The 139601-nt window shown below is 39.5% G+C and overlaps 1 protein-coding gene and 1 pseudogene across 3 annotated transcripts; one reads left to right on the top strand and one right to left on the bottom strand.

The window, feature by feature from the left end:
* Window positions 1-20128: 20128 nt before the first annotated feature.
* Window positions 20129-20349, top strand: LOC125111871 (mitochondrial import receptor subunit TOM5 homolog; annotated as a pseudogene).
* A 2781-nt stretch (window positions 20350-23130) lies between these two features.
* Window positions 23131-118783, bottom strand: ZFR (zinc finger RNA binding protein). Of its 3 annotated transcripts, XM_047767508.1 has the most exons (21): window positions 118635-118783; window positions 118242-118341; window positions 97624-97647; window positions 95848-96130; window positions 93995-94139; window positions 91146-91364; window positions 81056-81303; window positions 77889-78080; window positions 76502-76793; window positions 73944-74137; window positions 69500-69619; window positions 68300-68445; window positions 64013-64175; window positions 61973-62178; window positions 60489-60639; window positions 58542-58683; window positions 53367-53464; window positions 52412-52507; window positions 34652-34763; window positions 34436-34533; window positions 23131-24647 (listed from the first exon to the last, which is right to left on the bottom strand). In XM_047767508.1, exons 1-21 carry the CDS (start codon window positions 118669-118671, stop codon window positions 24468-24470), a joined length of 3246 nt encoding a protein of 1081 aa, XP_047623464.1. In that variant the 5' UTR covers window positions 118672-118783; the 3' UTR covers window positions 23131-24467. The 3 variants fall into 3 exon arrangements, with proteins under 3 accessions (XP_047623464.1, XP_047623473.1, XP_047623482.1); XM_047767517.1 differs by lacking the exon at window positions 97624-97647; XM_047767526.1 differs by lacking the exons at window positions 23131-24647; window positions 34436-34533; window positions 34652-34763; window positions 53367-53464 and having other exon boundaries at window positions 52424-52507.
* Between the last annotated feature and the right edge of the window lie 20818 nt (window positions 118784-139601).

The raw sequence follows: 139601 nt of genomic DNA, 5'->3' as shown, positions 1-139601 counted from the left end.
GCCGTCATGCGTCCTCTGATTGGCCAGAAGGCTCTGCGGGCCTAGCCCCCACGTCAAGCCCCTTTGAATGAACCTGGAGCGATGTTTCCTCTGACCAATCCAGAGAGCGTTCTCTCCGGACTCCTCGGCGATTGGATAGTAAGAACATCGCAGTCGCCCGCAGATTCTGCAGTCACTGAGTTGTGAGCTTTGATTTACTGCAGTCGTTCTCTTCTCTTGCCATTTGGAATGAAATTTCCCCAAGTGCGAGGTATCAGATATCACCGAATGCGAATGAAACAAACCAAGTGATAAGAGGCATCTAGGAACAGGTTTGAATGTTTGATCATAAAAAGCTTTGTCGACCTCATTTTTCTAAACTTTTGTGTTTCTCTGTGTTTCTAACAGAATGTCCAAAGCCTTTAAGAGGTGTCTTTCATCTCCCTTCTCCAGTTACCGATAAAACCCTCATTTTTAGTGAAGATTGTAAAGAAAATTCATTTACATTAGACATTTGACGCTAAGCATAGTTTTAGACACAGATGAGTAAGACAGGACCAGCTCTAAAGAAATTCAGTCTAGTGGAAAAAACTAATAAAAAATATTTGTAGTTAATTTTCTCGCTATCAGACCCTGCTAAGCATTCTAGTCCATCAATGGCTCTTTACCCTCTTCTTCTCCATGACTGCCCCATGGTCACCAGCAAAGCCACTCCAAATAAACATAAACTCTAAGCGAAAATGAATGTGCTTACTTTTGCACACATAGGTCAGGACAAGTCCTGTGGCCTCATTTCAACCAGATTGCCATCCTTCAGCCTATCAGATACTGCAGTTCTGGAGCCACCCCTGAATTGCATTATCCTGGTTCTCAGGTGGAAGAGCAAATGCAAGTAATTTATCCAGATCTCATAATAAGTCACTAACAGAGCTGGGATTCCAACCCAGGTGTGTCTGATTCCAAAGCCCAGGTTCTGAACATTATAACTACACAAATTGGGAAGAAGCCCAATAAAAGAATGGTCAATTCTCTTTGGGAAGGCCAAGTCAGACTTCATTTGAAAGATATTCCTTAGGGAGGTGTTGGGAATGACGTTATTTGTGGAGACAATAGTATTACTTTATATTTCGCAGAAGTTTTTACTTTTCAAAGTGAAATGGGAGTTTCCGTCGTGGCGCAGTGGTTAACGAATCCGACTAGGAACCATGAGGTTTCGGGTTCGATCCCTGCCCTTGCTCAGTGGGTTAACGATCCCGCATTGCCGTGAGCTGTGGTGTAGGTGGCAGACGCGGCTCAGGTCCTGCGTTGCTGTGGTTCTGGCGTAGGCCGGTGGCTACAGTTCCGATTCAACCCCTAGCCTGGGAACCTCCATATGCCGAGGGAGCAGCCCAAGAAATGGCAAAAAAAAGACAAAAACAAACAAACAAACAAAAAAAAAAACAATCAAAGTGAAATGGCAGGGCATATTTTTACAGTCTGAACAAATTTTTACTTTCTTACTTTTCAAAGAACTTTGAATTTTTCATGTTCTTCCACCATAGTCAGTATGTTAGCATGGCCGCCCGTGGCCAGGGCTTGCTTCTCAGACGTGCAACTAGCGCAGTCACACAAGACTTGCACTTAGAAGGGCTTGGGGTTTAAATGCTTTGTGGCTTCTGTCTTCAAATCCTGAATCATTTTACCTTTAAATTTGTGTTTTTGTTTTTTTTTCTTTTAGGGTCACACCTGTGGCATATGGAAGTTCCCAGGCTATGGTTTGAATCCAAGCGGCAGCTGCCAGCCCACGCCACAGCCATGGCAGCACAGGATCCTTAACCGACTGAGTGAGGCCAAACTCAAACCCTCACCCTTATGGATACTAGTCAGGTTCTTAACCTGCTGAGCCACCATGGAAACTCCCAAATTTGTGTTTTTTAAGTGACGTTTGATGTGACAATAGAGCCAATGAAGGGGTCTTGCAGCCTCAGCTACTGTGCCATTCCATGTCCTCTTGTGTGCCCACTGTGCCCTGGCACCCTGGACTGCCCCAGCCAGACCTAGGATTACTGCTGACCTCTTGGAGCTGCAATCGGGCCTCATTGACAGAGGGGAACTCCTAGCCCCCATGAGTGCCTGAACATTGACAAGGTGGTCAGGGTCAGTCACAGGCCCCAATCCGTTCCAGGTCTCCGGGTGGTGTAAGCAGCCATCCCTGCCCTAGGCTGGCATCTCTATGGCAACAGGCCAGGGCCTTTCAACCACTCCCCTGCAGCTACCAAATGTGGTCAGGCTCCAATCACATGGAAGTCAGACCCCCACCCCCATTCTGTCTATGGGAAGGGAAATTAACTTCCTTGTCTTGGGCCAGGACTCCACAATCTTCATTTTGCACTGGCCCTGACTATGCCCTTTATTATCTGTGAACTTGGAGAAGTTACTCCATCTCTCTGTGCCTCTATTTCTATCTAGGATGATAGTAACTGCAATAATAATTACATTAAGCTGGTTGAGTATTGTTATGAAGCTTCAATGAGATAATCCAGGTGATGCCTAGTAGTCAGCAAGAACTAAATAGGTGCTGGCTGACCTTAGTACAGTCCTAGAGAGCAGGACACAATTTACCCCTTTTCCAGGACTGTAGAGAGAGAAGCACAGTAACTTCTCCCAGTGATCAGCCAAGGCACCTGTTAAACAAAGGCATCTGTTTCCTTTTTTGTTTGTTTTTAATGTTTATTTTTAATTTTTTTAATTTTTTTTTATTTTTTATTTTTTTTAATGGTCAAACCTAAGGCATATGGAAGTTCCCAGGCTAGGGGTCAAATCGGAACTGCAGCTACCGGCCACTGCCACAGCAATGCCAGATCTGAGCCACATATGCGACTTAACACCTACCTTGGCTTGCAGCAACACCAGATCCTTAACCTGCTGAGTGAGGCTAGAAACTGAACTTCTTGTTTTTGTTTTTAACATGCGCCCAACCCTCGGACTAGAAATAATGGCTTTTATTTCTAATCTACCACATTGAATTACCCTCCCTTCAAAACATCCTGCTTTAATGGTTTATAATAATTACTTTATTCTGCTCTTTAGCATCCATTTGTGATCAAATGGGTTTGCAAAGTGATGATTCTAGAAACTTGACACAACCACTGCATCCATACACTCTCAGAAATCTATAGCCAGCACATGAGGAACAGTTTTAAAGACTGAATGGCTGGCTGCTTCCGGGGCACTTTCGACTCAGTGATGAAAACCCACACTTTCTTTAGGGAAAAGTAAGGGAGTGAGGACAGAGAAAGAGCTACCGTCTGTTTCCATCTTCCTGTTAAGGTTCTCCAGCTATCAGCATATTTTCACTTGATCTTTAGGGTGTGGATCAAATCTCCTTGGGAGAGTCCCTCCCAACTGACTGAAAAATTCCTGTCATGCTGAGGTCAAATAATTCTCCATCTATTAATAAACACAGATGGCAGCTCCTAGACTTTGAAATATTTTAATTTACACACAATAGTTTAAGGTCACTCCTTTCTCCTAATGCTGCCCTAAGCCTTCTTGGAGAATTATAAATAGGCACAAATCTTAGCTCACACAGAAATGAGTGCCAGACAAAAGGCAGGGCCATTTCTTCCCACAGAAAACTGAAGCCAACAGCGCACTCCCACAGGAGGAGGAGATATTTTTCCTCCGGCAGAGAGTTAAGGCTGAGTATTTGCATCTTCTCCTCAGAGTCACTGGAAGCAGCCTACTTGTGGGTGTTATTCAGCCTTATCTGACAGGTACCACACACATAGCAGGGATTCAATAATATTTGCACCTGAATGAAAGGTTATTAGATAAAAAGCAGCCTGGATAGCAATTGATTAGACAGGGGGTGGGATGAGAGGGCAAACAAGAGTTCAAACTCCAGCATCGGAGATAAAGTCTACACTTTTAAATCGCTTGGATACAAACTAGGACCTGATTTTTTTTTTCTTTTTTTTCTTTTTAGAGCCCCACCTGCGGTATAAAGAAGTTCCCAGGCTAGGGGTCGAATCAGAGCTGTAGCTGCCTGCCAATGCCACAGCCACAGCAATGCAGGATACAAGCAGCATCTGCCACCTACGCTGCAGCTCAAGGCAACGCCTGACCCTTAACCCACTGAGCGAGGCCAGGGATCTAACAGACATCCTCATGGATTCTAGTCTGGTTCTTAACCCACAGAACCACAACGGGAACTCCCTGATTTTTAAAAAATAGCAACGAATGAATGAATGAAAAACAAATAAATCCAAGGACAAAAATGCACATGTTGTTTAATGGCCACTTTCCAAATTCCAATGTTAGCAAATAGTCCAAATCTGAAGACTTACCCTCTTCTTTCAATGAAAATAGAAAATTCCTTAACTTCTTGCTGTGACCATGGGTCTCCTACCCCTCTTCTGAAGATGGTGAGGAATAGACCTGGATTAAGAAGTGCTTGGGTTGTTCTCAATCTTGTGGCGCCTGGTCGGGAGACTTGGTGATTATGGACAAGGACTTCCTGGTGAATTTTTTTTTTCTTTCACAAACACACAGCCTATACTGGCCACTCTGATGAGCCCACTCTATGATCTGTCTTCTTTACAATGAGACAGGCAGGGATTTCGACCCTTTCCTGCCATGCTTGCACCTGGACAAATTCTCCTCAGCAACAGAATACAAAGAAACTAAAAATAACTATGGTGCACAAAGTGCATTTGGAGCAAATTTTAAACAACAAGATAGAAAAAGGCCAAAACTCAACTGCCACTTCTGAGGTATGGGGAGCAAAAGCAGAGTACTGCAGGAGTTCCTGATGTGGCCCAAAGGGATCAGTGGTCTTGAGAGTGCTGGGACCCAGGTTCGATCCCCCGGGTTAAGGATCCGGCATTGCCAAAGCTGTGGCTTAGGTCACAACTGTGGCTCTGACCCCTGGCCTGGGAACTCCATATGCCCCTGGGTGGCCAAAAAAGGAAACAAACAAACAAAACCCAGAATACTGCACAGGCACCTTGCACACAGCACCACCAAGTGGGTGGGCAGACCACCTAAGCCACCCCTCTGGCCCCACCCATCCCTACCCTCACCCCTTTTAAGAGACCAGCTCACCACCCCCTCAAAGAGTGAGCAAGGGAACCTGTTCCTTGCTCTCACTCTCTCATATGGCCTCTTATCAATTTCTTTTGGTGAAAGAGTCCAAGAACCCAGACTGGCAATAAAAACATAAGTTACTTGTCAGATTCTTTCATTTATTAAATAAATGTTTACTGGTGGTCTGCTGTGACTTGTCTTCCAGCCTCTCCCAATGAGACTGGACGTTCTTTTTTTTGTCTTTCTTTTTTGCCATTTCTTGGGCCGCTCCCATGGCATATGGAGGTTCCCAGGCTAGGGGTTGAATCGGAGCTGTAGCTGCCAAGCCTACGCCACAGCCACAGCAACTCAGGATCCGAGCTGCGTCTGTGACCTACACCACAGCTCATGGCAACGCCGGATCGTTAACCCACTGAGCAAGGCCAGGGACCGAACCTGCAACCTCATGGTTCCTAGTCGGATTCGTTAGCCACTGAGCCACGACGGGAACTCTGAGACTGGAAGTTCTGGAGGGCAGAGATGCTCTCCTCTTTAACTAATACATTGCTACTTATTGGGGGCTGCAATATTAAGTAAGCCCTCGGTGAGGACTGGAGAAACAGAGATTCTCATCCATTACTGGGGGAATGATGTAAATGGCTGGGGCAAGAGGGATGGCCATTGTGCATTATCCATCAAAAACTGTGTCAGGAACTTTGCTTCTAAGAAATGTATCCTGAAGAAGAGTTCCCATTGTGGTGCAGAGGAAATAAATCTGACTAGGAACCATGAGGTTGTGTGTTCGATCCCTAGCCTCGATCAGTGGGTTAAGGATCCCGTGTTGCTATGAGCTGCAGTGTAGGTCGCAGACACGGCTCAGATCCCACGTTGCTGTGGCTCCGATTCAACACTTAGCCAGGGAACCACCATGTGCCACGGATGTGGCCCTAAAAAGACTAAGTAAATAAATAAATAAATAATAAAAAATGTATGTACCCTGAAGACGAGTTCCCCTTGTGGCACAGAGGAAACGAATCTGACTAGGAACCATGAGGTTGTGAGTTCAATCCCTGGCCTCGCTCAGTGGGTGAAGGACCTGGCATTGCGGTGGCTGTGGTGTAGGCTGGCGGCTGTGGCTCCAATTTGACCCCTAGCCTGGGAACTTCCATGTGCCACGGGTGTGGCCCTAAAGAGCAAAAAAATTAAAAAATGAAATAAAAATATATCCTGAAGAGACTCTGATCCAGGTGAAATGCTATCTATCCAAGCTTACTGCAGCAATTTTTGTAACAGCAGAATGTTGGAGAAAACCTAAGGGTTCTTTAGTTGAGATGGGTTGAATAAATTATGGTACAGCCACACAATGGTATACTATGCCTCTGTGAAAAAAATTAAAAAAAGAATGAGAAAATTCTTTAAGTAGAGGCTGTGAAGTTTAGTAGTTAAAAGCAAATATTCTGGAGTCAGACTGACTGGGTTTAAGGCCTGCCTCTACACACGAGATGTGTCAACATCAGGTATTTGTCTTCTTTGACGTCAGTTTTCTCACTATAAAAATGAGGATGGAGTTCCCGTTGTGGCTCAGTGGTTAGTGAATCTGACTAGGAACCATGAGGTTGCGGGTTCAATCCCTGGCCTTGCTCAGTGGGTTAAGGATCCAACATTGCCGTGAGCTGTGGTGTAGGTTGCAGACGTGGTTCAGATCCCGCGTTGCTGTGGCTCTGGTGTAGCCCGGCGTCTACAGCTCTGATTCAACCCCTAGCCTGGGAATCTCCATATGCCGCAGGAGCAGCCTAAGAAATGGCACACACAAAAAAAATGAGGATGATAAAGATTATAATGGCATCTACATCATGGGATTGTTGTGAGGATTAAAGGACGTTTTTAGAGTTGGCATCTAAGGTGTGAGAGCCAAGATACAGTCAGTGATCAAAGCAAGGTGCCCTAAAGCTCGCTGAGTAGGCTAACATTTGCATATAAAAGGATGGAAATAAAGATGTTTGCAGAGAAGAGCTTTGGATAGATCTAAAGGGGACTATAGCCTTAATTACTTTTAGAAGGGGAAACTGGACATTTGCAGGAAAGACTGTAAGAAGAGTTTTTACTGTACACTCTTTAAATCTTTGGATTTTGAACCATGAGAATTCTTATCTAGCTCAACAATACTAAAGAGCTATCTCATGTTGTTTTTTTAAAAAACTAAAGTGAGGAGTTCCCAGCGTGGCACAGCGGAAATCAATCCGACTAGGAACCATGGGGTTTGGGGTTCGATCCCGGGCCTCGATCAGTGGGTTAAGGATCCAGTGTTGCCATGAGCTATATTGTAGGTCACAAACACGGCTCGGACCTGGCGTTGCTGTGGCTCTGGCATAGGCCAGCCTCAATGGCTCTGATTAGACCCCTAGCCTGGGAACCTCCGTATGCTGCAGGTACAGCCCTAAAAAGACAAACAACAAACGAACCCCACTAAAGTGAAAATTACATAAAATCAGCCATTTTAAAATTTTATTTATTTATTTATGTATTTGTTTATGGCCATGCCTGCAGCATGCAGAAGATCCTGGGCCAGGAATTGAACCCATGTCACAGCAGGGACCTGAGCTGCTACAGTGACAATGTCGGATTTTTAACCTACTACACCACAAAGGAACTCCTAATGTCAGCCATTTAGAAATGAACAAGTAAAACACACTGAATTATAATCTAACTTTTAACAAGCTCTTGCCATTTTCTATCTGTTGGCTTGGCATTGGTCCCTAAATCTTCCTATCCAGCAAGGTCTACTCCCAATGCCACCACCTCTTTGACATCTTCCTTGGGGACTACTGGCACCAGAGTAGACCACTTCTGAATTTCTTTTTTTTTTCTTTTTGTCTTTTTGCCATTTCTTGGGCCGCTCCCACGGCATATGGAGGTTCCCGGGCTAGGGGTCAAATCGGAGCTGCAGCTGCCAGCCTACGCCAAAGCCACAGCAACGCAGGATCCGAGCTGCGCCTGCGACCTACACCACAGCTCACGGCAACGCCAGAACCCTGACCCACTGAGCAAGGGCAGGGATCGAACCCTCAACCTCATGGTTCCTAGTCGGATTCGTTAGCCACTGTGCCACGACGGGAACTCCCACTTCTGAATTTCTAAGCATCTGGACTCTGTATGCTGCCTTGACCAGCGAACTTGACTCTGTCTTAGAACCAGTGCAATAGGTCCACGTCTTTGTCTTCTTCCCTGGGGCTGTGCCAGGAGCTTCTCACCTTCAGAAGAGGCCTGCCCTTCTCCATATTACCTACAGCACTATCCTCAGTGCTCTGACCAGATCATCCCAGGGATGGAAGAGCCCTCAGAACCTGACTGAAGCTCTGATCATTCCTGAACACAGGCAGCCGCTGGGACAGAGGAAACTCTGCCCTCTGCAGGACTATTTAAATTGTGGTAATGAGGAAGGTGTTCTCCAGCTAGGGAGCTCCCTCAGCTGGGGAGCTGGAGCAGGGATGAAGGGGTAAAGGCAAATGACAGAGGCGGCAAGGCAGAGCGCATCCCGCCTTGCTGTCCTCCTCCCCACCCCCACCCCTGCCTCCTCTGGACTCATTGGGTTCACGACAGCTCATGCTGTAGAAACTCGGCTCAGGTTAACTGCTGGGCCACCTCCAGAGGCTGCAGACGACTCCCACAGCTGGAAAAAAATTTCATTTTGAAGATCTGGGGGGGGGGGGAGGAGAGGGGAGAGGTTGTCAAAAAGCCCAGAGAAGGAAAACAACTAGCCCAAGATCACACTGCTGGTCAGTGCTGCCCTGGGGACTTATTTCTGTCACAAAATCTGGCTTCTGGACATGAGTTTCCAGCCATGGTGACGTGATGCAGGCAACATAATCTGGCTATTTCTGAGTTTTATCATTGTCATGTCAAATCTTCTGGTATTAAGTTTAGGTCTTAGAATTTCTGGTAACACTGGACTGGTTGGGGACCTGGAATCCAGGCTGCTGATTCTCAATCTCTCTTTTTCTTTTTTTGCCTTTTCTAGGGCCGCTGCCTTGGCATATGGAGGTTCCCAGGCCAGGGGTTGAGTCAGTGCTGTAGCCACCGGCCTACACCAGAGCCACAGCATCGAGGGATCCGAGCCGCATCCTCGACCTACACCACAGCTCATGGCAATGCCAGATCCTCAACCCACTGAGCAAGGCCAGGGATCAAACCTGCAACCTCATGGTTCCTAGTCGGATTCGTTAACAACTGCGCCACGATGGGAACTCCTCAACCTCTCTTTTTTTTTATTCCTTTTTCTTTTTCAGGCCACACGTGTGGCATGTGGAAGTTCCCAGGCTAAGGGTTGAATCAGAGCTGTAGCTTTGGGCTTACACCACAGCCACAGCAACACCAGATCTGAGCCAAGTCTGTAATCTACACCATAGCCCATGGCAACACTGGATCCTTAACACACTGAGCGGGGCCAGGGATTGACCCTGCATCCTCGTGGATGCTAGTCGGGTTCTTGACCCTCTGAGCCACAGCGGGAACTCCCCAGGCTGCTGATTCTCTAATCTGAAGGGAGATGGCACTGAGAGAATCTTCTCTTCCTTCACGGGTTTGCTCATAGCTGATTCTGGTTTGAAAAGCTGGAGGAACCATAGGAAGACACCTCTGTTCCACAGAGAAGGGCCACTTGCCTCTGAGGCCTAATGACCTCAGAGGGAAGAAGGAAGCCGTTGCCGTCACAAGGGTGGGGAGAAACATCTCAAATAAAAACAGGCCAAGCACGCCTCCCCAGCGGTTATTTGATCTTTGCTCCAAGTGCAGCCAGGCCTGTTTTGAGTTTGGCGAACCCATCCCGACTCACTGAGAACCTGAAAGGCTTATTGTTTAGGTGCTATGAAAGGCCACAGAGGGTGTTGAAAGGCCCTGTTTTATGGTTGATGTAGGTTGTCTATCCCAAGGTTAAAATGTAATCAAAATGTTTTTTAAAACTCCTTTTTGTCCAAAGGCAAAGAGAGAGTGTTGTGAAATGGAAATGGCTGCACTGCTGAGCAATATCGTAATATTTTTTTACAGGCTAACTTTTCTGCTTGAGCACAGTTACTAATCGGCCATTTTACCATTTGCCTCCAGAACACTGGAGTCTATTCACCATTCATTCACCTGGTCTCTGCAGCAGAATCTGAAGGCAGCCAAGTAAAGCACCAAGCAGGGCAGCCTCAGACTTTGCAAACATCTTGCACAGGTTTAAGAAGCCTGAAAAGAAGTTTTACAGCTCCACTGAACCGGGGACCCAGAAAGAGAGGGAAAAAAAGAGCCATGGGAGACCACATCAACTCCAGGGAAAATACGAAAAGAAACTAAATTTGGAACCACTTATGTGGCCAGAAAAAGAATTTGTTTTTGGAAAGAAGTCTCTCTGTTCTGCTTTTTGCCTGGCCTTAGGATTCCAGGGTCCCACCCTGCCCCGTCCCACAGCAAAGGCTTTGTCACTCTGGGTCATAAAGGAGCCCCTCCAAGGCCTCTGAGGCTGACTGCAGAGGGAACAGGACGTGCCGACATGGGGAGGCGAGAGCAAGCGTTTTGCTTTGGGGGCTACAGGGCAGGTTCCAGCTCAGGGGGCTGCAGGAGACAGGCTTAAGGGAGAGACGGGTTAGAGCTATAGTTTATGGGGCCCTGAGTGCCATGCTCAGGATTTGGGAATTTGTCTTTAGGCATGGAGGGTTTTTACACCAATTTTTTCTTTTTATTTTTTTATTTATTTTTTATTTATTTTTTATTTTTTTTGTCTTTTTGCCTTTTCTAGGGCCACTCCCGTGGCATGTGGAGGTTCCCAGGCTAGGGGTCTAATTGAAGCTGTAGCTGCCAGCCTACACCAGAGCCACAGCAACGCGGGATCCGAGCCGCGTCTGCGACCCACATCACAGCTCACGGCAACGCCAGATCCTTAACCCACTGAGCGAGGCCAGGGACCGAACCCACAACCTCATGGTTCCTAGTCGGATTTGTTAACCACTGAGCCACAATGGGAACTCCAATTTTTTCTTTTTAAAGAATTATTATGTAGTAATTATTTAACAATTGTTAAGTCATCACTTCCTATGACATAGTAAAAGTTATTATAGAAACAGAGATTAGCAAATCTCCTAATCAAATAGAAATAAAAACCTCAAAATGAGCAAGCCATAGTCATACTTCAGAGGGGTAACCACCGGAAACATTTTGGGGAAGAATGGGCTATGTATACATACTTCTCTACTAAGACAAAAAGGGATATAAACCTTCTCACATGGTTTGGCCATCTGATCTTTTTCATTAAACATTATAAAGTAACTTTCTTTTTTGTGTTAGGCTCTGACATAGTTATTTTCAGCTTTTTTCCTACTGAACATTCTCTCTCTCTCTCTCTTTTTTTTTTTTTTTTTTTTGGCTTTTTGCCATTTCTAGGGCCGCTCCTGCAGCATAAGGAGGTTCCCAGGCTAGGGGTCTCATCGGGGCTGTAGTGGCCGGCCTACACCTCAGCCACAGCAACGTGGGATCTGAGCCATGTCTGCAACCTACACCATAGCTCACGGCAACGCCAGATCCTTAACCCACTGAGCAAAGCCAGGGATTGAACCCGAAACCTCGAGGTTCCTAGTTGGATTCATTAACCAATGAGCCATGACAGGAATTCCCCTAGTGAACATTCTTAAGGGGGCTAACAACATCTCAGGAACAGCAGGGGTTGAATGAGTGTGGTGTTTTTTTTGGTGGCACTGCTGGCAGTCCTGGGCTAGGTATCAAACCTGCACCACAGCAGGGATGATGTTGGATCCTTAACCTGCAGCACTACCAGGGAATTCCATGAAGTGGAAATTTTTATTTGAGCCAAATTTGAGGATTATAACCCAGCAACAGAACCTCAGAAAGTTCTGAAAATTGTTCCCTAGTTTAATTCCTTAAAATAAATTCTTTAAAGTTCAGTTACTGGATCAAAATCTCTCCCCCATTTTTTTTTTTTTTGCATTAAAAAAAAAAGGAAGGTAATTTAGATGTCAACTGAGCTGGTGCCCTTGCCTCTGTCTTTGAGGTCTTAGTATTACTTAATATTTTTAATCTTTATAATCTTTGTTAATCTGGTTAAGAAAAAACCTATTACTTTAAAAACATGTATATTTATTTCAGAGTTCCCTCATGGTTCAGTGGGTTAAGGATCTGGCTTTCTCACTGCTGTGGCGCTGGTTGTCTCTGTGACATGGGCTTGATCTCTGGCCCAGGAACTTCTGCATGCCACAGGAGTAGCCAAAAAACAAAAAACAAACAAACAAAAAAACGGTATTTACCTGATTACTAACAAGGTTGAAATTTTGTTTTCACATGGCTATTGGCTATTTATATTTCTTTTGAGAATATATATTTCTGTTAAGAATTGTCCAGTAATGTACATTGCCCCTGTACCCTTTGAGAGAAAGAAGTTTAGGTTAGAATGGCCATGATTAGAAAGTCTACAAACAATAAATTCTAGAGAGGGTGCAGAAAAAAGGGAAGCCTCCTAAACTGTTGCTGGGAATGTAAACTGGTACAGCCACTATGGAGAACAGTATGGCAGTTCCTCAGAAAAACTAAAAATAGAAATACCATACCATCTATCAGTCCCATTTCTGGTCATATATCCAGAGAAAAATCATAATTCAAAAAGATACATGCACCCCAATGTTCACTCTAGCACTATTTACAATAGCCAAGACATGGAAGTAACCTAAATGTTCATCAACAGAGGAATAAAGAAGATGTGGTACATATATACAATGGAATATTACTCAGCCATAAAAATGAATGAAATGAAATAATGCCATTTGCAGCCACATGGATGAACCTAAATATTATCATACTAAGTGAAGTAAGTTGGACAGAGAAAGACAAATATCATATTACTTATATACAGAATCTAAAAAATGGTACAAATGAAATTATTTACAAAACAGAAACAGACTCACAGACTTTGAAAACAAGCTTACTGTTACCAAAGGGGAAAGTCGGGGAGGGATAGACTGGGAGTTTCGGAATGGCATAGGCACACTATTGTATATGGAATAGATGGTCAACGGGGACCTGTGGTGTAGAACAGGAAATTCTACTCAATATTCGGTGATAAACTATATGGGGGAAAAAAAATGAAAAAGAATGGATAAGTGTGTATGAATAACTGAATCACTTTGCTGTATAGCAGAAATTAATACAACATTGTAAATCATCTGTACCTTAAAAAAAAATTTTTTTTTGTCTTTTTTGTCTTTTTGTCTGTTGTTGTTGTTGTTGTTGCTATTTCTTGGGCCGATCCCGCGGCATATGGAGATTCCCAGGCTAGGGGTTGAATCGGAGCTGTAGCCACCGGCCTACGCCAGAGCCACAGCAACACAGGATCCGAGCCACGTCTGCAACCTACACCACAGCTCACCGCAACGCCAGATCGTTAATCCACTGAGCAAGGGCAGGGACCGAACCCGCAACCTCATGGTTCCTAGTCGGATTCGTTAACCACTGCGCCACGACGGGAACTCCTTAAAATTTTTTTTAATGAAAAAATAAATAAAAGAAATTTATCTTATTATTTATCACCAAAGTATTCTGTCAAATCATCTGAATAGTCAACTCATCTGAATCAGAGGAAAAGTCATTCAAGATCTCATAATCCAGAGAAAACCAATGTTAACAGTTTTGAGTTAGGACTATTTCCTCTTTTTTTTTTTTGGCTTTTTGGCTTTTTGCCTTTTTCTACGGCCGATCCCTCAGCATATGGAGGTTCCCAGGCTAGGGGTCTAATTGGAGATGTAGCCACCGGCCTACCCCACAGCCGCAGTAATGCCAGATCCGAGCCACGTCTGTGACCTACACCACAGCTCACGGCAATGCCAGATCCTTAACCCACTGAGCAAGGTCAGGGATCGAACCCGCAACCTCATGGTTCCTAGTCGGATTCATTAACCACTGTGCCACGACGGGAATTTCGAGTTAGGACTGTTTTGTGTGTGTGTGTGTGTGTGTGTGTGTGTGTGTGTGTGTGTGTGTGTCTGTGCATACGGTGTATGTATGAGTCCACATTTGCAATTCATGTCTATGCATGTGTGTGTGTGTGTCTGTGAATGCATGTATTGCAAATGTGGACTCATAGACTTGTTTTACATACTTTATTTGTGAAAATCTCGGAGTGTCAATAAACACACAGCTACATCGTTATTTGTAATGATTCACTGCACAGATGTCCCATTTTTTCCCAATTCTTGAGTATTCAGGTAGAAAATCTTTATACTTGTGTCCAATTCTTTCTTAGGAGAATCAGATTCAAATGATTTGAACAGGAATTCCCATCATGGCTCAGCGTTAACGAACCTGACTAGTATCCACGAGGATGCAGGTTCGATCCCTGGCCTTGCTCAGTGGGTTAAGGATCTGGTGTTGCCGTGAGCTGTGGTGTAGGTCGAAGACAAGGCACAGATCCATCGCTGCTGTGGCTGTGGCATAGGTCGGCAGCTATAGCTCTGATTCAACTCCTAACATGGAAACTTCCACATGCTATGGGTGTGGCCCCACCAAAAAAAAAAAAAAAAGACAAATGATTTGAACATATCTATTAATATCAACTCTTTGACATATTGTAATGGGTTCCACAGTTACTTCTCTTTAAATTTTATAGTTTTGGGAGTTCCCATAGTGGCTCAGCAGTTAACAAATCCGACTAGCATCCATGAGGACCAGAGTTCGATTCCTGGCCTCGCTCAGTAGCTTAAGGATCAAGCATTACTGTGAGCTGTGGTGTAGGTCGCAGACACGGCTGGGATCCAGCATTGCTGTGGTTTCTGGTGTAGGATGGTGGCTATGGCTCTGATTCAATCCCTAGCCTGGGAACCTCCATATGCTGCTAGTGCAGCCCTAAAAAGACCAAAAAAAAAAAAAAATTCATAGTTTTATATTTTTAGTACTGAAATTCACATGTTGATTGATTTTCATATTGAACCAGCCTTGCATTCCCAAGATAAACTCCACTTGGTTTTATTGGTGGTGATTATTCTTTATGTATATTGCTAGATTTGCTTTGTAGAATCTTCTGTTAAGGATTCTTCAGTCTAATTTCATCAGGCATATTGGTCTGAGTTTTCTTTGATCTATTTTTTTTTTCTTTTCCAAGCTTGATGAATTTATTTCACTGTTTGGCCATATAAAACTGGCTAGGACCTCCAGTGCAATGTTGAATGGAGGAGGTAAAAGTTGACATTTTTCACCTTATTCATGAAATTAAGGACAAAGTATTTAATATTGCATTATCGTATATGATGTTAGCTGTATGTTTTATTTCTTTTTTTTTGGTCTTTTTGTCTTTTTAGGGACGCACCCATGACACATGGAGGTTCCCAGGCTAGGGGTCTAATTGGAGCTGTAGCTACTGGCCTACGCCAGAGCCACAGCAATGCCAGATCTGAGACGCATCTGCAACCTACACCACAGCTCGAGGCAACGCCAGATCCTTAACCCACTGAGTGAGGCCAGGGATTGAACCTGTAACCTCGTGGTTCCTAGTCAGATTCATTTCTGCTGCACCACGATGGAAACTCCTGTGTTTTTTTGCAGGTTAACTTCCCTCTATTTCTAATTTTGCTGAGAATTTTATTGTGAATGTGTTGATTTTGTCAAATGCTTGTAATACTGAAATGATAATGCAGCTTTTCTCTTTCCTTTTTTTAAAATTGTACCATAGTTGATTTACAATGTTGTGATAATTTCTGCTGTACAACAAAGTGATTCTGTTTCTTTAAACTATTTCTATCTAGTTTTGGCATTTGGGTAATCTAGGCCTCAGAAAATTAAGTTGGAGTTGAGCCCCAGAAAATAATTATTATTATAGTAGTATTCATAAATGTCTTTATGAGGTCATTTGCCTAGCTCCTTCCTCTTCCCTGTCTGCTTCTTAGGTTCCAGTTTCTTATGACTCTCCTTTTCAATCTGCTGGTCAGAAACCTGGGGCTTTAGTTATTGCATTCTGCCATACACTTCAAAGACTGTACTCGTGTGCAGGGCTAAGCAGAATTTACTGCTGAAAGGGGAAATATGTTAAAACTGTAGGTTTGATGATGCCTCGGTTCTGGTTTTCTCCAATCTGCTTGCTACTTACTGTTCAGGGTCCTCGAAGGGCTGTTCTATGCATTTTATCCAGATTTTATAGCTGAAATCTGTGGGAATGGCAGGGAGGAGGGTGCTTGCTGCACTGCATCTGATCAGGGACTGGAACTCATAAATTTGGCTTCAATGAAAAATTTAGTTGTAGCTTCCCTTCCACTTCACTTTATACTAAGCCCTCTGCTTTTTAAAATCTTTTTTGATGTGCGCTACTGCATAAAAAGATTAAGAACCCACCCAGTTAAGGATTTTTCCATCTAGAACATCGTATTTTCCTTACAGCCCATCTTCGTTCTCTTCAACTCCCACAGCCTTTTCTTCTCCCTCCTCCTCTTAGTTCAACCAAAGAGCAGAGAGGAAGACAAGCAGGCAGCTTTAAAGTTACTGTAAGATTTTCAGCAGATAGGTTTTGATCTCTGCTCTGAAATAAAGGATTCCCTTGAGGCTTGCTTAAATTTCATGCCTCCTTCCTGACATTTCTTTTGCAACAAAGAAGGAAGTGCATCAGGTGTTTCTTTCTTTCTTTCTTTTTTTTTTTGTCTTTTTGCCATTTCTTGGGCCGCTCCCGCTGCATATGGAGGTTCCCAGGCTAGGGGTCGAATCGGAGCTGTAGCTGCCAGCCTACACCAGAGACACAGCAACGCAGGATCTGAGCCACTTCTGCAACCTACACCACAGCTCACGGCAACGCTGGATCGTTAACACACTGAGCAAGGCCAGGGATCGAACCTGCGACCTCATGGTTCCTAGTCGGATTCGTTAACCACTGCGCCACGAGGGGAACTCCAGGTGTTTCTTTATGATTATTCTTTAACTTAGTTGTGGGAAACATCAAGTATCCTAGTGTATAAGAGAAAAACACATGATTATAGAATTGAATTTTTGAACTGACAGTAATTTTAGAGGTTGTCGCCTCTCAGTTTAACAAATGTGATTGCACATGAAAACTGGAAGAGTCTATAGGTAAAATGTCCAGGATCTTAAATATAAAAACCCCAAATGCCCACAGGGCAAAAAATAGGGAATAGTAGAGGCTTTGGTAAACTGTCTGGAACAGGCTTTGTCTTAAATTTATTCTCTAGAAGGAGTAGACATTACTCTCATCATAGGAACACATGCCCTATGTCATCAGATTTTGCAGGTTTTCAAGAGAAGTCAAATTGGGATTTTGCGTGAAATCTTCGCTTAATATTGGCTCAGAGTTCCTCACAGTGTTCCTAACAGTGAGACACAGCTATCTCCTGGGTATAGTACATTAGATATCAAGTTTACTTCTTGCTCAGGTAAGGTTAAAATGCAGAGCAAAGGAGATGGAATTTTCTTTTTTCCTTAATCATTGATCTTTGAAAGAGCTAGAACTCTGTAAGTTCCTTAGAATGAAGATGGGGGAACAAAGGCTGACGGGTAGGTCTTTGGAGGAGATCAAAATTGAGATACTTAACATCTATTTGTACATCATGTCTTAAACATTAAAATTTCGCAGAAAGAGTTTTGACTAAAAGACACATCTGTAGGAGGTACACAGCATAAAGGTTGAAAGCTTGGGCTTTGACGTCAGTGGACTCTCCGCATACATAGCTTTATGATGATGTGACATTTGGATCATGAAGATCTGAATCAAGATCAGATAGAGAAGAGATATTCAAATGCCCTTTTACTATAGCAACAGCATGTTACTTAACCTCAAACCCTGGTTTGCACACATGTAATGAACACCTACGACCCAGTGATGTCTTGAAGATGAAACCACTTTATATCATTTTAGCACAGTGACGTAGGGCTACTTGAAGGTCTTTTGAGTAGTAACAACATGATCAAATTGATGCTTTAAGAGGAATAATCTGGGGGGTGTAGGTCGAATAGTGTAGAGATTGGAGGCAGAAAGAAAAAAGAGGAAGAATGGAGTTTGGATATAGAAAGGATTTAGAAATAAATTTAACAAAAGGAGTATTTAAAACTTAGAAGATGGATGAGATCATCAATAGCATGTACATATACAGAAGATGCTGATGACAGAATTATAGAAGTGTTATGGCTGACCTTTGAACAGTATAAGGGGTGAGGCAGACAGGGGAGCCAATCCTCTGCAGTCAAAAATCCACTTAACTTGTAGTTGGTCCTCCATATCCGTGGTTCCTCTCTATCCACAGATTGTACAGTACTGCGATATTTACTACTGAAAAAAATCCATGTGTAAGTGCACCAGTGCAGTTCAAACTTGTGCAGTCAAGGGTTGATCCTATTTAGAAGCTTCAGAAGCAGAGAAAGAATGTTCAAAGAGGTAGGAGGAAAAAACGAAAAAAGGAAAATGAGGGAAAAGAAAACCAGCACCCATTTTCCCCAAATCTGATTTCCTATTTGTATTTTGACTGCTGTGAAATAACTCTTTTCTAGGTTAAGGTAGCTGGCCATTTGAGTTCTATTCAAATGACCTTTGCTAGGTACATGGACCAAGAGTACAATAATAGCATCTTAAACCTGGAAAAGATGTTCTTACACCTAATCCTAAGACCTTTAACCAAAATCTTAAATAGGTGGTTATAATTTTAACATGGGCAACAGCTTCTTTGTAAGTGACCCCTGTCCATTTATTGTTGCAGTTGATGATTTTAAAAGCCATTTCTTCAACGGCTTTTTTCCCCCATAGTTATTCATATTAGAAGGTAATCCTTTCTCTCTCCCACATCATCTCTTGTTCATCCTGCTCCGAGGTTCCAATTACCATAATTTTGAACAAATTCACTATCTTGATCTCTTTTGAGTATCACATTAAAATTAATGCCTGGCATTGTTGCAACTGCAACTGCAGCTCAGATCTGATCCCTGGCCCGGGAACTCCATATGCCGTGGGGTAGCCAAAACTAAATAAAATAAATAAAATAAGAATAAAAACACCAGACTTCAGATAAGCTGTGACTAATGCCGAGGGCAGGAGGACACTCATTTTGGTTATCACTCAGATAAAGGATACAAGGAAGCTCTTTTGTTAAAAGGCTTGCAATGCTATCTCACTAAAATTAGTTGTGATTGGTAATGCAGGTTTTATGTTCCTTCCAGCCTTCTGTATTATGCATGTTAAAGGCAGGCTTTCTGTTTTTGTCTGCCTTATAATGCATACTAAATCACATTGAGGTACAACTTGCTTTTTAAACAGCTTTTGGCAAAGCTCAAAGTAAATTGCAACATACTGGGCTTCTTTTCATCAGGAACCTGCGAAACTGCATTATCCTGTATTTCTTTAATACAGGGTCCATACTGATCCAAGCATTAGGTATTCTTTCCCGTTCTACTTCTGAACTCAATATTTATGTATTTTATTTTCCAGCCACACCTCAGGCATGTGGAAGTTACCAGACCAAGGATCAGAACCACACCACAGTGGCAACCCAAGCCACAGCAGTGACAACACTGAATGCTTAACCTGCTGTGCCATCAGGGAATTCCAATATTCGGGTATTTTAAATGATTAATCAGTGAGATCAATTTAACAGCCTTTTCACTTTTGTTTGACAGATTACTTGCTTTTTGAGAAAGTATTTCAAATTAAAGTTACTCAACTGATTAAATAGTCTTTTCCAAACTGAAGAAACTTGTCTCTAGCACTGTATCTTGGGATTATATTTGGATAAAGGGAATATAATAGATTTTTATCATGAAACCAGTTTACACATTGTTCAAAAATATTCCTCAAGCTTTGAAGTTAGTTGTTTCCTATTTTCAGATTATATTTTACATCTAATATTACACTAAGCAAGATAAAGGACTAAAACTAACTATAGCTTATTAAAATTACCTGGATGACAACTAATCAGTAAAGTTGTTTAGGGGATAGAGATATTACAATTTGCTGAATATTGCAACTCATTGCTATACTGTATGGTTGATAATAAAATACCTTTAATACTAAATAAAAATTCTGGACTGCAAAGCATGTTTATTAAAGCACAATCCATGTACAACTTGCATCGGAACCACCTATGATTGGCACCAGGCAGCCACTAAGAGCAGACCTAGAACACTAAGAACACTAAAAGTGGTGAGGCAGAGCCATGATGTTCTGGATCAAGGACTCTGCGTCAAGCCTGGACCCCAAAGAGATGAAATGGAAGATTCATGAGGATGTGATCTCCTCCACACAGCACTTTCTCATCTATGTGGCCCTGCTTTGAGTCACTCCTTTTAAAGAAACTGGACAGCATATGAAGAGTGGGCATGATGTGTGAATGTTTAAGAACCTGATTACGGTGTCTACTCCTGTCTGCTAATGAATAGGCCCAGAAAGCTATGAGACTCTTTGATTGGATGGACATAAAAATTCTATTCACTAAGTTTGGCTTTGGTAATTGACCTTCATAGCTAAAAGAAAAAGCTATCTGGGAATTATCAACAGATGTCTTGTGGTCAGAGTGCACCCTTTTGCCTGTAATATTTAGCCTCCGTTGGTATAATTGTAAATGATGTCAAACTCCCTTTTCTACCAAGCATTAATTGTAAGGGAATTACGTCTGCAATGAAAAAAAAAAAGAAAAAAAAGAAACCACCTACAGTTGAAGAAAATAATTAATTTGGAATGTTCCTATAATGCTTGTTAAAAATGCAGTTTCAGGCGTTCCCGTCGTGGCTCAGCAGTTAAGGAATCCGACCAGGAACCATGAGGTTGCGGGTTCGATTCCTGCCCTTGCTCAGTGGGATAAGGATCTGGTGTTGCCGTGAGCTGTGGTCTAGGTCACAGACACGGCTCAGATCCCACGTTGCTGTGGCTCTGGCATAGGCCGGCAGCTACAGCTCCGATTAGACCCCTAGCCTGGGAACCTCCATATGCTGAGGGTACGGCCCTAGAAAAGACAGAAAAAAAAAAAGCAGTTTCCCTATGTGTACTGATATGGAATAATCTCCAAGACTCCACGCTACAGTAAACCAGCAAAGGCAAGGTGCAAAACAGACAGTGTGCACAGTATGTGGCCCTCCATAAGGAGAACAGAACAAAGGGGCACATGCATCAATGTCGCCATGTGCACACACCACCTGTGGAAGGATATACACAGGATATGCTACTTGCCTCTATGAAAGGGAAACGGAATGCGAGGCTAAGGGGAGGGAGGCAGAAGATATTTTATGCCTTCCACTCCTTTACACTTTTTGAATTTATAACACATTATGAAAACCCATTCAAATGACCAAGAAACAGTCAAAATGCAGATTCTCAGGCTTATTTTGGACCTACCTCCTCAGTCAGAATCTTTGGAATTAGGGTTTAGGAATCTTGATTTTTAGAACGTTCCCCAGATGACTCTCATGAATAAACTGAAATCACTACTATGAGTGTTACTACGTATGATACTATAAAATCTACCCTTTATTGGGAAAAATTTTAGTTAGTTCTGCCAAATTCAGTATAAAAAATGGTGAATCCATTAAAGTAAATTTATAACTTAAAGTCACAACATACATTAACAACATAATAGCGTGACCATGCAAAAGATTTATGCTTTTTTGTCAATAAGCAGGAATAAATGATTTAAAATGCTATTGACTTGGAAAAAAAAATCGGGGATCTTTCCAACGCTGTTCACGCAAGCTTGCATTTTTAATACTAGCTTATTCAAAGAAACAGAAACAACAGTGGTGAAGACAAAAATCTAATTTGGAATGCATCAAGTAATTAGGGGGAGTAGGTGAGAAGAATGCATTTATTATCCAGGTTATCATCATTGAAACATAAGCATGCAATATTTTAACAAAGAAAGCCAGTCTGAAATGCAGAGAATAACTAAGTATATTAGTTGCCAAAACAACTGGTTCAAGAATGTATAATAGTTCCTGTTGAGGTGCAGCGGGTTAAGGATCTTGCATTGTCTCTGGGGTGCTGCAGGTTCAATCCCTGGCCTGGTGCAGTGGTTTAACGACCCGGTGTTGCCACAGCTGTGGTGTAGGTCCCAGCTGCGGCTTGGATTCAATCCCTGACCTCGAACTTCCATATGCTATGGGAGCAGCTAAAAAAAAAAAAAAAAAAAGAATGCATCAGCAGGGTGACCAATGTTTTTGTTTCTTTTGATTGAGAGTTTATAGTTTCCTTCAAAAACTGTCAAAGCAGAAGATACTACAAATACTCAATCCAACTTGTTTCATGAGATGGTCAATAGGGATACAGCCACAGCTATGAAAACAAGCCATGTAAATATAATAGTGAATAATTATTGAAAAAAATTAAGTGGCACCACTTGTATGTTTGGATGAAGACATCCAAAACTAAATGTAAGAATTTGAAACTTGGGCTGAAAACATTTTTAGAACATACCTGCAAGATGAAGGGAGCAGACTGGTAAAGTATGGAGCATGAGCTTTGATACCTGATTCTCAATTTCAACTCTGTCACTAAATTTATGTACTACCTTTAGTTAGGCACTCTGGGTGTTAGTTTTCTCATCTGAAAAATAAGTACAGACAGCATCTTCACTTATTCTTATTGTTATGACAGTTTTAAACCAGGAAAACGTGTGAAAAACCTAGCATGGTGTCTGTCATTAGTGTGTGATGTTAGCTCTTTCCTCTTCTCAAGAGAACTGTGAGAAAGAAAATTTCAAAATTTTTACTAGGTGACTCAATATTCAAAAAAATAAAATGAGACTCAGAAAGTTTAAAAAGAAAAAAAAAAAGCTTAAAAAGACACCTGCCCAAGGTATGAAGATAGCATAGGACAAATTTGGGAGAAAAGCCCTAGTCTCCTATTTTTTCCCCACAGTGTTTGTCTCTTATGGTGTCCAGCGGACGATTCTGACCCAAGAAAGAAATTGAACCAATATGGTATTCAATTATGTTAATTTTGTAGAAATTATGTGCCCATGCAACATCCTTTGTCAGGAATAACAAAATATAAGTACCCAATAAATCTGAATATGTATGGTTTTCCTGAAGCATAAGTCATTTCAAAGCAAAAGTATTTATGATGTCAATTCTAATATATAATACATGTAAGTCATTATATGAATTTAATTTTTTATTTGTGTATTTCACTGTAGTGCTGTGACAACAAAATGACATCTGTGTACCAGAGCATACATATTATTAACAGTAAGATGTAACTTTTCATTACACCACTGCCAGAATATTTAGCTTTTTGTAGGACATATAAGCATGTAAGATGGCCACACCAAATAATTTTCTGTTTTTTTTCTCAGATAATCTTAAATTATATCAGTAATACTTTATCGACCTCACTGTTAATAGAACTGTAAATTAGCTGGGTGATTGGGTGTGGGGGCAGGGGGAGGGATCATTCAACTGTGTTATACTGTAATAGTTGCTAGAGTAATCTCACACACACCAGTAAGGAACTGTCTTCATAATTAAGGGCTAGTTACTGTTGTTAGTTGCACAATGATAAAGTTCTTTTGAAAATATTGGTTAGCCCACTTATTTATGAAAAATGCCCTTTCCACTTATGCAGAAGAAAAAAATATTCAGAAAGTTATTTTTGGCCTTGCTATGTCAAAAAGTCAACTGTACAAAGATCTATGTGTCAAACCTAAAATAATAATTTTAAAAGTCTATTAAAAACAAAAATGTCATGCATTTTATTATCAATTATGCAGAGGCTTTAAAACTGTTGCAAGACCATATAGTATATATTAGCTTTTATACCGCTAATGCACAACTAACAGCAAACTTGATTAGATTAACAGAAATCTGTCTTAATTACACCTTTATATATCACACTAGAGAGACAAATGCCACAAGATCTGCAGAAACATTCAGTTCTGAGCACTTAAATGGCAGAATAACTTTTTGTGTCGTAGTCCATCACATAAAAGAATAATAAAACAAAAGGAAAAAATTCTGCAGTCTCACGTTACAAAAAAACGTACTGCTGTAAAATATTAAGGGGCAAAGGATATCTGTAACACAAAGTAACAACTAGTGTCAAGGAGCAAACAAAACCTCTAAATAAAAATATCAAAATACACATAGCAACTGAAGCACAAATACTGCATTAAATACAGTAAAGATTTAATAGGACTAGTTAGTGAAAGACACAAATACAGGGGAGCTAGGGCAATCAGTAAATAAAACAAAAGTAATGGGAAAAAAAAATCAGAACAATTGTTTTCCCCCTAGTTGGAGCACAATTTTAGGGGATGTCTTTCCATTCATATAATACCTAACACTGTACATTAAGATTTTTATGTCATAGAAAAACTTGGTTCTTCCATGAAATTCTTTAAATTCTTGACAATTATTTCAAAGTAGACATTATTATGAATGAAAAACAGCCAACAAATGGGCACCTGTTGTTTTTAACACTGAAGATTTACAGTAACTTTTTAAAAGTTATCATAATCTTTTTTGTCTTTTTTCCCCTCAGCTTCAAATCCATCAACTCCATCACTATCCCTTCTTCGTTTCCTGTTGTTGTGGATGTTAAAACGTTGGCTCATTTGGGGTAGTGGATCCATGCCTAGAACTTTGTGTATCTGGCGGAATGCAAGGAGTCTCAATGCAAACTGCAACAAAAAGAGTAAGAATTTAGTTAATTTAAAAAATCAATGTTAATTCTTGTTAGGTATATAGCCCCACACAATATAAAAAAAGCATGTTTAATGAACGTTGAACAATATTAAGTCTCACAAATGAAGGGGTCAGTATGTTCTGACGGTTTTATTTTCAGGCTTTTCTGAGTGCATATTATTTTGGTTTAAAAAAAAAAGGAGTTCTCTTGTGGCGCAATGGGTTTTAAGGATCCAGCGTTGTCACTGAAGCAGCTTGAGTGGCCCAGATTCAATCCCTGGCTTAGTAACCTCCAAATGTCACAGGCAGGGCCAAAAACAAACAAAACCAAACCATAAGTTAAAAAAATTATCCTGAAAAAAAATTGTATCATGTTCATTAAAAAAAAAAAAAAAAATCCTAAAACAATATACAGTAAAAGAAAAAGCATTTCACTCCTTGAATGAATCTCTGGTTCATATTCACATATTTTCATACTTTTCCTGTGGATGCCCATGTGTGTAGGCTACAGGTACACACACCTCCCCAGGTTTACAAAATGAATATTATTTTTCAAGTTTTTACTTCATCAACTAAAAAAAGATTTTTCACTACATGGCTATATATAAATAGGAATATGTTAGGCATCAATGTCACAAGATCTCATGTATCACAATTTTTTTTTGTCTTTTGTCAAGCCACGTCTGACCTACACCACAGCTCACAACAGTGCCAGATCCCCGACCTGCTGAGCGAGGCCAGCAATCGAACCCACACCCTCATGGATACTAGCCGGATTCGTTTTTGCTGTACCATAATGGAAATTCCTACTTTTAAAATTTTAAATTATTTTTTTGGCATATAAATTTCTCTTTTTTTGTGACTGTGTCCATGGCATACAGAAGTTTCCAGGCCAGGGATCAAACCTGTGCCACAGCTCTAACCAGAGCCACATCAGTGACAATGCAGGATCCTTAACCTGCTGAGCCATCGGGGAGCTCCTGTGTATACATTTTTTCTTTCTTTCTTTCTTTCTTTTTTTTGGGTCTTTTTGCCTTTTCTAGGGCTGTACCCGTGGCACATGGAGGTTCCCAGGCCAGGGGTCTAATCAGAGCTGTAGCCCCCAGCCTACGCCAGAGCCACAGCAACTCAGGATCCGAGCCAGGTCTGCAACCTACACCCGCAGCTCACAGCAACGCCAGATCCTTAACCCACTGATCGAGGCCAGGGATCGAACCCACATCCTCATGGATACTAGTTGGAATTGTTTCCCCTGAGCCACCACGGGAACTGTCCTGAGACCATGTGCCTTTTTTTTTTGTCTTTTTGCCATTTCTTGGGCCGCTCCTGTGGCATATGGAGGTTCTCAGGCTAGGGGTCCAAATGGAGCTGCAGCTGGCCTACGCCAGAGCCACAGCAACCCAGGATCTGAGCCTCGTCTTCGACCTACACCACAGCTCACGGCAACGCCGGATCCTTAACCTACTGAGCAAGGCCAGGGATCAAACCCACAACCTCATGGTTCCTAGTTGGATTCGTTAACCACTGAGCCACGATGGGAACTTCCTAAATTTTTTAAACGAACATTTATTTTCAGTTCTCTTGGGTATATACCCAGGAGTCAAACTGCTGGGTCATACAGTAACTCTGTCTAATCACTGAGGAAGTGCCAAACTGTTTTCTGAAGTGGCTACTGTTCAAGACTATTTTAAATCCCTGTTTACTTTCTTCAGCTGAGAGAGTTACTAATTACAACCATCCATGTGAGAATTTACTGTTCTAAAATTTTTTTCCAGATTTGATGATTCTAGTTCCTTAGAACTTTGCCTCATACATTGATTGGCTTTTTAAACCTTGAAAAGTTCCCAAATCACTTATATATTCAGAATTTGATATAAGTCTGAAGTCTTGGATTTTTGGCAGTACTGGGTGCTTTTCTATCTCATTTAAGCTATAAGGCTGTTAACTTTCTGAAGTGAAACCAAGAATATTTATCATAACAGAATACTTTATTTAGAGACTCCCAAAAGCTCCTTCCCAAAGATAAAATTTTTTTTCTGTATTAAAATATCTAAAGATATCTAGTATATAATAATGAGTAGTAATACATTTCTACCACAGAGATACTGCTACTGATCATCAGCCTATTCTAATACTAGGAGTTTCCAAATAGAAGAATTATTATAGTAAGAAAAAATAAAAATAGCATCTGAGGCTAGAGTGAGCACTCTTAAGTTCTTGTTCTGCATATGGTTTTTATGTCTTTCTAAATTTTGACAAGAAGAGAGATTTCAACTGTATGTTTGGCAATTATTTAGCAGCACCGAAGCTTGCTGCTAAATAATTAGTTTTAGTATTAAAACTACTCCCATACAAAGTAATCTTGGCATTTTTAAACAACATCAAAGAAGATTTAAGGTTTACTGAATTTCTTTTGTAGGGGGATTGACTAGATGTAAATGGCACCTTTACGTACCTTTTAAAAGGTATGTTTTTCTATTGGATCCGTATAAGGGATCTGAATAAATGACAAAGGCTATATCTTGCAGAAGTAACTGGTAAAGGAATGCTAGGGAAAAAACATACAGAGGCATACAAAAATAAAGGTAAATAATATAGAAGAAAGAGAGGAATAGATCCAGACAGAGACTAAGGAAGGTAGATAATTATTAATGTGCTCACTATAGCCACCAAGAAGCAAAACTGAAATTGACATGGGTACAATGCATAGAGCTTATTCAGATTTTTTACCAGCTATACATACACTTGTTTATCTGTGATGTTTAGTTCTGTGAAACTTTACCATATATGCAGCGTTGTATAACTACCATTAGAAGACATTAAACTCTATCATCACTAGACTCCCTTTATAGCCAAACCAATCCTCTGCGCTATATCTAACTCCTAGGAATTACTGATATGTTGTCCATCTCTATAACTATTATTTCACAAATGTTACAAAAATGGAATGATGCAGTATATGTAACTTCCTTTTTATTGATTGAAGTATAGCTGATGTACAATATTATATGTTACAAATGAACAATATGGTGATTCATAATTTTGAAAGGTTAATACACTCCAGAGTTATTATAAAATATTGGCTATATTCCTGATGTAGTACAATATATTCTTGTAACTTATTTTATATATAATAGTTTGTACTTACTCCCCTACCTCTATACTGTCCCTTTCCCCTTCCCTCCTTTTACTGGTAACCCGTAATTTGTTTCCTACATCTGGGAGTCTGCTTCTTTTTTGTTATACTGACTAATCATATTTTTTAGAGTCCACATGAGTGGTATCATACAATATTTACCTTTCTCTGACTTATTTCGCTTAGCGTAACACCCTCCAAATCCATCCATGTTGCTGCAAATGGCAAAATATCACTCTTTTTAATGGCTGATTAGTGTCCCACTGTATCTATACCACATCAACTCATCTGCTGATGGACACTTAGGTTGCTTTCATATCTTGGCTACTATGAACATTTGGGTGTGTCTATCTTTTTGAATTAAGAGATTTTGGTTTCTTTTGCTATACACCCAGGAGTGTAACTGCTGGGTCATATGGTGGTTCCAGTTTTTTGAGAAACCCCCATACTGCTTTCCACAGTGGCTGCACCAATTTATATTCCCACCAACAGTGTATGAGGATTCCCTTTTCTCCACTGACTTTCAAGACAATGCTGGATCCTTAACCTGCTGAGCCATCAGGGAACTCTTAACAAGGACATTTCTTTCTAGTTTGTTTGTTTCTTCTTTGTCATACTATTTTCTCATTTATTTTTTATTTATTAACATATAGTTAAGTTCCCATTGTGGCTCAGTGGTTAATGAATCCAACTAGGAATCATGAGGTGGTGGATTCGATCCCTGGCCTCGCTCAAGCGGTTAAGGATCTGGCATTGCTGTGAGTGTGGTGTAGGCTGGCGGCTACAGCCCCGATTCTACCTCTAGCCTGGGAACCTACATATGCCGTGGGTGCAGCCCTAGAAAAGAGAAAAGACAAAAAAAACAAACAAAAAAAAAACAAAAAAAAAACCCCACCAAAAAGCAGAATAAAGTATAGTTGATTTATAATGTTTCTTCAAGTTCTGTTGTAGAATAAAGTGACCCAATCACACACATTTCCCTGTGCTATACAGTAAGGTACCACTGCCCAACCATTCCAAATATAACAGTTTGTATCCAAAAAACTCCCCAAAAGCCCATCTGTCCCACTCCCTCCCCTTTCCCCCTTGGGAACCCCAAGTCTGCTCTCCTTGGCCATAATCCATTTCTCTTTAAGATAGGATTATCTGTTCCATATTTTAGATTCCACATATAAGTGGTATCATATGGTATTTGTTTTTCTCTTTCTGGCTTACTTCGCTTAGTATGAGAATCTCTAGTTCCATCCATGTTGCTGCAAATGGCATTGATTTGTCTTTTTTAGGGCTGCGTAATATTCTATTGTATATATGTACCACATCTTCTTAATCCATGCACCTGCCAATGGACATTTAGATTGTTTCCATATCTCAGCTATTGTGAATAGGTGCTGCAATGAACACAGGGGTTCATAATATATCTTTTTTTTTTAATGAAAATTTTGTCTGGATGTATGTCCAGCAGTGGGATTGCTGGATCATATGGGTGGTTCAATATTTAGTTTTCTGAGGTACCTCCATACTGTTTTACATAGGTTGTACCAATTGACATTTCCACCAACAGTGAAGGAGGGTACCTTTTCCTCCACACCCTCTCCAGCATTTGTTATCTGCTGACTTGTTAGTGATGGCCATTCTGACCGAAGTGAGGCAGCACTTCACTGTAGTTTTGATTTGCATTTCTCTAATAATTAGTGAAATTGAGCATTTTCTCATATGCCTGTTGGTCATCCACATGTCTTCTTTGGAGAAATGTCTACTTAGGTCTGCTGCCCATTTTTCAATTGGGTTGTTTGTTTTTTTGTTGTTGAGTTGCATGAGTTGTTTGTTTATTTTGGAGATTAGGCCCTTGTCTGTTGCTTCGTTGGTGAAGATTTTTTCCCATTCTGTGGGTTGTTGTCTCGGTTTTTTAATGGTTTCCCTTGCTGTGCAAAAGCTTTTGAGTTTAATTAGGTCCCACTGATTTATTTGTGCCTTTATTGTCATTTTTCTAAGAGGTGGATCAAACAAGATGTTGCTGTGATTTATGTCAAAGAACATTCTGCCTTTGTTTTCCTCTAGGAGTTTTACAGTATCTGGCCTTAATTTAGGTTTTTAACCCATTCTGAATTTATTTTTGTATATGGTATTAGCATTCTACTTTCATTTTTTAACATGTAGCTCTCCAGTTTTCCCAGCACCATTTACTGAAGAGACTATCTTCCACTGTATGTTCTTTCCTCCTTTGTCATAGATTGGTTAACCACAGGTGCTTGGGTTTATTTCTGGGCTTTGTATCCTGTTCAACTGATCTATATTTCTGTTTTTGTGCCAGTACCGTATTGTTCTGATGATTGTAGTTTTGTAGTATTGTCTAAAGTCAGGATGCTTGATTCATCCATTTTCATTTTTTTTTTCCCAATATTGTTTTGGCTGTTTGGGGTGTCTTGTGTTTCCATACAAATTTTAAAATATTCTGTTCTTGTTCTGTGAAGAATGCCTTTGGTAATTTGATAGGGATAGCACTTAATCTGTAGATTGCCTTGGGTAGTACAGTCATTTTGACAATATTGATTCTTCCAATCCAAGAGTATGGTATATATCTTTCCATCTGTTTGTGTCATCTTTGATTTCTTTCATCAAAATCTTATAGTATTCAGAGTATAGGTCTTTTGTCTCTTTAGGTAAGTTTATTCCTAGGTATTTTATTCTTTTTTTTTGGTCTTTTTTTGCCTTTTCTACGGCTGCACCCTTGGCATATGGAGATTCCCAGGCAAGAGGTCCAATCGGAGCTGTAGCCACCAGCCTACGCCAGAGCCACAGCAACGCGGGATCCAAGCCACGTCTGCAACCTACACCACAGCTCACGGCAACGCCGGATCCTTAACCCACTGAGCAAGGCCAGGGATCGAACCTGCAGCCTCATGGTTCCTAGTCGGATTCATTAACCACTGCGCCACAACAGGAACTCTGGTATTTTATTCTTTTTGATGTTGACTGTACAATGACAGTCACCAGAAGCTTGAAGAGACTCTCAAAGGCTTATGTCTCTGCTTACTTCTTGATTTTGGACTGCTGGTCCCCACAATGCTGAGAAAAAAATTGCATTTGTAATAATTTGTTATAGCAGCACAGGGAACTAATACAATGTTCTATCAGATAAGCTTCTTTTTCACACAGAGTCACATGAAGAGTATGTGTTCTACTTGTCTACATAGAAAATGGTTGTGTCTCGGAGACAGGATTAAGATGGTGGAATAGAAGGACTGGAACTCAACTTCTCTCATAAAAACAACAAAATTACAACCAAATGCTGAGCAACCTTCAACCAAATGGACTGGAAACTTTCAAAAAGATACTCTATTCCAGAAGACAAAGAGGAGGCAACATCAAGAGGTAGGAGGGGCGATTATGTGATATAAACAACCCCATACCTCCTGGTGGGAAACCCCACAGACTGGAAAGTAACTGCATCACAGACTCACCTACAGGAGTGAGAGTTCTGAGCTCCACATCAAATCCCCATGCCTGGGGATCTGGCACTGGGAGAAAGCCCCTGGAGCATCTGGCATTGGGGCTTGTGTGCAGGAGTTTCATGGGACTGGGGGCAACAGAGACCCAGTTCTTGAAAGATGCACACAGGCTTTCATAGGGCAAAGCAAAGGCTCCATAGGAATCTGGGTCAGACCTGACTGCAGTTCTTGGAGGACCTCCTGGGAAAACAGGTGACTGTGGTTCGTTGTGGGGGAAGGACCTTGGAGGCAAAGCTCTCGTGAATATTCATCAGCATGTGTTTCCCTGGAGGTGGCCATTTTGGGAAAATCTGGCCCCACCCATCAGTGCTGAGAAGCTCCAGGCCAAACAATAATGCAGGTGGCATCACAGCCCCACCCATCAGTAAACATGCTCTCTAAAGACCCCCCCCCAGGCACACAGCCACCTCTAATCTAACCCAGAGACAAAGCCCCACCCACCAGAGGGATAGGAATCAGCCCCACCTACCAGTGGGCAGGCACCAGTCCCTCCCATCAGGAAGCCTAAGCAAGTCCCCATACTGACTTCAGCCACAAGGGAAGCAGACACCAGAAGTAAGAATGGCTACAACTCTATTGTCTGCAAAAAGGTCACCACACCAAAAACCTATAAAAATGAAAAGACAGAGAACTGTAACTCAGATGAAGGAGAAAGAAAAAGCCCCAGAAAAACAGCCAAGTGATCAGGAGATACTCAGCCTCCAGGAAAAAGGCTTTAGACTGTTGATGCTAAAGATGATGTGAGACATTGGAAATAAACTGGAGGCAAAGATAGATAATTTACAGGAAACACTGAGCGAAGAAATACAAGATATAAAACTTAAGCAAGCAGAGATGCAAAATACAATAACTGAAATAAAAAATTCATTAGATGCAGCCAACAGCAGAATACAGGAGGCAGAAGAACAAATAAGTGAGGTGGAGGACAGACTAGCGGCAATCACTGATGAGGAACAGAAAAGAGAAAAAAGGTTGAAAAGAAATGAAGAGAGTCTTCAGAGAACTCTGGGACAATATTAAACATACCAACGTCTGTATTATAGGGGTGCCAGAAGGAGAAGAGAGAAAGGGACGGAAAAAATACTTTAAGAGGTAATAACGAAAAACTTTCCTAACATGGGAAAAAAACCACTCACTCAAATCCAGGAAGTGCAAGAGTACCATATAAAATAAACCCAAGGAGGAACACCCTGAGACACATATTAATCAAACTGACCAAAACTGAACTGACAAAGAGAAAATACTGAAAGCAGCTTAGGGAAAAGAAACAAATAACATACAAGGGAACCCCAGTAAGGTTATCGGCAGATTTTTCAGCAGAAACTCTGCAGGCCAGAAGGGATTGGCATGATGTTGATTGTAAATGGGATGGTTTCTCTCATTTTTTTCTGATCTCTCATTATCAGTATATAGAAAGCAAGTGATTTTGTCTATTAATTTCATAGCCTGCAAACTTTGCCAAATTCGTTGATGAATTCTAACAGTTTTCTGGTGCTGTTCTGGGGTTTTCTAGGTATAGTATCATGTTATCTGTGAACAGTGATAGTTTTACTTCTTTTCCAATTCAGATTCCTTTTTTTTGGGTTTGTTTTCTTCTCTGATTGCTGTGGCTAGGACTTTCAAAACTATGTTGAATAATAGTGGTGAAAGTGGACATCCTTGACAAGGACGTTTCTAACTACCTCTTAAAACCAGATCACTTTCTTCAAAGTCACATTTTTAAAAAGTTTCCTTCCTTCCAATTATGAATTCTCTTAGTTTTTTAACGCCCTGCTACTCCTAACCATAAATTTATAAGAATTCCTTCTTTAAGTGTCAAGGAAGAAAGAAAAGCAACTTAGGGCAACTGTTTTCTTCCTTAGAAAATTAAACCCAAAGACAGGAATTCCTGTTGTGGCTCAGTGGTTAACAAATCCGACTAGGAACCATGAGGTTGGGGGATCGATCCCTGGCCTGGCACAGTGGGTAGAGGATCCGGCATTGCCATGAGCTGCACTGTAGGTCGCAGATGCAGGTTGGATCCTGTGTTGCTGTGCCTGTGGTGTAGGCTGGCAGGTGTAGCTCCAACTGGACCCCTAGCCTGGGAACCTCCAAATGCCATGGCTATGGCTCTAGACAAGACAAAAAAAAAAAAAAAAAGAAAAAAAGAAAATTAAACCCCCCAAAATAAAAACAAAATTTGTTTAATATACTCAAATCTTATGAGTCTAAGATATTCATAATTTCTATTACTATTGACTCTCCCTCAATATACTTTTAGCATAAAAAGTTACTTTAATCATGATTTTCCAAATTCCAAATTATCCTTTCCAGAAGAGACAAGAGATCAAAATCTTAAGTGCAATAATTTCAAATGCCTTAGAGTAGATTATTATTATTTATAGCTAAGTAGCTTTCTCAGTGCACTTCTGGAGTCAAAAAAAGGAAAGCCAGAGCGGTGTTAGACTGATTGAAATATTAACTTGTTTAATCTTCCCAATAATCCTATTCGAGACAGACAGTACTCTTATCCCTTACAGATGAAACAGCAGAGCTGGTATTCAAACTCAAGGAAGTCTTGACTCCAAAGCCCACATTTTTAATTACTACATTAGCTGCACTTTTATTGGTAGGAAAGGCTAAATTACAACAAAATTTACCACAAACCACATAGCACAACACTTCTGTACATCTAGAGGACACAAATAGTGTCTCTACTGATCTTGATATATAATGTAATACCCAGATTCAGTGACATGAAAAATACTGTTGTATTTTTATATTTACCTAATACACTTAATTAGACAAATACATAGTTAAAATAATAAAATTTAAGATTATATTAATGAAATCTACTTAATATCCTCTATAAGGCCTTACTTACCAAAGAAGCAGAAGAATGAATGCTATACAGTGATTTCTTCTAAAAAACAATTATAAAAAAAACAAGACCAAAGTTTTCTTGTAGTGTAGTGGGTTAAGGCATTTGGAGGTTCACTGCAGTGGCCTGGGTTGCTGCTGTGGTGTGGGTTCAATTCCTCGCCCAGGAACTTCCATATGCTATGGGCACGGCCTCAAACACCTCACAAAGCCAAAAAACAAAACAAAAACCTTAAGCCAGTGATATGACAAAGTTTTAGAATTAGGAACACACTGGTACCTGTGCACTAGATGTGATGTCTTCACGTTGCTGGTCAGTCATTGTTGCCAAGGTATCAAAGGGATCCTTTTCACAAGGATCCAGAAGTCCAGGACTACCTACAGCAATCAGCGCAGACAGAAAAAAGCATTAACATCATCTATTTGTAAAAGAAAGAAGAGTTCTCATTCAACCATCAAATACGCAAGCACATAATAAAAACGAAGTAAAACTTACCTTTAAGAATAATCCCTGAAGAAATGCACTCAAAAACTCTTCTCAGTGCATCTCCAGGGCTCTGAGGACTAGAAGCACTACTGATTGCTTTCTCTACTAATAACTCCATAGCCTAAAAATAAAAACATAAAAATGTGTTTAGCAGCTTACAGCTCAAAGAAATTACTTATTTTCAAACAGCAGAATGACAAACTACTTGTCGTACTGTCATTAAAAATTTTATAGACTGAGGAGTTCCTGTCATGGCACAGTGGAAATGAGTCCAATTAGGAACCATGAGGTTGCGGGTTGTTCAATCCCTGGCATTGCTTAGTAGGTTAAGGATCTGGTATTGCCACGAGCTGTGGTGTAGGTCGCAGACACGGCTCGGATCCCTCGGTGCTGTGGCTCTGGCGTAGGTCGGCAGCTACAGCTCCAATTAGACCCCTAGCCTGGGAACCTCCATATGCCAAGGGTGCAGCTCTAGAAAAGGAAAAAAAAAAAAAAAAAAAAAATTTTACAGACTGAAAAAGTTACACAGGGAGTTTACATTATGGCTCAGCAGGTAAAGAACCAGACACAGTATCTATGAGGATGCGGGTTTGATCCCTGGCCTCACTCAGTGAATTAAGGATCCAGTGTGGCCGAAAGCTGTGGTGGAGGTAAGCAGCTGCAGCTCCAATTTGACCCCTAGCCCGGGAACTTTCATATACCGTAGGTGCGGCCATAAAAGAAAAATAAAGAAAAAAAAAACCAACCAACCAAACAAAAGACAGAAAGAAAAAGTTACACAGAACCACAAAAATATATAAATTAAAAATTATATAATATAAAAACAATAAAAACTAATGAAAACAAAATTAATAAGGCAATATAACATATCTTAAAAATATTTTCCAACTTATGCTTAATGAAGAAAAACAGGTTATGTTTCTGTTATTTATTTATTTATTTATTTAATTTATTGTCTTTTTAGGGCTGTACCCCAGGCTAGGGGTCGAATTGGAGCTGTAGCTGCCAGTCTACACGACAGCTCAGGGCAACACCGGATTCTTACTAGCCCACTGAGCAAGGCCAGTGATTGAACCTGTGTCCCAGTACTCCAGAGATGCCGCTGATCCTGCTGCACCACAGGAGGAACTCCCACATAGATTTGTTTTTCTTACCTACATACTGATGATACCAAGGAGTTACAGCAGGACAATATTCTACTGAGTAAAGAAGACTTGTTTTTTCTTTACAAACAATAAATTATCTAAATTTTCATTTAATGCTCAACTGTACTTCTCCTACCCTTAAGGAAAACACAAATTATATTTGAGAGACTCAAAATCTAAACCAATGAATAAAAGAAAAAAAGTACAGATTTAGATCTGGAAAGTGTTTTGAAAGGTTTTTATTAGAAAAATGTGCTTCCATTTAGATTTTAAAGTTGAGATATGAAGACTCACTCTTTTAAAGTGTACAATTCAGTGGGATTTAGTACATTTACACAGGTGTTCAATCATAACCACTCTCTAATTCCAGAACATTTTTATCACCCCCAAAAGAAACTCCATACCCATTAGCAGTCATTCTCTATTCTCCCTTTCCTCCAACCCCTGGCAAAAACTAAACCATTTTCTATTTCTATAGATTTGCCTCTTCTAGATATTTCATCTAGGAGCTCCCCCTGTGGCGTGACAGGATGGGAGGCAGTCTCTGGAGGGGTGGGATGCAGGATCACTACCCCCAGCCTGGCACAGTGGGTTAAGGATCTGGCATAGCTGCAGTTGTGTAAATCAAAACTGCAGCCTGGATCTGATCCTTGGCCTAGGAATGCCATTTCTCACAGGGCCGGCAAAAAAAAAAGGTATTTCATACAAATGTAATAACAAAACATGTGGCTTTCACTTAGTATAATGTATTTATGTTTGTTTGTTTTGTCTTTTTGTCTTTTTAGGGCCATACCCAAGGCATATGGAGGTTCCCAGGCTAGGGATCCAATCAGAGCTGTAGCTGCTGGCCTATGCCACAGCCACAGCAATGCTGCATCTGAGCCCAGCCGCAACCTACACCACAGCTCACCGCAACGCCAGATCCTTAACTCACCAAGCAAGGCCAGGAATCAAACCTGCTTCCTCATGGATACTAGTCAGGTTTGTTAACCGCTGAGCCACAATGGGAACGCCTTGCCTAATATTGTTTAAGGTTCATCATGTTATAAGATTTTAGTTAAATAAGACCACCAATAACAATTCAAAGAAAACAAATAGAGAGGAATTAGAACGAAATCCTTAAAATGATACCGAAGTTGAAAATGCCCTAGTGAGAATCCACTTCTAGTTGCATACATAAAAAAACTCATAGATTTAAAACAGATAAAAACTACATTCAACCACTCACCCCAAGGCCATTATTCAGATGTTTTAAATAAAAATAATTCTTAGCACAACCAAAAAAATGAAGACGGTTTATTCAGCTGAAGAATGCAGGAAGTTGGAGTTCCCGTCGTGGCACAGTGGTTAATGAATCCGACTAGGAACCATGAGGTTGCGGGTTCGGTCCCTGCCCCTGCTGAGTGGGTTAACGATCTGGCGTTGCCGTGAGCTGTGATGTAGGCTGCAGAAGTGGCTCAGATCCCGTGTTGCTGTGGCTCTGGCGCAGGCCCATGGCTACAGCTCCGATTCAACCCCCAGCCTGGGAACCTCCATATGCCGCGGGAGCGGCCCAAGAAATAGCAACAACAACAACAACAACAACAACAACAAAAAAGAAAAAAAAAAAAAGAATGCAGGAAGCTGTTTAAGATACTTTTTAAGGATTTTCATTTTAAATTTTAGTATTAAAATTGAAACTGATTTAGGAATCAGTTACTGTTATCTACAGGGAACTCCATTATATAAAAAAACCCTTTGCCAGATAAGTATTATTTTAATATGTCCAAAGATTACAATCTCTGAAGATAAAGATAGTCAAATGTCTTCCTGAACCCCTTTTCCTAGCGTTAAGTAGCCAGGATATAGAAAACACTCAATAAATGTTTATGAAACAGACTACTTTTGGAAAGAATGGGAAAATAATGCTGCCAATAGAAGAAACCAAGGATTATAATTAGCAATTTACTAAAATACAAAACTGATGTCTTAACAAACGACTTACTAAAAATAATTCAAATTTATAAGTACTTTTAGAGACTATTAAGAGAAAAATAAGTATTAAATAATCAGCCATAATATAGGTATGTCAAAATATAAAATGTATTACAAGTCAAAGCTTTTTCAAAATCCACTTATTGACTGAACTTAGAAGTAGATATCTATAATTTATACTTACATATTAGGATAAACTAAAAGCAAGAAAGAAATGAATTTTTTATGAACACAAAAAGCTCCTATATTTAATCACACAATAAAACTAAGTCAACCATCTGCCCTTCTGATATCATTTGCTGTGAAGCAAACAACTTAAAAATGTTTATGTTCTATGGAACACAGTTGCTCTCCTACAGTTAGGAAAGCAACAAAGCATGTGAGGTTTATAAACTCTGAAATGTCTGCCTTCAAAAGTAAAAGGGCAATATCAAAAACAGAATCAAATTAGGGACATGATTTTTTAGGCTGTAAAGGATCTTGGTGGCTAAAGTTATTTAGAGAGAAAAGCTCTCTTAAATATTACATATTAAATGATGTTAAATCTAGGATGGTAATATTTGCTTTCACATGGTATGTATTTTTCCTTCCCATCTTCAGTAGTAGCAACAAAAACAGTGCTTACTAAGGGGAAGACAACATGCTAAGCACTTTAAATACATGATTTCATTTAATTTCTCATAACTAAATGCCATTATATCACAATTTTAAAGATTAAAAAAAAAACCTTGGGAAACTATGGTAACGCAAGTACTTTCATTTGGTGGTGGTGTAAACCTGTAAAACCTTCAAAAAAAAAAATCACAGAAGTTCCTGTTGTGGCTCGGCGGTACTGAGCCTAACCAGTGTCCGTGAGGTTGCAGATTTGATCCCTGGCCTCACTCAGTGGGTTAAGGATCTGGCCTTGCCATGAGCTGTGGTATAGATTGCAGACTTAGCTGGGATCTTGCATTGCTGTGGCTGTGGCATAGTCAAGCAGCTCCAGGTCCAATTGGACTTCTAGCCAGGGAACTTCCACATGCCGCAGGTGCAGCCCTAAAAAGCAAAAATAAAATAAAAATCACAAAATTGGCAAGTTCAAAGGCACATACCAACAAACCAGCAATGTTAGTACTAAAAATTCACAATAGGGCTATTACACTGAATGAAAACACAACATTCAGTGCAACTGTTTATCTGTAATGGGCTAGAAACAATCTAAGTATCTAACACTAGAAAGTCTGGTTAACTAATTGTAATAGCAGTTATCCTTTTCATCATTATAACTAACACTGACTGAATGCTTATTATATGCTAAGCATTATTCTAAGGCATGAATCAATTTTAATCATTATAACCACTTCTTGGCGGTAGATCCAACTATTATTCTCATATGACAGATAAAAACGTTTATGTTATTAGATTTGGATTTTACAACAAGCAGTTGTGTATATAAAAGTCATTTCTATATTACAATGTAAAGAGGTTAAGATTGATACATTCATGACAGACTTCCTGTTCCTAAATTCATGTGTAGGATGTTATATTTTTGTATTATATTTACACACAGCACTTTATTTCATACTCAACTCTTCTTAAAAAAAGAAGTTTACTTACAGCTTTTGGTGATTTGGGAGTGTGTATACACTTAAGTAGATGGTTTCTGTTAGGAGGTAGCTAAGTGCTGAGTTATGGTTTGTAAGCTAAAGTGAATGAGATGATACAGTCCAAGTATAATTTGCTGCTTCTTTTACAAGCTAAAATTGTTAGTTCTTTGCCCTGTAATGTCAGTATCTCATTACTGAAAACCTCTTCGTTGACTCTAAAACTGACATGAGCTCTCTTTCTACAAGCAACATCACTAAAATCTAATTTACTTGTACTCTTGAAAAATAAAACATGAGGAAACAAATACTGAGTCATATATATTAACTGCTATTTGAGCAGAAAGTATAATTAGGGCAGTTCTCTCAATCTCTTCTTTGAGGACTATCCCTTCACTTTTTTTTCTTTTTAAATGAGAGTTGCAGGTTCTCTCTCTCTTTCTCTCCCCCCTCCTCTTTTTTTTTTCCTCCCTTTTTTTTGCCACACCTGCAGCATGTGGAAGATCCTGGGCCAGGGAGCGAACCTGTGCCGCACAGCAGCAGCCAGAGCATCAACAGTGAAAATGCAGGAGCCGTAACCCGCTAGGCCATCACATAACACAAAATTAACTATATTAAAGTGAACATTTAAGGTGCATTTAGTACTTTTACCATGCTGTACAACCATCCCTCTATCTAGTTCAAAACATTTCTATCACTCCAAAGTAAAAACCTGACCCACTGAGCAATTTCTTTTCACTCACTCCTTCTCCTAAGTCCCTGGCAACCACCCATCTGTATTCTGTCTATGGACTTGTCTATTCTAAACATTTCATGAATATGCAATCATATAAAGCATAACCTTCTTTGTCTGGATTCCTTCACCTAGCATACTGTTTTGGAGGTTTATTCATGCTGTGATAGGTCATTCTCCTTCATAAAACCTTCCTTAGCTTAACATATACTACTTAGAAATAAAATATGTAATAAACATTAAAAATCAACTGTATGCCTTTTTGTAATTTACAGTAGGTATACTATTCTAAAGGAGGTTTAGATTCTACACAGCAATTGTGATGTCAGACTGATTTCACAAGAGAACTTTATGTTTTCCTTACTTCATCACCATAGTTTGAGAACAAAAGATACACTCTGAAGGCATACTATCATTTGCTGTACTCACTGCAGTGGTAAAGGAAAATTCTGAGCAGGTGTTGTTATATAAAGATTTATGCAAAGTATACATGGTAGTCTGGGGCTAAACAAAATTATAGATTTTTATAAAGTTCCTAAGAATTTCAAATTTCTTCTATGAAAATTAAGAAAAGGTACTCTCTCCTTAAGGTGAGAGCACAAAGGCAGATCTCCAGATCTCTTGTTCCCCAAACCTGATTATGATTAAAGAAATGTTATGACGCACATTACTGCCAGAGGAGCAAAAACAACAGCTTCAGTTAAACACAGGAAAAGGCCAGGAAAAGAGAACATTTCTAAGAAACTGAGTGGCTTGGGCAACTCTCCATGAATAGCTCCTAATTTAGAGCTTTAGAAGAAAATGGGGAGGGGGTTGGCAGTTGGGTGGAAAAAGAAAAAAAATTTAAAAATTTCACCAAAAAGTCTCAACTCAAGAGATGAAGAACAAATCATGTTGCAGGTCACCCCAGGTAAAGAATTTTCTCTAAACATAACCTCTTCTAACCACCTTCCATTCAACCAGAAAAGCAACAAAATACACCACTTGGGAAGACTCTTTGTGGAAGACAGGAAGGGAAGAATAAAAGGAATTCTAATTATCCACATCTAATTATCTTTAATAATAAACAGACATTTGACTAACATGTAGATAAAAGAAAAAAGTAAGCTCTTCCAAAGGAGTATGATGCAGGGAAAAATATTAAAGACGACTGTGGGAAGTTCCCATTATGGCTCAACAATCATGAACCCAACTAGTATGCATAAGGATGCAGGTTTGATCCCTGGCCCCACCCACTGAGTTAAGGATCTGGTGTTGCTGTGAGCTGTGGTGTCAGTCATAGATGAGGCTCAGATCCTGTGTTGCTGCAGCTGTGGCATAGGCCAGCAGATGCAACTCTGATTCTACTCCCAGCCTGGGAACTTTCATATGCTATAGGTGTGGCCCTAAAAAAAAAAAAAAGCTGGCTGTGAATTCTTAACACAAGTGTCTCAAAGTGGCTTCACATACCCAAAGCTCTCTTTTGGTTCAGGGAAACAGAAGTTGTTCTTGAAAGGAGATGGCGAATAGGCTCAGGAAACAGCAGATTCTGCATAGGCAAAGCTCTAGGAAACCATCCCAAGTTTGAAACCTGAAGTCTAAAGGTGTGCCAATGGAATCCACCCTATAAACTACCCCAGCACATTATTTAATCAGGACATAGTAGAGAGAAGGCCCATGTCTGCAACAAGTCTGTAAGTAGTCAAACCCTACTTTCCATAAACAACCATCAGGGCAGAGCTCGGGGAGGAAGGAAAAACAGAGAGGTATTTTAAAAGGTGTGGGTAGATGCAAAGACAATTCTTATCTGGATGTCTCAGCATAAAAGGATGATCTGGTAACGGACCTGACAATGCCAAACATTAATGAAATGAAAAAACTAAAACAAATCAGGCATGACATCTGGTTTGTCATGATGAAAACATACCATCAACAAAAGCATGAAAAATAGAGATGAAAAATCTATTCTCTATGGACTTTGAATGATAATGATGTGTCACTGCTTGTAACAAATGTATCACTCTGGTACAAAATGTTGAGGGGGAGGTCACACACGCATAGAGACATGTGAAACTCTTTCTACTTTCTGCTCAGGTTTGCTGTGAATCAAAAAGTGCTTTAAAAAATATCTTTAAAAATAATGTTCCTGTCATGGCACAGCAGAAACAAATCTGACTAGGAACTGTGAGGTTTCGGGTTTGATCTCTGGGCTCCCTCAGTGGGTTAAGGATCTGGCATTGCCGAGAGGGGAGCTGTGGTGTAGGTTGCAGATGCGGCTCGGATCTGGTGTTGCTGTGGCTCTGGCACAGGCTGGCAGCAACAGCTCCGATTAGACCCCTAGCCTGGGAACCTCCATATGCTGCTGGTGAGGCCCTAAAAGGACAAAAGACAAAAACAAAAACAAAACAAAAAAACAAACAAACAAAAACTATTCTGGGATTTCTGTTGTGGTGCAGTGGAAATGAATCTGACTAGTATCCATCAGGATGTGGGTTTGATCCCTGGCCTCACTCAGCAGGTTAAGGATCTGGTGTTGCTGTGAGCTGTGGTGCAGGTTGCAGATGAGGCTCAGATCCTGCATTGCTGTGGCTGTGGCACAGGTTGACAGCTGCAGCTCCGATTTGACTCCTTAGCCTGGGAACGTGAGCCACATTTAGCCTTAAAAGCAAAAAAACAAAAACAAAATAAAAAAACTATTCTGGAAGAATCTTTTTTCTTTTTTTTGTCTTTTTGCCATTCTTGGGCCGCTCCCGTGGCATTTGGAGGTTCCCAGGCTAGGGGTCGAATTGCAGCTGTAGCCGCCAGCCTATATCAGAGCCACAGCAATGCAGGATACGAGCTGAGTCTGCAACCTACACCACAGCTCATGGCAATGCGAGATCCTTAACCCACTGAGCAAGGCCAGGGATCGAACCCGCAACCTCATGGTTCCTAGCTGGATTTGTTAACCACTGAGCCATGACGGGAACTCCTGGAACAATCTTAATTTAAGGGAAAGAAGAGATAATCTGCTAATGTTCTGAGCTATAAAGAATTTAGTAAATGTAAAAAGCCAATCAAATTAAGAACTCAAAGTTGAGATGAAGACTGCATAGCTAATAAAGCAAATTGAAAAGCAAAGTAACATTACAGAATGAATGAGTAACAAAGAATATTAAGACATAGCTGAAAAGTAAATTACTGTCAAAGAAACAATCACAGGGGACACGAGGGGAAAGCAAACAAAGATAAAACAATCAGAAAGATAAAACACAGGCAAGACAAATGAAATCCAACATAAGAATAATTGGTGCCCCTGGAAATAGAAAATCATATTAACCATTTATCAGCTCTGCAGAAAAAAAAAAAAGATGTGAAGACTTCCATTAAATGCTGATACTGAACCAAAGATTTTAAGACCTAATTGGGTTAAGCTATTGAAATTCAGGAATAAAGAAAGAATTCTTTCAGCAGCCTGTAGAAAAAGGCGAAAAAAACTAGGCTCATCAGATTTAGCAATATTCAATGCTGGAATATAATGGAACAACATCAATAAATGGAGGAGGAAAAACTGTGACCTAACAATGTATTTTTCAATAAATGGTAATTGGCAAAGATTTGCAAACATGATAGACATTTAAAAAACTTAAAACATTTTTTGGAGTTCCTGCTGAGGCACAGTGGGTTAAGAATCCAAATGGGAGGAGTTCCCGTCGTGGCGTGGCGCAGTGGTTAACGAATCCGACTAGGAACCATGAGGTTGTGGGTTCGATCCCTGGACTTGCTTAGTGGGTTAACGATCCGGCATTGCCGTGAGCTGTGGTGTAGGTTGCAGACGTGGCTCGGATCCCGAGTTGCTGTGGCTCTGGTGTAGGCCAGCGGCTACAGCTCCAATTAGACCCCTAGCCTGGGAACCTCCATATGCCGTGGGAGCGTCCCTAGAAATGGCAAAAAGACAAAAAAAAAAAAAAAAAGAATCCAAGTGCAGCAGCTTGGGTCACTGCAGAGGTATGGGTTTGATCCCTAGCCTGGGAACTTTCACATGCCCCAGGTGTGGCAGCCATGAAGAAAAAACAAAAAAAACTTAAAGCACTTTTGGATAAAAACTATATGATGGTAAAATTCAGTCAAACAAGAAACGAAAAGAAGCCCCAGTAAAAGACCTAGTGGTTGGCACCGAACCATTTAAATACAGAATATTAAACAATCAACGGGAATATGACTATGGGAGGTAAATGTTATTATTTTTAAACTTTTAAGGTTTAAAAAAAGCATTAAGTACACACTTCCTTGTTTTCTAAGTGGAATCAGCATACACTGAGTAAGATAAGTCAAGAAACAGGTTTTAATACATTAAAGAAATGAATGAAACAAAGTGAAAAAATATAACAAAAGATCCAACAGAGGATTGAGGGGAGTAGGAGGAAGTGACAGTTTTCTCAGCTTTTATAAACATTATCTAAAATTGTTAAACAAATAGGAGTTCCCATCATGGCTCAGTGGTTAACGAATCCAACTAGGAACGATGAGGTTGCGGGTTCGATACCTGGCCTTGCTCAGTGGGTTAAGGATCCGGTGTTGCCATGAGCTGTGGTGTAGGTTGCAGACGCGGTTCCGATCCCGTGTTGCTGTGGCTCTGGCGTAGGCCGGCGGCTACAGCTCTGATTAGACCCCTAGCCTGGGAACCTCTATATGCCGCTGGAGCGGCCCTAGAAAAGGCAAAAAGCCAAAAAGCCAAAAAAAAAAAAAAGTTAAACAGATGAATGAAAATACCATACAAAACTATAAGGGCAACAACTAATTGTCTAAACAATCAGAAGGAAAACACATTCACACATAAAAAAGAACAAGCATAAGAATTATGGCAAAGGACAGAAGAAAACAAAAGGAACATAAATAGAATCATACCAGCCAGACTCTAATTTAAAAAAAGCTAGTGTTTAGGAGGTCGAGGATAAAGATGAAATAAGTGAAGGGGATTTAGAGGTACAAACTTCCAGCTCTAGGGATGTAAATGCACATAGGCAATACATTCAATATTACAATACTTTGTATGGTGACAGATGGTAACTGGTCTTATTTCAGCAATCATTTCACAATGTTTAAGAAATATCAAATCACTATGCTCTACACCTGAAACCAATATAACATTGTATGTTAGTTACAATTCTTTTTTTTAAAAGCTAGTTTTAATACTAATAAACAGACAAGACGTACAAAATAGTGGCAGAAAGTGCTGAATGCCTTCTATAATGGCAAGAAGTTCAAATTCATGATAATGACATTATTGTACTGTGTTTATGTCCAAAATATTATTGCAAAAAAACCAATAAAGCACAAATTGTAGAGAAGACAAAGAAATAACAGATTTTAATTTATCATTTCCAAGCCTAGGAAAAATGAAGTCGACAAAAAATATGAAAGGAGAAGACAGGAACAAAATGAAGAAACTAAACTAAGGGGTATACATTGTATGCTATACCTTGTTGAGATGACATTTTTTTAAGCGCTCACAGTTTATAAAAAAACTGTACATATTAGACCACAAAGAAAATTTTAAATTTCCCAAATTGCAAATAGCAGAATACAATTATTGGATTTTATGCTATAAACACTGGAAGCTATTTATGAAAACAAAAGCAACTGTTCTTCAGTCATGTAGAATTAAAAATTCCCTCAAAGAACTACTCTTGGCTTAAAGACAAATATTAAAATGGATTTCAGGAGTTCCTGTTGTGGTGCAGTGGAAATGAATCTGACTAGGAACCATGAGGTTGTGGGTTTGATCTCTGGCCTTACTCAGTGGGTTAAGGATCTGACGTTGCCGTGAGCTGTGGTATAGGTCACAGATGCAGCTCGGATCTGGCACTGCTGTGGCTGTGGTGTAGGCCGGCGGCTACAACTCTGATTAGACCCCTAGCCTGGGACCCCCATATGCCGCAAGTGTGGCCCTAAAAAAGCAAATATAAATAAATAAATAAATAAATTTAAAAAATCGGATTTAAGATTATATAGAAAATATTGCAAGAGGAAATATTATATAGAGAGCCAAAAAAAGATTCTAGCTTTAAATAACATTTCTGAAACCTCTACATTAATTAAAAATTAAGTGAATGAACAAGTATCCGACTAAAAAAGTCTGTAAAGGAATAAAAATTAATCTAAGGAGAACAGAAAATCAGAGATGAAATCAGAAATTAACAAATCATTATTAAGGAAGACAGCAGACCTGGTAGCTAAATCCAAGGAGTTAGCTCTCTCTGGGGTGGGAAGGAAAAATAATAAACCACTGCCTAAAGAATATCATACTAAGAGATTTTTAAATGTCAATATACTGACATTTTGGTGTGCTTTAAACTACCAAAATACTGGTATATTTTATATACATGGTTCCCCCCCCCCCTTTTGGGGTGGGGCACACCTGTGGCATATGGAAGTTCCCAGGCTAGGGGTCTAATTGGAGCTGCAACTGCCAGCCTACACCACAGCCAAGCCAGACCTGATCCATATCTCCGACCCATGCAGCAGCTTGCAGCAAAGCCGGATCCTTAACCCGCTGATCAAGGCCAGGGATTGAACCTGCATCCTCACAGACACTATGCAGGTTCTTAACCTGCTGAGCCACAATGGAACATGGCTTCAAAAGACTGGCCAGTGGCTTTGTTTGCCCTCCCTGGTTCTCTCATCATTACCCTGCCATGGCCTATGTTCCCCCAATTCCTTTCACCTGTGTATCCTCTCTTTTTCACTCAGTTCCCAGACCACTGCACCCTCAAAGGAGAGAGCATCCCTTGAAGCTAATGTTGCTCTCTGATAAAACACAAAAGTAAGGTGTAGGGCAGGGCAGTGCTATCTGCAGTGCTGGACTCCTAGAGTAGCTCAGAATGAGTGACCCAGTTTCAAAAGTACTGAAGCTTAGACTTCCTTCTACAGAAATAGCTTCAAGGGCACCTGAGCTGAAGAAAGCAGGAAGTAAGATGATAATATGTAATACTCACATTTTTATACTTTTTATTTTGGTAGTGCTTGCTTGCAGTGTAGAAAAGTTCCTGGGCCAGCTACTGAACCCAAGCCACAGCAGGGACAACACCAAATCCTTAACTGTTGGGCCACCAGGGAACCCCCATTTTTATACATTAAAAAAATTTTTAATTACATAATGCTCGTAATTTTTCATATTTAAAATCTATTAAGGGAGTTCCTGCTGTGGCTTAGTGGTAAAAACCCGACTACTCTCCATGAGGATGTGGGTTTGATCCCTGGCCCCACCAGTGGGTTAAGGATCCAGCATTGCTGTGAGCTGTGGTGTAGGCTGGCAGCTGCAGCTTTGATTTTACCCCTAACCTGGAACTTCCATATGCTGCTGGTGTGGCTCCCCTCCCCCCCGCAAAAAGAATTAAAAAAAAAAAAAAAAGAATTCAATGAATCCTTTTTTTTCCTTTTTGTGCTGCATCTGTGGCATATGGAAATTCCCAGGCCAGGGATCAAATGTGAGCCAGAGCTGCGACCTGCCACAGCTGCAGCAGCACCACCAAATCCTTAACCCAATGTGCCAGGGTGGGGACCAAACCTGTGCCTCCACAGAGACAAGCTGAATCCTTAACCCACTGCACCACAGCAGGAACTCAAGAATTCAATGAATTCTGATCACAAATAAATACTGAAACATACATTTGTTATTTTGTCCTCTATGGCAACCACTCTAACTGGCTAGTCTTATCAAAGAATTAAAAGTAATGATAAAGATGCTACAGGTGTTTTTAAAACTCCAAGAGAATAATACTATATAAAAATCTGAGTACCTAGCTGAATTTGTCAATTTTTCTAGGAAAAGATAAGTTGCCAAAATTAACCCCAGGAGAAGGTAAAATTAAACCAATTAATCACAATAAAAGGAACCAAGAAAATGCTACCCTGCTTTAAAGGGGACTGGGAACTGATGATGTCTTGGGAATTTTGTAAATAATCAAAAAACAGAGTTTTGATACTACTAAAAACTGTCTCAGAATTTAGAAAAAGAACAAAAACTTCTAAACTATTTTCATAGTGAGTGCATTATTGATTCTAACAGGACGCAAATTTCTTTTGTGCCACTGCAAAATTCCTGCAAACAAAACTTAATAGTTCATTAAGATTACTCTCATATATATGAGAATTCATGTCAATAAACTTTGAAAATTATCTAATGAAGTTCAATTTCCATTCCTGACCCAAAACTTAGTAAGAGAAGATTGATATTTCTAACATTACAAAGAAGTAAATATCTCCAATAAAAGGCTATATCAACATATTTAATACACTTTAGCATTTCCAAACATTTTCAATGCAATTAGAATATAAAATCCATGTATTTTCTTTTATTTCGTAGTTATTCTAGAAGTACTAATTGATTAAAATGGAAAAGAGGAAGAACGCAAAATATCATTTGTAGGTACGATTCTTTTTTTTTTTTTCTTTTTGTCTTTTTGTTATTTCTTTGGGCCGCTGCCTCGGCATATGGAGGTTCCCAGGCTAGGGGTCGAATCGGAGCTGTAGCCACTGGCCTATGCCAGAGCCACAGCAAAGCGAGATCCGAGCCGCGTCTGCAACCTACACCACAGCTCACGGCAACGCTGGATCGTTAACCCACTGAGCAAGGGCAGGGACTGAACCCACAACCTCATGGTTCCTAGTCGGATTCATTAACCACTGTGCCACGACGGGAACTCCTGTACGTATGATTCTAAGACTAGAAAACCCAAGAATATTACATGAAAAAGACTACTTACTACAAATAAAGGAATGCAGTCAGGCAGCAGGTTAACAAAATTAATATTAATATATATAAACGATAACCAGAAAGTGGAATTTGAAAAAAAATTCTAAAAGATAAATACCTAGGTATAAACAATCATACACAGAACTCATTCAAAGCTAAGTTAAGTGTGTAAAATTAATTCCAGTAGGTAGGACATTCCATAAAGAAGAGTAGTATTTATAAAAGTGGTTAGAGTCTGCAAATTATTTATTAATTCAATATAGTACTACTGAAAAATCATTAAGAGAACTTTAGAGAAACTGAACAAAATGATAATTAAGTTCATTTGGAAAAAGAATTCTGTGCAAGATGGTGTTTATAGTGATCAACAAAGAATGGAGAAGGAGGAATGTGATGAAGACAATTTTAAAACACTATGAAGCTTTAATAATTAAAAGAGTCTATTACTAGGGAAAAAAACAGACTGAAGAATGAAAGATGACTATAGAAATAGGCACACAGAAAAGGAACTTGGCTTTAGGACAGAGTTGCTCTTCCTGGGTGCTACTGATGACCACTTCTGACGACCAAAAATTGTCAGTGTCCTCTGGACGGCAAAACTAATGCTGGTTGAGAACCACTGGTTTATGATAATGGTGAGATTTCAAAACAAGGGTTGGGAGAACAAATATCACTACTAAATAAAATGTTAAATGGTACTGGAATAATTGGCGATTGATCTGGAAAAACACAAAGCTGGTTCTACATTTAGTCTATTTATTATTTTTAAATCAGTTTTTATACACGTAATATATGTATATTTTAGCCTAGTAAAACCAAACATTATAGATCTCTCTTCTAATCATATTTTCCTCCTCCTACTCACCACTTAGAGAAAACTATTGTCACAATGTAAAAGAGGGAGTTCCTGTTGTGGCTCAGAGGTAATGAACCCGACTAGTATCCATGAGGATTGGGTTTGTTCCCTGCCCTAGCTCAGTGTTGCTGTGGCTTTGGTGTAGGCTGGCAGCTGAAGCTGCTATTGACCCGCAGTCTGGGAATTTTCATGTATCATAGGTGTGGCCCTAAAAAGAATTTTAAAAACTGAAATAGGGGTTCCCGTCGTGGCGCAGTGGTTAACGAATCCGACTAGGAACCATGAGGTTGCGGGTTCGGTCCCTGCCCTTGCTCAGTGGGTTAAGGATCCGGCGTTGCTGTGAGCTGTGGTGTAGGTCACAGACGCGGCTCAGATCCCGCGTTGCTGTGGCTCTGGCGTAGGCTGGTGGCTACAGCTCCGATTCGACCCCTAGCCTGGGAACCTCCATATGCCTCGGGAGCGGCCCAAGAAATAACTAAAAAGACAAAAACAAAAAACAAAAAACAAAAAAACTGAAATATATCCTTCCAGGAGCTTTGCTATGTATTAATTAATTAATAATTAAATAAGTAAGCATCTGTATAAAACATAATTTGCTGGGGGGAAAAAAGGTCTAGAAGAAGTGTGTGTGAATAATTTATGACCTGAAATATTAATTTTGTAAGCAGAATGCAAAACCCGAAGCCATAAAATATTTATAAAAATTTAAAAATTTATAAAAATTTAAGGAGTTCCTGTTGTGGTGCAGTGGAAACAAATACAATTAGTATCCATGAGGATGTGGGTTCGAGCCCTGGTCTTGATCAGTGGGTCGGGGATCCAGCGTTGCCATGAACTGTGGTGTAGGTCTAAGACATGTCTTGGATTCCGCGTTGCTGTGGCGTAGGCTAGCAGCTGTAACCGTGATCTGACCCCTAGCCTTGGAACTTTCACATGCCATAGGCATATGTGGCCCTAAAAAGAAAAAAATTCGTAAAAACTTTCATAAAACAGCAAAAATTAAGCTGAAAAGCAGATGAAAACCTGGAAATAATTATTTTTTAATACAGATAAGAACTCACTTCTCATAAGTGTTGTTATAAATTAGTGAGAAAATGATGTGAAACAAAGGAACTGCCAGTTAAGAGAAAAAATAATTAACAAATGCCAATAATCACTCCAAGAAATTCAAATTAAAAAAAAGAGACATTTTTTTATCTACCATGTGTTAAGAAGTGTGATGCTATCCCAAGGTTAGTGAGGGTGTGAAAAAAATGATCATTTCAACAATTTTTGGAACTTTTAAATGCTCCAACTTTCTGGTGAACAATCAACACAAGTTCTTTGACCTTGGAATTCTATTGCAAATGACCCTAGCCACTTATCACATGTATAATTCTCATGAAAGCCTGACCACACAATGAAAATTTCATAGCAAAACACCAAAAACAAACCAACTGTCGATCAAATGGATACCGGTTAAATAAAACATGGCATGTCCATATAAACAGAATACTATGTAGTCAATGCAGTGCTCAAAGAACTCCAAGACACATTTTGTTAAGAAAGATGCAAATGATGTAAACGGCATGACCCACTCCTACGTCAAAAAAAAGAACCCTAGCTATTCAACTCTCCCTGACCCAACTCTGGAATCAGTAGGTTCAGTTCTATTTTTGTTTTTTATTTATTTATTTTTGTCTTTTGTCTTTTTAGGGCCGCACTCTCGGCACATGGGGGTTCCCAGGCTAGGGGTCTAACTGGAGATGTGGCCACCTGCCTACACCAGATCCGAGCTGCATCTGCGACCTATACCACAGCTCATGGCAACACTGGATCCTTAACCTGCAGCGCGGCTGGGGATTGAACATGTAACCTCATGGTTCCTAGTCAGATTCGTTTCTGCAGCGCCACAACGGGAACTGTGGTTCAGTTCTATTTTTGAATGAATCCCTTTTTTGTGTGTGAATTCTTACTATTCAGGAATCAGAAGAGTTCAACATCAAAGGGGTATTATTTGTACATACATAAAAACAGGAACACACATGATGCATAAATGCATGCATTACACCCCCCTTCAGGAGAAATCACAACAAAGTGTTCAAGGTAACTTGCTTTTAAATGATGAGAAGCTCTCATTTCTGATTTGTGCCTTTCTGCATTATTCACATATCCTAATTTTACATTTTTTTTTTTTCCTTTTTCTTTTTTGGCCACCCTGCGACATAAGGAATTCCTGGGCCAGGGATCAGATCTGAGTCTCAGTTGTGAAAACACTGGATCCTTAATCTGCTGTGCTGGGCCCGGGATAGGCCCCAGTCCCAGCTGTCTGGAGATACCTCCAATCCCGTTGCACCACAATGGGAATTCCTTTATGTATTTTTGAATAATGTGTATTTCTAAATCTTAAAAATTCCTTGTATTTAAAAAATGTCAACAAAACCCTGTATAGGAAGATGAATAGCTCATTTTTAGCTTTCTTTGTACCTTTATGTAAAAGTCAACTAACAATTGCACCTATTTAAAAAAAAAGTTATAAACACCGAGAGAAGAGTAAAAACAAAAAGAGAGAGGAAAATAGAAAAAGAAAATCAAGTACAATTCTCAGAAAATAAACACCCTGAGACCCACTCAGTATCACTCACTGGAAAAGGAAAAAGACTACATTTAGTCAACGGAAATAAAGTTGATCATTAAGTCTAAGATAAGGTTATTAAAAAAACCCTACAGAAATATTTCCTAAATGTTTATTTTTCAGACCATTACAGCTTCATGTTACTTACCCAGCTTGGAAAATCAGACCAAGTTGGAACTCGCTGACAGAGGTCCCGAAGAATACGTATGATAATCACACAGGACTGCAGACCATTAGCTCTAGCCTTGAGAGCAACACAAAAACCAACTGAATTAATCTTAGAAATATTGAAAATATCCCTTGATGAAAAAAAGTTAAAATACCACTGTTCAATGGAAGCTCAGATAAAAATAAAACAAAATAACCACACTTAAAATTAGATTCAATGAGCTGCCATTTACAGCAGTATTTTATGCCAGGGTTAGTATTTAAAAGCTGATGTTTTAGGTCAAAGTAAACAGATTATACAAGAATAATTGTTCTTGATCCCCTGTGAACCTTGACCTATGATCATTTAAAACAATGAACTTAAAAAAAGTCTGCCTAAATTAGAAATAAAAGAAAAAGTAAAAGAGCTAAAAAGTTTGTCTAGGGACTGAAAGGTTAAGGAAATCTGTTTGGTTTCCTTTCTGTGCCTTTGCATAACTGCAAAGTCACTAAACCAAACAGCTGCTTCCTCACCTTTCATTCCCTACACTTATTAACTTAGAGAAAGAGGGGGGAAAATCTTAAAACTATACACAAAGCTTGAACACATATTCCATTATTCAAAGCAAAGTTAATCTGCAGCCTTATGGAATATAATATATATACACAAATGTGATGTTCCTAAACAAGTCAACTTTAAATATGGCTACTAAAAATAAAAAAAAAAGACCCAAACTATAAAACGCCCCCCAAAACCTGAGTTTATTATCAAATGAAGAGTAACTGCAATATGCAGATCTTCATACCCGGCTTTCTATGTTAACATATTTTCTGATATTTAATTTAAAATAGTATTGCTTGAGCAATCTTTTGAAATGTTTAAACACAGTTAAACATGTTTTACTGAACTACTCTCTCATAAGGCTACAAGAAAAAAGTAAAATGATGTTCCGAACCTGGAACCACTTAGCGTGGCGTAGAGCAGCCAGAGCGTCAAGGCATTTTTGCCTGTCCAAGACGTCCGGTGGGTCTTTCACCATACCCGAGGTTACATCTAAAATGGATTGAATTGGCAAAATGCAGTGAGGAATGGGTGTTTGACCAGGTGAGCAAGACACTTCCTTAAAGTAGCATCAGTGTCACATGAGCCATTTGAGTTTATTGGCACTTTGAAGTCCCCAGGGAGTTACTTTCAACAAATTTACATAATCCAATATGAAGATCAAGAGAATTAAGTTGAACTCTTTAATTATATAATAAATAATTTCTACAAATATAAAACCTACCCACCAAAATAAAATCAAAAGGAAAGGATTATTGGACATAGAGTACCAGCAAAGACGAGACAAGAGGGAACACAAAAATCCACCTTAAAAAATGAAAATGTACAATAAACTACTGAGTTTGTTCAGTATTTTAAATGGTCATAGGTTATTCTGGGGCTAATATGGTAAAGAACTAATGATAAATATGGCATGATCAATAAAGTAAAAAATCATAAAAAAATCAAGAGCCCAAAACAGGCATTTCTGAGAGTCCAATGCTTTCTCTTCCATAAGAGAATTTTAGCTCTAATATGAACTGCCCCTTTAAAATTCAAAGTTCCCACAGTGTTTCGAAGAACAGTTGGAGAGAAACAGTAAGTAGAAAAGGGCAATAAGAACCACCATGGTTAAACAAGATAAGTATAGAAATAGAACAGATGCAGTAAGCAGAATGCTATGATAAATATGTAGAATCTTTTAAGTTATAAAGTCAGTTTTAATAACTGATTTTAATCATATTATTGTATTAAAACATAAAGAACCTATATGAAACTTGAGAGGAAATCTGAACCTAAATCAGGATAAGAAGTTAACTTTACATTCATAAAAGTAGTTGGAGGGCCAACTTTACATTCATCTAAAACATATCTGTAAGATGTACATAGAAGTTGCTAATCAAACTTCGTAAGTAAGTCAATCTAACTTATTGTGATTTTAACTCTTTGTGATTTTAAAATATTTTCTGGATACAGGAAAATTATATACCAGGCAAGTAATTACTGACTTTAATAGTCTTCTAAATAAAAAGCAACAAAATTATGGGGCATTTAGGATATAATTTAATAAATTGAAAGCACCAAATGAATACTAGGGACAAAAGAAGAAATGTATGATAAAAGTAAACATTAAAGATGATTTTATTTTAAGAGTACTATTGCAACTCTAGCCAAGTTATTTGATTGTATATGTATCTTTTCCTCACAGCACCCTTGGCATGTGCAAGTTTCTGGGCCAGGGACCAAACTCACACCTGTGCAGTGGTAACAATGGATCCTTAACCCACTGCTCCACAAGAGAATGCCCCAATGGTATACTTTTATATGAGCATCCAGAAATCTTAAAAGGTATTTGTCCTTGAGTAGATGACACAAAAAAAGTTTATTTTATTTTTTTTTATGTTTTAATTTTTTTGTCTTTTGTTATTGTTATTGTAGTAGTTGTTGTTGTTGCTATTTCTTGGGCCGCTCCCGCGGCATATGGAGGTTTCCAGGCTAGGGGTTGAATCGGAGCTGTAGCCACTGGCCTACGCCAGAGCCACAGCAATGCGGGATCCGAGCCGCGTCTGCAACCTACACCACAGCTCATGGCAACGCCAGATTGTTAACCCACTGAGCAAGGGCAGGGACCAAACCCGCAACCTCATGGTTCCTAGTCGGATTCGTTAACCACTGCGCCACGACAGGAACTCCAAAAAGTTTATTTTAAAAGTGACAAAGAATCCCATCCCTTGTCTGGGTTTTCTACTCTTAAGTTCTTACTCCTTAATTAGTCAGATGGCACAGATTTTCAGAAGATAGGGTAAAAGGGAAATTTACAGATAATCAAAGAACACCGAGTGGCATTCTGAAAGTGAACACCGAAGGAGGAATCTGGGTACTAAAAACAAAGTATCAAGTCAGAAATACTTTGACTTCTCTTACTAAAATACTAAAATTACTACTTTAAAAAACTAGTCAATCTCGAAACCTGCAAGACGAACTTCTGAATCCATAAATATACTGAACATAATAAATGGACTATTCTGAGAGAAGGAAAAGGAACACAGGATAGCATTGCTAATTAAGAAAAAAAAAAAAGGAAACGCCAAAAAAGCACTCCCCCAAGCAAGGTTATAGAACATGCTGAAGAACCCTTTCCATGTTCCTTATTTATTTACATTATTTGCTAAAGCTAGGATGCAAATAGGTGACAATGCGCAATCTCTTTCTAAAAGTTTCTGAATTTTCAATGTTTATTCACAATCTTTTAATTTCCTCCAATATGTAAGGACAGTTTTCTTTTTGCACACAAGCATCTATAACTCTGGAAATTTAAATTAATGATACAATTTCAAAGATGCCAAGGCACCTATTGCAATTTAAAAACAATTAAGAGCTGTGAGTAGGAAATTTCTGTCAAATTTAGAGTGTGGATTTTTGCACCCATTTTATATTTCAAGTGGATTAACCCCTTAGATATATACTGTACTAAAATCATACTTGCTTCCTGACACCCAGTTTAAAGAAAAAGTTAATTTACTTTAAAAAAAAGCAAATTCTTAACCTAAAAAAATGTATTTCATAAATTTTAAGGGGTTAATCACCAGTTAGAAGACATGCTGTGTCCACACTATTTTATGATTAAAAGTTAATGGGAATATATTAATTTAAATTAAATGGTTATGTAAAAAATATAATCCACCCAACAATTTAAAAACTAGTGTGAACACTGCTCAATTCTAGAGAGACAAAGACAGAACAAACGAAACAGCCACACAAAGGACACTAAATGCCAGACTCTGCATCCAAAATCCCTCCTTAATCAAATGGCAGGTGTGACACTGAGCTTTTGAAAACCTTGGTCAAAAATCCTTCCGATGTCTTGGCAGCAACCCCTGACAGGAATCAATTCCCTCTGCTAGAAGGCTTTGGACCGGGCCTGATAAGCTACAGGTGGAAAAAAACACACACAATACTTGACTTGTTACAGAAGAGATTCTGTAGCAAGGGTTAGAGCATTTTGAACATTTCAAGCTTCAAGTCAATTAAATGTTTACTTAATGTTTAACTGTCAAACACAGTACTATAAAATACATCTGTCATGCGTTTAACAGTTATTTGGGCAATTTAATAATTTCCTTTAAATAATTTTTGGTATTAAACAAAACCATTATGCATTAAGAGGCTACCACAACTATGCGCAAGTTGCCAGTCTCATGATTTACATGCAAGTGCTCTTCCGGCAAAGCCTTCCTTTCCCCTGTACTAACTCCCCAAAGCAAGCTACAGGCTTTAAATGATTGTAAGACACAGAGCGTTCGGAGCTGCAGTGAGAGAGCATACATACCGTTATTCTGCAGCAATCTTCATAATGAAGCTAAAGACATGGTTTACTGCAGTTATATGCAGCAAGGAACACTATCAATGTTTCTACACTCTTTGCACTTCCAACTTTTCAGCTCAGTGTCTTGAAGTAAAATCTTTCAATTGTGGACTGATCATTTCTCTTACCGTAATATTTATGAAATTCAGAACAATAATTCTAACTCAAGTCTGGGTCAGACAAAAATATAATTTTGTTTCCTTTAGAAGGGACAGGTTATGAAAGACTACTACAAATATGATACTATTAACTTTACACTTTTGCCAACATCATGAAATGACTTGATACTGTATAAATTTAGTAAGCCTAAATATAATTGGACAAAATACGCTCTGAAATAAAGTTAAATGGTTACGATTTCACACTAAATGTTGCAAGTTTTATTTATAAACAAATTTTGAAGATTTCTTTTTCAAATCCTAACAGTCACATGCTGCACCTAAATTGACCAGATTGACTCAGGTCAATGTGAAAACTGTTTTTCCAGCAATATCCACAGGCAGACCTTGAGTGGAAACTCATGTTCTATAAAAGATCCTTTACATAAACCCCATTTATTAAGATATAAAACTTATTTAACATACAATATATGATATGTGGTGTATATATAATATAGGCAAGGTTAGACATCTCCTGGTGACCATATTTTTCATAAAAATGTTCTTTTCCTGGGTTATAGAAAGCCCAGTGCCTTTAAAAAAAGAAAAAAAAAAAACAAACCCAAAACTGCTTTGCTATAAGAAAACAAATTTAAAGGGACAGTAATTGAGAGCCTACTTATGCTATTTCAGGCAAATTAATTTTAAGCATTCTTTTCTTCCTATCTTTATCACAAAGAAATATCAGTGTAGACTATTACTCCATACTCAACAAATTAAGATGTATACAAAACAACATGAAAGGAAACAAAGTAGATTTTATCTGACCCAAAAAACAACAGAACCAACTTGAGGCAGACACTGACCATGCTTTTTGGCTTAAAAGCTTTTGAAGCTCTGAAAATGTTACAGAACAGTCCCTAAAGCAACATTGCTGGCACCAACAGGATTTCATATTCTGTAATTGTAAAGTAAGTTTAAAAACCCTGAATTGTACTATAACTCACTAACTATCCCTACACCATTTATATATTTTGCAGTATCTCTAGTAAAATCTACGTGCATTAGGATGCTCTGCATTTATGAAAGCGCTCCAAACCAAAGAGCAACCTCAGAGAACTAGAAATATTTACCTTATGACAAGCCAAATCCATGATTACATATATAACAGTGCCTCTTAAACTGTTAAGTGTTATGAGTATTTAACCAATTTTATTTATGAAACTCTCTTGTCTTTTTTTTAAGACAAGGCAAGAACAAGAACTTCTTAACCGAAGTTAAATTTGTGGCCCCTTACTAGCAACATTTCTTTTAATTTTTTCACGGGTCAACTATGCTGGTAAGAATAATTTTGAACTTCTTTTTCCAGAAATCTGAGGTTAGCAAGAAAACAAAAATCAAGAAAATCAATACCATGAGTGTTTTACATAAAAGTGCATTATAAAGAGATATTAATAATAGATCTGGGAAATGATCTTAAGCAAAACTAGTAGCTATATAAGTCAAATCTATCAAATTCATATGTAATGCCAGCATGTTGCCTTCTAGGGCTTAATGCCATCTTAAAGAGTAAATAAATGGGAAAATAAAAGCTATTAAAAAGTAGAATGTTTAATGACTTTCCAACCTCCTTCCCTCATGTTCTCTTCTCGAATAATTGGAGACGTCAGGGTGATAGTGACTTGCATTTTGGGTTCCACACATGAATTCAAAATTATTGCTGCTTCAGAAACAGCACATTTTATGTCATACTTCTCAGGACTTATAACCTACGTAATGAAGAGTACAAGAAATTAGACGGACCTTTTACATTATTAAACAAAGCAGTTTCATCATGGTTCCTTCATTTTTTTCTCTCCCTTAGCCATTTTATAAGGGTAGACCATATATTACCTTCCCCCCAAGAAACCTTGCAATAACATGCAAATATAAATCTTTAACTTCACTTTCCTTTCAGAATTCTTTGTTGACCTAATATTTACTATTATTTGTATCATATGAGTTATCTGTATGTGCGTTATGTCTCTCTTAGATGATGAAACACTTAAATAAAAGAAACACTGCCATACTTATTACCATACCTTCCTAATAGCATCTGGGTAGTTAAGTACTGAAATAACTGCAGAATGTGAATGAGACTAAAATAGACATCTGAAACTAACAGGAGATGTAATTCAGTATTTCCCACTGAACCCTGTCTGTGAAATTAACAGATCTGCATTTATCAGGGAGCAAACAATCCTGATCAACAGAAGAAAAAATAAGACACATTGCAATTTAGTACACATGTAATAAGCTCCAGTTTATATGAACAAATGAAGACTACAGAAATTACAGTGTTTACAGCATAGTATCAAGGTTCAAATTCTAGCTCTGCTACTTTACTAATGATGCGAAGATGGGCAAATTGTTTAACTTCTCTATACAATGAGGATAGTAATTTTATCTAACCTATAGGATTGCTAGAAGAATAAATTAATTAGCTATATAAAACACTTAAAACAGTGCCTGGCACATAGTAAGCATTATATAAATGCTAACTATGACAATGATGATAATGATAATCAATTCTCTCTTGCTTATACACTTGCAATAAGTACAGATTGATCTGGAAAAAGTATTCTGCTTTTAGCTTAAGCGCTTAACTGTTAGCTACTTAGGATATAGTATTGCCTGCTCTGTAGTCCTACTAAGCACCAAAATTCAGGATCAAGACATTTCCTGCAAATTACGTATTTTTCTCAAGGTTCTCAAACACCTTCTTCCCCTTCATTGCCCTCATAGCCTCAAGTGATAGCTCTTGCTATCAGTTGCTTTGCTATAGTCAGATACTATTTATTCTGACGTTACTACAGAATACACATTACCAACTAAATAATGTTTGGTTTTCTAATACCCAAGTTTTATATATTAAATTACTCAAGGAATCTTTATTTTAAATCCCAGTCTATGACTCTCACAAGATAACTGTATAGAATTTTAAAAATTCAAACCTATAAAAAAAAGATTTGTTTTTATTGGACCAAAAGGGAATATTCTATTAATTGTGCACTGCCGCAATCTGCTGGATAGATATCAAGAAGTAATTCCTGCCATTATAACATGTAGGAAACCAAAAGTAATTATACTAAAAATTCAAATCAGAGAGTTTCAATTTCAGTCACTATATTTTATTAAAAATACATTCAATTAAGTAGGCAAGAAGTTCATGAATTCTAAAAATTTAAGCTTGCTATACATGGGCTTTATTTAAAAAAATTTATTTTTTTCCTCAACAACTGTCTTTTCTCTTTATTTAAATCTTGGAAAAAGAACGGGAAGAGGACACATGCTGTAATTTTATATTTTAAAATAAATTAGCAAGATGGCTTCATTTCAAAGAGAAGCACTATAAACCCTAAAAAGACAAAGTAGAAAATAGTTCTACCCGTTTGTGCAATCAAGCAGACATTTCAATTTGGAAAGTCAAGCCAAAACTTTAAAGTCTGGCTTAGGTTTAAGCTGAAGTACAGTTAGTCCTGCCAAAAACTTGAACCAGACAAAGAATAAAAATGAACATTTCCATAATACTTACAGCAAGCTGTTTGGGTAGAGTTTCTGCAATACGGCTTAATAATGTCTTTGAAGGTTTCTCTGAGCACAGCAAAACAAGGTTGACATTTCTATCTCCGCGGAGAAGCAATCCTTTTGCCAATACTCCCACTCGCAAAACTCCTTTTAAAGCTCTGCAGTGAAATCCAGTTATACCAGTGACATTTCTCTTCTCAACAAGAACCATGGTAATCTCCCAACACACAACGGTACATGAAAATAACTTTTACACCATTAAAATTCTCAACTACAGTAAAAAACAAACAAACAAAAACCCATAGTATTTTTAGAAGTAACCTTCACTTAGATAAGAAATACAGATAAATTAATAAATCAAGAGCTAAGTTCTTACAGGGACAACTGGAAGGCAAAGATCATTAATGTTTTTGTGTGTTCTATTTTACATATCAGAATAATATTGGGTGGCTGAAATAGCTCAGCTGGGAAAGCGTTAGACTGAAGAATAATAAAAATCATGTTTGAAAAAACAAGTATAGGGAGTTCCCGTCGTGGCACAGTGGAAACAAATCTGACTAGTAACCATGAGGTTTCAGGTTCGATCCCTGGCCTCGCTCAGTGGGTTAAGGATCTGGTGTTGCCATGAGCTGTGGGGTAGGTCGCAGACGCGGCTCGGATCCCATATTGCTGTGGCTCTGGAGTAGGCGGCGGCTACAGTTCCGATTAGAACCCTAGCCTGGGAACCTCCATATGCTGCGGGTACGGCCCTCAAAAGACAAAAAAATAAATTAAAAAACAAAGATATTTAAAAATAGCATAGGGAAAATGAAGTTATAGGTCATAATGTAAACTCAATTATGAAAGATGTTGCCATGTCTTGGGCTTATTCATGCTTATGGATCAATGTGTTAAGGAAAAAGAAGCCACGTAAAAAGTGAATTTGAGATAGATGCAACATTATAAATAAAAACTGAAAAGCAGCTGAATACAACTGTACAACTACAAAGGCTGCTTTAAAAACAGACCTGAAATACTTTTTTTGGTCTTTTTTAGGGCCACACCTGTGGCATATGGAGGTTCCCAACCTAGGGGTCCAATCAAAACTGTAGCTGCCGGCCTACGCCACAGTCACGGCAATGCAGAATCCAAGCCAAGCCTGTGACCTACACCACAGCTCACAGGAACGCTGGACCCTTAACCCACCGAGTGAGGCCAGGGATCAAATCCACGTCCTCATGGATGCTAGTCAGGTTTGCTAACTGCTAAGCCGTGACAGGAACTCCTTGAAATAGTTTTATATAAATTTAAATGAAGTAAAATTATAAGGTTGGAGATTGTATGAAATTATTTTTCATTTCAGCAAAAGGCTGCTGAATACATTAAATGTCTAACACAAGCATTAAGACACATAAACTCACCAAAAAATTTTCATCTTCGTAACTTTTATTTCAAGTGTAAGAAGTCCACATAAAGAAAAACAAAAATATACGAAGTAAAATAAAAACGCACCTGTCTTTCCCTCCTTCTTTCTTATCATCTCCCTCTTTGTTCTTGCTCTTCTCATGCTCAGACAAGCTGTCTGAAACAAGTTTTAAAGCACGTTCAGTGATAGAAACAATTTTCTGAACTGCCTGTAATTCTTCTTCAGTTGGATAAATGGTTGCATGTTTTGTCATTACATAACGGTCATCAGATGAGTCAGGACGACGTAAAGGCTAGAGAGGAAAAAAAAGACAACTATTTTAAAAAATGTTTCCTGAGCAAAAGTAAACAATCATTTTTCAGCTAAACATATATATGTTTGTCACATCTTTTCAATAAGAAATTGACTAATTATGCAAAACGTCCATTTAAAACTATCTTCCCCTTTCTTCCTTTTCAGTAGAAACAAAAATGTAAACCATGGAGAGTTATACTATCAAGAGTGAGTACGCGGAGTTTCCTGGTGGTCTAGAGGTTAGGATTCAGAACTTTCACTGCTGTAGCCCAGGTTAATTCCTGGTCTAAGAACTGAGATCTCATATCAGGGTGCTACATGCCATGGCCAAAAACAAAAAGAGTGAGTATGTAAGTATGTATATATTATGTACACATGCATTTTTTCGACCATGCCCATGGCACATGGAAATTCCCATGTCAGGGAACCCCACAGCAGTGACCCAGGCAGCGGCAGGGACAATGCTGCATCTATAACCTGCCGTACCACAAGGGAATGCCTATGTATGCATTTTTTTTTAAGTCAAAACAAGTAAAATTATAATACATACCATCTAAGGTTATAAAAATGCTTTTTATTCAACTTTAAAAACCAGTGATTCTGAAATATTTTGCTTTTTTTTTCTCTTTTTCTTTTCTTTTTTTAGGGCCACACCTGCGGCATATGGAAGTTCCTGGGCTAGGAGGTGAACTGAAACTGCAGCTGAGACCTACGCCAGAGCCACAGCAACTTGGGATCCTTAACCCATTCAGCAAGATTAGGGATTGAACCCACAACCTCAGGGACACTGGGTTGGGTTCTTTTTTTTTTGTTGTTGTTGTTGTTGTTGCTATTTCTTGGGCCGCTCCTGGGGCATATGGAGGTTCCCAGGCTAGGGGTCGAATCGGAGCCGTAGCCACCGGCCTACGCCAGAGCCACAGCAACGCGGGATCCGAGCCGTGTCTGCAACCTACACCACAGCTCATGGCAACGCCGGATCCTTAACCCACTGAGCAAGGGCAGGGACCGAACCCGCAACCTCATGGTTCCTAGTCGGATTCGTTAACCACTGCGCCACAACAGGAACTCCTGGGTTAGGTTCTTAACCTGCTAAGTCACAATGGGAATTCCTGAAACATTTTACAAATGCTTGTTCTATGGAAAGACACATGAGAAATAGTTTAAAGGGCATGAATTTGCTGTTTCCTTCTAAGTGCTCTCTAGAAAAAAAATAATAAAGGGGAAAAAAGCTCTTCTTTTCTGTAGTCTGAACTTATGTGCAAACATTCCTCATAAATCAGGTGTCTCTTCTTTTATCCAGCTTCCACAGAACACAAACTTTCAAGATCTAGATCTTTCCTACAGTTTTCCTAACACATCCACCGTGGGCTCATCTTGAACCATTTACCTATCCCTTACCCTGCACTTAATTCAGAAGCAGTGGTAGGTTTTAGATGCTCAGTATTCGAAGAAAGAATAAAAGATTCTATGCCATTGGTAATGAGAAAATAAGAATGATTCTGAAGGCAAAGCAACTGCCTTCAAAATTATTTGTTCCTGATAATCTACAGAACAAAGGCAAGAAAATCTCTTACATGAAGGAACAGTTAGCAAAAGAAGCTCTGCTCCCTTAGCTTATATTGAAACTAAGAAAGATTCATGGAAATTCCATGAAATCCGTAACATGAGTTGAGAACCTATAATAAAAGGAGGGAAAATTCTGAATCAGATGGAAAACTTACATTGAGATTTGGAGATTATTAAGTCTAAGAATTAGCTTCCCAAACCGTTATCTTCTAATGCTGAACCAGACTCAGACTTTCACCCTCTATGTAAACAAAGTGGACACTCACTGCAGGCCCCTGGGGCTGAGGCGGCATGCCTGGTCGGACTCCCAGAAGGCCTAGTGGGCCTGGGGGACCATGAGGATAGCCTCCATCAGGCATTCGGCGGCGATCATCCCAATGATGCTGTTCTTCTTCCATTCTTCTCCAGTACATATCCTCTTCATAACGTCTGAAACATAGAGAATGATACTATAAGCTTATAAGAAAAATACAATCCAAGAATTTACATCAACAATGATTAAAAAAAAACAATGAAAAAAAATACCACAGTCTAGTTAAGACATCTTCTTTTTCCCTGATGTATCTGATTATCTTTATTTGCTTTCACCTAGAAGTGAATGGAAGCGAATCCAAGTGAAAAAAGAAGATGAGAAAACAAAGAGAAAAGGAAAAACTCACAGCCTGAGGACAAAGTTGAAAGGACAAGCACCAGAAGCATCAAATTCCTTCTAAATTCTCCCTCTTTAAGAGATTATAAACAGGTACAACAATCACCACAATCAAATTGTGATGACTGTTGTACAACTATAAATGTAATAAAACTCAGAGTAATAAAAAAAAGAAAGAAAAAAAGAGATTATAAACTTAATGCTTACCTAATATGACCAGACCAATAATGTATGGGAGTGAAAGACCCAAGGCATACATTTAAGAATTTTCTTCATTATTTCCAAAGAAATGTGCTCTTTTCTATTTGTTTCTTTAGAGAGAATGTCTGAAGACTACCTTTAATTTCCCCTATCTGATAAAGGCAGAGACAAAGACATTTCTCTACAATGAGGAAAAACAGTGATAAATGGCAACTCATATCTTGTCTCACTTGGGCATATTAAGGGTGATGAGAATTATGGTAAAGAAGAAAGTATTTGTTCCGGCTCAGCTAGTAGTTACTGCCATAAGAGAATACAGGTTGTAACCTCAAGGTCTTCAGAATTTTTGTGAAATCTCATGGTCTTTAAATTATTTGGTTCATGTTGTACCAAATAAAACACCTTTGGGCTGAACTCTGGGCAGCTATTGCGTAACTGCTTTAATGAATGGTCAACATTTTCAGAATCTAATTTCTTTCATACTAGGTGATTCTTTCCCTCTCGGTTCTATCTTCACTTTCAGCTTCAAACTAGGATACTAATAACTTTAGCAATTTCTGCTAACATTAGGTTTTTACTAGACAAATTTGCTTAAGCACAAAATTTAAGAAAGAAATGTGCTTCTCAAGTAGCACTGTAGAAACCACCAACTTCTGCAGGTTGGGAATAAGCAATGCTTTTTAGCTTATCCAACTTAAGACAGCTAAAACCATACTTCTGTTATTTAGGCCTTGAGAGAAAATAAATAAGAATAGCTTGAAGGATCTGGAAAGGCATGTTCATTCCATTTTTGAATACTTTGTTATTACTAAAGACATCTAAGTTAAATAAGGGCAGGGACCTTTATCCACAGTTTACCAATTCATACTTCATACCATTTCATAACTAACACACTATGTGCTACTTCCTGGCACATGTAAGTGCTTAAAAAATATTACAATGAAAGAGGAAATAACTGCATAACGTAGGTGTAGAAAAGAATTTCCAGTGCATTATGAAGGCAGAAACTTCATAAAGAACAAGATTCAAATACATAGAAGAGAAAAGCCAATGTATAAACAACAGCAAAGATTATTTAAAGGTAACTCATTAATAATAGGTTAATAGCTACAATTTAAGAAATGTCTGCACAAATCACTAAAAGGTTAAGTTAAAAAAAATGATTAGGCAATTCACCACAGAAGAAATATAAGTGGGAGTTCCCACTGTGGCTCAGTGGAACAGAATCTGACTAGCATCTATGAGGAACCAAGTTTGATCCCTGGCCTCACTCAGTGGGTTAAGGAGCTGGCGTTGCCATGAGCTGTGGAGTTGGTCACAGATATGGCTTGGATCTGACATTACTGTGGCTGTGGAGTAGGCCTGCAGCTTCAGCTCTGATTTGACCCCTAGCCTGGGTACCTCCATAAGCTGCAGGAGTGGCCTTAGAAAAAAATAAATAAAGAAATATAAATGGTTAAACATGAAATAAAAATTTAATCTGTCAGTAATGCAAACAATTTAAACTGAAATAAAACTGGCTTTCCTGCTCCACTCTCTCATTGGCAGAGATTTAAATAAATTATAGCAGCAGTTCTCAAGTGTGTTCTAGGGACCCTAGATGAGACATCTTCAGGGGGATCCATGACTTCAAAATTATTTTCACAATAGTAACAAGACATTATTTGCCTTCTTCTTTCTTATTCGCTTATGAGTGGAGAATGGAGTTATCCAGAGGCAAAATGCGTTATCACGCATTTGAACACAGAAGTAGATGGGAGAATCCTACTGCCTTAAGCCAGATATTTAAAGAGATTGGCAAAAATATAAAATGATGTCATTCCCTTTACTCTGGGAAATAAATGCAGTTACTTTATAGTTATCACACTATATTTATCTACCATATTAATATATTTGATCTAATACTTTATTAATAAATACATATTTAACTACATTTTAACAAATATAATTAAAGTAACATTTTAAATTCATAAGTATTTAAACTTCTCAGTTTTCATTTCTAATACAGTAATTGTTGACAACTATAATCCATATACACAAAAGCTCTTTGGAGTCTTCAATGATTATTGAGTATAAAAGGTCCTGGGGGAAGTTCCTGCTGTGGTGCAGTGGGTTAAGGATCTGGTGTGCCACAGCTGTGGCCTGGATTTAATCCCTGGCTTAGGAATTTCCATATGCTGTGGGTGCGGCTGAGAAAAAAGAAAGAAAGAAAGAAAGGTCCTGAGACCTATGAGCTTGAGAACCACTAAGTTACACTATCCAGTACAGGGAGAAGTATGGGTATCCATCAGTTAAATGTTTCCATTTCTGGGATTTTATTATTAGCAACTGAGTGTGATTTATTCAATAATACAGCCTCAGAAATGGTCAACGTAATAATTATAAAATGCAAAAACCTAAATATCTAACAATATGGAGATGGTTATAAGGAAAATTTTACATCTGCACAAGAGAATACCATGTAGCCATGGAAAATAATTTTAGCTTACTTTTCAAAAATGTTGCTATGTAAATGACAAAAGTAGGTTATAAAATACACACACATTATGCTCCTGTTCATATTTATCTTTATTTTACTACTTATACACAAATACTCATAGAGCAATATTCATGTTTGATAGCCTCAAAGTAGAAATGATATGAATGTCCATCAACTGATGAAAAGATAAACAAAATGTGGTACATTTATATAATGGAATATTATTTACCCATAAAAGAAGTACTGATATATACCAGAATGTATGAACCTTGAAAACACACTAAGTGAAAGTAGCCAGACACATGAGATCACATATTTTATGATTCCATTTACATGAAATTTCCAGAAAAGGCATATCTATTAAGACGAAGTTTATTAGTGGTTGTCTAGGGGAAAGGAAGAAGTGGGGGGATAACAGGGTGTTGGGATAGGGAGTGACTGTTAATGGGTCTGTGGTTTGTTTTGTGGATCATGAAAATATTCTAAAATTAATTGTGGTAATGACTGCACAACTGTGAATATAATAAAAATACTAAATTGTATCACTTAAAGATATGCCTGTTTTATCAATAAAAACTAAACATTTATGTATCTCTGGAAAATGTTTTCTCATTTCTCCTTCCCTGTAGCCTCTAACATTTTTATAATAAAAGTTTCTTTTTAAAATCTTTTTTTGGCCATGCCCACAGCATGCAGAAGTTCTGAGGCCAAAAGTGAATCCAATGCCACAGCAGCAACCTGAGCCACAGCAGTGACACCTGAGCTTAACCTGCTCAGCCACTGGGGAATCCTAGAATCCATTAAATCTTAATACTCAATGCATTTCTTTCCTAGACCTAGGAGCTTCCTGAGAAGTGAAAGTATATGAAATAAATCAAATTGCTCTGAATGAGAGTAAGTTAGAGTAGTTACGGCTTGCTTTTTTTTTTTTTTAATAAAGGCTAAACCACTATCATGGTATTAAAAGTTAAAGATACTGGAACTCCCATTGTGGCTCAGCAGGTTATGAATCTGACTTGTACCCATGGGAAAGCAGGTTTGATCCCTGCCCTCGCTCACTGGGTTAAGAATCTGGTGTTGCCATGAGCTGTGGTACAGGTCACATCCTGCGTTGCTGTGGCTATAGTGTAGGCTGGCAGTTGCAGCTCTAATTCAACCCCTAGCCTGGAAACTTCCATGCTGCAGGTGTAGCCCTAAAAAGAAAAAAAATGTTAAAGATAGTACCTCATTTCCATTCTCCAGCGTTCCTCCTCTTCTCTTCTTCGCCAATACTCTTCTTTCTGCATTTGTTTCCTCATTTTCTCCTCTTGAATCTTCCTTGCTCGAATACTGGGTTTTACTTCTACTTGCAAGTCTGGATTTACTTTTTTCTGTTAATACAGACAAGACTTTTTAAAACCAACCTGCTATTTCTGGTAACAATCTACACATATCTTTAAATCATACAATCCTACAGATTCTTTCATCATAGAGGCTTTTAGGTGCAAATTTCTTACTGCAAGAGCAAAAGCAGTAAATAAGTTGCATCAGAGGAAAAATTCAGAATATAACAAACATTTTTTTTCCTTCCCACTCTGAAAACTCTTAGTTGTCCATGTTAAAAAAAAATTTTTTTTTGGTCTTTTTGCCATTTCTTGGGCCGCTCCCGTGGCATATGGAAGTTCCCAGGCTAGGGGTCGAATCGGAGCTGTAGCTGCCGGCCTACACCAGAGCCACGGCAACCCAGGATCCGAGCCACGTCTGCAACCTACACCACAGCTTAGGGCAACGCTGGATCCTTAACCCACTGAGCAAGGGCAGGGATCGAACCCGCAACCTCATGGTTCCTAGTCGGATTCATTAACCACTGAGCCAGGACGGGAACTCCTGTCCAAGTTAAATGATAAACACTATGTAAAAAGTATTTAACTCAGCACTAACCAATAGAAGAAATCCTTAGGGGACTGATGGGTATTTAATTTTCCTCTGTTTGTAATTAAATGATTCTAGGTATCTGAGTGTGGGGTTACAATTTTCTTTTCATATCAAAGTATTGCCCTTTTCCAGACTATTTTTATTTAACTTATCACTTGAAGTGTTTTCAATGTAGAATCCCTCATTTGAAAATTCATTGCAGTGGGAATTCTGCCAAGATGAAGGAAATGGATGGAGATCTGACATTTCTTTTAAGCACTTCCTGTGATGCAATCATCTTTACATGATTACTTGATCCAAGCAATGTTACATGTTTATCTGCCAGTCACCACAGTATTGTTTTTACTTAAGTATAACAAACTAATAAATAAAAATTAAATATCTGACTGAGACATGACAATCTTAAAATGGGAGTTCATGGACTTAATGAATTATATTTAGATGCTTTGTTTTTGAACCTAGAATGTTCCAAGCCATATAAAAAGAGAAGACAGCTGAAGTTTTACTCACTTTATACTGAAGTCTGTGTCTTCGCCCTTTTAAATGCATCTCCTTAGCATTGGGATCATTAAAGCTGCACTCACATAATTTGCAATGGAATCGAATTACTTTTCCTTCATCATTTCGTACCTTGATTAGGAAAAAAAATTCAAGAATCACAAAAGGGATGTTATAGTTAAAGACTTCAATTATAAACTTTCATGGTTCTCTGACAAAGTTGTAAATAACTTAGAAATTTGAAGTGAGGGGAAAAAAGGAGGCAATGTCTATACTTTTTAAAAAGGATAATCTATAGAAATGAACAAAAGGTTAGAATATTTATCTGTAGCATGCAAGGCTTTTCTAATTAACTTCAATTAATGCTTTTGTTTATATGTAAACATTCTTATTTCAATACAATTAGAACCCTAAAATCTCTAATATGTACTGAATATCTGCTACTGGCTAGGTACTGCTCTTGGAAATGGAAAGAAAAATGACTAAAAGCATTCTTCTGGTTTATTTCCTCAAAGCCTATGTTGCGTTATGGAAAACCAATGTCAGTTTTTTCCAACTGCACAACCAGTTAGGAAAACAAGTGGACTAGAATGTTATTAAAAAGTCTACAATAAATTCTGAGTTCAAATTGTCTGCAAATCTTAAAGATTGGCTCTGAACGCAATTCTATAAAGTTACAGTAATCAAAACAGCATGGGGAGTTCCCTTCGTGGCTCAGTGGTTAACGAACACTAGGATCCATGAGGTTTGATCTCTGGCCTTGCTCAGTGGGTTAAGGATCCAGCGATGCCATGAGCTGTGGTGTGGGTCTCAGACGCAGCTCAGATCCTGAGTTGCCGGGGCTGTGGCAAAGGCCAGCTGCTGTAGCTCTGGTTTGACCCCTACCCTGGGAACTTCCATATGCCACAAGTGCGGCCCCAAAAAGCAAAAAACAAAACAAAACCAAAAACAAACAAACAAAAAAAACCCATGGTATTGGTACAAAAACAGGGATACGAATTAACGGAACAGAAGAGAGGCTCAGAAATACACCCACAACCTATGGTCAATTAATCTTTGACAAAGAATGCCAGAATGTACAATGGGGAAAAGACAGTCTCTTCAGCAAGTGGTGTTGGGAAAAGACAGTCTCTTCAGCCGCATGTGAATCAATGAAATTAAAATACACCTCATATCATACACAAAAATAAGGAGTTCCCATTGTGGCACAGTGGTTAAGGGATCCGACTAGGAACCATGAAGTTGCGGGTTCGATCCCTGGCCTCACTCAGTGGGTTAAGGATCTGGTGTTGCCGTGAGCCGTGGTGTAGGCTGCAGATGCAGCTCGGATCTGGCATTTCTGTGGCTCTGGCGTAGCCTGGCGGCTACAGCTCCAATTAGACCCCTAGCCTGCGACCCTCCACATGTCGAGGGTTCAGCCCTAGAAAAGACAAAAAGACAAATAAATAAATAAACAAAAATAAGCTCAAAATGGCTTTAAGATTTAAATACAAGATATGACACCATAAAACTCACTGAAGAGAACAGAGGTAAAATATTCTCTGACATAAATTGCACCAATGTTTTCTTAGGACAGTCTTCCAAAGCAAAAGAAATTAAGAGCAAAAATAAACAAATCAACCTAATCAAACCTATAAGCTTTTGCACAGCAAAGGAAGCCACAAACAAAACAAAAAGACAAACTATGACCTGGGAGAAAATATGTGCAAATGATGCGACCAACAAGGGACTAATTTCCAAAATACAGAAAGAGCTCACACAATTAAAAAAAAAAACACCCAGCTGAAAAATGGGCAGAAAGCCCAAATAGACAGGTCTCCAAAGATATACAGATGGCTAACAGGCACATGAAATGACATGCATCACCACTAATTATTACAAAAATGAAAATCAACACTACAATGAGGTATCACCCCACACTGTCAGAATGGCCATCTTTAAGAAGTCTACAAAAACAAATGCTTGGGAGTGTGTAGACAAAAGGGAACTTTCCTACACTGTTGGTGGGAATACAATCTGGTGCAGTCACTAGGGAAAAGAGCACAGCAAATAGTAGGGAGGTTCCTCAAAAAACTAAAAACAGTTAGCATATAATCCAGCAATCCCACCCTGGGCATATATACATGCCCAGACCAAACTATAATTCAAAAAGATAACATGTTCACAGCAGCACTATTTACAATAGCCAAGACATGGAAACAACCTAAATGTCCATCAACAGATGAATGGATAAAGAAGATATGGTGTGTGTGTGTGTGTATATATATATACACACAACATACATTAAACACACACACATATTTATATGCACACATATAATGGAATGCTATTCAGCAATAAAAAAGAATAAAATAATGCCATTTGCAGCAACATGGAAGACCTAGAGATGATCATACTAATTCAGAAAGAGAAAGACAGGAGTTCCTGTCGTGGCTCAGTGATTAACAAATCCAACTAGGAACCATGAGGTTGCAGGTTCAATCCCTGGCCTCACTCACTGGTAAGGATCCAGCGTTACCAGGAGCTGTGGTGTAGGTCACAGATGCAGCTCGGATCCCGAGCTGCTGTGGCTCTGGCTGTGGCTGGCAACTACAGCTCTCATTAGACCCCTAGCATGGGAACCTCCATATGCCACAGATGCAGCCCTACAAAAGACAGCAACAACAACAACAACAAAAGACAAATATCATGACATCACTTACATGTGGAATTTAAAATGATACAAAAGAACCTCTCTATGAAATAGAAACAGACTCACAGACATAGAGAACTGACTTGTGGTTGCCAAGGAGAAGGGAGGGTGAGGTAGAGATGGATTGGGAGTTTGGGATTAGCAGATGCAAACTCTCATATATTGAATGGACAAACAACAAGATCCTACTGTAATAGCATAGGGAACTATATTTAATCTCCTTTAATAAACTACAAACAAAAAGAATATTCAAAAGAATATACAAAGATTACCAACCAGTATCATTGGTAATTAAGGTGTTTTGGCTGTGCACATTTTTTTTATGCATCCAAGTCTTAAGTCTTTTAAAACATATAACTTCAAATTAAAATTGTAAATGAACTATTTATAAACTACACAACCCACTTTTCTACCTTGTAAACAAAGAACTCAACATGTAATTTTTCTTGATGTGGAAAAGGATGAAGGAACAAATAAATATTTGCCAAAAATCTTCTTTATGCTGGGTACTGTGTTACTTTACTTCATCTAATCTTCACAATTTCATTGGGAGATATTCAAATTTTATAGATGTGGACACTGAAGCTCAAAGAACTTAATTCTCTAGAATTGTTCTATAACATAGTGAAAGTAAAGAGTAGGGCTACATCACTGTATGTTAGCCTTTCTGCTAAAAGCAAATATCTATCAAGGCCCTCTGAAGTTCTCTCATCCCCCATTTACCGAGTTACTCTGCCTGTAAAACAGGAATAGTTTTCTCAGAGTCCCCATTGTGGCGCAGTGGAAATGAATCTGACTAGTATCCATGAGGATGCTGCTTTGATCCCTGGCCTCGATAAGTGGGTTGGGGATCCAATGTTGCCGTGAGCTGTGGTGAAGGTCAGACTCGGCTTGGATCCTGCGTTGCTGTGGCTGTGGTGTAGGCCAGCAGCTGTAGCTCCAAATTGACCCCTAGACTGGGAACCTCCATATGCCACAGGTGTGACCCTAAAAAGCAATAAACAAATAAATTAAATTTAAAAATAAAACTGATTTCTAACCAGTATGAGAAATCAAATAAACAGGATCTGTTAAATCAGCCATCTTGATTTTACACATGAAACTGCTCAAGAGAAAAAGTGGCTCTCATTGTCGTGTCTGCCCCTCACAATTTTTTTTTTTTTTACTGTTTATGTTTAGAATAGCAGAAGGGTGCAATAAAAGAAAGCCAGACAAATAAATGTAAAGTGTAAAGTTACTTCACATCATAATGATAGTATTAGCAGGGAAAGACATAAGTCAGCAAAACAAAGAAAAAAAATATTGTGATGTCATTTAGGCCAGCTTTAAAGGCGGGCTTTAGGGAAAAAAAAATTAACAAAGACTCCTTTGATATTCTTTTATAAGTAATCTAAAATACAACTGAGAATAATTAAATTTTACATATAAAGCATGCTTGTAACAAAGTGACACATCGCTTCCCTTTATCTAATTTCACAGCAGTAGTATTTTTTTGTTTGTTTTTTGGTCTTTTCAGGGCACCACCCATGGCTTAGGGAGGTTCCCAGACTAGGGGCTGAATCGGAGCTGTAGCCACTGGCCTATGCCACAGCAATGCCAAATCCGAGACGCATCTGTGACATACACCACAGCTCAGGGCAATGCCGGATCCTTAACCCACTGAGTGAGGCCAGGGATCAAACCTGCATCCTCAGGGATGCTAATCAGATTTGTTTCTGCTGAGCAATGATGGAAACTCCAGCAGTAGTATTCTTAAATCAATACCTCCTCCACATAATCATGGCCCACTGGCTGTACATCACTCTGCAAAGCAGCTAGAGATGCAGGTGTGACTGGTTCTGACACTGTGTCTGGCTTTACTTCTTGAATCTGTACAGAAGTGACAGGAGTGCTTTTTACACATTCAGTTCCTTTTAAGTCTTCTGTTTTATTTCCTGTTGATTGCAGTTTATTACCACCTAGGAGAGAATAAAAGAATTATAATAATTTTAAATTTCTGTGTAATGTATAACCTGATACAACAAAAACTTCAGATAAAGTTCTGGTATTTCCTACCAAAAGTCAAACTCCTGCTTGACATACAACAGATCAGAATTTTGAAGACCCATATAAACCTAAACCACTTGGCTTTTTTATTGTATTAATGAAACACATGCCTGAATTTTCCGCTTCTCTACCTGCCAATTCGCAAGAGTCTACTCTGTCCCCACTATGGCTCTTATAACATCAAGTATGTAAAAATAAATACCAAGTACCTGAAATGGTAAAGTCTAAGCCTAATTCATACTGTATCTCTTTGCGCCACAGAACTGGGTACTGTCCTAAGTTCTGGTAATATAATGAGAAAAAGTGTAACTGTCTTTGAGGTGTCAATAATTTAAGGAAGATACAAGTCATTATGATACAATGCAGGAAGCACTATTATAAGCATTAATAGAGTATCGTAGGAATGTAAAGGGAAGAAAGGAGCCAGTACCCTTTAACCTAATACAGTTAAGAAAGGCTTCCTTCACCAAGGTGTGACACTTGAGCTGGGCTTTGAAAGAAGAGTGATAAATATGAAATGGCCAGGCAGAAAAAAAAGAGAATGATGTCTAAATATAAAAAACAGGAGTTCCCGTTGTGGCTCAGTGGTTAACAAAGCCAACCAGAAACCATGAGGTTGTGGGTTCGATCCCTGGCATTGCTATGGTTGTGGCACAGGCTGGCAGCTGTAGCTCCAATTGGACCCTTGGCCTGGGAACCTCCATATGTCGCAGGAGCGGCCCTAGAAAAGGCAAAAAGACAAAAATAAATAAATAAATAGAAAAAACACCATGTACAAATTAAAAGCACAACACGGTGTTAAAGAGACTATGGTAAATTCAAAGAAGACTCGCCAATTCAATATGAATTACTACCCAGGTAAATGTGATGATACACAAGACAGCGGTCAAACTGTCAAAGGCCGTGGATGACATAATTAAGGAATAAGAGTTTTTTTCCCTATATGCAAGACGAAAGCCAAAGAAAATTTCATTTAATTTAATTTTTTTTTTTTTTTTTTGCTTTTTAGGGCCACACCTGTGGCATATGGAAGTTCCTAGGCTAGGGGTCAAGCTGCAGCCGCTGGCCTACACCACAGCCACAGCACTGCAGGATCCGAGCCACGTCTGTGACCTGTATCACAGCTCACGGCAACGCCAGATTGCTGACCCACTGAGTAAGGCCAGGGATCGAACTTGCATCCTCATGGATCCTAGTCGTGTTTGTTAACCACTGAACCATGACAGGAACTCTTTTTTCTTTTTTCCTTTTTTTTCCAAAGAAAATTCTGGACAGGAAACTAACACAACTTGATAAACATCTTTTTAAAAATGACTGACAAAAGCTTTCGAGGGACCGGATGCAGTTAAAAAACAAGCTCCAAGGAAGAAACTTTGAAGGCCTAAAAACAAGAAGACAAGACACTTTGTGGAGTAGTGTAGTGATAGAAACAAAACAATTACGTCAACAACTGGAGGAGGCAATAGGTAAGAAGAAATAATGTCAGTGAAGTTTTCCATGTGAAAAAGCAGCAATTTTATTATTTTGCAGTATGCAAAAACTTGTGATGAGTTAATGGATTAGAGACATTGGCAGGCATCAACAGAACCATACCAAGAAATACCTAAAATATGGCTCTAGAACTTGAATGGGGGTTTTGAATTTGCCAAAATGATTTTAAAGTCACTGCATATACAGTGCAATAGATGAGACAGCTCTTGAATACTGGAGTGAGATGTGAGCTAGAACTGAAGTCTCAGGATCACTGGTTAAGGAACATGAAAGTAGGAGAACCAATAAAGACACATGAGAAATGGGTGAGTGGACATGTAATAGAGACAGACATTATCTTCAGCTTTAAGGTAGAGTAGTCAACTGTGCCAAATGTTACATCAATGGGATCAAATGGAAAATTGGACATTAGATCTGGCAAGTAAGTTTCTGGTGACTCCTGAAAGCAGTTGCAGAAAAGAATAGACACCCTAAGAGACTAAGGATTAGATAGGAAGTAGAGAAAATAAGAATTGGGTTACCAGCCTGAGGAATGGGGGGAGATATATATATATATATATATATATATATTTAGACCATGAAAGACACAGGTATACCTGATAGTTGACGAAAAGGGAGAAAAAGCCATTAGAGAACTGAAAAAATGACGGATATGTGATTAAATAAGGTTCCAGAAAAGAAGGGGAAGACCAGTACAAGAGCATAAGTAGAAGGGTTAGTCCTAGAATGGAGGAGAAACATCACTTCAACAGTTATGAAGAACACAGAGAATCTTCAGTACTTGCCAACAAAGTTTATTTTGGGTGTAGATGTTTTCTTGGCAGCCATATTTGTGGGCACTGCTGATATTTTAGTGTTGGCTGTGCTATTAAGAGACGAGTTTCCTGTAGTTGTAAGACCTTTCACTGAAGAAGTTGCAATTGATGAAGTATTCACAGTACAATTACTTGCTGCAATGCTTGAAGGAGAGGCAGTTGGTTTTGAAGCAGACACAGCTGTTGAAGAAGTAGCTTGGCTAACAACATTTGGTTCTGTTGAAGGAATGGGTTTACCAAGTTTTGTGTGTAATTTAACCACCTACAAAACAAAAGCATATTTGTCAGGAATCTCAGAGTGTAGATTTTTTTTTTAAAGTTTAAAAAACACTATAAAATGAAAATGTTAACTATATTTTTCTTTGTTCTACTTTTCCTGTTATATACATATTTTTTTCTTTTTTGGCTGCCCCACAGCACAGGGAGTTCCTAGGCCAGGGATCAGATCTAAGTCTCAGTTGTGACTTATGCTCCAGCTGTGACAAGGCTGGATCCTTTAACCCACTGTGACAGGGTGGGATGGAACCTGCGTCCTGGCGCTGCAGAGACACTGCCAATCCCACCTGCACCACCGTGGGAACGCCTATATACATTTTTAGATAAAAACTCATTATCTCCAAAATAATCTCAGTGAAGCAGATATGGATACATTTTCCATCTACTACCAGGTGAAGAAACTAAGGTGGAGAAGGATGAAATGACTAGGCCACATGCATACTAACCCAGACTGGATCAAGATAAAAGGAGGAAAATAATCACATAACTCAATTTCCATTTGGTGGAAAAAATTACCTAGTTAAATCTAAAAAAGAAAGATCTCCAGTCTTTCCTTCTTTAGGCAATGACTATCTGACGTCACCTTTATATATATTAGGCATATAAGCAAGGTATATAATACACTCAAAAGTTTTCAAATTTTGAAGCCACCTTCCCCCCCCTCTTCCCCCCCATTTTTGACTGTACCCAGGACATATGGAGGTTCCCAGGTTAAGGACTGAATCCGAGCCAGAGATGCAACCTATGCCATAGCTGCAGCAACTCTGGATTCTTAACCCACTGTTCCAGGCCAAGGATCAAACCAGAGCTTCCACAGAAACAAGCTGGATCATTAACCCACTGTGCCAGTGGCAGGAACTCCTTGAAGTCACCTTTATTTTTTAATTTATTATTTATTTATTTATTTGGCTGTGCTTGTGGTATGTGGAAATTCTGGGGCTAGGGACTGAACCCACCCCACAGCAGTGACAATACCAAATCCTTAATCCACTGAGCCACCAGGGAACTTGCCACCACCCCTCACTGAAAAAGGAAAAGAAAACAGAGTAAGACATAAGTGTGTGTGGGAAAAAACACCTACTTTCTGATGCTTAGCACCACGAATGTGGGCAGCATATGCATCTGCTCCCGTACAAGACACATCGCAGAGCTCACAACGTAGCTGATTTTGAGTCCCACGAGTAGAGTTGTTGCTGCTGCTGGTATTCTGTGAAGCTTTCAATGCGGCTTCTTTTTTTTTATGTTTCTGCCCTTCTAAATGTTCTTTATAAGTCTGTTTCAAAAAAAAGAATAAATTTTTCTTCACTAATTTTCTGTCTACATCATTTGAAATTATTCAATTCTCATAAAAAAAAAAGAACACTAAACAATTTAAAAATCAACTGAACAAGAGCATGTGGTTTCCCTACATATGAAATGAGAGGAAAAAAAAAGTTACTGTATGGTAACAAGACTTCACAAACAGGTATGTTTATTTACAAGACTGACCTATAAAAGTCAGTTGCATCTGAGAAAACTCAGGATGCATTTTCACACAGAATCTGTGTTAGAACCCATGCCACCCTGAACAAAAGCCTACTTAAATATTTAACAGCCCAAACTGTGTGTGCATCTTTGAAAGGGAAAAAAGTATTATTGTAATACTAGCCGTCAAAATAAAATTATGTATTAAAAATTGTCTTGAATGCAGATGACTGAAGAAGGCAGCTTTATTAAAATGGGAAGAGGTTAATAAAGACTACTGGGTAGTCTGTTTTTTCTTGAGTGGGGCCAGATAGGTACTCTTTCACATATTATTATTATTATTTTTAATTTTTTGTTTTTTCTAGGGTTGCAGCCCTAGAAAAGAGCTGTAGCCACCGGCCTACACCATGGGCACAGCAACGAGGGATCCGAGCCACGTCTGGGACCTACACCACAGCTCACGGCAATGCCGGATCCTTAACCGACTGAGTGAGGCCAGGGATTGAACCCACAACCTCATGGTTCCTAACTGGATTCCTTAACCGTTGAGCCATGACAGGAACTCCGGAACTCCATCTTTTACGTATTATTTTCAAAATTGCTTTTAGGACAGACATATGATTAGCATAAAATTGTATACACAGTATAGACTCAGAGTTGGATGGAATTTTAGAGATTACCTAAAACAATGATTTTCTAAATCTTAAACAACAGAATCCTTTCTCAAAATGCACAAATAAGGCAAGCTACTCTGTTTTTGAAACAAAAGGAAGACTGAACACCTAGCTATCTGATTCTCCTATTATGTGCAGCAGCCTAAAGTGGTTCCATGAAGCAGTGTGAGCCTCAATTATTTAGGATGAGTCCTTATTACAGAAGTGAAGAAACAAAAACTAAACAAAAGTTAAACTTGCCCAAATCCACAAGTTAGTCACAGAAACAGAACTGGAATCATGGCCCTTATATTTGAACCAACTTACTCTCCCCCCCTCCCTATGTCTACACTAAACTCTAACTTACCAACTCAGTGATATTTTTCTCTAAGGCAATGCCCCTTAAGCCACTGCCTCTACCTTGTAGGAGTACCCTTGGACTATTCTTGTGAAACCATCCAGCCGTCCTAAATCAATGGTCAACCTTATACATGCTTATTCTAAATGCTGCCAATAACCTATCACCCTAGAGCCATGTTCTATCCTTTTATACAGGTTCCACACAGTCAATAAGTCTCTGAAGGTCTGAACGTGCCTCTCATAGCATCATCCCCTCTAAACAGTCATTACTGAGTAGGATACACTCCTCAAATACTAAAACCAACATTTTTGTTCCTTTTCATGTTTAATCCTGAGTTGATGCAAATATTTCCCACCTGTCTCCTCTCCCCCAACCATGTAACCACAATGAAACTTTACCATCATACTCAAAATAGGAAAAAGAAGATTTTCTGTTACTAGCCACATATATTAAAATATCCCTAATATGGTGTAACTCAGGAAATGCTAACTTAAAGTACCCAAAAAATTAGTATTAAAAAGTAGACAACTAATTTAGTAAATTAAAAAGAATGTACATAGGTTGCCTAAGGGTTGGAGACAGACATAAATGAAAGAAACCACTAAAGAGTCAAAAACTTGTCTTTTCAAATACTATGCCTTTGTCTGACAAATTATTAAATTTTTATATAAAAACTAGACATTCTTAAAGAAAGTATTAACAAATAAAGTTGGGAAGGAAGTTGAACTTAAAACAGACTCTTCCCTAAATCCCTTATTTTAATTCAGCAACAGGAGAAAAAAAAAAAAAAAAGATTCTGCACGCTTCTTCTAGTTGATATTTTTGAAAAAGACACTTCACTTCCCTACACTGTTTTTGTTCCCATCATCCCTATATCTTCATGAAGGAGATTATACAGAAATAAGTAACATATACAAAAGTCAGTCTCATTAGAAATGTTATCCTAAAATTGTTATTAAATTAAGGATTTTTTTTAATACTCCAGAAAGACAATTTTCTGCTATGATTTCTGCTATTATTTATATGCTACAAAAAACAATACATTTGACAAAGTCCTCTAATCTTTAATGCAAGCATGCAAAGCTTAATTATCTCAGTGGTCATTCTTTTTTGGCTATAAAATTCTATTTATATATTCAAAATGGACCTCAAAAGAGCTAGGAAAATAAATAATCCATGTCTTAAATTGAAAATATTTTCATAAAGGCTTTATAAAAGCAAGTCATAGGTGTCAAAAAAAGATTCATTCTTACTCCCAAATCCCAACTAATATTATGCTAAATTTATTTATTTAATAATGATTTTTATTTTTTCCATTATAGCTGGTTTTCAGTGTTCTGTCAATTTTCTACTGTACGTCAAGGTGACCCAGTTACACATACATGTACACATTCTTTTTTCTCACATTCTCATGCTCCACCATAAGTGACTAGACATAGTTCCCAGTGCTATACAGCAGGATCTCTATTACGCTAAATTTAAAGTTTTATTTAAAGAGCAAAGTATCCTTCCTAAAAAACCCCTCAATCTGCCCACTTTTCATTTACATTACAATCATTTTTATGGTCTTTTTCTTAACAGAATGCTTATGTCTCAAAAAAAAGACCATTAAAAAATGACCATTTAACAAATATTTATGTTGTTGACTATAAGCTAACAAGAGAAGAAAATGAAAACTTTCTTAGCAGTCATAGAAGCTAGACTATCAACCACACTTAACTATCAAAAATAACCACTGAAGACCCATGGTAAAACATAAAACATAAGTACCTGTGGTCCAGCACAGCTGATCTTACAAACATCACAATAGTGAATCTGGGGTGGCTTGGGAGGCTGTTTTGGTTTCAGTTGTTTATTTTGGAATGGTGCTTTTTTAGTAAAGGTGGTCCCTGTCCAGGCAGCCGTTGCAGCTGCAGCTGCAGCTGCTGCTGCTGCCTGCTTCTGTTGCTGCTGCTGTTGTTGGTAGTAGGAGGATGCAGCTGAATACACTGCTGCTTCATAACCTGAATAAGAGGTACCTTACAAATAAAATCAAACAAAGATTATGTTACATAATTATAAATGGGAAAGATAAATGAATTTAAATCCATTAAGTTCTACTAATAAAGGTAGGTTTACATGTGCATATTTACAAATAAAGCATATCATAAACCTTAAAAAAAAAACCTTCAAAAAAAAATTCACTTATTTTGCTTTTATGTAAGTAAATCAACAAAGTATTTACTTATGTAAGTAAAATATCTGGTCCTTGCTTTCAAGAAGGCTTATAGTTCAGGAGTTCCTGTCGTGGCTCAGTGGTTAACGAATCCGACTAGGAACCATGAGGTTGCAGGTTCCTGCCCTTGCTCAGTGGGTTAACGATCTGGCGTTGCCATGAGCTGTGGTGTAGGTCCCAGACGTGGCTCGGATCCCTCGTTGCCATGCCCATGGTGTAGGCCAGCAGCTACACCTCCAATTCGACCCCTACCCTGGGAACCTCCACATGCCGTGGGAGCAGCCCAAGAAATGGCAAAAAGACAAAAAAGGTTTATATTTCAGCTGGATGGATGTGATAGGGTGTTTGATAAACTTAGGTGATTATAGAGCTTGGTTCTAGAAACTTGTTACTAGCTTCCCCAAGCAGAATTCCTCTGAATACAATTTGGGGAATGCTAATTTGAAAAGTCTAAACTAGGATTCTAAACAGGAAAAAAAAGGCATGAAACATGCTCGGTGGCTGAGAGGATAAAAGATATTAAAGAAGACAAAAACACACAAAGATGACACCAAGATTATTCAATCCCAGGGATGACTTATGGGTTGGTTGTGCAACCAAAAAAAGCAAGGAGCTGACAGAAACTGGTGGCAAGGTGAATAAAGCTTAGCAGAAGTCCCTAATATGGAGATGGAGTTCAAGTGAATATCTAGGACAACAAATAAAACATCTTGAAATAAAACCCCAAATATATTATTGGTTCTCATCTACCAAAAGATGAAAAAGTACTGAATTTTCTGGTTAAATGGATTTTATCCATTTCCATTGTTCAAAGACTCTGATGAATAAGCACACCAAGTAGTTACTATAATATATACAGGCTGTTTATGTTGAGTGATTTATTTACTTTTTTATTTTTTGCTTTTTAGGGCCACACTAGCGGCATTTGGAAGTTCCCAGGCCGGGGGGTTGAATCGGAGCCATAGCCACAGCCACACAGGATCCAAGCTGTGTATGTGACCTACACAACAGCTCATGGCAATGCCGGATCCTTAACCCACTGAGCAAGGCCAGGGATTGAGCCTGCATCCTCATGGATCCTAGTTGGGTTTATTACTGGTGAGCCACAATGGGAACTCCTGTTCAGTGATTTAGATTTAGAAGTCTTTAAGAGCTTCACATTGGACAAAGTTGCTGATTTTATTTACAAACCTATTCAAAGCTGGAAAACTTAATGCTTCCTAAACTAAGATCTCTGGAAATTTGGTGGACTCCCTAATTATCATCCTTTTATCCCAAAGTTGAAATGAGTGGGCAGAATTAAGGCACGAGAGAGACTCCTAGGAGTTCCCTGATGGCTCAGCAGGTTAAGGATCTAGTATTGTCACTGCTATGGCTCTGGTTACTGTTGGATGGTGGTTTGATCCCTGGCCCAGGAATTTGTGCACGCTGAGGGCACAGCCAAAAACAAACAGATTCCTAGCTGCCATTATTACACAGAAGAATTACCAAGGGAAAACTGAACTTTTTGGTATCTCACATTCAGATTGCTATACTACTATACAGAAAAGTAAAGACTTACGACCCTCACTGACTCCAATATATATAATACATACAGAGAAGAAAATATGAATTAGAAAAGTGAGAGTTAAGATGTATGGGAAATGAGAATCATAGGAACCTGAAACCACACATATTTGAGAGAAAGCAGCTGGGTAACATTCATGAAAAGTGTCCCTAGACTTTTATGTGATGTTATTAAATGACCTGTTTATGAAGATATAAAGAAAGAAAATGTGGTAATAGAAGAAAATATATAAAAATGAAAGTAGGGGAGATTCCTGGTAGCTCAGTGGGTTAAAGATCTGGCACTATAACTACTGTGGCTTGGGTCACTGCTGCAGCACAGGTTTGATCCCTGGCCTGGGAACTTCCACATGCCATGGGAGTGGACAAAAAAAAAGTAGGAAGAAGCAGGTAAACATACTAACAATAAGCATATAATCAGATTTTTAAAAATTAGAAAACAATTGGTATAATTTTTTAAAAGAAAATCTCTATAAATCAATAAACTCTTCACTTGTCAGTCCTACTAGTGGCTTCTATTACTAAAGAATGTGATAAAAGAACATAATTAAGCTTACAAATGCTTTCAAATTTATAGGCAGAAATATGTACAGTTTAAATTTTGCTCTTTAAACACCATAAAATTGTCCAATTTTAAAAATAACAAAGCTTCTGGAGTTCCCATCGTGGCTCAGTGGTTAATGAATCCGACTAGGAACCATGAGGTTGAGGGTTTGATCCCTGGCCTCGCTCAGTGGGTTAAGGATTCAGCATTGCCATGAGCTGTGGTGTAGGTTGCAGACGCATCTCAGATCTGGCGTTGCTGTGGCTGTGGTATAGGCTGGCAGCTACAGCTCCGATTAGAACCCTAGCCTGGGAACCTCCATATGCCATGGGTGTGGCCCTAGAAAAGACAAAACAACAACAACAACAACAAAACCAAAGCTTCTTGTGGATTACTGGTTACAACTATAATTTCCATATGAAATCTTTATTCAAAACTGGATGAGCAGACTTCTGGGTTTTTTAAAAGTTGAGAATCTACTCTGTGAAAGGCAGTGCTTCAAACACAGTGAAATCTCAAAACAGATCTATAAGGTAGTTTTCCACGCCTTACTCTCCTTACTTTGTAGATGAGAAAAGTGAGGCTAAGGTCCTTTAAATAGTTAAAAAAGAAAAATCACTAGGTTAAGGGTAATATTTACAAAATAACTTTCATTTGCACATACGTGTTCTAAAACTAATAAAAGGTAAGCTTAATTATAAGCTTATTACTTAGATTTAAAAAATATATATATCAAAGCATAAACTGGGGGTTCCCGTCATGGCGCAGTGGTTAGCGAATCAGACTAGGCACCATGAGATTGTGGGTTTGATCCCTGCCCTTGCTCAATGGGTTAAAGATCCAGCACTGCCATGAGCTGATTTTAAGTCGCAGACGAGGCTTGGACTCCAAGTTGCTGTGGCTCTGGTGTAGGCCGGTGGCCACAGCTCCAGTTAGACCCCTAGCCTGGGAACCTCCATATGCCTTGGGAGCAGCCCTAGAAAAAGACAAAAAAAGATTAAAAAAAAAAAAAGCATAAACTGAAAGGTAGGTTGAAAGTCTGCAACTCTGCTAAGGATCACCTTTAAATTTCCTATAACTAATAGCAAACATACATACATTTCTTGTAAAGTATAATGGGAAAATAAATACAAGGTTGTGTCTCTAAGAGAAAGCTCAATTTTTGAAAGCTAAAATGGTTTCATTTAAAAAGTAGTGTTATTACAAATACTTCGAAATTAGTAAGTTGCATAATTCTAACAGTTCAAATAGAACTTTTAAAGGTATGGTATCAGAAACAAAACTATCATTTCAGCAGTAAATGCATCTTGCTACAGTCATCATTTAGTAGGTACCAGTATTCTAGAACTCATCTTCTAATGAGATTAAAAGAACAGCTGACCTAAGCTGTAGCCAATATAAAACTGCAGAGAACTTAGAATTTCTGATAATGACATCTGTGGATGGTAATTTCACAGTGTGTATCACATGTTCTTTCAAAAATGCATACTCTCCCCACCCCCCCACTTTGGCTGCATCTGCAGCATGCAGAAGTTCCCAGGGCCAGGGATTAAACCCATGCCATAGCAGTGACAAAGCCAGAGCAGTGACACCCGATCCTTAACATACCAGGCCACTAGGTAACTCCATAAAAACTATATAATCTTTGATATAATAACAGTTCCAAATCTAGGAATTTATCCTAGGTAAACAAGTGGAAAAAACAGACAAATCTTTACAGAAAAGGATTTTACCCAGTACTGATTGTTTCTAGTTTTTCCCTAATACGAAACTAAAAGTCCCCAAATAGAAACGTGAAAATATAGTACCAAAAAAAAAGAAAAAAAAAGAAACAAAAGGACAGAGCCCCTTCGCCCATGACTTGTATTTTTCATATGCATCCAATATTAATAAATCTACTTCTTGCCTATCAAAAAATAAAACATAGTACATGCATACATTAACAGTATACTTTTATTAAGAACTATGTTTTAGGAGTTCCCATTGTAGCACAGCAGAAATGAACCTGATTAGTATTCATGAGGATGGGTGGTTCAATCCCTGGCCTTGCTCAGTGGGTCAAGGATCCTATGTTGCCGTGAACTATGGTATAGGTCGAAGATGTGGCTTGGATCCCATGTTGCTGTGGCTGTGATGCAGGCCAGCAGCTGTAGCTCCAATTCGAGCCCTAGCTTGAAAACTTCCACATGCCATGGGTCTGGCCCTAAAAAGCAAAAAACAAACAAACCAACCTATGTTTTTCTAAGCACAGATCTTGGTTTCTAAATACCATTACCATATAATAAACCTTGGCTCCTTTGTAAAATGGCTAATTGCAAATCTAACACAGGAAAGGCTCAAAGTGTTTTGCATTTTATTTATGCCTTAATATGCTGTCTTGTTCCATGGAGGTTTTAAGGTGATATGAGCAATTTCAGTTTTCAGCTCGATGTTTTGGTCTAGCGTGGGTGTTATAAGCTTGAATTAAAAAATTTTTTTTTTAATTTCTCAGATATTTTTTCTCTCTTACCCTATGTCAAATGCTATACTGGAAGTTAGGGATACAATGCTGAATTATTAGGCAGAGTCACATCTTACTGTGACAGAAAGAAAAGATGTGCTCAAAGACTAATGATGCCAAGTTCAAAAGACTCATCTGGTTTGAAAAGGATTCCACGGACCAATTTTGGGACACTGTGTGCCTCAGAAATAAAAAGGAAAAGCAATGGATTATATTACATTGAATAAAAAAGGAACCCACAGTAATACTAAAAAGGAAGGGATGAGGGGATTCTTCTTTAGGGAAGAACATCTAAGAATCTAAATCCTTTTACACTGATTCTTAGTAAAAGGATTTTGCATTCACCACTGTAGAACTTGATTCAGTTATTAAGTTTTTCAAAGGATCTAACACCTTACAGAGAAAAGTAGTGGGTAACAGGCCCACAGATTACTTGGCTAATTACAAATAGAAAGGATATCTTTACAACGGAAAGGTCTGGTAGTCACCACTATAATGAGTGGTTATTCTTGGCATCATCAATAAGTAATAAACCGACATTAATTATTATGTACACCTGATGTGAAAAAAATGGAAAGTTCACATAGGTAGTTAATTACTGACTGCAAAGCTGCCAGAATCTAAACATAAAGAAATCAGATAAGGAGTTCCCATCATGGTGCAGCGGAAACAAATCTGACTAGGAATCATGAGGTTGCGGGTTCGATCCCTGGCCTTGATCAGTGGGTTAAGGATCTGGCATTGCCATGAGCTGTGCCGTAGGTCGCAGATGTGGCTCGGATCTGGCATTACTGGGGCTGTGGTATAGGCTGGCAGCTGTAGCTCTGATTCGACCCCTAGCCTGAGAACCTCCTTATGCCTCGAGAGTGGCCCTAAAAAGAAAAACGAAAAAAACCGGATAAATACAGATCGTGGAACATTCTACAAGACAATTGGTCAGAACTTTTTGAAAACATCAAGGTCATGAGAGACAAGATAAAAAAATAAGGGTTATTCTACATTAAAGGAAACTGAAACTAACAACCAGATACAATTCATAATCCCTGATTGGGCCCCAAATTTAAAACAAAGCATAAACACAAATACATCAACCATACAGAAAGCCCAGCCCAACTAGAAGGAGTTCCTGTCATGGCTCAGTGGTTAGCGAATCCAACTAGGAGCCATGAGGCTGCAGGTTCGATCCCTGGCCTTGCTCAGTGGGTTAAGGAGCTGGCGTTGCCGTGAGCTGTGGTGTAGGTTGCAGACGCGGCTCGGATCCTACGCTGCTGTGGCTCTGGCATAGGCTGGCGGCTACAGCTCTGATTTGACCCCTAGCCTGGGAACCTCCATATGCCATGGGATCGGCCCAAGAAATGGCAAAAAGAACAAAAAAAAAAAAGGCCCAGCCATAGAAGACATTTGTGGACATGTGGATAAATTTATTAGGTAATATTCATGTCTAATTCCTTTTTGTGGTATTTGCACTGTGGCTATATAAAAGAATGTCCCTATTCTTAGGAAATACAGGAGGAAAAATTCCAGGCAATGCAGCAAGTCTCTGCAACTTACAAAACATACTGCTGAACCATTTGAAAAATCTGTTTAAAGAGAAGAGATAAAAGCAAGTATGACAAAATAATAATCAGTGAATCTAGGTAAACATTATTTGCACATCTGTTTTTTTTTTTTTTTGGTCTTTTTAGGGCCGCACCTGAGGCATATGGAGGTTCCCAGGCTAGCGACTGAGTCAGAGCCACAGCTGCCGGCCTGTATCACAGCCACAGCAATGAAGGATCCGAGCTGCATCTGCAACCCACACCACAGCTCACAGCAACGCTGGATCCTTAACCCACTGAGCCAGGCCAGGGATCAAATCTCCGTCCTCATGGATACTAGCTGGGTTTGTTAACTGCTGAGCCACAAAGGGAACTCCTTGTACTCTTTTTTCAACTTTTCTGCAGAATTAAATTTTTTTTAATTTGGGAAAAGCATGAATCAAAGGAATGCCATATCTCTATATTTAGTGAGATGAAAGGACATTCACAATGAAGAAAATAGTTTATATAATAGTGCAGATAAGACAATTTTTTTTTTTTGGTCTTTTTGCCTTTTCTAGGTCCGCTCCTGCTGCATATGGAGGTTCCCAGGCTAGGGGTCGAATCGGAGCTGTAGCCACCAGCCTATGTCATAGCCACAGCAAGGCATGATCCAAGCCATGGCTGCGACCTCCACCACAGCTCATGGCAACGCTGGATCCTTAACCCACTGAGCCAGGTCAGGGATCAAACCTCCATCCTCATGGATACTAGCTGGGTTTGTTAACTGCTGAGCCACAAAGGGAACTCCTTGTACTCTTTTTTCAACTTTTCTGCAGAATTAAATTTTTTTTAATTTGGGAAAAGCATGAATCAAAGGAATGCCATATCTCTATATTTAGTGAGATGAAAGGACATTCACAATGAAGAAAAGAGTTTATATAATAGTGCAGATAAGACAATTTTTTTTTTTTTGGTCTTTTTGCCTTTTCTAGGTCCGCTCCTGCTGCATATGGAGGTTCCCAGGCTAGGGGTCGAATTGGAGCTGTAGCCACCAGCCTATGTCATAGCCACAGCAAGGCATGATCCAAGCCACGGCTGCGACCTCCACCACAGCTCATGGCAACGCTGGATCCTTAACCCACTGAGCCAGGCCAGGGATCGAACCCACAACCTCATGGTTCCTAGTCGGATTCGTTAACCACTGTGCCATGACGGGAACTCCAAGACAAATTCATTAAAAAAAAAAAAAAATCAGGATTTTATTTTATTTTTTTGGCAGCACCTGTGGCATACAGAAATTCCTGGGCCAGGGATCAAACCTGTGCCATAATAGTGACACGCTGGATCCTTAACCACTATGCCATCAAGGAACTCCAAGAAACCATGGTTTTATATAATGCATGTTACCATGGAAGAAAAGTAGACAAAGACATGCACTAAAATGTTAATGGTTAGTGTCTAGGGGTAGATGTTCAGTAGTTTTTTCTCCTTTTTTAATCTAGAGTTTCAAGTTTAAAACGATGTATCAGGTACATAATAAAGCAGTAAATAAAAATAATTATCTTCAGTCTGTGTAAAGTATATTCAAGCAACTGAGAGAGACAAAGGCTGAGAAATAGACAGAAAAGAGACAAGAAGGAGTACATATAAAAGAGAAACACAGAATAGGAAATGATACCATTATATAAACTCCTTATTTTGTTAAAGCTAATACGGATTTAAAAAACTGTCGAGTCAAATTTCACTGAAATAATCCCAATTACAGTTATAACTAGTTAATGAGATAGAAAAAGGCAGAAAAGTTGTATCTGGGCAATCCTGAATGACATATCTAGGAATGATAACATTTCCTCACGTCAGTTCATTTCCACATGGTTGTCTTAATTAACTTACAAATCTGTTTCTACTGCTTCCCTTCTTGAGATCTCCTTTTTGGCAACTTAACTGCTCCTAAGATAAAGACAGACACCACAGCAGACCCTACAAGGCTTTCCACACTGGATTTCCAGCCTCATTTCCTGATATTTACCCCAAATATCCTGTATTCCAGCCACAAAGAACTGTTCACCCCAAATACATCAAGCTTGCCTGAATCATCACTGTATCCCTAGCATCCAGCACAGTATTTAACATAAGAGCTAACAAAAAACAAACCCTTTAATAAGTAAAAGAAAATGTTTAAATTCAGCTAGGCTTCTAACATCTAAGCTACCACAAAATATCAAAAGGTAAGATTAAAATTACTATGTCACCTAAATCTTGCATGAAACAAGACAGCATGCTAAATAAATAAAAAAATGTAAAACAAGCCAGATAGTAGTACAGGGCTAAGTGTCTTCAAAAAAGCCATGTGTGACTTTATTTATTTTTGTCTTTTTAGGGCATCACCTGTGGCATATGGAGGTTCCTAGGCTAGGGGTTGAATCAGAGCTGTAGCCACCAGCCTACGCCACAGCCACAGCCACAGCAGATCCAAGCCACATCTGTGACCTACACACCACAGCTCATGACAACACCAGATCCTTAATCCACTGAGTGAGGCCAGGGATGGAATCTGCATCCTCATGGATACTAGTCCGTTTGTTAACTGCTGAGCCACAACAGGAACTCCCAATGTGTGACTTTAATCACTGCAGTACTACAAAATACCTTAACTAGAAATGAAGAGAGGGGGGCACAGCAAGATTTTAGTGATTATTCTTCTTTAGGGAAAATGTATGATTATTTAAGGAAATTAAAGCTACTCTTTCCTTCAGAGAGATGTATATAACCATCATCCCACAGATATTTATAAAGGTCACCCAGTATTTTCTATCAGATCACTTATTTCTGATAATAAATATGAAGATACAGCAGTTCAAGAGCTGAAATAAACAACAATTTAAATATTTTGTTAATGGTATTTCCTTTTTTTTTTCTTTTTAGGGCCGCACTCAGGGCATATGGAGATTTCCAGGCTAGGGGTTGAATCAGAGCTACACCTGCCAGCCTATGCCACAGCCACGCCAGATCCGAGCCGAGTCTGCAACCTACACCACAGCTACAGAAACCCCGATCCTTAGCCCACTGATCGAGGCCAGGGATTGAACCCACAACCTCATGGTTCCCAGTTGGATTCATTTCCGCTACACCACAACAGGAACTCCATCAATAGTATTTCCTGAAGTTAACCTTGAATTTTCAAATTCATCTGGAAAAGTCAGATAGGAAATGAATACCCAGGTATTCTACAGGGTCATTTATTTTCCCTAATTGCAGTGCTAGGCCCTATCAAACGCCCAAAGAGCATTTTTACATTCTACTAAAATGTCCTGGCTTTTTAAAAAAAAGTATACAACTTAAGAGTATGGTTCACTTGTCACATTATGCACCTGTATTTGTATTAATGACTAACAATTAATTCAATTCTTGCTACTGGCAATAAGATCATTTCATGGAACACAGAAAGTCAGTCAAGACAGTTTCTTAGTGAGTCTCCTAAATGCTTACTCATTTAAACAGTTTATCAGCCTTACCAGAATAAGTAACTGCAGTGGTACTATAAGTAGCACTCTGGGTATAGGATGGCACCACAGTAGCTGCAGCTGCTACTGGCTGTACGGTGGAGGATACAGGATAAATGGAGAAAGTAGTGGTAGCTGGACTTGGTGTGGCTGGTTTTATGGCTGTCACTTGTCGAGTTTGCTGGGCTTGTGTATACTGAGTTGCACCTTGGCTATAACCTGCTTTAGGGGCTAAATTGGGAAAGAGACATCAGAAAATTAGAAAGGTGAACCACTACAGTTACTGTACCAATATCCTAGAAAAAAATAAATGTAACATCATTAACTGTAAATTCTTTGCTAGTAATTTCTTCTTGGTAAAAGGGGTAAAATTCTTATTACCAATGGAACAAAATATAACATCTCTATAATTTACTATCCCTTCCCAGATGCTTTTTACATATTTGTAAATATGTAACTGGCACTTTGTCAAAACTTACCACTAACTGAAATATCAGCACTAGTTAAAACAAGTTATTAATAATTAAAGTTTTTAAAAAGGAGGTGTGTGTGTGTGTACTTAGTCTAGTCAGTCTACTTGAGGGTTATGCCTAGTATGGGACAAGAAGAGAAGCGTCTCAAAGTATAATGTAAGTCACAGTAAAATTTTCAATGTTAAATTACATGGAACTTATTAATATACCACATAGTGAAGTTTGATCTAATTACAACCGACAAAGAGCTACTGACTCAATTCTTCAAATGTCAATAGCTTAAATGTAGCCATTCTTCTTTTTTTGGGGCGGTGGGCTGTACCCATGGCATATGGAAGTTCCCAGGCCAGGGATCAAACCTGTGCCACAGTAGCAACCCAAACCACTGCAGTGACAATGCTGTTCCTTAACCTGCTGCACCACAAGGAAACTCCAAGCGCAGCTCTTCTTAAATGGCTACCATTAATGTTTCTGCTAAACTTTTTATTGCCTTTGACCATATTAAAACAAATGTAGGAATTACCATTGTGGCTCGGTGGATTAAGGGATTGATTGGTGATGACACAGATTTTGATCCCTGGCCTGGCTCAGTGGGTTAAGGATCTGGTGTTTCTGTAAGCTGAAGCACAGGCTAAAGCTGCAGCTCTGATTTGACTCCTAGTTCGGGAACTTCCATATGCTTCAGGTGCAGGCATATTAAAAAAAAAAAGTATATTCTAAGAATGTTATGAGTTTTATTACCACTAAATTAATAATAAATCTTTTATTAAATGATATTAATGATTACTAAAGCATACAAATATAATTTTCTGAGAAAGGCCCAAACACCAAGGGCCAAATTCATTTTATGCTCAGTTAAGTAAAGGTATTTTAAATAAATAACAGTTGAGAGTGTATCTATACATAGTATGAAATTTGATCCCAACAACATACAGATGAGTACATTTTACCAAAAAAACCCCTATGTCCAAGCGCTAAGTGATTTACAAAAGTCACATAGTTGATATCAGAGCTTAAACTATATTAAGGTCTTCTGACTCTTAGATAATTCAGTACTCTTAAGCAAAATCTAACTCTGGTAATTAACCAAAAGATCATTATAGTTTACGGTACCCACAAAAAATCAAACAAGAGACTAAGCAAAGTCAGGGTCATTATAATTCAAAATATTTTTAAACCATTTTTAAGGGACTCATAAAATCAATCTTAGAACTAAAAGTACCCCAGAAAGATCTGAATCTACTATCTTATTCGCAAGTAAGAAAACAGAGATGAAATGATGTAAAAATCACTTGCCCATGTTAGTGGTAGTGACAGTGCTAGAAACCAATTCCAGTCTATTCTAATCTAAGGCTCTATCTATACTCTCATGGTCCTTCAAAAATGATTAAAATAAAGGAGTTGCCCACTTTTCAGAAATAAGAGGGGTTTATTTTAAAAGTTTTCAATTATATCTCCATGAAAAATCCATCTTTAAAGACTACAAATATATAGGCTTCTTTCCAAACAAAACACTTTCCGCATTCAAATCATTAATATATGCCGTAATATCAGCAGCTGGTAATAGAACCAACTGTTATTATCAGAGAAAGAGGAATGAAAAATATGGGTCCACAAAATGGAAACTATACCAGGGTCTCCACTGGTTACAAAAGCAGTCAGCAGTTATGTTCTGGGCATTCTGGCAAAGAGAAGAAGGTGGCCAGAAGTTATTGCCACAACCTTTTCTTTTTCTTCTTTTTTTTAAATAAGTTTTTTTGGTGTATAGGTGACTTACAATGTTGTGTTAGTTTGAGGTATACAGCAAAGTGAATCAACCATAAACATATACATACATATCCATTCTTTTCCAGATTTCTTCCCCTATATAAGCTATCACAGAGTATAGAATAGTTTCCCCCAAGTGCCATAGTTTTCCCCGAATGCCACAACTTCCTTTGTATAGTTTATTTCAGCAGGAAAGAACTATAAGCTGAAGACCAGATATAAAATACATTTCCAGGAGGGAAGGAAGTGAATTGCCTCTATGGTCTTCTCCCTTTGATTCAAAGGCATTCTTCTTGCAGAGAAAGAGAAGGCTATAACTAAAACCTGGCTTTCCTTTTTTTGATTTTTCAATTACACCCTGTGGCATATGGAAGTTCCCAGGCCAGGGATTGAATCCAAGCCGCAGTTGCAACCTATGCCACAGCTGCAGCAATGCCAGATCCTTAACTCACTGTGCAGGGCTGGGGATCAAACCTGTGCTGCACCAGAGCAAGAACTCCTAGAACCTGGCTTTCAAGGTAATGTAACACGAGTCTAGATGGATTGAAAAGCATATCTTCGCTAAAAATATGTTTGAATAATTATGTTTCAAGTGTACAATGAAAACATGTTAAAACCCACCTGTCTGATAGTAGGTCTCAGCAACAGAAGGCTGAGGCTGGGCAGCAGCAGCTACAGCAGCAGCAGTCGCTGTTGGTTGTTGGTAGTACTGCTTACTATCATAAGCTACAGCAGGAGCTGTGGATCTTACATATGAGTATGAGTCCTAAAGAAAGAGAATGAAAGAAAATCTTGCTATGAGTGAAGTGACAGGGGAAAAAAACCCTCATCTTTAGTATATAAAAAACACAGTAAAGGAAAACAAAAATCTAAATATCTATGAAGGTAGATGAAAGATTCAAAATCAATACAAAGGGTATTCATTTTGGACTTAATCAAATAAGGTCAAAACCACTTTAAGCAGCATGCTTAACTTTTACAATCGGAAAAACTATCAAAATATTTAAAAATATGTATTGATTAAAAAATTTAATTTTCTTGAAAAATTTCATCTGCCTTAAAGATGGAACGCACAGTAAAGAAAACCTAGGTGTTCTAAGCTTTGTGACTGCTTCAACTTTCTTTTCACTCTTCCTTATTTACTATCATTTATTACACTTGATCTTAGCCAAAAGGCCGAGAAGCGATTACTATCATTTATTAACATAATGAAGAGTAGGAGCTTCCAGGTGGAGGAAAGGGGAACAGAGGTTCCAAGGGAAAGGAACACCAATACCCTATTAAAAACAATGACATTCCTTATCTTTTGTCTCTGGACATAAAATAACCACACATGTCAAAGGAATTCCAAGTTTAGTAACTTGCTAAATATTAATGGCAAATACTAATACTGCTGATTCATATGTCAATTTCTTAGTTAACAAAATAAATTTCTGTATTTTAGAAAGAATTTTTAAAAACCACGCAAAGTCCAGAAGGACCAAAGTTTAAAAAACAAATCCTAAACACAAACAAAAAAATGGGTTAAAGAACTCGGGCCAAATTTAATTAAATAAGCAAGTAGTAATTTAGTACTATATCAGACATAAAGAGAATTATATATTATTAAAATAGAAATTAGTCCTTTATGTCCCCATAAACCTAGCAATTATGATTTAAGAGCAGGATTGGGAGTTCCCATCGTGGCTTAGTGGTTAATGAATCTGACTAGGAACCATGAGGTTGCAGGTTCGATCCCTGGCCTTGCTCAGTGGGTTAAGGATCTGGCGTCGCCGTGAGCTGTACTGTAACCTGCAGATGTGGCTCAGATTCCGAGTTGCTGTGGCTGTGACATAGGCCAGTGGCTACAGCTCTGATTAGACCCCTAGCCTCAGAACCTCAATATGCCGAGGGAATGGCCCTAGAAAAGGCAAAAAAGACAAAAAAAAAAAAGAGCAGGATCAATTTCTGTTCAATATCAATAAAGAACACCTTGAGGAGAAGAATGCATACCTAGGCAAAAGAATTTCCATCTTTGTAAAGTTTCAAGAAAGCACTATGTAGTCTGTTTGTCCTACATAGCTCAGGATCATGGTTCTCAAATAGGAGACATAAGAGTGTTCCAAGTGGATAAAGAATGGCACAGTAAAACAATGAGCAGAAGATCCTGCATGACTTAATTTTTCTCAAAAAGTTAGAATAAAAACAAAATATTTAATCAGTAAATATTATTATTTTTTTTTAACTAAAGCAAACTTAGATATGGAATGGAGTGGAATGGGCTGAGGGATTACTAGTATAAAATTCACTGCAAGGAAACTCAATGCTTGGAATATGCCCCCAAATTACAGAGGAATACACATTCGTTTTTCTCTATCATTAGAGGTACATTTTGGAAGACCCGAGTTTCAGAGGTATTGGCTTGGACATTAACATTAAACATTAACAGCACTGAAAATGTATGTTAAGGCTAATGAAACTAGCAGTTTTCTTACCTGGTAGTTTTGTGTAGTAGCTGGGGGTGGTGGTGGAGGTGCTTCTTGTTGCCTCTGGGTATAACCATAGTCAGTTGCTGTGTGTGCAGTGGGGTAACCTCCATAAGCAGCAGCTGTTGCAGCAGCTGCAACAGCTACTGGAGCAGGCCTGGCAACTGCAACTGTGGCGGCTGCTGGTGCATAGGCAGCAGTAACTGTGTGAGCAGCTACTGGAGCCTGATGGACAGTGTAGCTAGCAACTGTAGTTGGATGGGAGTAGGCTACACCCGAAGCTGGCTGCTGGCTATATTGTGGAGCAAAAGAATAAACATAAAACAATTTAATTTTAAAATGTAGGTGTTTAATCAACTTAAATCAAAAGCACATTTTCCAGTAATTTAATACAAAGGAGCAAGTAGTTGAGCTGAATAAACCACCTAATCAGTACCCTATTTGTTATTGTTGCATAATTTTCATTTCTAAATCTCAATAAATTAGATAGTCACACATTATGTTTCAGATCAAAGATTGCATCACAAAGCAGGGAGGACAAACTGGGACAAGAAGCAGTATTAGAAAGAAAAGAAAAAACTGATCAAACTAGGAATTTTAAAAAGTATTATTGTATATAAAGTTCTTTATTATGTTCTACAGTTTTTTTTTTTAAAAAAAACTCTACGAAGAATTTATATTAAGAAAAATACTGTAACTCTAGCTATGGAAAATATTTAAGGTAGAAACTATTACTGAGATGACTAAGAAATACTTCTGACACTCTGAAGGCAGTGGTTCTCAACTGGGGGAGATTTTGCCCTCCAGGAGACATCTGGCCATGTCTGGAGATACGGAGATACTTCTGATGGTCAAACTGCAGAGGAAGAGGTGGTGATGTGTGCTACTAGTATTTAGTGGGTAGAGGCCAGGGTGTTATTACATATCCTATTAAAGGACAGCTATCCATAACAAAGAATTATCCAAAGAATGTCAACAGTGCTGAGAAGTCCTGCTCTAGGGTACAGAATTTACAATGGAAAAATCTATTATTGTAATACATTTTTCCAGATTATAGGCAGCAATTCAATATAAACATTTCTTTTTCTCTTAAAAACATAGCACGTGTTGCAAAAGGAGACCTAAATCAGGAGCTTTGCAATCATAACCATTTAAACCTCAAAGAGATAAACATTTTCCAAAACTATCGATCAAAAGAATATTAAGCTAAAATTCTTAAAATAACATTTAAGTTTTAAGTTTGGAGCCTATGTTACATAAAACCAGGCCCAGAGATGTTAGCATACGAAACATTTTTGTTGTTTTAAGTTCTCTGATTAAGTAACACATTCACAATCACACTTGCTAAATAACTCTGTATTACTAAGGCAGAAATGCCTTCTGAAAAAAGAGAAAGCCCCAGCAGTTATTTAGTTGGCAGGTTTTAGGTGACCATAAGTTTTAATATGAGCCAACAGTTAAGAATAGCTAAGGAAAAAAAATACCTGACATAAGCTGAAGCTGAACTAATAAACTAGTTTCTGATTCATGGGTTATGGTACAAGGTATTCTTCACTAGTATGTACAATATCATAAAAATATGGCACAGAATTAAAATTTGAGGCCATCATACTTTAACTGTATTATGGAAAACATTGATAATTAGGATGTGTTCAAAGGGAGTCAATATGAAGTTTTTAAGTATGGGTATTATTTCATACAAAAAGTAGAGGACCTGAGGACATTCAGTCTAGAAAAGGTGACCTTGGAAGATATGACAGCTGCCTTCTAATAGAAGAGACTTACTCCATGCTGCTCCAGAGAACAGAACTAGAACCAATGGATGGAAGGGTGGCAGATTTCAGCCCAATATGAAAAAGAAAAAAAAACAAAAACTTAGAACAGAGTCCAAAGAAACTCTTAAAATTTCTATTTGGATGAGGTTTTCCACATTTTGATATTAAAATTAGCTAACAATTTCTACATATATGCCAATTCTAAGATATGAAAAGGGAAGTTTATATTGTAATAGTGAGAAATTGGTTTGGGAATTGACATTTTCTATGGATAATTTGATATTTTCTATGGATAATTCCACATTCTTAAGAAAAAGTCCAATAACATATACTTCTTCAAAATTCCTAGAACTGAGAAAAAGAATTATGTTTAAAATATAAATATAGCAGTTCTGTGTATTGTATTTAACATTTACTGATAAAATTTTGTACATACAGGCTATTACATAGGAGAGATTATCATTATGTAAAAATTCAGACAGTCTTTAATTCCTATACTGTTTCCATTCATACCACTGCTCTTTAATGAACATCTGTTTCCATTTCTTGGTCCCCAAAACATGTCTTACTGGACGAAAAGCAAAAGTGGGGATATAGAACAGGAGTGTCAAGTACACTAGGCAGGCAATTTGACTTATACAAACTCTGATTCTTAAAAGTCCCTGTGGAGTTCCCGTTGTGGCGCAGCAGAAACGAAGAACCATGGTTCCTAGTTCCAGAAACTAGGAACCATGAGGTTGCGGGTTCAATCCCTGGCCTCGCTCGGTGGATTAATGATCTGGCGTTGCTGTGATTGTGGTGTAGGCCCAGCAGATGTAGCCCCTAGCCTGGGAACTTTCATATGCTGTGGGTGTGGCCCTAAAAAGCAAAAAAAAAAAGTCCATATGACTCAGGAAGGGATGACCTTGCACTCTAGTTCATGCCTACTGTCCCTGGCATAATTATTAATAACATTCTCACTCTCCTATGTATCTCAGTTTAAACAATAAATTTTAGCTACCCTTCCCAGGAACCATAAAAAAGATGCCAGTGCATTTAGCAATTACCATATATATTCCCATAGCTCCCTAACCTAGCTCTGCTCTGTATAGCCAGGTCCCTAGCATCACCTGGGCTGGAACCACATTCTCTACTAAAACATCATGAAAAATGATGATCCAGTCCCAGTTCTCAGGGGGTCAAAGGCTAGGGCAGTTGACTGCAGCTCAGAATAAAAGATTCTCTGGTTTGTTATCTCAAACCCATCAGGGAAATTCTCTTCCAACTTCAGTTATCTTTAGAAAAACTGACTTTTACATGACGTAGATGATCAGACTCAACTATACTAATTCAATTAAATATCAGGTAGTTAAGCCTAAATAAATTACTTTTTATAAATTCAGGTCAAGTTCATATTAGTTTACACAAAATTAGTCTTAAGTTGAAATAGTTCAAATCAAGGTTTTTGCCTACAGTGTGAGAATAAAAGGTGTTAAATTATACCTCTACGTAAAATGTAAGACAACTGTGTCTTTAAATTATTTCTTAAATAAAACAGGATATAAATTACAAATACAAATATTGTGCCATCAAAAAATATTTGTAAAGTATAAGATTTTTGTTTACTAAGCATCCAGTAGAGCAGAGGTTTTTATTTCAGTTTTAAACTGGGACAAAATCAATAACAAATCATGAACAAACATATAAAAACAACATGGGTGGAGTTCCCTTATGGTGCAACAGGCTAAGGATCCAGCGTTGTCACTGAAAAGGCTCAGGTCTCTACTGTGGCACGGGTTCCATCCCTGGCCTGCAAACTTTCCACATGCCATGGATGAGGCCAAAAAACGAAAAACAACATGGGTAAGAAAGTTTAAGAAACAATCAGACATACAATGGAAGCGTATTTCTCTTGGGGTGGGGAAAGAAAAAAGTATTTAGGAAATTATTAATATTAAAGAGAAAAAAACAAAACAAAACAAAACAAAAAAACCCTTTATATTTCTGACTTAAGCAGAAGGTTAATGGTCAGGTCAGTTCCCCATCTGCTTACCAAAAAGTGAAGGCAGCCAGAAGCCTTACCAAAATAAATAGTTAGTCAAAACCACCAGAGGTTTAAAGACAGCCTACTATGAACTGCAAAAGAAAGGAGATAAGAATTTTTAAAAACTCTTAATTTGTATCCATAAAACAAGAGCTTTACACTAGTTAGAAGATAAAGTTGAAAAACACAGACAAGATAAAGATATGAAAACTATAAAAGAAAAGAGAAAGGATAAATATAGGAGGTCTAATATTTAATAAGAAGGAATTCTGAAGAAAAGAAATAAAGCAGATAGTAGAAATTAAGAAATAAAATTTCTGGAGTTCCCGTTGTGGCTCACTGGGTTAAGAACCAGACTAGTCTCCATGAGGATGCAGGTTCAACCCCGGGTCTACGTCATTGTGTTAAGGATCCCACGTTGCCACAAGGGGCAGCAGGTCACAGATGCAGCTTGTTTGCTATGACTGTGGCACAGGCCAGCAGCTCCGATTCAACTCCCTAGCCCGGGAACTTCCATATGTTGCAAGTGCAGCCCTAAAGAGGAAAAAAGAGAAAAAAAGAAATGGAAATTTGCCACTCTTGAAGAGAGGTACATATTTTCAAATTCAAAGGTCTAGAGAGTAGAAAATAGACATATAGCATCTCATAATCTCAAGACAAAAAATGATCCTTTAAATCTCCAGAGAGAGAAACAGGTCACCTACATAAAACTAAATGAAAATCAGACACTGCTAACACTAGTGGCTGGAAAACTACAGGGTAATGTCTTCAAAATTCAAGGGAAAAAATGATTATTAATGTAGAATTCTGTACCCAGCTGAACTATTAAAGCAGAATAAAGGTTTTTTTTTTTAAGACATTCAAGGTCTGAAGGAGTTCACCTCCTGTATGTCTTTTCCTTAGGAAGCTACATGAAAACATACTTCAGCAAAAAATAAGCCAAGAAAAAACCACGGGATCCACAAACAGTGGATTTTAAACTCAGGAGAGAGATGAAAGCCCAGGTCAGCAGCTATACAGCAGGCCAAGAAAGGTAGTGAGTTTGAGACTAGAATCAAAGGAAGGACAGAAGCCTCCAAGAGAAAGGTGTCAAGGAAAACAGAAGATTGGACAATAAACAGTAAACCAGGAGCCTGGAAAATTTTCATGGAATAATCAAAACACCAAGAAGATTTGGGTGAAAAAAAAGGTAATGAAAGATCTCAGGAAATATTGAACTGCTCAAGAAAATTCATGATCACAGTTTAGTAATTAGTAGGGTATAAAAAAGGAAAAATCCATTTGACCTTGAGATTCTCTATTAAGTGATATGGGGTTGTAAAAATGAAACACATTAGAAATCTTATAATCAGAGAACAGTACTTGGCTCCGAAATAAAAACTATTTAGTCATAATAATGAAACAGTTTCTGATTTTAAGTTTTAGAATCAACCTAAATCACAGAAGATAAGCCATAACTACAGAACACAATGCAAATGCTATCACAAGGAAAACTATAGCTAATTTGGGGGATGGGTGGAGAAAGAGGGAAATAAAGCACAAGAGTTTCAAGATTCTTAGAGAGTACCAAGATACTGTTTACCTTTGATGAAAGAAGAATTAGAGTGTATTGTTTGAACTAAGAGAAACAGGCATACCACTGAATCTGGGAGGAGAAATGATAAGCATGAGAGTATGTAATAAACCCTAACCATGATTGTAAAAACTCAAAATATAATACACAATGTTGATGAATTAAGACCTAAAAGAGAAGCATACTATTTAGTGTTAGGAAGGTTAAAAATAAAACCAAAATGCTTTAAAGGTGGGAGTCCCTAGGAAGTAGAATTGGGAGGCAGAGAGAAAGAAAATAGGGCAATGTTGTTTTCATTAAGCCCTTCTATATTTTAAATTAATTCATGCTTTACTCTGGAGGTGGAGGACCGGGAAACATAAAGGTATCAGAATTCTCAATCTGGCAACTTGAATGACTAACAAACCAACCCCAAATTTAAATGTTCTTTTCTAGTTACCCAACACAACTCTAATATCTACATTTCTGGCCTCGACCCTAACCTATATCCAACTCTGGGCCTGTCTTTAAGTGCTTTCAAATTCCATTAATATGACCTGGCTTTACATTATAGTGACTACTGAAAGTAAAATAATTTATGTGTACACACAAAGTGGCATTTGGTAATAGGGAAAACATTTCTATACCGCCTTTAGTTTCTATACAATGACGGTTCTCAAAATGTGATCCAAGGACCACTATGGGTCCCTCAGACTGTTTCAGAGGGTCCAGGAGGTTGGCTCTCCCTTTTCAATTACAGACTGCCTTCATATATTTTAATCCTAACAATTTACTGCAAACACTAAATGCATAAGCAGATATGAGGCTATACCCATCTTAGTCGAGATATTAAAAAGATTTGCAGGAGTCCTCTTGTAGAGCAGGAGTTAAAGATCCAGTGTTGTCACTGCAGTGTCTTAGGCTGCCACTGTGGTGTGGGTTCAATTCCTGGCTTGGAAACTTCCACATGCTGTGGGCAAGGCCAAAAAAAAAAAAAAAATTTGTAGAAATGTAAAAGAATGCTTCTCATCTCTCATTTCACTACTTTTTCACTGATTAGAATACAGTTATCTTTCACAAAAAAAATTTTTGATTAGCATGTAGCAATTGTACTACTATTTTAAAATAATTTAATAAATATTTTTAAAATTTCTAATATAGTGTGTGTGTATATATGCACATATATATATATATTCATACATATGTACACATATATATATTTATATTTTTTTGGCCACACCTACAGCATGCAGAAATTGTAGGAACAGGGACTGAACTCAAGCCACAGCAGTGACAATGCCAGACCCTTAATGGCTAGGCCACCAGGGAACTCCTTTAATATAGTAAATATAATCCACATAAACAAAGCTCTTTGGGTTTTCAATAGTTAGAAGGGTCTCAAACCAAAAAGCTCAAGAACCACCATTTTATGATAAACAGCATCAACTGTAATAGTCTGTAATAGTACTCACTGTTCATTTTTCTGCTCTTATTACCCCTTTAAGCAAAATTCTGTCTTTTAACAGAGAAAGAGTGTGATGATCTATATGAAAAAAGAATCTGAAAAAGAATGGATGTGTGTATATGTATAGTTGAATTACTCTGCTATATAGCAGAAATTATTGCAACACTGTAAATCAGCAATACTTCAAAAAAACTTTAAAAAATGAAAAACAAAACAAAACAAAAAAAAACCAAATCACTCAACTCCTAATTAAAAAACAAAAACCAACAAAACCCAGAGAAACAGTATTTGTTCTCAGGTAAGATGAGCAGTGCATGAGTGGCCAGAGCCCCGAGTCTATTGCCTACGGCTGTTAGTAGTCTTATCTAGGGCTCCAAATCTCCTCTCAGATTACCCAGTGTGCTGCTGTACAAATATCATTTTCTGTGTTAGAAGAGATATGAAAGACATTGGGAAATAATGGCTCAGAACTATGGAACTCCTACAAGAAACCAACTGGTGAATTAGGAGGAAAAAAACCAGCCCCGGAGTTCCTGACGTGGCTCAGTGGTTAACAAATCCTACTAGGAACCATGAGGTTGCAGGTTCGATCCCTGGCCTTGCTCAGTGGATTGAGGATCCAGCATTGCCATGAGCTGTGGTGTAGGTTGCAGACACGGCTCGGATCCCGAGTTGCTGTGGCTCTGGCGTAGGCCAGTGGCTACAGCTCTGATTCGACCCCTAGCCTGGGAACCTCCATATGCCACAGGAGCAGCCCAAGAAATGGCAAAAAGACAAAACAAAACAAAAAACCAGCCCCCTTTAAGGGAGAACACTAAGGAAACTTTCCAGTCTCAATCTGGCTCTGGGTAAAGGAGAGAAGTCCCCCCTGAAAATTCTTAACCACAAGCAAGCATGCTCCTAATGTGGGCTCTAGAATTCATATTACCTGACCAGGAAAAGCCAAGCAAAGTCGTTAATGTCTCTCTAGGCTGACAGTCCATCCAGGTGCCACAAAATGTACATTCTTCTCTAAAGCTACAATGCTCCAAGAAAGAGAGGACTTCAATCAAAAATCACAACAAAATCCAGGGAGTTCCAGTTGTGGCTCAGCAGTAATGAACCCAACTAGGATCCATGAGGATGCCCTGGCCTAGCTCAGTGGGTTAAGGATCTGATGTTGCCATGAGCTGTGGTGTAGGTCGCAGATACAGCTTAGACACTGAGTTGCTATGGCTGTGGTGTAGGATGGCAGCTATAGCTCCTATTTGATCCCTAGCCTGGAAACTTCCATATGCCACACGTGCGGCCCATAAAAGCAAAAATAAATGAATAAATAGTGTTCTCCATTTGAAAAAAAAAATTACAACGAAACCCATAAAGAAACAGGATGCTATAATAAGAATTTGCAGAATTAAAAAAAAAACAAAAACCAAAAATTGAGGCATTCTCTCATGGCACAGTGGGTTAAGGTTCTGATGTCATCGCTGCAGCAGCTTGAGTTGCTGCTGCGGCTCAGGTTCAATCCCCGGCAAAATACACAATAAGTACACTTAAAGGAGCAAAGAGACTATTAAAACCAAGGGCAAGAATTAAGAGTTCAATCAAAAACAATCAGATCAATTTAAAAAAAAACAACAGAGAGTTCCCCAGTGGCTCAATGGGTTAAGGATCTGGTATTGTCACTGCTGTGTCAAGGGTTGCTGCTGTGGTGCAGGTCTGATCCCTGGCCCCAGGAATTTCTGCATGCCACAGGCACAGACAAAATAAATGAATGAGCAAATAAATAAAGAGAACTTGCAGAGATGAAATATAGTATATAAAAACTATAATCAGAAACTCAGAAAGGCATCACTCAGATTATAAACATAGCTGGCAAAAAAACAAAAACAAAAACCTATACCCAGAACATACACATAGAGATCAAAGACATTAAAGAGGTTAAAAGACCAAGAGGAGGAGTTCCCGTCATGGCTCAGTAGAAACAAATCTGGCTAGTATCCATGAGGACACAGGTTCAATCCCTGGCCTCGCTCAGTGGGTTAAAGATCCAGCATTGCTGTGAGCTGTGGTGTAGGTCGCAGACGTGGCTTGGGTCCTGTGTGGCTGTGGCGTGGGCCACATGGGCCTTGGGTGCAGCACTAAGAAGATAAAAAGACCAAAAAAAAAAAAAAAAGACGAAGAGGAAAGAATAAAAAATGGTAACTTACAAATCATTGGAGTTGAAAATAAAGAAAAAGAATGAGAGGGAGTTCCTGTTGTGGCACCGTGGAAACGAATCCGACTAGGACCTCAAGGTTGGGGGTTCGATCCCTGGCCTCATTCAGTGGGTTAAGGATCTGACATTGCCATGAGCTGTGGTGTAGGTTGCAGATGCAGCTCAGATCTGATGTTGCTGTGGCTGTGGTGTAGGCCGGCAGCTGTAGCTCCGATTGTACCCCTAGCCTGGGTTATCTCCATATGCCACAGGTGTGGCCCTAAAAGCAAAGAAAACAAAAAGAAAAAGAATGAGAGAGGAAACATCTAAATCAGATGTGTGAAATTTCCCACAACTAATGAAAGATAACAATCCTCAGATCCAGGAGCCCCAACAAACCCCAAGTAGGATTAAATAAGGAATCCTCAATAAGATATATCTGAATGAAACTATAAACACCAAAGAGAGAGAAGCACTAGCAGCTTGAAGAAAAAAATTCCCTAGAGACTAAATGATGACTTCTCAAGAATGAGAAAGATAAAATGAAGATATTTTGAGATTAAAAAACAAAACAAAACCCTGTTATTAGTAGATCCACACTAAAGGACATTCTCAAAGATTTACTTTAAGAAGAATGAAAATGATCTCAGAATGAATGGATGTTAAGTTAAAAAAAGTGGTAAATATCAAGGCAATTTAAATAATCACTGGCTATATAAAATAATTTTGTCCAACAATGGTTGTAGGATTAAAAAAATCTAACACAATAGTACAACAAAAGCACAAAAATCAGGAGGGGACTCATCAAAGTTAAAGCATTTTAAGTCCTACTATTACTTAAGAGAGTAAAGATAATGATTTTAGTCTAAGTGAAATATTCATGCTAAACCTCTAGAGGAACTTCAGAATAGGACAGATGCAGAATTTTTCATTTCTGACCGTGAAAGGGAAGGAGGGGAAAAAGTCTCAATCAAGAAAACATTAAGGCCTTAACAGAACATTGTAAATCAACTATAGTTAAATAAAAATTTAAAAAAAAAAAAAAAAAAGGCATGCCAAAAAAAACTAAGGAGTTTCTGTTGTGGCTCAGTGGTAATGAAGCTGACTAGTATCCATGAGGATGTAGGTTTGATCCCTGGCCTTGCTCAGTGGGTTAAGGATCTGGTGTTTCTATGAGCTGTGATGCTGGTTGCAGACATGGCTCAGATCTGGCATTGCTGTGGCTGTGGGTATAGGCCAGCAGCTGCAGCTCCAATTTGAACCCCTTGCCTCGGAACGTCCATATGCCACAAGTGCAGCCCTAAAAACAAAAAACAAAAAAGAAAAGAACAAAAAAAAAAAAAAGAAAAAGAAAATGTAGACAACTTCTGTCACTTACATTATTAGATGTGCTTTTTCTCCCCTGGAAAATAAACTGTGTATGTGTGCATTTTTGTTTCAACTTTGGATAAAATGGTAAAGTAACTGACAGACAAAATTTTCTTTTCTCTTGGCACACAAAACACAATCTGACTTTTTCATTAGTCCAAATTTAATGTTCATCACTGTTGGGTTGTTCTAGGTCAAATTATGGCATTTTATGTATCTGCAAAATTACTGACAATTTAACTTCTTTTAAATTAGATTTAATAGTTCATAATGTTGAAAATAATGGAAAATTAAACTGACAGACTCACCCCAAAGACAAACCACCTTTAAGTATTCTTTGTACTTAATATAGTAATGCCATGCTCCCATTACCTTCACAATGCTATTAAAATAATAATTGTATCACTTAGAATTTTAGAAATTTAAATTCAGGCTCCATTTTCATCTTAAAAACTAGACCAAATACAATAATCAATCCTACAATTTCTACCAACTCATTAAACCGGTAGACTACAAGGGAGGAGGTGGTTAAATGTCGTACGAAAACTGTTAACTTTTCTTTGGACCTTTGATCCTCAGTATACTAGGAGAAATAGCCACTGCCATTTATCACTTGGGTCCACTGGATCTCTCACATTTTCTGTATTTTGATGTCAATTGACAATTTACATTAAGAGTAAGGGATAATAAAAAACAAGCATTAACTCAAATTTTCATTTCATATATACACAAAATAGATCACGCTTTCTGAACCTAACTGCTCATGAACTTTCATGCATGAACCTGGAACATGTCCACCCCATAAATGCTGATTCCACATTTCAAACAGTTCTCTAATGAGTTCTAACCCATCATTACTTCTGATTCTTCTTCCTGCATTTGAAGTGTAAACATGCAATGCTTCAAAAAAAAATTTTAAGTGTTTTATGGCTTATATTTTGTCAAAGAGAGAAGTGGTCGTCTACTTTTCTCCATAACTGCAAAATATCATCAAAATGTTTTTTTATTTTGGAATGATCTAATGAAACTCTTAATTTCTACATCATCTATTTCCAATTATTTGTTCCCTAACCGAGGAACTTCAATGTGACCCAGGCACTGCCAAAATCAAAAAAACCCACCAATTACCTTTGTATACATATTGGTCTTGAGCATTTGTCCACTAATGAACTGTATCAATAAATTTTGGTTCACAAACATCACAAAAGTTGAAAGAATTCTGCTACATATACTTTTAGCAAAATGGGATATTTTGGATCTTGCCACAGACTATTACATGATGAAGTCCTATTAACTAAATAAGAATACCTTATTATCTTTTTTAATCCTCAGAAATATATTTACTTATAGATTCTTCTATGAAAAAATTCATCTAGGACATTTTATCTAAAAACTCTTAGTCGAGGAGTTCCCGCTATGGTGCAATGGGATCAGCAGCAGCATCTCTGCAGTGCCAGGATGCAAGGTGGTTCAATCTTGGTTCTGCTGTGGCCTGGGTTTTAACTAAGGCTTATTTGATCCCTGGCTTGGGAATTCCATACGTTGCCACAAGGCAGCCAAAAATGAGAAAACAAAACCTTAGTCTTGAGATTTTGCTTATACAATATAATTTGTCTAGAGTGGTGCTATTTTTGCATTCATCTTATTTATCTAATAATTGTCAAATATTTTCTTGTGGTAAATTTCTTCTCTTTGCCAGTATGAACAAAGAATGAGTAATTTTTTTTTTTTGGCCATGCCTGCGCCATGTGAAAGCTCCTGCGCCAGAGAGCGAATCCATGCCACAGCAGCAACCCAAGCTGATGCAGTGACAATGCCAGATCCCTAACCTGCTGCACCACAAGAGAACTCTCCAGAACAAATAATTTCAATTCCTCAGTTGTGTTAAAGGAAAACTAAAAGCCAACTATTAAAGGCAGTGTCTCTACTTTCTCTTCAAGCCTTTTTTGAAAGATGCAACACTTTGGGAAATGCAATATCCTCCAGTTATTTCACTGTTGTACCATCCTCCTAAGTGATTCCAACAGTTTTTCCTGTTGTCTTTTTTTTTTTTTTTAGCATTGTTGGGAATAAGGGATGAGTAAAAAGGAAAAAATTCCTCAGATTATGAAATAGCAAAATGTTTCAAGTTACAGAAAAATAAGATCACTGGGATCCCATACTTTAAATCTTAGGCTTATTAAAAAAAAAAAAAAATCCAGGAGTTCCCTTGTGGCAGGGGGTTAAGGACCCAGCATAGTCACTGCAGTGGCTCAGGTTTGATCCCAGGAACATCCACATGCTCCAGACCTGGACCAAAAAAAAAAAAAAAGAAGTTAAAATGGATTTTGTTCCATTTTGAAAAATAAGCAAATTATTTTCTTTGGAAATCCACTTAGGAAAAAAAAAAAAAACCTCATGTAATATTAATCCTTTTCTCTATTTGTAAACAGAATTACTCAAAAAAGAAACAAGCTATTGGGTACAATTAAAGCTGATGGATACCATGAATCAATTACACCAAAGTGCTCTATGACTTTCTATATTCTAGAAAAACACATTGTTCATTATGTCTCTAACATTTCTTCAGGGAAAGATATAGTCATAGGGAGATGAAAATAAAGAACTAAAAATAGCCTTCCCTCAATTCACATTATTACTATTTTTTTTAATGGCCGTTCCCCATTTGGAAGTTCCCAGGCCAGGGATTGAATCCAAGCCACAGCTGTGACCTAGGCTGCAGCTGCAGCAACGCTGGATCCTTTAACCCACTGTGGCAGGCTGGGAATCAAACCCACACCTCTGCAGCAACCTGAGCCACTTCAGTTGGATTCTTAACCCACTGCACTGTGACTGGACCTCCAATTCATATTAGTTTCCTTTTTTTTTTTTAATTATTAGGAGTGTTTTCAGGAGTTTCTGGATTTCCAAAATGTGAATAAGGAATTGTAAGCCTGTAAAATAACCCCAAATCCTCTAAATATAAAGCCAGGATAACCATACATCCTGAAACTAATGGATAGCAAACGAAGGATTTTCAGCAGAAGAATGTTGTGATTAAATTTACATTTTTATAGTGACCATTCTGCTTACAGTAAAAAATGATTTGAGAAGGATGAGGCTGGAGAGTGAAAGCAGCAATAAAACCATCTTCATAAATAACATCATTCTTTGCCCTCACCTACAGTTATTTTTTAAAATGCATTCTTACTGGTTTTTTTCCCCCCTATCAAAAAGTGGCAGACTTCTTCAAACCTCATTTCAAGAAGTTCTTGGAGTACCGGTCATGGCTCAGCAGTTAACGAACCCGACCAGTATCCATGAGGACTTGGGTTCGATCCCTGGCCTCACTCAGTGGGTTAAGGATCCACTGTTGCCGTGAGCTGTGGTGTAGGTCAAAGACGCGTCTCAGACCCTAGATTGCTTCGGTGTAGGCCAGCAGCTAAGCTCTGATTTGACCCCTAGCCTGGGAACCTTCATATGCTGTGGGTGTGAACCTAAAAAGATTAAAAAAAAGTTCTCTGCCCATTTAATGCTACCACACCAAAGTAAAGCATTTTATACAATATATCTTTTCCCAGAAATAAAAAAATAAATTTAAAATTCTATTTTCACTTAATTGCTCTTCAAACACGGTGTTTTCCAATACTTTAAGCCCATTTATTTTTCAATTTTTTTTAGGGCTGCAGGTACGGCATATGTAAGTTCCCCAGCTTACAACTGAATTGGAGCTATAGCTTCCAGCCTACACCACAGCCAGAGCAACATGGGATCCGAGCTGCGTCTGCAACCTACACCGCAGCTCACGGAAATGTGAGATCCTTAACCTATTGAGCAGAGCCAGGGAGCAATCCCACATTGAGCCACAACAGGAACTCACACTTTAAGCCCATTTAACACCTAGGACCCTCAAGAATTTGATTGGACTACAAAACCAATTTTATGCCTGTCTTTCTGCAGCTCCAAGTGATCAGATTCTAGTTTTTGTATAATGGTTACCAATTAAAATTACACCAATAATTATCACAACCTTGTAAATCAACTACACTTCAATCAAACTTTAAAAAATGAAAAAAAATACCAATGATTTTGATAACTACTAATCTTTTATCCAGCCTCTCTATAGCCCTAACATTACTGACTTCCTCTCTATCCTCTTCTGGTTTTTATGACACTGCATTCTCCCAGCTCTCTGTCCACCACCTCCAACCCTGGCCCAGTATTGATTTCTCCAGCCCTACCATAAACACACGTTTCCCAAATTTGTAAACATGGCTCTATTTCTTTTTTTCATTCATTCAAAAAGTGTTTACTAAATGTTTGATGTATGCCAGCTGTTTACTTTCTCTCATTGCATCCATACACACAGGTATAATGGTTGTTCAGCACCATATGGGTAATATTCAGATTTACATAACCCTTATTCCTTTCCTGAGCTCCATTTCCAAATGCCTACTGGATAGCTAACACTGATGAAGATGTAATAAATGAATGCAGGAACTTTTCTGAGTACTTTATAAATATTATCTCACTGAATTCTCAAAACATAATGGAGAATATAGAGGTCTCCTGGGATGTTGATAATGCTGTTTTTTTGATCTGGGTGTTGGTTATACAGGTGTGACCAGTTTATGACATTTCATCAAGCTACACTCATTATATATGTAGTTCTTTTTATATATACTTTAATAGAGAATTTAAAAAAAAATTTAATCCTTGAAGGGATTTCCCATTGTGGCTCAGTGGTTAACGAATCTGACTAGGAACCATGATGTTGCGGGTTCGATCCCTGGCCTTGCTCATTGGGTTAAGGATCCAGCGTAGCCGTGAGCTGTGGTGTAGGTCACAGACATGTCTCAGATCCTGAGTTGCTGTGGCTCTGGTGTAGGCTGACAGCTACAGCTCCAATTAGACCCCTAGACTGGGAACCTCCATATGTCATGGGTGTGGCCCTCAAAAAACGAAAAAAAAAAGTTAAAAAATAAAAAAAAAATTTAATCCTTGAAGTAATTATTAGTATCATCTCTAGTTTACAGATGAAGAAACTCAAGAACCAAAAGACTGTCCAATGTCACATGGCAAGTAACTAATGGGGTCAGGATTTAGCTCAGGTAGCCTGAGTTCAGAACCCACCCACTATCAACCCTATCTAGCAAGTAGTTCATTTTTGTCTTGGCTCAAAACATTTCCTTTGTCTAAAATGACCTTCCCTAGATTTTCAGAATTAAAGACTATGAAGCGTATTTCAAACTTCATACAATTCTCCAATTCCCCATTTTAGTATTCCATTAAAGCTCAGAAATGATTGTTATCATAGCACAGTTTCCTGTAGGTATATCTGCCTCTACTCTCACGCCCCAGAAGTGTAAACTCCCTGAGAGTGAGGACTATGCATTTTATAAGTTTCTCCCTATAAACATATTTTAATATATATACTTTACAGGAGGAAACTAATATTAAAAAGAAAAACTCAATGTTCTGATTTCACCAATTCACCCTCAAAAACAATGAATTAAAGCTGCGCTGCACAAAATACTAAGAAATGTCATACTGAGAACAACCTCTATTCTGGTAAGAGTGATGCCAAGAACAACGTATGGACAAGCACTGTTGGTGCACCCCTCACTTTTAATCTAATAGTAATTCTAACATATTTTATCAATTACTACATTCATAAGCTTAAGGACTATCTTCTTTTCTTTTTTTTTAAGGCCACACCTGTAGCATGTGGAAGTTACCAGGCTAGGGGATGGATCAGAGCTGCAGCTGCCAGCCTAAGCTACAGCCACAGGAACTCCAGATCCGAGATGCATCTGTGATCTAGGCTGCAGCCTGTGGCAATGCCAGATCCTCAACCCACTGAGCGAGGCCAGGGATCAAACCTGCATCCTCATGGATATGAACGGGGTCTTAAACCCACTGAGTCACAATGGGAACTCATTATCCCGAGAGCAGATTTCTGAATAATCATTTGGTTGATTTGCTTTTTGGATAAATACCTCTACTTAAATACCCATATATATTATAATCCATCTGCCCACGAGCACTTATATTTCTGAGATCTCAGTACTCCAAAGTTTTGAGGCCAGGGATGGAACCTGCACCGTAGCAGTGACCTGAGTCCCAGCAATGATAACACCGGATCCTTAACTCACTGGGCCACAAGGGAACTCCTTAAGATCTCAATTTTAAGCCAATGACCTATTTGTCCCTCTACCAATACAATTTTCTGTTTAATAACGTTTGGTTTCATGACTACTTCTGAACAAATACTCTCTTCACTATCCACATGAATTCCTTTATCAAGTTACCCCATAAGCCTCCTGAGATTTTTCTTGGAATTACATTAAATACAGACTAAAGAGAAAATTGATAATTTGATAGTATTGATTTTTTTTTCACTCTATGAACAGAGCCCATCTTCATTTATGTCTTCTTTTATATCCTTTATAGCCCACTGTATTTTTTTCCTTAAAGTGTTCTGCATGTCTCATTAGTTTTATTTCTACTTAAGTTTTGTGGCTATATATAAGGGACTTATTTGAAATTCAATAATCAAATTCAACATTGCTGAAAACAGGAGTGTTACCAATATTTCCCCGATCTTAGATCAAGAACATTTGCTGAACTCTTATTATTTCCCATATTTGTCTGTGATTATAATCATGTTGCTTACAAATAATAAAAAACTTCCTGGAGTTCCCATTGTGGCTCAGTGGGTTAAGGATCAGTGTTGCTATGGCTGTGGCATAGGCTGCAGCTCAGATTTGACCCCTGGCCTGGGAGCTTCCAAATGCCACAGGTGCAGCTATAAAAAGAAAAAAAAAAATTCCCCTTCTTCCCTATTAAACTGACATTGAAACCGAGGCCTCCAATTAATATTCAAGGATCTACTTTTAAAATATTTTGAGATTATGAAGCTCTATATATTAAGTATGACAGACATCAACTAAGGATATCTTTTAAAACCCTTACAGTATAATTCAAATCACTAAAGAAAACGAGCATTGGTAAAATGCCTATTCAAAATAAGGCAGTAGGCTAGGAAGTTGCAAGTTAGGTGAGGAAACTGAGTTGTAGAAAGATTAAGTGACTTGGCCAAGTGTCTGAAGGAAAACAGCTGAAAGTCAAATTCAAAGTCTGACTAGCTCATGCCCTTTTCATCATACTGTATTGTGAGGCAAGGTATAAAAGCACAGTCAAGCATACGCCTTAGGCGTTCTATACAGGGCTATTCTGGCTCACTGTACTCTTAAGGCTATTAATAACACATACAGGATAAATCATCACTCTAACAGCAATAATACTTTTGGAGAGAAAATTTTCATTATTTCAAATTCGTTCATGCAATAGGAATCCTAAGACCTCTGATTCAACAATGGACGATCTGATATAATTAGCTATTGCAGTAAATTTTTTTTGTAGAGCCAGTAAATTTCCATCACTAAGATTGATTTAAAAAACCTGTTCACTTTTTTTCACCATCTCAGCTAGTGATTACTTTTTTCTCCCTTACTAATGTTACTTTCATTCTTCCCTTCAAGATACAATATTCTTAACTCTACACTGAAATTTTTAAAAAAGAAAAAAAGGGAAATTCACTAGTTAATCAGCCTAATCAACTATCTTAGTGATGTGAAGAGACACTTATCCTTTAGGAATAGATATCCTAAAGACATCTCAAGAATCATTAGATGAGATGCCCTCTTTTGACTAGCAGATGCTTAACTTAAACTAATGTCCAGTCAACAGTCGAAATCCACTTGAACATTTATTATATAACAACATTTGCTGTGACTCTAAGAGTATGGTGGTAATTACTTTGCCCCTTTAAATAATCATTTACTCCAAAATCTTTGAACTCAATAAATTCTGATATTAAAAGGGTAAAAAAAAAAGTTGCCAAATGATTATTTTAAATAGCTAACTTTATTGAAGGTAGAATAACATTCAGATATCAATGATACACTAAGATTTATAGATAGAACAAAGAAAATGAGTTTAAGCACAAGCTAAAGATTTAGGTCATGCAGGTAACAGATAAGTATCTTGAATAAGAAAGGTGACAAGAACTGGTATGTCCAAGCTTTGCTAAAGTGTAAGAGAAACTGGCTGTTTAAAACTCTCAACGAAGTGGTTATATCCTATTAATAGTGAAAAACAATGAGATTATGTTAGGTTATATCACACATACACACAATATTTATTTATGCCACAAATTCTTTTAAAAAACTGAACTTCTGTATAATGATGGAGAAGTAAAAAACTGATTTGATCCTATGAAAATATTAATTAGAAAGTTTTTTCCACTGAGAATAACCTTTCTCACATACTTTGCTACCCTAAGTCCTACATCTGTAAAACAGTTTTTTTCAAGATCATAACATTACTGTCTACAAGTTTTTTGTTTTTGTTTTTTGTCTTTTTAGGGGCACACCTGCGGCGCATGGAGGGTCCCAGGCCAGGGGTAGAATCGGAGCTGCAGCCACTGGCCTACGCCACCGCTCATGGTAACACCAGATCCTTAACCTACTGAGCAAGGCCAGGGATAGAACCTGCATCCTCATGGATGCTAGTTGGGTTCGTTAACCGCTGAGCCACAACGGGAACTCCTGTCTACAAGTTTTTAAGTATATTTTCTTCAACAAAAAAAAAGGTACTCTAACTGAAGTAGGTACCTATCCAAGTTCCCATAGCTTTTGTCCCATGAAGCTATTCCTATTTTTTCCATTATGCTTGAGATATGCTTTGTCCTATGCACTCCAAATTAACATCCTACTAGAAACATATAAACATAATAATACTTGAAAATCTCTCTCTCTCTCTCTCTCTCTTTTTTTTTTTTTTTTTTGCTGTGGCATGTGGAAGTTCCCAGGCTAAGGGTCAAATCAGAGCTGCAGCTGCTGGCCAACGCCACAGACACAGCAATGCAGGATCCAAGCAAGTCATATCTGTGACCTACACCACAGCTCAAGGTAACACCAGATCCTTAACCCACTGAATGAGGCCAGGAATCAAACCTGCGTCCTCATGGATACTAGTAGGGCTTGTTTCCACTGCACCAAAACCGGAACTCCACTAGCTGGGTTCTTAACCCGCTGAGCCACAACGGGAACTCCTGAAAATCTCTTTTAATTTCATTTCCAAGGGGGAAAAAAAAACACATGAAAGGTAAGAAAAAATGAAAAGATTACATTTGCAAAAGTGGCAAATGGCACAATATGTTTATTTACTAGCCTTGGAAAAATACAGAAAGCAGGAAGAAAAACATTCAATAGTTGATGGAACGTGCAGCACAAGGATTGAGCAAATGCTTACCACAAAAATATTTAATATGCATCATACAAAGGAAAAGCTTGATTTATCTAAAAGTTATTAGCAGCAGAACTTATAAGAGATCTTTATAACACCTCTTAAAGAACTGATATTTAGTATGTCATTATAAATCTCAAATATTAACAAGCAAAAAGAAGTCTGAATTTAAAATAAATTTAATCAAATACCTTACACAGCTCTAACCAAGAAAAATAAAATCCAGAATTAAATCGACTTAGTATATAGTTACTTTTAGTTATCTGTATTCAGTGACAGGTGAAGGAACTATTCACATAATCCACATATATATGTTTAAGATTTCCTTGAGTTTACAGCCTTCAAATTGAGAAAAAGAAATTTTTTTTCAAAGTCAGTCTTGGTCTTCCATGTCTAAAATCACATTTCAATGATTTCTAGACAGGAAGAAAGATCAGCATCATCAATGCATTTTTACATATGCTTTTATTATTAATGCTATTTGTTCATCTTCCTTGAGCCAAAGTATTAGCATTATTGGACCAGATTTCTTTCCATTAAAAGCAAACAATTTCCATATACTATGTTATAAACAAAGACAGAGACTCTTAACAATTAGTTTTGCCAATATATGCATAAATAAGTAATGTCAAAAGACTGGTCTTTTCTCATTAGACATACACATAACAAGCAACTTAATATTTTGAATTGCCATTACAGTTTACTGAAACTTTGCGATTCAAAGCTAAGGAAAAACTAGGCACAGAAAATCTGCAATAGCTTCTTATATTAGGATAAAATACATACATGCAAATATTTTATCAAAAAATGATTATCTTTAAATTGGCATTTCCTCCCCCTCATTTCTATCTATAGGACTACATTAGAAAAAATATTTCAGAACTGCCACAAAGAACAATCCTGTTGCATTTTCAGTAAACAGTAATCAAACAAATCTATCACTCTGCCCATAGTAACAGAAAAATACTGTGTAAAACAATTAAAATTTAAGTGGTTAAATACAGCCTCGTCTAGAACACACAATACTTAGTAGCCATAGATTTATGGTACAGATGCTGATTAGCTAGCTCTTGTTTCCCAGAAAATGGCTTTTTTCCTCTCTCTCCACAAAAATTATCAGCTTTTTATCAAAGTAGCTGAGACTGTGTTAGATGTTTAATTATCACAACTTGTAAGCAAAGGATTTTTTAATGTCTGAAAAGCCCCAAAATTTTGCCCCAATAATTTGTCATCTCAGTCCGTTTTCCGGAAATAAACTTCAAGGTAAAAGAGACTTGTAAAAAATGCCACATGTGTTCAAGGCATTCAACAATTAGTAAAATACCAAATTCATCAATAAAATACATATTTATATATTTTATCATCTCTTAAAAATCAATGGGGTCTTAAGCAGAGTCATATTTTAATCGGTAGTGTTTTTTAGGAACACGTAAAATAATGATACCCCTCCCTTACAATAAATGGCATCTTATAAATTCCATGAAATATGGCAACTCTACTCCTCAGGATTACAAGTTTTAGCCCCCCAAAACAGCCCAATTTACAGATGAGAAAAATGAAAGTCCAAATAAGAGATGTCCTCAAAATCATAAAATCAGGAGGAGAAAGACTGGAACCCAGGTCTTCAGGTTCCCAATGATAACCATTTCCATTGGATAGCTTGCCACCCCAAGTGAAGAAGATAAAACTACCTGGGTTTGACCAATAGCTAATTTACCTGGTACACACAGATATCTACTATAATAATCTCTCGATATAAAAAACTGATCACAGTACGCTTACGGCCTGAGTCTAAAGAGACTGTCCCAGACTGACTCAAAAGTAACAATAACAACACAATCTAGTGTTTTTCTTACTCTTGTTAAGATATACAGCGAAATAGACACTTCAGAAATTAGAGCTTCCCTTAAGGTAGAGATTTCAGATGATGCATCTCACTAACTCAGCACCTCCCTTGCACTTTTCTTTTCCCCAGAGGGGAAAGACGCGTCAAGGGGAATTATTGGCCCACCTGGAGCCTAAACGCAATACCTAGAACAAGGCTGTAGACTCATTTATCAGCACTAGAAACTTCACACATCTTTTCCAGTCTACCAACCACCCAATTCACAGGTGGTTGGTACGTTTACCTCTCTCCTTGGAGGGAAAACTAAAGGAACCAAATGAATGAGGTGACACCCGCAGTTTGTTAGCGAGGCTCGGGTGGAGGACTAAGGGACGCCACGGAACGGAGGAGAAAGTACCCGAGAAAACAACACGTTATCTGGGCTCGGGGGCCCGTGCACCGGGCAAGGACCGGTGCGCGGGAGGCGGCGCGGAGGAGGCCGGCGGGCGGTGCGACTCGCACTCTTCCCGAGGCTCCCTCGCCCACCCTCTCCGTCCCCAAACGGGTGGGGGCCCGGAGGTGGGGACCGGCCCGGCGGGGGCGGAGACTGGGGGGCCGCGGTCTCGGCTCCCTCCCGCTGCCCGCCGGGCGGGAGAGGCGGCTCGGCTCCAAGGCCGCGGGAGGCCATTTTAGCTGCGGGGCCGCCGAAGGCCCGGGCGGCCCTTCGGGGCCCGCAGCCTCGGCCCTCTCTCCCTCCCGCCCCAGCGGGGCTGCCGCCGCCGCCGCCGCCGGCCGGGAGAGACCGCGGGGCCGGCCTGCCGCGGGCCGGGGCTCGGGGTCGGCGGGCGGGGGCGGGGGCGTCGTGTCGGCGGGATCCAGGCGGAGGAGCGAACAGGGGAAGAGAAGGGAGAGGGCGGGGAGCCGTTACCTATACTGGGCCGCAGCCGCCGCCGCCGCCGCCCCGCTGTGGGTGAATCCAAAGTAGTTGCCGGTCGCCATTTTGGCATCTTCCCCCAGCCGGCTGGGCACTGCGGCGGGCACGGAGAGTCGGGTCCCATGGCGGGAGGAGAGGCGCAGAGGGGCAGAGACGCCGAGGGAGGGAAGGGGAGAGAGAGAGAGGCGCCGTGAGAAGCCGCCCTCGCCGGGCCGGGCCGCGGCCGCGCCGCCTCCCCCTCCCGCCTCGCACTCCCTCACTCACTCACACGCCCCGGTGGCGGCCGCCGCCTCCTCCCCGGAGCCTGCCCCAACCCCCGCGCCTCCCCGCCGCCCGGAGCCGGGGAAGGGGCCGGCCGGGGGCCCCGGCGGGGCACATTATACTCACCATAGGTGAAAGAAACTACAGGGCATATGGGAATCATGGGCTCGGGCTGCTGCTGCTGAACTCTGAACTCTCACCCGCTGCCTCCCTCCTCTGCCCCGCTCCTCCTCAGCGGAGAACAGACCGCCGCCTCCCCCCGCACTGCGCAGGCGCTCCCGCGCACGGCACTCTGGGAGCTGTAGTCCCTAAAGTCTTCGCGGCTCCGCGGGCGCTAGCCGGGCCTCAGCCTAGGCTGGCTTAGTGCCCGCGGTGAAAGACGAAGGCGAGCCTCCCTGTGGGCCAGCCTTGGGGTAATCCGGGAGAGTGACCGGAGAGAGTGAGGTCTACCAGTCTTTCCCTCTTACTTTAAACTTCTTTCACTTTTACGTGCGCATTTGTTCTCCACCTTTCGGTCTTCCCTGAACTTTTCATCATCAGGATTTGAGCTGAACTAATTTGGATCCTTCCTTATTTCTCGTATTCCCGCTTCTTGTCCTTAGCCTTTAAAATGGGGAAGGAGGAGTTCCCGCTGTGGCAAATCGGGATCGTTGGTGTCTCTGCAGCGCGAGTACTCAGGGTCGATCCCCGGCTGGTGTAGGGAGTTTAAAGGATCCGGCGTTATGGCTTAGGTCGCGGCTTTTAGCCGACCCCTCCTCCGGGAACGCCATGTGCGGCCAAAAAACAATAAAACAAATAAGTAAATAAGATGTGGAGTAGAAAAAGAGGAAAAGAAAGGCAAGTGTGCTATTGCGTTGGACACCCCTCCCAACCACATCTCTTCCGTCCTTTTTTTTCCGGCTGGCACCCATTCCTGGCGAATGGAGCCCCCTAAGCATGGGACCCTGTTCTGGGTACTGGAGATGGAGCAGTGAGCAAAATAAAGTCCCTCTTGATACCGAATTTACCTTCTGGGGTAGGGAGAGGAGATTTAGACAATAGCCAAATAAATAATGAGTATGTCGTTGGTGATTGAAGCTTTAAGAATAAAGCAGGGTAAAGAAGATAGAGCAAGGAAGATGCTATTTTATGTGGAATGTGGTTAGGACAGCCATCAAGTAGAACCCTGAAGGAAGCGAAGGAAGAAACCTGGTCAATGGTTGGGGGAAAGACAGCAAAATGGAGGGTCCTAAGGCAGGGGTGCTCAAGAGCAGCAAGGAAATTGGTCTGGTGGAGTTGAGGACAAGGAGTCTGGATCATGGAAGTCCTTCATGAGAGTGCCAAATCTTTCTGGAGTTCCTGTTGTGGCTCAGCATGTGGCTGAGCTAGTATCTATGAGGACGCGAGTTGGCTCCCTAGCCTTGCTCAGTGGGTTAGGGATCCAGCCTCGCGTGAACCGTGGTGTAGATTGCAGAAGAAGCTTGGATCCCACGTTGCTGTGGCTGTGGTTGTAGGCTGGAATCTGCAACTCTGATTGGACCCCTAGCCTGGGAACTTCCATATGCTGCGGGTGCCTCCCTGAAAAGACAAAAAAGAAAGAGTGCCAAATCTTTTACTGTAGGAATGGAATGATATTCTCTCCCATGCAAGCATGTGTCTATTCCCTCTACTTTCTCGCTGTTTTCTCTTTACTTTCCCTATGCATTTACAACCCTTCTTTTTCCTCTTGCAGTCCCTCATTCTGATTGACTGTTTCTCCCCCCAATCTCTTTCCTGCCTCCCATCAATGCCCAAGTGCTCCATTTCACCTCTTCCTTGCCCTATCCATGCCCATCACCCCAGCGCCTCTGCTATTCACCTGAGCATTTTAAGAAACGCAAAATGGCGTTCTCTTGTGGGCCAGTGAGTTAAGGATCCAGCATTGTCACCTCAGCAGCTTGGATTTGCTGCTGTGGTATAGGCTGTATCCCTAGGTGGGGAACTTCCATGTACCCCGGGCCTAGCAAAAAAAAAAAAAAAAAAAATCCACAGCTCTCACTCACGAAGTTTAGAGCCTTATCCCACCTTCTTATGACAGAAGAGAAAAATACCTCAATTCTTTTTTGTTGTTTTTTGTTTTGTTTTGTCTTTCTAGGCCCACACCCATGGCATATGGAGGTTCCCAGGACATGGGTTGAATCAGAGCTGCAGCTGCCAGCCTGCACCACAGCTCACAGCAACTCCAGATCCTTAATTCACTGAGGGAGGCAAGGGATCAATCTCTTGTCCTCATGGATACTAGTCAGATTTGTTTCCGCTGAGCCACAATGGGAACTCCAACAATACCTCAAGTCTTATTTGTACCAATCCTGCTCCACCATACCTCATGCAAAGGTACAGTTCTAAGGTCCCATCTAAATTATCCTTATTCATTTCAAAAAAGAGAAAGTGTAGAATTTTTGAGAAAAATCCGTGTCATTGTTTTTGAGAACACTGATGTTTCCCAGGGCAAAACTTATTTGTGCTCCAAGTGTGTTGCTAGGAAAAAATATCTCCTACACATAGGGCCTTAGAACTGCATTTTAAAGGTAATTTGCTTTGAGCTTCATGGATCAAGGCTTGGAGGCACTGACTGTAATTATTTTGATAAATTGGCACTGTTAGTTACTAGGCTATTTGAATAAAACTGGAGGAGACAAGACAGGTGTTAATCACCTGCCCAAGAAGATTCTTTTTAGGCCAGTTTTATGCTTGGTTGCTTGACAGGTATTTAGAGGATGGGAGAGGGCTGCAGGCAACCTTGATAAGCAGGCCTGTAAGTGGAAAGAGGGAGGCATGCCTCTTTCCTTCTGTAACTGTTCCTAGAGGTCAGAGTAGGTGTGGCATCAGTGAAAATTGTTTATGGTGTACTCTCCACAAAGAGGGAATTTACAAGAACAATCTCAGAGTTCCTGTTGTGGCTCAGCAGGTTAAGAACCCAACGAGTTTCGGAGCTCCTGTCATGGCGCAGTGCTTAACGAATCCAACTAGGAACCATGAGGTTTCGGGTTTGATCCCTGGCCTTGCTCAGTGGGTTAAGGATCCGGCGTTGCTGTGGCTCTAGTGTAGGCTGGTGGCTACAGATCCGATTCGACCCCTAGCCTGGGAACCTCCATATGCCGTGGGAGCGGCCCAAGAAATGGCAAAAAGACAAAAAAAAAATACTGTTACTGTGAACATTTATTCATATGCGTTAACTTCACTGAGCTAAGGAATGCTCAGATAGCTGGTTAAATATTATTTCTGGGTGTGTCTGTGAGGGTGTCTTTGGAAGAGATTAGCATTTGAATCAGTAGATGTCTTCACCAATGTGGGAGACCATCAATCAATCTACTGAGGCCTCGAATGGAATAAAAAGGTAGAGGTCCAGGAATTCCTGTTGTGGCTCAGCAGGTTAAGAACCCGACTTAGTATCCCTGAGGAGGCAGGTTTGATCCCTGGCCTCGCCCAGTGGGTTAAGGATCTGGTGTTGCCACAAGTTGTGGTGTAGGTCACAGATACAGCTCAGTTCTGGTGTTGCTGTGGCACAAGCCGAAGCTGCAGCTCCAATTTGATCCCTATCCTGGGAACTTCCATATGTTGCTGGTGTAGCCATAAAGAGCAAAAACCAAAACAAAACCCAAAAAAGTAGAGATCCAGGAGTTTCCATTGGGCTCAGAGGAAGCAAATGCATCTGGTATCCAAGAGAATGTGGGTTCAGCCCCTGGCCCCTCTCAGTGTGTCAAGGATCTGGTGTTGCTGTGGCTGTGGTGTAGGCGGGCAGCTGACCCCTAGCCTGGGAACTTGCATATGCTGAGAGTGCAGCCCTTAAAAAAAAAAAAAGAAAGAAAAGAAAAGAAAAACAAACAAATAAACCCCCCAAAAGGTGGAGATCCAGAGAATTTGCCCTCTGCTGGAGCTGAAGCATTCCATCTTCTCTTGCCCTTAGAGTTGGAGTTCCTGATTCTCAGGCCTTTTGGATCCAACAGAACTTACACTGTTGGTCCTGATTTTCAGCCCCTGGATCTTAGACTGAATTTCATCACCAGTTTCCCTGATTCTCCAGCTTGCAGATAGCATATCAAAGGACTTCTGGGCCTCCATGACAGCATGAGCCACTTCCTATAATAAATCCCATATATATCACTGTATAACTTATGGGTTATTTTCTCTGGAGAATCCTAACATAAATTTTTGTGTAGACATATATTTTCAATTATCCTGGGTGAGACTGCTGGTATATACCTTCCCTTTTTAAAAGTTCTCAAATTCTCTCTCTCCAGAGCCACTGCCTAGGGTATCTCTTTCCCAAGTCCATTTCAACAGCCTACTATTTAGTCTCTCTTCCTAAGGATCAAACCCTCTCAAACCCATCTTCCACATAATTATCAAAGGATATAGAATTTAAAAAAAATAGTAGTTAGAGTAAGAAGAATAGCAATGTACATTACAATCTTTTATTCTTTATTAAAAACCTTGAGGTGGGAACTATTATGCTCATGCCATTTAGAGATGATAAAACTTGGTTCACAACGTTAATAAATAACAGAGGCAGGATTTACATTTCAGCCACAGTGGCTCCAGAATGCCTAACCTCTATGACATACCACTTTTCTAAAACATCTCTGACCAATATGTCACCACCCGGCTGAAAATCTTACAAAGATTCCTGCTTGCCTATACCAAGAACATGTCCTATTAGTGTACATGCTATTTCTATTATCAGCTCTTATTTCATCCCAGAGTATGCCACACTTTGCATTTCCAAACACACATCAGACTTGGTTTTTTTTTTTTTTTTGTCTTTTCAGGGCCGTACCTGTGGCATATGGAAGTTCCCAGGCAAGGGGTCTAATCGGAGCTGTGACTGCTGGCCACAGCCACAGCAACGCAGGATCTCAGCCGCATCTGCAACCTACACCACAGCTCACAGCAATGCCGGATCCTTAACCCACTGAGCGAGGCCAGGGGTCGAACCTGCATCCTCATGGATGCTAGTCGGGTTTGTTAAATGCTGAGCCACAATGGAAACTCCAGACTTGTTATTTCTTGCTCAATATCTTTCTTTCCCCCAGGAAAGAATGTAAGTTCTGGAGTTCCCGCTGTAGCACAGTGGGTTAAGAATCCAACTATAGTGGCTTGGGTTGTCTCCCAAGAATGGATTTGATCCCTGGCCTGGCACAATGGGTTAAAGGATCCAGCATTACCACAGCTGTGGTGTAGCTTGCAGCTGCAGCTGGGATTCAATCCTGAGCCTGGAAACTTCCATATGCTATGGGTGCAGCCATTAAAAAAAAAAGTAAGTTTCATAGGGGTCAGGAGCTAAGCCTGTTTTATCTGCCATCAAAACCGCAGTACCTAGGACCATGGCAAGGGCATAGTTGGTACTAAATAACTGTTTGTGAGGTAGATGAGCTTAGCCCTGTGTCCTTCATTTCCTGAGAGCAATGTTTTTATGGTTTATACATGTATCTTTGATAACTTCCTCCAATGGCCACCCAACACAGTACCAAGCACATACGCAAATGCCAACCTAATTTAGTCCTCCTAGCTCCCTTGACACTCTATCCCATGTAATCTGCTGCCAAGTCAGCACCCAGCAGCAGGGTTGTAAGGGTTTCTTTGTGTCAGTAACATAGTCTTTGGAATCTGAAGAACCTTCAGAGCTCAAGGCAGCCACAAGGAATAGCTATTTAGGAAATCAGAGAAGAGTCCAAGTGACACTGTGATCTGACTTAGAACTTGGTATGATCATTAATGAGAGATACTAAAGGGTATATTGGTTTAGAGCCCACATTCTTAGAGCAACACTGCCCAACAGAACTTTCCTCAAAGGTAGAAATGTTCTGGGGTTCCCGTCGTGGTGCAGTGGTTAACGAATCCAACAAGGAACCATGAGGTTGTGGGTTTGATCCCTGGCCTTTCTCAGTGGGTTAAGGATCCGGCGTTGCCCTGAGCTGTGGTGTAGGTTGCGGACATGGCAAAGTAATAGGAGCAGGGAACATGGGATTCTGGGCCACCAGCTTGAGATAGTTTATTTGTGCCTACTGGATTGCTCCAGATAGGCTACACACACACACACACACACACACACACACACACACAAATATAAACATATATAAAATATACACAAATGTACTGCTTCTATTTTGGAAGGCTTGCTATATGGGTTTAATTTCATGGTTTGCAGGATAATACCCAGTTCATGATGGACAGTTCTCACAGTCAATTGGTGTCCCATGGCTAGGTGTTCAGTCTTTACCAGTCCTAGGCTAGAAGTAAATTTTTAGGTGTGGTATTTAATTGATTCTAGTCTGCTATAGATTGTAAAAGCAGCAAAGAAAATAAAAACTCTGCCAATGATATTTGTAATACACTATTGGTTATAAGATACATTCCGAGTTCAGAGATATCAAAATGTGAGAAAAGGAGTTCCCATTGTGGCTCACTGGGTTAAGAATCCAGGTGGGTTAAGAGGATGCAGGTTCAATCCCTGGCCTCGCTCAGTGTGTTAAAGGATCTGATTTGCATGAGCTATGGTGTGGATCATAGACGCAGCTCAGATCTGGTGTTGCTGTGGCTGTGGTGTAGGCTGGCACCTGCAGCTCCAATTTGACTCCTAGCTCAGAACCTCCATATGCCATGGGTGTGGCCCTGAAAAAAAAAAAACACTGTGAGAAAAACAAAACAAAACTCAGGGAGTTCGCTTCATGGCTCTGTGGTTAACGAACCCAACTAGGATCTATGAGGATGTGGGTTCAATCCCTGGCCTCACTCAGTGGGTTAAGGATCTGGTGTTTCCTTGAGCTGTGATGTAGGTCACAGACATGGCTCAGATCCTGAGTTACTGTGGCTGTGGTGTAGGCCAGCGGCTACAGCTCCAATTCAACCCCTAGCCTGGGAACCTCCATATGCCACGGGTGCGGCCCTAAAATAAATAAATAAATAAATAAATAAATAAATAAATAAATAAATAAATAAGGTACTAGCAAATGAACCCTTCACTCTAAACATAGGGAAATAGGTCTAGAGAGGTAAGTGACTTTTCTGCGACCTACACCTCAGCTCCTTAGTGGCAGTGCCATATCCAAACACATCTCCTGACTTTCAGCCCAAAGCCAGTTTCATTTCGTCATAGAAATTGATTACTGATTCGTATGAATAATAAGCCCCCAGCTTTGTTAAATAGATATTTTACGTGTCCTTATTCTCTATGTCAGAAAACCAGAAAAATAGAGGCTGCATCTTTAGGGTCTACACCCTCATGCCCACCACCCCCTTGCCCTAGGCAAAACCAAATAAAATTACAATAAAATTACACTAAATCCGGTGTTTCCCTCAACTTTCTGATGATAAGAATCACCTAAGGATTCTTCTGATAATACAAATTCTTCTTCTTCTTCTTTTTTTTTTTTTTTGTCTTTTTGCCATTTCTTGGGCCGCTCCCGCGGCATATGGAGATTCCCAGGCTAGGGGTCTAATCTGAGCTGTAGCCACCGGCCTACGCCAGAACCACAGCAACGCTGGATCCGAGCCGCCTCTGTGACCTACACCACAGCTCACAGCAATGCCGAATCATTAACCCACTGAGCAAGGGCAGGGACAGAACCCGCAACCTCATGGTTCCTAGTCAGATTTGTTAACTACTGCGCCACGACGGGAACTCCTGATAATACAAGTTCTTAAATCCAATTGCTGTCCCACTAAATCGAAATCCCAGGACCTATGACCTGGGAAACCATGTGTCGAACAATTTTCCTTGAGTGAGTCTTTGTGTATGTGTGTGTGTGTTTTGTCTTTTTAGGGCTGCATCTGCAGCACATGGAGGTTCCCAGGCTACGGGTCTAATCAGAGCTATAGCTGCCGGCCTATGCCAGAGCCACAACAACGCCAGATCCAAGCCGCGTCTGCGACCTACACCTCAGCTCACAGCAAGGCCAGGGATTGAACCCACAATCTCATGGTTCCTAGTCGGATTCGTTTCTGCTGTGCCACGACAGGAACTCCTCAAGTGATTCTTATCAGCAAGGAAGTTTGGAGAACACTAGCCCAGCCGTAGCATTCTAGGGATGAAGATGATAAAGCCCAGAGAAGTTACAAAACTTATTGAAGATAGCTTTGTGTCTATTCTTGCATAAATACAGGTTGTGTTTCTTTTGGGAAGGGGTCCTGAGGACCATCAATCTAAGAGGCAAAAAAGACTTTATTTTTTCATTATAGGGCCTTTTGTGGTGGTTGGGAAAAAGTTTTCCCTGTACACTGAATTAATTTTTCAATTAAAATCTAGTTCTAGGAGTTCCTGTTGTGGAGCAGTGGAAATGAAGCCAACTAGTAACCATGAGGACACGGGTTTGATCCTTGGCCTTGCTCAGTGGGTTAAGGATCTGGTGTTGCCATGAGCTGTGGTATAGGCTGCAGATGCGGCTCTGATTCAACCCCTAGCCTGGGAATTTGCATATGCCGCAGATGCGGCCCTAAAAAGCAAAAAAAAAAAAAAAAAAGCTACAAAAACCCCACCCTAGTTCTAAGTACATCTGATTGGCACACATCTTGGAAACACAGCCATTTGTACCCTGGCTTCCCCCACTTCCTACCTTGAGTCTGCTTTCTAGCTGACTGACAGCCCCCTCTCTCATTTCCCTTGCTGCTGCCTACTCCACGCTCCACATGTGCAGCCAGCTCTGCGTCACTCCGCCAGCTCAACCAGGCTGGAGGCCCAGAGCATTTGAACAACCTCTTCTCTGCCTGAAGGGCCTTGGCATTGAGTCATCCTCCGCCTCCACCAATTGAGATGCAGTGGGAGCTCCAGAGCCTCAGAGAGGCTGGACTGGGCTGTGACTCAGCCAAGGCCTTGCTCATAGCACTTGCCATCTATGCCCCTAAGCAACACTCAACCTTGAAGACATTCAGAGAGGACTCTAGGCTGAGGGGGTCACTCTCCCACCTTGCTAGTTTCTCAAAGCCTGAAGGGCAAGAGTCTGCCTAAGGTGGAGTTAGAGAGTGTGGAGCCAGTGGAACTCTCATAACTGCAGAGGAAGTGCTGATCGTTTCAACCACTTTGGAAAACCCGGCAGAATTTAGTAAAGCTCAATAAATGCATACTTACAATCCAGCATCAGTAAGAAGTATACTTACAGAAATATATATATATATACACATATATATTTAATAAAAATATGTGCAGTAATATTCATAGGAGCAATGATTCATATGGTCCAAACTGGAAACTACTTGAGTATTCATCAATAGTCAAATAAGGAAAAATGAATGCTATTACATTCATACTAAAGACTGGTATCAGTGGAGCTCCCTTGTGGCACAGCAGCTTAAGGATTCAGCATTGTCACCACACACCCGTGTGTGGGGGTTTGATTCCCTAGTCTGGGAACTTCCACATGCCATGGGTACAGCCAAAAATAAATAAAATAAATAATAGCAGCTTTGAGAATACTCCCAAAGACATTCTATGATGCCACCATCACCCTAATTCCAAAACCAGACAGAGATACCACCAAAAAAGAAAACTATCGCCCAATATCATTGATGAATATAGATGCAAAAATTCTCAACAAAATCTTAGCCAACCGAATCCAACAACATATCAAAAAAATTATACACAATGACCAGGTTGGGTTCATCCCAGGTTCACAAGGATGGTTCAACATACGCAAATCAATCAGCATCATACACCACATTAACAAAAGAAAAGTCAAAAATCATATGATCATCTCAATAGACACAGAAAAAGCATTTGACAAAGTCCAACATCCATTCATGATCAAGACCCTCGCCAAAGTGGGTATAGAGGGAACATTCCTGAACATAATCAAAGCCATTTATGATAAACCCACAGAAAATATAATCCTCAATGGGGAAAAACTGAAAGCCTTCTCACTCAAATCTGGAACAAGACAGGGATGCCCACTCTCACCACTGCTCTTCAACATAGTTTTGGAAGTCCTAGCCACAGCAATTAGACAAACAAAAGAAATAAAAGGCATCCATATAGGAAGAGAAGAGATCAAACTGTCACTGTATGCAGATGACATGATACTATACATAGAAAACCCTAAGGACTCAACCCCAAAACTACTTGAACTGATTAATAAATTCAGCAAAGTAGCAGGCTATAAGATTAACATTCAGAAATCAGTCACATTTCTGTATACCAGCAATGAAACATTAGAAAAGAATACAAAAATACGATACCTTTTAAAATTGCACCTCACAAAATCAAATACCTTGGAATACACCTGACCAAGGAGGTAAAGGACCTATATGCCGAGAACTATAAAACTTGAATCAAAGAAATCAAGAAGATGTAAAGAAATGGAAAGATATTCCATGTTCCTGGATTGGGAAAAACAATATTGTAAAAATGGCCATACTACCCAAAGCAATCTACAGATTCAATGCAATCCCTATCCAATTACCCATGCCATTTTTCACAGAACTAGAACAAACAATCCAAACATTTATATGGAACCACAAAAGACCCAGAATCACCAAAACAATCCTGAGAAACAAAAACCAAGCAGGAGGCATAACTCTCCCAGACTTCAAGAAATACTACAAAGCCACAGTCATCAAAACAGTGTGGTACTGGTATCAAAACAGACAGACAGACCAATGGAACAGAATAGAGAACCCGGAAATAAACCCTGACACCTATGGTCAATTAATCTTTGACAAGGGAGGCAAGAACATCAAATGGGAAAAAGAAAGTCTATTCAGCAAGCATTGCTGGGAAACCTGGACAGCTGCATGCAAAGCAATGAAACTAGAACACACCCTCACACCATGCACAAAAATAAACTCAAAATGGCTGAAAGACAAATATACGACAGGACACCATCAAACTCCTAGAAGAAAACATAGGCAAAACACTCTGACATCAACATCATGAGTATTTTCTCAGGTCAGTCTCCCAGAGCAATAGAAATTAGAGCAAAAATAAACCCATGGGACCTCATCAAACTGAAAAGCTTTTGCACAGCAAAGGAAACCCAAAAGAAAACAAAAAGACAACTTACAGAATGGGAGAAAATAGTTTCAAATGATGCAACAGAAAAGGGCCTAATCTCTAAAATATACAAACAACTTATACAACTCAACAGCAAAAAAGCCAATCAATCAATGGAAAAATGGGCAAAAGACCTGAATAGACTGTTCTTCAAGGAAGATATACAGATGGCCAACAAACACATGAAAAAATGCTCAACATCGCTGGTTATAAGAGAAATGCAAATCAAAACTACCATGAGATACCACCTCACACCAGTCAGAATGGCCATCATTAATAAATCCACAAGTAACAAGTGCTGGAGGGGCTGTGGAGAAAAGGGAACCCTCCTGCACTGTTGGTGGGAATGTAAACTGGTACAGCCACTATGGAGAACAGTTTGGAGATACCTTAGAAATCTATCCATAGAACTTCCATATGACCCCACAATCCCACTCTTGGGCATCTATCCGGACAAAACTCTACTTAAAAGAGACACGTGCACCCGCATGTTCATTGCAGCACTATTCACAATAGCCAGGACATGGAAACAACCCAAATGTCCATCAACAGATGATTGGATTCGGAAGAGGTGGTATATATACACAATGGAATACTACTCAGCCATAAAAAAGAAAGACATAATGCCATTTGCAGCAACATGGATGGAGCTAGAGAATCTCATACTGAGTGAAATGAGCCAGAAAGACAAAGGCAAATACCATATGATATCACTTATAACTGGAATCTAATATCCAGCACAAATGAACATCTCCTTAGAAAAGAAAATTATGGACTTGGAGAAGAGACTTGTGGCTGCCTGATGGGAGGGGGAGGGAGTGGGAGGGATCGGGAGCTTGGGCTTATCAGACACACCTTAGAATAGATTTATAAGGAGATCCTGCTGAATAGCATTGAGAACTTTGTCTAGATACTCATGTTGCAACAGAAGAAAGGCTGGGGGAAAAATGTAATTGTAATGCATACATGTAAGGATAACCTGACCCCCTTGCTGTACAGTGGAAAAAAAAATAATAGCAGCTTTGAGAATAAATTATTGATATATGCAGCAGCATAGATGGTTCTTATAAATATAGTGCTGAGGGGGAAAAAGTCAGACATAAATAAGTACAGAATTATATGATGTCATTTACTTGAAGTTTTTTTTAATTTTATTGAGCTATAATTGACATGCGTAAGTTTAAGATGTATAATAACTTGATACAGTTATTGAATGTTACATATATTGTGAAATGATTACAATGTTAGTTAACACATTACCTCACATGATCATAATTATGTTAATCCATTACCTCACATAATTATAATTTTTTTTTTCTTTCTAGGGCTGTGCCTGAGGTATATGAAAGTTCCTGGGCTAGGCGTCAAATCAGAGGGGCAGCTGCTGGACTAGGCCACAGCCGCAGCAACAGTGGATCTGAGTTGCATTTGTGACCAACACTGCAGCTTGCAGCAACACTGGCTCCTTAACCCACTGAGCAAGGCCAGGGATCAAACCAGTGTCCATGTCAGGCTTCTAACCTGCTGAACCACGACAGGAACTCCTATAATTTTTTCCATTAAGTTTTAACTAAAAAGAAGCAACGTTAATCTCTGGTGTTAAAAGTCAGGATAGTGAGTGGAAATGACTGGGAAGGATATGAGGCAGAATTCTGTGAAATTGTAATATTAGGGTCCATCATAGGAGATATGTAACTTATAAAAATTTAATTTATAAGTGTACAAAATGGGTAATAAGAGGTTATTTGTTTTTTTATTTTTTTGGTCTTTTTTGGCATTTCTTGGGCTGCTCCCGCGGCATATGGAGGTTCCCAGGCTAGTGGTACAATCGGAGCTGCAGCCGCCGGCCTACGCCAGAGCCACAGCAACGCGGGATCCGAGCTGCATCTGCGACCTACACCACAGCTCACGGCAACGCCAGATCCTTAACCCACTGAGCAAGGCCAGGGATCGAACCTGCAACCTCATGGTACCTAGTTGGATTCGTTAACCACTGCGCCACGAAGGGAACTCCAATAACAGGTTATTTGTAAAAAATTCATGGAGTTGTCCACTCATGATTGGTTCATTTTTCTGGATGTATGTTTACTTCAATGTCAAGTTTACTTAAAAAAATATTCCCCAGGAGTTCCTGTTGTGGCTCAGCTATCACGAACCCAACTAGTATTCGTGGATGCAGGTTCGATCCCCGACCTTGCTCAGTGGGTTAAGGATCTGGCACTGCAGTGAGCTGTAGTGTAGGTAGCAGATGCGGCTCGGCTCTGGGGTTGCTGTGGCTGTGGCTAGGCCAGCAGCTATAGCTCTGACTCAACCCCTAGCCTGGGAACTTCCACATGCCACAGGTGCGGCACTAAAAAGAGAAAAAAAAAAAAAAGTCCCCATAGAGCAGTGGTTTTCCATTTATCAAACCCAAATACTGCGGCCCCTTTTATAACAAGTATTTTGTAATATCCTCTCTGCTGAAATGAAAGTTGTAGATAACTGTACATATTCCATGTACAATTAAATTTTTTCTTTTTAAAATAAAATTTTAATTTTAAATTAAAAAATCCATGTAGTGCCTTAGAAATATAAAGGAGAAGGAGAAACTTTATAATAAAATAATGTGGGGAGTTCCCTTCGTGGTTCAGAGGTTAAGGAATCCAACCAGGAACCATGAGGTTTTGGGTTCAATTCCTGGCCTCGCTCAGTGGGTTAAGGATCCGGCGTTGCCCTGAGCTGTGGTGTAGCTCACAGACACAGCTTGGATCTGGCATTGCTGTGGCCCTGGTGTAGGCAAGCGGCTACAGTTCTGATTAGACCCCTAGCCTGGGAACCTCCATATGCCGTGGGTTCAGCTCTAAAAAGACAAAAAGACAAAAAACAAAAAAAATAAAAAAAAAGTCTATTTCAGCTTATTGCTATTTGGTCAGGACTTCTCTGGGAGACATTGAGTACAACAGGTGCTTGCACCTAGTGTGAAAATCTCCAAGAAAGCAACATTTGCAAGTGCAGATGGCATCCAGGTAATGTACCAGCTAATTACTAGAGCACTGGTGATGGCATTTTCTGAAACAGTAAACAATCTGTGCTAACATTTTAAACAGAACACCGTGCAACCATCTTTTCATTTCCATAATAATGACATTCCTTTCAAATCTAGAGCATGTTAAAACTATGCAAAAATACATTGCTTTTACATATTGAAGATAATTTAGATTCTAGGCTTAGATCACTATAAACATACTTTACAGGTACATAAATGTCCAGTTTGATTTTTTTTTTTGGCATACACACAATTTATGGAAGTTCTTGAGCCAGGGATCAAATCTGAGCTGCAGTTGCCACCTACACCATAGCTGCAGACCATGCCAGATCCTTAACCTGCTGTGCCACAGCGGGAATTCCCTCTAGTTTGGTATTGAGGCAATCCATTGTCACACAGGATGGCCTTGTGCGTTGCAGCATGTCTAATATCCATGGCCCCTGACTATTAAATGCCAGGGTTGTCATTCACTGAGACAATCACAGACTTCCAATATTTCCCCAGGGGAAGGTTGCTTTGATAGAGAACCATCTGTGGAGAGAATGACTTCTATGCTAGAAGCCACTAGTGTTCTCATTCATGAAACCCTTGAAGATCTACCTACGTCAAAGAAATTTTTTATTTGCTGTTCCTGAGGCGTATTGACGTTCCTGGGCCAGTAGGGGTTGAACCTGTGCCACAGCAGCGCCTGAGCCATAGCAGTGACAACACTGAATCCTTAACCCACAGCACCACAAGAGAACTCCTGCATCAAAGTAATTTGATAGGCGGAACAATCTGAATAAACTCTGTCAGGTCTTCAAAGCTTCTCTACTCATTGCACTGCTGGTCTGTCCCAAATTAGGTCCCCTGGAGTCCCACTTTAATGAAGATTTGAGTGTTCTGTACTTGATGCTTGAGGTTAAGTCCATTAAGGAGATGAGCTGTGTTCCTAAACAGGTGAAAATTATGCTTGTAATGTCAAACTCTATCTCTACCTCTGCCCTAAGAGCTTCACTTCCCTTATAAACAAGACTCACCAGACATTTCAGAGCAGAGGGTCAACCTGTACAATCAAAGGTTGCATGAATCCATGATGGACAATCTCATTCCCTAAGTAGTGAAGACCTTATATGAAGATCTTCCGTCATAGATCACAGCAAACATTTGGGTGATAATTACATGCCAGGCTATATACTACTTTGTGTTAAGTACTTCACAGGTATCATCTCATAATAGTCTCACAACCGTATGATGTTGTCACTGTTATTATTCCTAGGGTTTTTGTTTGTTTTGTTTTGTTTTTGGCCATGCCTGTGGCATACAGAAGTTTCCAGTCCAGCAACTGAACCTGTGCCACAGCAGCAACCTGAGCCACTGCAGTGAAAACACCAGATTCTTAACCTGTGGAACCATACAAGAACTCCTATTATTCCTAGGTTTTGATGAGAAAGGAAACTGAGGCACAGAGAGGTTAAGTAACATTCTTATGGTTACACAGTTAATCAGCTTAAAAGCAGGGATTTGAACCCATGCATCTGATTCCAAAGCTGGAGCATTTAACTTTTATGATATTCTGCCTCCAAGTGGGGAGAAAACAGTTTGCCAAGAATCTGTCCCCTGAGCATAGAGAAACGGTACAGCCTTCCATCGGCTAAATGCCTTTTGGAATTCAACCTGCCTAGGGAGAAGTCCAATGACCTCCTGTATCAGCTTCAAATAACAGAAACCTGACTGGTAACTGTGAACAATAAGGATGTTTGTTGCTGCTTACTTAACATGTCATCCCAGGACTGATTAAATGGCTCAGTGATATCATTAAGTACTCTTGGCCTGACTGTCATCAGGGTATTAGCTTTTCTTTCTCATGTATGTTATCTCCTGGTCACAAGATGGCTGCTGCTGCTCCAACTGCACAAAAGAAAGGAAAGGGCAGAGGAGGAAAAAGGATTATTTATGGCTTTTTATTCTTTTTTTTTTTTTTTTGCTGTTCCTGCAGCATGTGGAATTTCCCTTGTCATAGCAGCAACCTGAACCCTGACTTTCTTTTGATTTTTATTAGCCATAACTGATTGACATGCCCACTGTTAAACCCACTATTAGAAAAGGGGATGGTACTACATGACTATCTTAGACAAATCATTATTCATTCCCTAGGATTCTATTGCCAGAGGGTTCCACTCATCACAAAATAAGGATTCTATTAGGAAAGAAAGGGAATGGCTGCTGTATTAGCTAGAGCTATCATAAGAAAATTCCATAGACTGGATGGCTCAAGCAACAGAAGACTGGAGGCTGGAAAGTCCAAAATCAAGGTCCAGCAGGGTTCAATTTCTTGGTGAAGACATTCTTCCTGTTTGGACTTTTTTTTTTTTTTTTTTTTTTGCTTTTGTCCTTTTAGGGCCGCACCCGTGGCAAATGGAGGTTCCCAGGCTAGGGGCCTAAACAGAGCTGTTGCTGCGGGCCTATGCCAGAGCCACAGCAATGCCAGATCCAAGCTGCATCTGTGACCTACACCACAGCTCCGGCAATGCCAGACCCTTAACCCACTGAGCAAGGCCAGGGATTGAACCTGCAACTTCATGGTTCCTAGTTGGATTCGTTTCCACCGTGCCATGATGGGAACTCCTGTTTGGACATCTTGCATCTTGCTCAGGTGGCCTTTTCCGAAGTGTGTGCTGGGAGAGAGAAGCAGCCAGGAAAAAGAACAAAACCTCTGGTATCTCTTCTCATAAATTAAACTGACAACACTTCTGACCTGAACCCAGCCAAAAGCCAGATTGGGATTTGAACCCACAGCTTTTTTTTCGTTTTTGTTTTTTTAAATTAGAACCACTCACCTGGTGTCTGTGCTTACTGAGGTTCAAGTTCTTTGTGTCTCAGCACAGAAGGAATTCAGCAAGAGACAAAGTGATAGGCAAGAAATAGATTTATGAAGATAGGACGATTGTGAGAGATACAAGTGGGCAGGCAAAGAAGCTCTGCCCCAAGGATCAGGTGGCCACAAGAAAGTGGGGAGGGGGAAGAGACTGCCTTCTTCCTCGTGGAGTAGACGTCAGGCTTACATCATTAGGTCCTCCTCCATATCCAGTAAGAGAATATTTGACCCTATGAAGTCAAACTAGGACTGTCATGATGCTTATTCAAATCAGCAGTAGGGTGGTAATGTACGCTAAAATGTTGAATCATCTTAGGTTTCCATATAATGAGAATCTCCTTCTTTGGAATGTCATTTTCCCCTTAAATTCCTGTCCTTGATCCTAAGGATCATTATCTTGATGAACTTGAATGCAGGCCTCATTTTATCTTTCACTTAATGATCTGGGGCACATCTTGTGCTTTTACTTATAGCTTTATAGTTACACAAGTCTGCTTCATTCCAAGATATTCTGACGGATTTCTTGAGTGAGTATTAACTCACAGTGGTCTCTCAAATTTCCCTAGGTTTCCCATTCTATCTATGATCCCCTACATACTACCTGTGCAACTATCCTACACTATCCCTATCATAAAGGCACTAATTCCATCCTGAGGGCCCCACCCTCCTGACCTCACCTAACCCTAATTACCTCCCAAAGGCATCAGCTCCAAATACCATCACATTTGGGGGTTAGGGCTCTGACATGAATTTTGGGGGACACACACACATTCAGCCCATGACAGCTTTGTTCCTCTCCAATTCCAGCCTGATTTTCCAGCCTCCCTGTTCAGTACATGAGCTTTCTGAAATCTCTCCTAAAATCCCATATCAAAAATTGTATCAGCCAGAGTTGTTTCTATGGCTTAAAAAGATTCCTAATTTTTACACCCTTTGCAGAGTAGCTGCCAAGTGGGCCATTAACCATATCTGCCATTCCTTCTCTATGGGATGATTAGGTGGTTCCAGCTTGAGCAGCAGACTGAGAATTATGTTGGTGGCAGGGGACACCAAAGTTGTGATTATGATTATTGTACTCTTGGTAATAGTGAAATCATGTTTCTCTAGCCACTCAGCCCTGCCATATTCTCCCTCACAAATCTCTAGAGCCCTGAAACAATTAGGATGGGCTGTGTGCACAGAGGGTGTCCTTGATCAGCTCAGCCATCGCAAGCAGGCTGAGTGTGGGTGGGGCATCTCTTCTGTCAGAATAAGACTTGGGGAATTCCGTTGTGTCTCAGAGGTTAACAAACCTGACTAGCATCCACGAGGACATGGGTTCGATCCCTGGCCTTGCTCAGTGGGTTAAGGATCTGGCGTTGCCATGAGCTGTGGTGTAGGTCACAGATGTGGCTCGGATCTGGTGTTGCCATGGCTGTGGTGCAGGCCAGCGGCTATGGCTCCAATTTGACCCCTAGCCAGGGAACCTCCATATGCCAACCTCCATATGCGGCCCTAAAAGACAAAAAGGCAAAAAAAATAAAAATAAAAATAAATAAAATAAATTAAAAAATGAAAGAATAAGACTTGGTTTATCCTAAAGAGCCCAGAATCTATTGGCAGTTTGCTGAATGCTCCACACATGCAATCTTTGTCTGCCTATGGCCAGTGTTTCCACCACAAACAAATTTATGGCTACCCATACTTTGCAATTTCTAGGCAATGCCTAGGAATGGGCATTTCTAGTCTCCTGCATAAATGAAGTAAATATGACAGGTTACTATTTTACCAATGGCAATCCTTTGATAACCCAAAGATCTTCATTGCTACCACCAGATAGCTGGACCTGAGCCATCCACTTCTCTGCAGTGTAAACATCTTTAGGAGTTCCCATTGAGGCTCATGGTAATGAACCTGACTAGTATCCATGAGGACTCAATCCCTGGCCTCTCTCAGTAGGTTAAAGGTCCAGAGTTGCCATGAGCTGTGGTGTAAGTCACAGACTCAGCTCGGATTTCTAGTTGCTGTGGCTGTGGCTGTGGCTGGCCCTAAAAAAAAAAAGAAAAAGAAAAAAAGAAAAAAGGAAAAAAAAAGAGAAAAAAAATTAGGAATCTTTGCAAGCCATAGAAACTCTGGTTGATACAATTAATAGGACATTAGGGGAGATTTTAGAAAGCTCATATACTGAACAGGAAGGCTGGAAAATCAGGCTTGGGACTGAGTAGGAACAAAGTCAGCTCCAGAGGGTAAGGAAATAGCTACATGAACAGCCCGGCAGACACCACTGCCTAAAGAACAAAAAGCAACCATTTCAATTCAGTTCTCTGTAGGATATTCAAATTAGAGGCAGGATCAATTTCTGATGGATTGCAAATTTAAATATAAAAGGAAAAATCAATAACGCCTTTGGAGGAAAACAGAGGAGAACCCCTTTGGGCTAGAGTGTCAAACACAAGTCAGGTTTGCCAAAGGGAAGACTCCTGGTCCAGACGAGGAAAGGGAAATGCAGGCAGAGTCCAGAGGCTTAGAGGGTGGGCCGGGCCTGTGGCTTAAGGGCTTGAGAAGCTCTAGCAGAACAGATAGCAGGCAGGCCCATGGCAACTAAGGAAGGGTTCCTGATCCCTCCTACTGTGGCTCAGGTTTTCCCACTGCACCTCCCTACCTGGTCAGGGCCAGCTCAGCCTGCTGGGAAAGGGCCTCAGGGCCCACAGCTGAGCAGAAACAGGTACTGGCTTCTGCATCTCCTCTCCTCTTCTGCACCTCCTCTAGGTGCTTAACAAGATGGGACAAGGGGTAAGGAACCAGCTTGGGGTTTAGCAGTATGGAAATCCAGTGCTCCTGGCAGAGTTGTCAGAGAGAGTGCTGTACACAGCGCTGAGACCCAGATGCTGAAATTCGAGGTCACTGGTGACCTCAACAGGTGAAGGAGCAGTGGGAGCTGTGGAAAGAGAGACCTCGTGTGTGGGGTTTTTGGTTTTTTTGTTTTATTTTGGTTTTTGTTTTGCTTTTTAGGGCCACACTTGCCGCACATGAAGTTCCCAGGCTAGGGGTCGAATCGGAGCTATAGCTGCCAGCTTACACCACAGCCACAGCAACTCGGGATCAGAGCCAGGTCTGCAACCTACACTCCCAGCTCACAGCAATGCCAGATCCTTAACCCACTGATCGAGGCCAGGGATCGAACCCACATCCTCATGGATACTAGCTGGAATCGTTTCTTCTGAGCCACTACAGGAACTCCTGAGACCTCATGCTTTTTTTCTTTTCTTTTCTTTTCTTTTAAAGCAGCTGCTGGTATTGTGCCAGACCTGTTCTAAACACTTTACAGGTGACATCTTATTTAATTCTCCTAATAATAATTTGAGTTGCCACCACTCTATTTTACAGATGAGGAAACAGGCTCAGAAAGTTTAAGGCACTTTCCCCAGATCACACAGCTATTTAAGGAGGCAGAGCTGGGAGTTCCTGGGCGGTTCCACGGTTTGTCACCATGGTGGCTTGGGTTTGATCCCTGGCCCAGGAACTTCCACATGCTGTGGGCCCATGACAAAAAAAAAAAAAAAAAAAAAAAAAGGCAAAGTTTGTTGTTAGGAGTTCTCTTTTGGTGCAGCAGTTTAAGGATCTGGCATTGTCACTGCAGCAGCTCAGGTCACTGCTGTAGCATGGATTTAATACGTGGCTAAGGAACTTCTATATGTTGCAAGTGTGGCCAAAAAATAAATAGACAGAACGGGTTAATTGTTGGCAATATACTTCCAGAGTCACATACTGTACCTTATATTGCCTCTTACCTAAGCCAGGCAGATACACCTGGGCTGAAGCTGACTCTTTGAGGAAGGACTGGCAACCAGAATGCATCAGAAATCAAGGAGGGGGTTTCCATTGTGGCTCAGTGGGTTACAAACCTGACTTGAATCCATGAGGATGTGGATTCGATCCCTGGCCTCACTCAGTGAGTTAAGGGTACGGTGTTGAGCTGTGGTGTAGGCCTGCAGCTCCAATTTGACCCCTAGCTTGGGAACCTCCATGTGCCACAGGTGCAGCCAGAGAAAGAAAAAAAAAGAAAGAAAGAAAGAAAGAAAGAAATGAAATCAAGAAGACACACAGATTTCAAGGATGAGAACCAGAGAGAACCAGAGAGTCAAAAGGGATGTGGAGAGCAGGAAGGAGTCTCAAAATCAAGGTGTGACTGTGTGGAGGTAGATGCTTGTACAGCCTTGCAGCTCCTGTTTG

The sequence above is a fragment of the Phacochoerus africanus genome, chromosome 1 (genome assembly GCF_016906955.1).
Source record: "Phacochoerus africanus isolate WHEZ1 chromosome 1, ROS_Pafr_v1, whole genome shotgun sequence".
In the NCBI taxonomy this organism is placed as follows: Eukaryota; Metazoa; Chordata; class Mammalia; order Artiodactyla; family Suidae; genus Phacochoerus; species Phacochoerus africanus.
This window is presented reverse-complemented; position numbering and strand designations above follow the sequence as displayed.

Coding starts and splice junctions, on each gene's coding strand:
- ZFR (XM_047767508.1), bottom strand. CDS start 118,671: ATGATTCCCATATGCCCTGTAGTTTCTTTCACCTATG. Junction 81,304..91,145: donor CACTGCAGTTACTTATTCTG/GTAAGGCTGATA, acceptor TTTATTTGTAAG/GTACCTCTTATTCAGGTTAT. Junction 68,446..69,499: donor GACACAGACTTCAGTATAAA/GTGAGTAAAACT, acceptor CTGTATTAACAG/AAAAAAGTAAATCCAGACTT.